A 144,179-nucleotide genomic window follows, 5' to 3' on the forward strand; every position below is an offset into this window, starting at 1 on the left:
AAAAGGAGGGGACCCTCCTGCTTGTCTCCACAATGCGGACAGGGAATCCGAGGACCACTTGATGGAGTTATAAGTGGGCAGGACTGACCCCTGCCATCCCTCAGGGCCAGCAGTTGTTCCCTACCGTATATCAGACTCATGATATTGATGATATAAGGGAAGCCTTTAGTGGATCAGTATGGCACTCCAAGCTGCACCTGATTGCTGGTTACTGCCAGCTATAGCTGCATGAAGGGCTATGTACCTAAATACCTTCTTCACCTATGCTGGCCTCCACAGGCACAGCTGGTTAAGCTTCAAAGTCTAACCTGGGTCTGAAGTCTTAGAAAACACAATCTGAGTGATCCTATTCAACAAGGTTGACATCCTAAACTTTAGCTATGGCATTCTGAGTTATACCTGAACCGAGAAAGTACAGCATGCACAACTTTGTGCGACCCAGTAAAGTCTTGGTGGGAGTACCTACATTGCAGATTAAAAAGTGCAAATTCATAAAACCCAGCCTGAAATTATTTAGTTGCATATTCTTAGCAGCATGTGTAACACCAGATCCTCCCAGAATATGAAACCATCACAAACATGACTGGATCCTGCAGTTTCCTCAGGATATCACATAGCTTAGCTACCAGAACTTAGGGCCTGATTTAGGTCTTGGGGATGGTGTAAAAATTATAAAATAATTAAGTAATCTTACCACAAAATATGCTGCATTTTTACCGCATAATTTGCCTTTTTTTGCCGCCTAATTTACTCAACCGTGTTGCTTCATTCAAGTTGCCCTGAACAAAAGTCACGACCATGAGGTGTGTGCATGTACACTAGAAAGAAAAAATAATAATTACTGTTTTACCCAGGAATGTGCTTAAAGGTCAATGATGCTACAGTGGGTGACACAAGACATAATGCTTTCCATGCACAGCAAATGGTGCATGCAAAAGGGGAGAACTACATGGGAATTCTTAATTATATTACTTATTGACAAGGCGCGTAGAAACCCTTGATCAGGTTCCTACAGGTTTGAAAACAGGGTGAAGGGTGCAGTGCCAGCTCGAATAAGACTAGCAATTGAGGTCACTGTGGCAGTCTGTGTGTGACCCGCTGGTCATGTTTGAACCCGGCAGGGCTAGCTCTGGCAGACATCCTTCTGACACCGAAAATGTGAGAATCGGGCAGAAATTCAGTTAGCTGAGCACCTTAAATACAAGTTAAAATGTTAGAGAAAAACAAACAAAAACAATGAAAGACTGCCAGGTCAAACATACATACATGCAGTAAGACACAAATGAAGACAAACTGGCAGTCAATATGCAGAATGTATTATACATAAAAAGTGACACATAGACAAACAAACATAAAAACAAAGGCAAATGCACAGACAGGACAGCACCTGGACAAAAAATTTAGAGAGAGACACTGACTAACAATTCCGTTTTCTTTTAGCACAAAACATGTTCTAGCCTCATATTTGTTTATAGTGTGCGCACATCGGGACATTCCCTCCTCCCCAAATTTCTTCACCTTACTGCCCGCTAAGCCCAAGAACTTTCGGAATCAGTATATGTTGTCCACGGCGTAGCCTTTTTATTCACATCAATCCAAGTGAATCATCATAGACCATTACCAAGGAAAAGTAACCTTCTTGGATATATAAGAACTATTCACAGAATCACATTTTATCTGCATCAACATGTCAATAGCAGTAAGGGAATTAGGTACGACATTACATTTTAACATTTAACTCGGCCGTACGCTAGAACAACTTGTCTGTACATTTGGAACTTACACTTTAACTTTTAACTTGGCCGTACACAGGAACTTGGCCATACATTTTAAATTGACCGTCTAAGCCACCAATTTCCCACTGTGCTGCGCACAATGCGCCGTCAGGCCCCAATGCTCTACCGCCAACAGTTGCATTACTTGACATACAGGGCACCGCATACCGCACCGGCCCTCAGAGGTACCTGCAACACAGGCATCCTCCCCAAGATTGTACTCCGTCCATGCATGGTGGGTTAGGGCAGTAGAGTCCGTGACTACCGTCAGATCAGTCCCTCCTCCCCGCCTATCCACTACACTCGTGGAATCTACCCCTTCCAGGGTCCCTCGAATGACTGCACCTCCATTATTGTGCATCCCCCTTTGTTGTAAACTGTCAGCGCTCCGCCACTGGGTGAGAAGCACCCCGGCGCACTCGCCCCCCCATGACACTGACAATGCTCTAATAACACCTACTGTTTTCCTACTGATGAACCTTATTCTACTAAGCCCCACCGACTTCCTGGTGGGAAAGAGATGAGATTAACAAATTGGCACCCTAGGCAGTTTTTAATTGACGTCAGTAAGAGCCCGTACTGTGCCCTGTGTTATTCACTTGGCCCGGCACTTATGTTAGAATAGTGGGCATGGGAGTAAAAGGAACGTGGGCACCTGCCCTCACAGTTTCACGAGGATACCTTTTCGCAGTAGACTCCTAGAAATAAATTATGAGGATTCCCTCCCCATATTGTCATTGTTGACCACTTGTGAAGAGTGCTATCTTGCTGCAAGTGATGTACTTTGACAACAATGCCTGCTAAGTAAGTGTCACCTCCCCGGTGCTCTCTGTTTGGCATGGGAGCAGAAGAAACGTGGGCACCTGCCCTCACTGTTTCACGAGGATACCTTATTGCAGTAGACTCCTAGAAATAAATTATGAGGATCCCCTCCCCATATTGTTATTGTTTACCACTTGTGAAGAGTGCTATCTTGCTGCAAGTGATGTACTTTGATAACAATGCCTGCTATGTAAGTGTCACCTCCCTGGTGCTCACTGTTTGATGTTTTTCTCCGTACATTAGAATTTTATGCTTAACTTTTAAAGTTGGCCATACAACCGGGATGCCTTATTGCAGTAGACTCCTAGTAATAAACTATGAGGATCCCCTCCCAATATTGTAAACACCTTTGTGAAGGGTGCTATCTCTTTACAAGCAATGTACTTTGATAACAATGCCTGCTAAGTAACTGTCTCTTCCCCGGTGCTTATTGTTTGAGGTTTTTGGACGTACAATTGAATTTTTTACTTTCAAATTTGGCCGTACCTTTGAAACTGGCCGTCTCGTCCACCAATGTTCCACTCTGCTGCGCACATTGCGCTGCCTTTGCACTACTTGACATCCAGGGCAGGACCCCGAGCCAACTGTTGCCCTACTTGACATCATGGCCGGGCACCGACTATTATTGGAGAACATATCTGCTACAGTCTCTTCCGAGGTTTCACCTGCAATGAATCCGCTCTCTCCCCAAGGTAATTTGCAGAGAAATAAGTCTGCATCACCCCAACTCCTCCATCATCCGGCAGGAGGGGAGCACTGCATCCTGCTTTGGCCTCCTGGGCAGCGGTTTAGTGGCACCCTAGCAAGCCCATACTGTGCACTGAGTTATGTCCATGGGGCCTTTATGTCTGAATATTGGGCTTCAGATTAGAGGAGATTTGTGCCCCTGCCCTCGCTGTTTACAAGGAAAGCACCACTACCGGTATACCTGATCACAGGAGATTCTTCACCGCCACCAGGAAGGGAGGAGCACTGTATACCGCATTGTCCCACTGGGTAGTTCTTAACTGACATCAGAGCAAGCCAGAAATGTGCACTAACTTATTACTTATCTGGCACTTACGTTTGCAAAAAAAGGGGTTTGGAGCAGCCAAAGTTAGAGCATCCGCCCTCAATGTATGCACCGAAAACACTGCCCCAAGCTATAACGCTACGCCAGGCCTCCTCCGACTCAGCCCTACAGAAACCTCACTCCACATCGACGACGCTCTCGACGACGCGCCTGTAGCCAGGCTGTGGTCCGAGGGGACAAAGAGAACGAAACCCCTGGAGCACAGCCTTAAATACCCCTGGTAAGTTTTGTTTCCGATAAGTTACGTTTTTCCACACTGCCAGCCCTTCATTATCCGGCCAGCCCCACCTCCTTCTCTGGTTCCCGGAGGAGGCTCAGCCCTGTGGCGCAACTATGTGCGCCCCTCCCCTAATCGTGGGGGCTGCCTGTTCAATGCTGTAAAGTCAAGTATCGCATTCAGTTGACTGTATGCACCTATAGTGGCAGGGAGAATACATGTCACAATATTATTTTCCAATCCATGCAATACTGCTAAGTAGTGTCTAATAACAAGGTGAGCATAAAATGGTGATGTAACCCCCAGGAGAAGAGATCACCCATGCGAATGGCAGTCGCAGGGCACGGTGGCCAGCCAACTGTACCAGCCTCTGTGGAATGTAATTAGGCTAGATTTCTCAAAATAACATTTCCTGCATCCCCCCTTCTAAAAACCCCGGCAACAAAATATTTATATGCCATCGCAGGACAGCCAGTAATATAGCGGCTAAGGTTTCAGATTATGTGTGACATTTTCATAATTTCAGTGTAATTATGAGTGACATTCGACGAGTATGAGTGACTTTTTCTCACGAGCAAAATCAAGCAATGAAGACGAGGGAAGCGTAAATATCAGAAATGACACCCATTTGAGCAACAAGAAACTCTAAGATCTTAAAAGTGCTGCAAAGAATCAGAAATGGAAGGGCTAACCTAGTGCCCTTGTAACCTGATCATACTGTACAACAAGGCTAGATCTGACACCTGTGAGTGTTGTCGGGATAGTTGGCAGAAATGCTATTAAAACAGATCCTGGATTAGCCAGTCTATTCTGATGGGGCCACCTGGCTGGCTCCTCCCTGGCAATCAAATGAAGAGCTGAGCATCTGCAGTCTGAACTGCAAGCCGCTCTCTGTCCCACGTGGGATTAATAATTATTATTTAATTTGCACACAAATAGTCCCAACTAACCTTCCGTAAAGAACTGCACTACTATGCATACTTGTCCTTAATATGTGAATAACTAGTTGCTCTGGATACACTACAAGGTAACACAATAATTATTTGTCCTTTTGCAATAAGAGCCAATGTCAGAGTAATGACGTGCAATACAATACACTTGTTTGTGCAATATAACCAACTTTTTGATTTAAGATTCAGTGTTACCTTCACTGTCATGATATCTATATCTATATCTATACTACTATTATAAAGAGAGAACTGGGAACCTTTGGGCCAGGTAAACTCCAGAAGTACACCACCAATCACCACACCCAATACAGCGTTGGAAAGGGGAGGTCCAGGAGATGGCCATAGGCTATAAATCACCACACCATATACATTAGGGGGGGGGAGAACGTTAGGGGAAAAGTAGTCCTTAGGCATAGGTATACAGTGATTGATCGCGGCGTTCAGCGTCAGCGTCATGGGCGCATAACGCGGCGTTTAGTGCATACAACGCAATAGCGTGTGGGCGTGACGCGAGGAGGAGCGCGGAACCGACACTCGGTTCACTGCAATGTGCGCCACTGGAGCCATGGGGAGGAGCGGCGAAAGTGCAGCCGTAAACAACAAAAGTAAGGCGGCGTTCCTGGAGCCGTGGGGAGGAGCGGCGAAAGTGCAACCAACACCCGGTTCACTGCAATGGCGTTCCTGGAGCCGTGGGGAGGAGCGGCGAAAGTGCAACCAACACCCGGTTCACTGCAATGTGAGCCACTGGAGTCGCGGGGAGGAGCGACGAAAGTGTAGCCGTAAAGAAGAAAAGTAAGGCGGTGTTCAGCCTACGGCCAGGAGAGCGGGGAGGAGAGCGGAAGTAAGTGTACTCGAGTGATAGTTTGAACCGACACACGGTTCACTGCGGAGGACCGCGGAAGTGAGTGTACTCCAGTGATAGAGTGAGGATGAGGTGACTGGGCTCAGGAGATTGGGGGGGAAGGTGCGCAGGCTCTCACAACAGAAGGACAAGTACTTTGAGGGGAACACATAGAAAGGAGCTGGCCGTGTCCGGGTTGTACAATGTTGGTGACTACAGGAGATTGGGGGGGGGGGGAAGGTGCGCAGGCTCTCACAACAGAAGGCCAAGTACTTTGAGGGGAAGTGGGCAAAAAGGGCTGATTGCTAAAACACAGAAAGGAGCTGGCCGTGTCCGGGTTGCGCAATGCTGGTGACTACCTTTCACCTCGCAAAGCCTACCCGGACAACGTCGGGACGGGCTGCTAGTATTATTTATAAAGTGAGCGCTTCGCTAAGCTGGCTTAACGGTAAAGGTGTGCACATCACTTATTTCCAACCAGGGGGTCCAAAAAAATTCACCTACTCTGCAATATAATGTTCTTCTTAGAGATGCTGGTAGATTTGGGATGCTTTACCTTTATCGTTAAACATATCATGTAGCTGTTCTTTAGGTATCTATTTTTCTGCGATAGGCTAGCAAGTGTTAATCATAAACTTATAAAGCTAAAACTTGGAAGTCTGAATTCTTCATCCTTCCCATTTGATTCGTCGTTTTTATTTCAGCTCGATCCATTAATGTACCGTAGCTAATGTGTGTTAACTCGTTCCGTGCTCATGACGGCTCCCGGCCGTCATGAGTCACGGTAATCATATGCTCATGACAGCCGGGAGCCGTCCGAACGTTGCCGCTCCGAGCATGCGCGATTAATTCCCACCTGTGCGGGCGAATTAATCAGTGGGCAGAGTTCGGACGACTCCTAGCCGTCATGAGCACACGCCTACTGTGACTCATGACGGCCGACCCCTGCACCTCGGTAAAATTAACACTGCAGCGAAGGGGTTAAATCACACTGAAATCGGAGCTTGTGTTTTGCTTTGTGTGTGTAAATCGACTAACCAATTGCACAGTTTTATTCACTAACTTCTTACATAAATGCGAAAATACGCCTCGAAAGGCACCCTTTACTTTGATGTATTCATCCCAGTATTGTGATTATATTTATGTTTCCAGAATACGGGTTTATCTCCTTGGGCCAAATCTATAAGCAAACAGGATGTGAGAGGCCCCTGAACATGGATCTTTTCCCAGCTGCCTAGTAATCATTCAGAAGGTCAACAGAGGTTAGAGGGCTCGACAGCCGCCGCAGGCAGTACTAACCAGCATTGAGCAAGCCTCAAGAGAGTCTCTGAGTAGTCAGGCTGACTGAGGCACACACAGGTGACAGAGCCAGCCAGGCTGTTGAAGCATGAGAACATTAAAAAGAGCCTGCCTTGCCAATAAACAAGCTTTTATAAGCTAACAGTTATCGGCCGCATATTTAACAATGTATTTTCGGTCCGTGTGCGGTGCTTAAGCCTTTTTTTCATCATAATTCCGGAATAGCGTGGATCGTCTGGCAACTGGTAACCAATGCAGTGCTTTCAAGGCAGGGGAGATGCGGTCATGTGACTTTATATGTAAGATTAGTCTGGCAGCCTAGTTCTGAATCCATTGTTGTCTTTTTATGGTCGTTAAAGGTGATCCGTGGTAGAGGTAGTTTGGCTGAATCAAGAGAGATGGTATCCTGGACCTTGAGTGGAAATCCCATAAGGGGGTAAGATTTGTCGTAGAGTTATTCTAGTGACAAATCTTGATCTTGCTAGTTTGTCCATTTGGGCATTCATTGATAGCTTGGAGCCCATTGTCATTCAGAGGTTTCTTACTTCCTTCAATACATTAGGAGGTGTTCCCAGATCATCAGGCCAAGTGGCGAGGGGGTCATAATATTTCCAATCGCCACGTGTGAGTATTTCCGTTTTTGAAGCATTCAATTTGAGATGGCTCCACATCATCCATTGATCCACAGCTCTGAGACTACTTAAAACTGGCGACTTTCCAATGTCTTTATATCATTCTACTGGAAGTAGTATTTGTGTGTCATCTGCATAGTTATATCACTTGAGGTGAAATTGATTGATCAATGCTGGTAATGACTTCAGTTAGATGTTGAAAAGCATGGCTGAGATGATAGAGCCTTGAGGGACCCCTGCTTTTGTGAAATACATTTTGGATGAGAAAGGGGGGTTATGGATGACATTCGTTCTGTTACGAAGGTAGGATGTGATTTAGTCTAGATCAGTCCCCCTCTATGCCAGCTTCTTAGAGTCTTTGTATCAGAGTGTCATGGTCAACCATGCCAAAGGCAGCCGAGATGTCCAAGAGAAGTAGTGCAGCAACCCTGTTCCGGTCAACTGTGTTCTTCGGGTAATCCCAGATGGCAACAAGGGCAGTTTCTGTGGCTCTGTGGCTCTTCCTGGACGAAATCCCATTTGGAAGTCTGAAAGTATGGCATTATTTTCAATGAATTGTGACATCTGTGCGAATGCTGCTCTTTCTATCAGTTTGCCAGGAAACGTCCATTTGTAATCGGTCTGTAGTTGTCAGGGTTCAGCGGGTCCAAGTTTGTTTTCTTCAGTAATGGGCGTATGTATGACTTTTTTTTATTACTTCTGGAAATATTCCAGTAGTAAAGGAATTGTTGATGATTCTTCTTACTGGTGTAGCAGCAGAGGTTGTTAGAAGAATTCTCTTGAAGTTCTAATTGAATGAATGAATTGCACACTTGGTATAGCGCATGGCTACCCTAAGGCATCCCAGCGCTTTGACCCAGGGCAAATCACCACCACTCATCGGAAAAGGAAGGTCTTGAGTTGTTTCCGAAACACAAGGTGGTTTGGTTGAAGTCGGATGCTCTCAGGTAGATTGTTCCAGAATTTAGCAGTTTGCAGGGAGAACAACCGTCCCCCCATTCGGGATCTTTTGATCCTTGGGATTGTCAAAAGATTAAGTTCACTCGACCTAAGGGCTCTAGAGGGTCGATATGGGCAAAAGAGTGGGCACAAAATAGCAGGACCGTTATTTGTGATAAATTTGTGGACCAGGCCAGGGTCGGATTGGGATTGAAAATCGGCCCGGGCACACACAAAAAAATCGGCCCCCATTTACATAATGCCTTTCCTCAAATCACTGCAGCAAAAAGGAGGAGTGGGGGGCTTAAAAAATGCACGCATTAGTTTACACTAGTGAAACACACCTGAAAACAAGTGAGGCCACTTCTACTGTGGCCCCCTGCCCCGCTCAGTATGTGCACACATTAATGGGCCGGCCAGCGAGACAAAGGGAGTGTGACACCTCTTCCTGTTGCTAAACCCGGGGTGGGGGACGGTGTTGGTGGGGGGTGATAATGAGCGCCCATCTGCCTGCACAGAGGCCACTCAGCCACCCACTAGGCCGCTGGCTATATACCGAAAATAGAGACACTGCCCAAATCGGCCCCAGACTGCTCAAAAAAGAAGCCCACGGCAGGAACTCAGACACCGGCCCCTCGGGCATTGCCCGAGTGCCCGCGTTACCAATCCGAGGCTGGACCAGGCACATGGCCTTAAATCCTATCCTCTCCTGAATCTGGAGCCAGTGTAGAGCAGGTTTAACCGAGCTGTGTCCAGGTACTTTGACTAATAGTCGGGCAGCGCAGTTCTGAACTGACTGCAGAATTTTGATAGTGCCCATCGGAGCTCCAAGATAGAGTGCGTTAGAATAGTCCAGTCGAGGGAGGATCAAGGACTGGACCAGGAGCCGTCTGGTATCCGGTGGGAGGAGCTTCAAAACCTTCCTTAGTACCTTGATCAGGCCAAAACATGTTGCGGCAACCTTCCTTGCCTGCACTTGAAATCCGAGAGAGGGGTCAAGCCAGACTCCCAGACTCTTGATTTTTTTTTATTGGGGACCGGGGGGGGGACCCAGACAGCTCGGCCACCATGGATCGAGGTTCATGGGGGCCTTGTACCCCATGATCATGATCTCAGTTTTTGTTCCATTCAATTTCAGAAATGAGGCTTCCATCCACTCACAAACCCTTGTGAGACAGGGGGACAGATTGTTTGGTCCAAAGGTCCCAGCCTCAGATCTAGTTAGAGAGACCACTAACTGAGTGTCATCGGCGTATGTGACCAATTTAATTCCCCAGGGAAGCACCACCTCGGCCAAAGGCCTCATATAGATATTAAATAAGGTGGGACTTAGTGAAGATCCCTGGGGAACGCCGTAGTGTAGGGGGAGCTGTCTTAATGTAACATCCCCTTCGAAAACAGAAAATGTTCTTTCTGCTAGGAAGGATTGTAGCCATTCAAGGGCCACCCCGGAGATACCAGCCTCCCATAGACGGCGGATCAGCAAAGAGTGATTAACCGTGTCGAAGGCTGCGCTGAGGTCCAAAAGGACCACCGCCGCGCAGCCTCCTGCATCTACAATCTTCCTCGCTTCCTCCACTACAAAAACCAGGGCAGTCTCAGTGCTCTGTTTGATTCTAAAACCTGCTTGAGTAGGGTGTAGCACTGCCTCGTTTTCAATAAAGGCGGATACGGCTAGATTTACATGCTTCTCCGTAATTTTACTCATCCCTGGCAACAGGGAGATACGGCGGTAGTTTGACCAATCCTCAGGGTCTAGATTAGCTTTTTTTAAAAGAGCTTTAACTTTGGCCTGTTTCCATAGTGGGGGGACCACTCCGGTGGAAAGGGAGGAGTTGATCACATCCCTCGTGACTGGGACCACCACCTCAGATACTTGTTTCAAGACGGAGGGCGGAGCCATGTCCGATGGAGAGCCTGACTTAAGATTATCCAAGAGTTTTTCTACTGTGGGGTGATCCATCAGGGGCAGAGCATCCAAAGTTGGTGAGGGGGCCAGTCGAGGAATGAGCGCCGTAGAGTGCCTGGAATCATTATCATCTTCCTTCACACAGAAGGAAGAGTAGATGGTAGCAACCTTTGAGCTAAAAAAATTGGCTAGCTCTTCACACCGTTTTAAAGGATCGACCACTTCATTCAGGGGGCTAGGTGGAGTAACCAATGACTTGAAGATCTTGTAAATTTCCCTGGGGGGAGTTAGCGGCTTTTGAGATCTCCAGCTGGTAGAATAAAGCTTGAGCCGATTTTAATTGGGTCTTATACACTCTCAGTGTTGCTCTATATTCCATTTTATCTTCCAGGGCAAAATTCTTTCTCCATTTTCTCTCTAGCCTCTTACAATTCTGTTTGAGGCATTTCAATTCTGACGTGTACCAGGGCATTTTATTGGACCCTCTGCGGTGCACTACTTTTAGTTTAGGAAGGGTAAGATCGAGAGAGGACTCTAGCCACTTATTAAAAGCACCATTAGCTTCAGTTGGGTTATCCTCCTTAATTAACGGAAGAGAATTCTTTAAGGAGGATGCGAACTCTGCCACCGGAAGTTTTGACCAGATCCGACCCATCTTATTAGTTGTTATGGATGGCTGGATGACATCAGCTGGCGTCCATGCAAATGAGAGTAGCGCATGATCTGACCATGGAATGAATTGTGACTCCTTCCACTGCATGTCCGCAAGATTGGTATAGAAATGGTCAATCAAATGGCCTGCAGAGTGAGTAGGTCCCTCCACAATTTGTTTCAACACTAAAGTCCCCAGTCCATCCAAAAGATTTTGAGAGACAAGAGCTTCAGATTCATCAATATGAATGTTAAAATCCCCGATAATAGAAAAATTAGAGGAAGTACTGCTGAGATGAGTAATTTTATCGAGGAGGGAATTACAGAAGCTATTGTGGGATCCTGGTGGACGATACAATAGGATACCCGAAAGTGTACAGGTTGAGGAGAAGGAAATAGCAAATTCCAGACTTTCGCAATCCGATAGCGGGTTATCAAACGTACGGCACTTAAAAGAGTTCTTACAAATTATTGCTATATCTCCGCCCCGGCCTTTTGGACGATCGAGCCTGCTTATCACGTAACCTAGGGGCAAGGCCTTAACTATATCCGGACCTGAGACCTCTGAGAGCCAAGTCTCAGTAAGAAATAGAACATCCGGACTATGTTCCTCTAGCAGCAGGTGGATTTCGACGCTATCTTTCGGTAGCGAACGACAGTTCAGGAGCATTAGGGAGTATGTTTTCAAATTGCCAGTGGATAAAAGGAGGAGACGCTCCTGCTTGTCTCCACAATGCGGACAGGGAATCAGAGGACCACTTGATGGAGTTATAAGTGGGCAGGACTGACCCCTGCCATTCCTCAGGGCCAACAGTTGTTCCCTACCGCATATCAGATCCTCTCCTCTCCTGAAGTCTATCCCCCTAGCCCCTGGTCCAGTCCTGTCGCGGACGGGCACAGACGGGCTTTCCTTAGGTGCTCCTTTGGCGCGGGACTGGCGCATCCACTGCTCGCGTCCGTTGCGCGGAGGAGTAGCCATCTCAATTAATGCGTTTCAGCCTACCTCCTTCCCCACCCTAGAACGCTGACCTGCCTCCACCCAATATGGCCGCCTCCGCGTCCCAACACTACTCAGCTACCAAATCGGCTGAGAGGGGTCACACTAGTCCAAATATACGGCGCAAATAAACTAAATGCGTGCGGTTTAAAATAAGGACTGTACAATTTTTTATTCAATTGTGCAGCGTGACAACAAAATTAAAACATTGCTACATGTGGCAACACAGTTTTACGATTTTTAAAAAGGACGAGCTAACTCCCGGCTTCCGCCTCAGGAGTGGGATGTTATGCAAAGGTCTAACCAGAGCGTTACACAGGGCTCAATTTATGCGATTCAGCCTACCTCCTTCCCCACCCTAGAACGCTCACCTGCCTCCACCCAATATGGCCGCCTCCGCGTCCCAACACCACTCAACTACCAAATCGGTTGAGAGGGGTCACACTAGTCCAAATATACGGCGCAAATAAACTAAATGCGTGCGGTTTAAAATATGGACTGTACATTTTTTTATTCAATTGTGCAGCGTGACAACAAAATTAAAACATTGCTACATGTGGCAACACAGTTTTACGATTTTTAAAAGGACGAGCTAACTCCCGGCTTCCGCCTCAGGAGTGGGATGTTATGCAAAGGTCTGTTTTGCAGTGGACACGGAACAGAAAGGCTGCCAGCAGGTCTGCTTGTTTTGACCGGGTCCACAAATTCATTGTGTGAAATGTGTTGGAAGAAACAGAGAGGCAGGGTTAGAGTTTTCTTGTATTGTTGTTTTGGAAAACGTTTGGTGCTGGTGCTTTGTTTCAAATAGGAGTCCAACATGTCTGCTTTGACCATATAATGATTTGCCAGTTAGTCTGTGAAATCTTGAGTAATGGGAACAGCTCCTTCTAGGCAATTTGGTTTACGAAATTCATTGAGAATATTTTAGAATTCTTTATTTGCACATTTAGCATTTTGAATTCTGTCTGAATAGTACCTTTTCTTAGCTTTTTAGATAGCTGACTTGTATAATCTGTTAAGCTTCTGTAGGCAAAGTTTGTCTTGATTGGTGTTTGTTTTGAACCAGGCATGTAGCAGCTTTCTAATTTGTTGTTTTATCTCTGTATTTCTCTATGGTGCTTGTTTTCTTTTGTTCTGTTGTCGTTTTTAGTGGTATTAGGATATCAAAAACTTTCTGTAGCCACTCATACAGTTTTTGAACAGAATGTAGTGTGTCCAGATCTGTACTGGATTTTAGTTGTGTTTCTAAGTGTTCCAAATTGAGTTTGTTCCACGGTCGATAGGTGGATGCATGTAAGGTGGTTTTAGGTGAGTTGCTTTGTGTTGTTTTAATTTGGAAAGCAAGCAAATGAACCATTTGACTAGAGACATTGTTTGAAAGGTAACTAGTTCTGTATTTACAAAAAATGACATCTAGGATGTGTCCAGCGATGTGTGTGGTGGGTTTGTGGGCGATCTGATGCAGGTTCAGTGCGTCCAGGCCAGCGATGATTGATTGTTTTCAGATGGGGCATATTGGGTTTGATAACCTAAATCTTGAGGTCAGCCAGAACGCATGGGTTGGAGTGTAGTGTTATTAGGTTTGAAACCGTGTCTAGAAGAGTGTCTGGGAATTTTGCATTGCAAGGTGGAGGTCTATATAGGAGCATGAAGTTACAGGAGGAAGATGGTGTAGTATTGCATCTGGTGAAAAGGTCCTCTAAATCTTTTATGGAGACGTCCTCCGCTTTAGTGATATGTAATGATTGTCTGAAAACATCAGATAGGCCACCTCCTCTTTTGCCTATACGATTTTGGGTGATAGTATGATAGCCTAGAGCATGGGTACTCACAAACGTTCTCTCGGGGGGCAAATTTACAGTGTGGTTTGTGTCCGAGGCCCGCACCAGTGGGGGCCGGGTCAGTGGGGGAGGGGGCGGGGCTAGAGCAACAAAAAAAACTATGACCATGAGGTTGATCACAGGTCCCTGCAGTGGACACCTTCGTCCACTGAGCCACCAGACCCAGCATACACACATCTCTCTCCCTCTCTTTATTTATCTCTATCTCGCTCTCTCTCTCTCTCTCTCTCTATCACTCTCTCTGTCCTCCTTCTCTCTAGCTCTCTCCCTCCCTCTCTCCCTGTCTCCCTCTGTCTCACTCACTCTGACTGTCTCACTCTCTCTCTCTCCTTCTGTCTTACTCTGACTGTCTCACTCCCTCTCTGTCTCACTGACTCTGACTGTCTTGCTCACTCCCTCTCCGTCTCACTCACTCTGACTGTCTCACTCCTTTCCTCTCCCCCTCTGTCTCTCTGTCTCCGTCTCTCTGTCTCCCTCTCTCTCTGTCTCCCTCTTTCTCTCTCTCTCTGTCTCCCTTCCTCCCTCTCTCTGTCTCCCTCCCTCCCCCTCTCTCTGTCTCCCTCCCTCCGTCTCCCTCTTCCTCCCTCCATCTGTCTATCTCCCTCTCCCTCGCTCTATCTGTCTGCCTCCCTCTCTCCATCTGTCTGTCTCCATCTGTCTGTCACCCTCTGTCTCCCTCCCTCTATCTTTCTCCCTGTCTCCCTCTCCCTCTCTCTGTCTCCATATGCCTGTCTCCCTCCCTCTGTCTCCTTCCCTCTGTCTCCCTCTCTCTGTCTCCCTTCTCCCTCCATCTGTCTCCCTTCTCCCTCCATCTGTCTCCCTCTGTCTGTCTCCCTTCTCCCTCTTTCTCCCTTCTCCCTCTTTCTGTCTCCCTCTTCCTGTCTCCCTCCCACTGTCTGTCACCCTCCCTCTGTCTCCCTCTCCCACCCTCCCTCTCTCTGTCTCCCTTCTCCCTCCATCTGTCTCCCTCCGTCTGTCTCCCTCCTCCCTCTGTCTGTCTCCCTCTGTCTCCCTGTCTGTCTCCCTCCCTCTGTCTGTCTCCCTCTTTCTGTCTCCCTCCCTCTGTCCCCCCTCTGTCTCCCTCTCCCCCCTCTGTCTCCCTCTCCCTCCCTCTGTCTGTCTCCCTCCCTCTGTCTGTCTCCCTCCCTCCCTCTGTCTGTCTCCCTCTCTCTTCCTTTCCCTCCCTCTCCCTCTGTCTCCCTCCCTTTTCCTCCCTCCCAGTGCCCCAGCACATTTATCTGTGAGGGGCTGCCATTACCATAATTCCCTTAAAAGGGAGCACCAGCATCTTGTTCATTGCGACGCCGGGACTGAGAAACGTTGCCTGTTTTTAAAACAATGTGGTTTCTAAAGACACTGCCCTAAGCATTAGCGCTGCTTGTCTGAAGGACCGCAATACTTTGGCAGCTTCAACTGCTTACCTGCATTGGACTGAGTGGTCCCAATACTCCTGCACTACAGGAATTGCCAGCAATAACATAATTACTCGAACGGAAGAGCACCAGCGCTTCAACATGCACTGACTGCAGGCAAGTTTGGAATGCGTCTATGTAACTCAGAAACCTTTTGGATTTGAACATTAGACAGTGTTCCTGGATTCTGCACTTGTTGCTGCTCTTGCTAAGCACGTGCTATTTGATCACTGTATTTAAGATAGAACTGACCGGCCAATTTAGCTCGATGGTCCTACTGAGTCAATACAAATATAAAGAAAATAACACAAGTATTTGGAGCACAATTGACATGGTAAACAAACAAGGTGCCAGGTCTAACAAGATGAAGTTGTCACACACAGTGTGCGAGTAAAGTAATCTGGATATAAGCGCTGTCATTAAATAAACACTTGATGACTACATTAGAGACAGCAGGCGAGATACACATAGGTGGTGTATATGTACCTAAAGTATCTCTGTTAAACTGTTTTCATTAGCTCATATTTAATGGAACAAGCCCCGATGTTTCGGTCTCTTTCCCTCCCTCGCTCTCCCTCTGTCCCACTACCTCCCTCTGTCACCCTCTTCACCTCACCCTGCGTGTGTCAGCCTGGGCAGAGCAGCTCTGAAGCTTTCTGGTCTCTTAGCCTCCTGCATTTTCCAGGTCAGCTGCGGCAGGTGGCACATACCGGCTGTGCAATGTAAGTTGAAGTGCAATCGGCTCCACCACTGTGGTAATCTGGCAGACTACATTCTAATTTTGGAAGGGATTGCTGAACTGCAGTGGTGGCTCCTCAAACACAACTCATTGGGTGGCAGATTCCCACTTTTCCCCATCCAGAGCTTATTGTGGTGAGAGATGCATCACTACTCGATTGGGGAGATCATCTGGGGGAGGTGGCGATCAGACAACTCTGGTTTGAAGAGAAAGCCCGGCTTATATCAATCTGTTGGAGCTGCGAGCCACTCACCTGGTGTTGAAGGCTTTCCTGCCTTTTATCTAAGCAGGTTGCAAATGGCACAAGAACAGCCTGCAAAATTAGGTCTAACTCTAGTATAAAACTCAGCCATGCCAAGAAATACCTGAACATCATAAGACTAAACATCGATCACCAGACATCAACACAACTACATCAAACAGCAACACGCCCACCATCATATGTCAACACAACCACCATGATATGCCGCCAAAATGAGCATGCCTCCACACAACTAACCTGCGCCAGTTCACCCACCATCATACACAAACATGTGTAACAACATAAGTCCCCACACCCACCCTCATACATCCACACAACCACCAACATACACAAAAGCACCCACCACCATATATATGTAGAACTACACAAGGCCATACTTCCACAAAAGCAACATTGTAACCCAGCACACAAAAGTGAAAAAATATGCACAAAAAATTCCTAGATTCACAGAAAAAAGTAAAGTCAGAAGGGAGTTAAAGGTAGCTAATATGTTAACAATAGTGTCTTTTTAAAATGTAAGAAGTGATGAAATTATTGAGTTAAGGTTCTATCTTTGCTTTATATCACAGTTCTGTCATACTCAGTCAACCTTACCTCTCACAACTTCAATACAGTCTTGCTATGTTACCCACTTTTTCAAACAAAATGTAGCACATAACACAATATAAAACATGAATAACTTCATCATATGCCAACACACTACTATAGTATGCCATCACACTCACTGTAGATGTGTCCACCTAACATCTTAGGATAGCACATTCACCATCGTACAGCTGCCCACTAAAAGTTATATATGACCACTCAGGTTCCATTATGTGCTACTAGCCACAAGTATACGCCCACTCCCACCCTTCAGACAACCACTTTCATACACCCACAAACATATCCATACACACACCTGCGAATGCCGACACGTCCAGCCTCATCATAAACGCACACACTCATCATCATATGCCAGTACAATGATGGCCAGCATGTTCCTGCACAGTTTTTATTTACCAGTGTTGACGCTTTACCTCTCTGAGACCGCAGTCAAACAATCATACATTCTTTTACAAATGTATAAACATAATCAATGATTCTGTCAAACACGTCTCATTTTAAGGTTTCTCGAATAATATAACACGTGGAAGTTGAGACTGAATTAGTACAACGGGCCATGACACCCCTAGTGCTCTTGCAATCTTCCTTCTAAAAATGATTTTGCTTCCTCTGTTGGGATACCCGATGTAAAACATCTGTAGAAATGCAAAGTGTGTCTTTAGTTTATGCCACATGGGAAGTCCCACTACCTCCCTCTGTCACCCTCTTCACCTCACCCTGCATGTGTCAGCCTGGGCTGAGACAGCCTCCTGGCACACAGAGCCCCACCCGAGCACTTCACAGGTCTTTAGAAAGACCATTTGTATGTTAATGAGGCCTTGCTGCACTTAACCTCTTCTTAGGCCCCTGCAGCTCCACTATCATTGGAATCAACCCGCTGCCGGCCCCCACAGAGCAGCAGAGTCTCTTACACTCGCGCTGCAGCAACCAGCAGTGTATGAAGACACGATTTCCTTTTTTTTTAAAAATACAACACGGGTACGATGTCTGGAAGGTCAGCGGGCCGCCAGGGAAGGCTTGCCGGGCCGCCACCGGCCCGCGGGCCGTACTATGAGTACCCGTGGCCTAGAGGAACGGCTTCATGCAGGACTGGACCCATATCATCTCCCAGCCATGATTCAGTTATAAATAGTATGTCAGGTTTTGCGTCAGTGAGAAGGTCGGAGATGTGTTGTTTGTTTTTGGAGAGTGATTGAGTATTTATTAGTAGACAGTTTACAGAACGTGCTTTGGTGATAGTGTGACTTTGTTTTGTAGAAGAGTGAGCAGTATTTTGTGGGCTTGTAGCTGGTGTTCCTCGTCCAGCAGGCTAAGAAAGCATTTTGATGGGTCTGCGTGTGTAGGTGGTGGAGACGGTGGTTGAGAATGAGTTGGTGCACTGTGTTGTTTATGTAGTGTAACCTACCTGTGGAGTAGACATGGAAAAGCAAAGTTGTGAGGTGTGGCATGTTGCTTATTTTGTTTGCGTCTGTTTAGGGCGTAAGGTGTGTGAGTGAGGTGTGGTGGTGCGGTATGTCGGTCATGTAGTAAGTTTCTAAATTGTCCAATGGATGAGAGGCGGTTAAAAGAGAGTTGATGTGTTGGTGTTTATGTGTTAGGTGTGGGGGAAAAGAGAAAGCTTGGCATTAGAGTTTGTTCATTTGTGTAGTCTTATATATCTTGGCAGAGGATGAGGAAGTGTAACACATATTCTTGATGCACAATGGAATTGCAAAGAGCAAAACATACCCAAAGTGCTGAATCAATATGAAAGAAAATTAGGTAGTTTTATTTATTGACACTGGAAAACTGTGCTTGATGGCATTAGAATAGTTTAAAACCATTTAACTGACAGCCAAGCTCAATTCACACAGCTTCACATCTACACTTTTAGAGGGACTCTTTCCTCACTTAAGGAAGCGTTTGTGTGACAAATTTCCTCTAAACAAGTACGTACTGAAGTTAGAGTGTTTGTCATTGAATTTGGCACCCTCCTGAATTCCAGGTAAACGTTCACCGAATCAGCTGATGAAAGTGAAGTTAATTATTAATTTGTCAGAGAAGTCACTTGATAGCAGCGAGTTGTGCTCCAAGTCTGCTTTCAAGCAGTTGCAGAGGCTGAAAAAAGAAGATGTCGATAAAAACCAGTGACACCTGGGGTTCCTGCTTTACAACTTATCAAGACCTAACAGCCCAGTGAGGTAAATTTATGTGTGGACATGCATCCCACGTCTTGCAATCGGACACGAGAGACGCTTGACTCATGATATTGATGATATAAGGGAAGCCTTTAGTGGATCAGTATGGCACTCCAAGCTGCACCTGAATGCTGGTTACTGCCAGCTATAGCTGCATGAAGGGCTATGTACCTAAATACCTTCTTCACCTATGCTGGCCTCCACAGGCACAGCTGGTTAAGCTTCAAAGTCTAACCTGGGTCTGAAGTCTTAGAAAACACAATCTGAGTGATCCTATTCAACAAGGTTGACATCCTAAACTTTAGCTATGGCATTCTGAGTTATACCTGAACCGAGAAAGTACAGCATGCGCAACTTTGTGCGACCCAGTAAAGTCCTGGTGGGAGTACCTACATTGCAGATTAAAAAGTGCAAATTCATAAAACCCAGCCTGAAATTATTTAGTTGCATATTATTAGCAGCATGTGTAACACCAGATCCTCCCAGAATATGAAACCATCACAAACATGACTGGATCCTGCAGTTTCCTCAGGATATCACATAGCTTAGCTACCAGAACTTAGGGCCTGATTTAGGTCTTGGGGATGGTGTAAAAATTATAAAATAATTAAGTAATCTTACCACAAAATATGCTGCATTTTTACCGCATAATTTGCCTTTTCTTGCCGCCTAATTTACTCAACCGTGTTGCTTCATTCAAGTTGCCCTGAACAAAAGTCACGACCATGAGGTGTGTGCATGTACACTAGAAAGAAAAAATAATAATTACTGTTTTACCCAGGAATGTGCTTAAAGGTCAATGATGCTACAGTGGGTGACACAAGACATAATGCTTTCCATGCACAGCAAATGGTGCATGCAAAAGGGGAGAACTTCATGGGAATTCTTAATTATATTACTTATTGACAAGGCGCGTAGAAACCCTTGATCAGGTCCCTACAGGTTTGAAAACAGGGTGAAGGGTGCAGTGCCAGCTCGAATAAGACTAGCAATTGAGGTCACTGTGGCAGTCTGTGTGTGACCCGCTGGTCATGTTTGAACCCGGCAGGGCTAGCTCTGGCAGACATCCTTCTGACACCGAAAATGTGAGAATCGGGCAGAAATTCAGTTAGCTGAGCACCTTAAATACAAGTTAAAATGTTAGAGAAAAACAAACAAAAACAATGAAAGACTGCCAGGTCAAACATACATACATGCAGTAAGACATAAATGAAGACAAACTGGCAGTCAATATGCAGAATGTATTATACATAAAAAGTGACACATAGACAAACAAACATAAAAACAAAGGCAAATGCACAGACAGGACAGCACCTGGACAAAAAATTTAGAGAGAGACACTGACTAACAATTCCGTTTTCTTTTAGCACAAAACATGTTCTAGCCTCATATTTGTTTATAGTGTGCGCACATCGGGACATTCCCTCCTCCCCAAATTTCTTCACCTTACTGCCCGCTACGCCCAAGAACTTTCGGAATCAGTATATGTTGTCCACGGCGTAGCCTTTTTATTCACATCAATCCAAGTGAATCATCATAGACCATTACCAAGAAAAAGTAACCTTCTTGGATATATAAGAACTATTCACAGAATCACATTTTATCTGCATCAACATGTCAATAGCAGTAAGGGAATTAGGTACGACATTACATTTTAACATTTAACTCGGCCGTACGCTAGAACAACTTGTCTGTACATTTGGAACTTACACTTTAACTTTTAACTCGCCCGTACACAGGAACTTGGCCATATATTTGAACTTGACCATCTAGGCCGCCAATTTCATACTGTGCTGCGTACATTGCGCCGTCAGGCCCCAACGCGCTACAGCCAACAGTTGAATTACTTGACATCCAGGCCACCGCATACCGCACCAGCCCTCTGAGGTACCAGAACACAGGCATCCTCTCCAATATTGTACTCAGTCCATACGTGGTGGGTTAGGGCAGTAGAGTCCGTGACTACCGTCAGATCAGTCCCTCCTCCCCGCCTATCCACTACACTCGTGGAATCTACCCCTTCCAGGGTCCCTCGAATGTCTGCACCTCCATTATTGTGCATCCCCCTTTGTTGTAAACTGTCAGCGCTCCGCCACTGGGTGAGAAGCACCCCGGCGCACTCGCCCCCCCATGACACTGACAATGCTCTAATAACACCTACTGTTTTCCTACTGATGAACCTTATTCTACTAAGCCCCACCGACTTCCTGGTGGGAAAGAGATGAGATTAACAAATTGGCACCCTAGGCAGTTTTTAATTGACGTCAGTAAGAGCCCGTACTGTGCCCTGTGTTATTCACATGGCCCGGCACTTATGTTAGAATAGTGGGCATGGGAGTAAAAGGAACGTGGGCACCTGCCCTCACAGTTTCACGAGGATACCTTTTCGCAGTAGACTCCTAGAAATAAATTATGAGGATTCCCTCCCCATATTGTCATTGTTGACCACTTGTGAAGAGTGCTATCTTGCTGCAAGTGATGTACTTTGACAACAATGCCTGCTAAGTAAGTGTCACCTCCCCGGTGCTCACTGTTTGGCATGGGAGCAGAAGAAACGTGGGCACCTGCCCTCACTGTTTCACGAGGATACCTTATTGCAGTAGACTCCTAGAAATAAATTATGAGGATCCCCTCCCCATATTGTTATTGTTTACCACTTGTGAAGAGTGCTATCTTGCTGCAAGTGATGTACTTTGATAACAATGCCTGCTAAGTAAGTGTCACCTCCCCGGTGCTCACTGTTTGATGTTTTTCTCCGTACATTAGAATTTTATGCTTAACTTTTAAAGTTGGCCATACAACCGGGATGCCTTATTGCAGTAGACTCCTAGTAATAAACTATGAGGATCCCCTCCCAATATTGTAAACACCTTTGTGAAGGGTGCTATCTCTTTACAAGCAATGTACTTTGATAACAATGCCTGCTAAGTAACTGTCTCTTCCCCGGTGCTTATTGTTTGAGGTTTTTGGACGTACAATTGAATTTTTTACTTTCAAATTTGGCCGTACCTTTGAAACTGGCCGTCTCGTCCACCAATGTTCCACTCTGCTGCGCACATTGCGCTGCCTTTGCACTACTTGACATCCAGGGCAGGACCCCGAGCCAACTGTTGCCCTACTTGACATCATGGCCGGGCACCGACTATTATTGGAGAACATATCTGCTACAGTCTCTTCCGAGGTTTCACCTGCAATGAATCCGCTCTCTTCCCAAGGTAATTTGCAGAGAAATAAGTCTGCATCACCCCAACTCCTCCATCATCCGGCAGGAGGGGAGCACTGCATCCTGCTTTGGCCTCCTGGGCAGCGGTTTAGTGGCACCCTAGCAAGCCCATACTGTGCACTGAGTTATGTCCATGGGGCCTTTATGTCTGAATAATGGGCTTCAGATTAGAGGAGATTTGTGCCCCTGCCCTCGCTGTTTACAAGGAAAGCACCACTACCGGTATACCTGATCACAGGAGATTCTTCACCACCACCAGGAAGGGAGGAGCACTGTATACCGCATTGTCCCACTGGGTAGTTCTTAACTGACATCAGAGCAAGCCAGAAATGTGCACTAACTTATTACTTATCTGGCACTTACGTTTGCAAAAAAGGGGTTTGGAGCAGCCAAAGTTAGAGCATCCGCCCTCAATGTATGCACGGAAAACACTGCCCCAAGCTATAACGCTACGCCAGGCCTCCTCCGACTCAGCCCTACAGAAACCTCACTCCACATCGACGACGCTCTCGACGACGCGCCTGTAGCCAGGCTGTGGTCCGAGGGGACAAAGAGAACGAAACCCCTGGAGCACAGCCTTAAATACCCCTGGTAAGTTTTGTTTCCGATAAGTTACGTTTTTCCACACTGCCAGCCCTTCATTATCCGGCCAGCCCCACCTCCTTCTCTGGTTCCCGGAGGAGGCTCAGCCCTGTGGCGCAACTATGTGCGCCCCTCCCCTAATCGTGGGGGCTGCCTGTTCAATGCTGTAAAGTCAAGTATCGCATTCAGTTGACTGTATGCACCTATAGCGGCAGGGAGAATACATGTCACAATATTATTTTCCAATCCATGCAATACTGCTAAGTAGTGTCTAATAACAAGGTGAGCATAAAATGGTGATGTAACCCCCAGGAGAAGAGATCACCCATGCGAATGGCAGTCGCAGGGCACGGTGGCCAGCCAACTGTACCAGCCTCTGTGGAATGTAATTAGGATAGATTTCTCAAAATAACATTTCCTGCATCCCCCCTTCTAAAAACCCCGGCAACAAAATATTTATATGCCATCGCAGGACAGCCAGTAATATAGCGGCTAAGGTTTCAGATTATGTGTGACATTTTCATAATTTCAGTGTAATTATGAGTGACATTCGACGAGTATGAGTGACTTTTTCTCACGAGCAAAATCAAGCAATGAAGACGAGGGAAGCGTAAATATCAGAAATGACACCCATTTGAGCAACAATAAACTCTAAGATCTTAAAAGTGCTGCAAAGAATCAGAAATGGAAGGGCTAACCTAGTGCCCTTGTAACCTGATCGTACTGTACAACAAGGCTAGATCTGACACCTGTGAGTGTTGTCGGGATAGTTGGCAGAAATGCTATTAAAACAGATCCTGGATTAGCCAGTCTATTCTGATGGGGCCACCTGGCTGGCTCCTCCCTGGCAATCAAATGAAGAGCTGAGCATCTGCAGTCTGAACTGCAAGCCGCTCTCTGTCCCACGTGGGATTAATAATTATTATTTAATTTGTACACAAATAGTCCCAACTAACCTTCCGTAAAGAACTGCACTACTATGCATACTTGTCCTTAATATGTGAATAACTAGTTGCTCTGGATACACTACAAGGTAACACAATAATTATTTGTCCTTTTGCAATAAGAGCCAATGTCAGAGTAATGACGTGCAATACAATACACTTGTTTGTGCAATATAACCAACTTTTTGATTTAAGATTCAGTGTTACCTTCACTGTCATGATATCTATATCTATACTACTATTATAAAGAGAGAACTGGGAACCTTTGGGCCAGGTAAACTCCAGAAGTACACCACCAATCACCACACCCAATACAGCGTTGGAAAGGGGAGGTCCAGGAGATGGCCATAGGCTATAAATCACCACACCATATACATTAGGGGGGGGGGAGAACGTTAGGGGAAAAGTAGTCCTTAGGCATAGGTATACAGTGATTGATCGCGGCGTTCAGCGTCAGCGTCATGGGCCCATAACGCGGCGTTTAGTGCATACAACGTGATAGCGTGTGGGCGTGACGCGAGGAGGAGCGCGGAACCGACACTCGGTTCACTGCAATGTGCGCCACTGGAGCCATGGGGAGGAGCGGCGAAAGTGCAGCCGTAAACAACAAAAGTAAGGCGGCGTTCCTGGAGCCGTGGGGAGGAGCGGCGAAAGTGCAACCAACACCCGGTTCACTGCAATGGCGTTCCTGAGGCCGTGGGGAGGAGCGGCGAAAGTGCAACAAACACCCGGTTCACTGCAATGTGCGCCACTGGAGTCGCGGGGAGGAGCGACGAAAGTGCAGCCGTAAAGAAGAAAAGTAAGGCGGTGTTCAGCCTACGGCCAGGAGAGCGGGGAGGAGAGCGGAAGTAAGTGTACTCGAGTGATAGTTTGAACCGACACACGGTTCACTGCGGAGGACCGCGGAAGTGAGTGTACTCCAGTGATAGAGTGAGGATGAGGTGACTGGGCTCAGGAGATTGGGGGGTAAGGTGCGCAGGCTCTCACAACAGAAGGACAAGTACTTTGAGGGGAACACACAGAAAGGAGCTGGCCGTGTCCAGGTTGTACAATGTTGGTGACTACAGGAGATTGGGGGGGGGGGGGAAGGTGCGCAGGCTCTCACAACAGAAGGCCAAGTACTTTGAGGGGAAGTGGGCAAAAAGGGCTGATTGCTAAAACACAGAAAGGAGCTGGCCGTGTCCGGGTTGCGCAATGCTGGTGACTACCTTTCACCTCGCAAAGCCTACCCGGACAACGTCGGGACGGGCTGCTAGTATTATTTATAAAGTGAGCGCTTCGCTAAGCTGGCTTAACGGTAAAGGTGTGCACATCACTTATTTCCAACCAGGGGGTCCAAAAAAATTCACCTACTCTGCAATATAATGTTCTTCTTAGAGATGCTGGTAGATTTGGGATGCTTTACCTTTATCGTTAAACATATCATGTAGCTGTTCTTTAGGTATCTATTTTTCTGCGATAGGCTAGCAAGTGTGAATCATAAACTTATAAAGCTAAAACTTGGAAGTCTGAATTCTTCATCCTTCCCATTTGATTCGTCGTTTTTATTTCAGCTCGATGCATTAATGTACCGTAGCTAATGTGTGTTAACTCGTTCCGTGCTCATGACGGCTCCCGGCCGTCATGAGTCACGGTAATCATATGCTCATGACAGCCGGGAGCCGTCCGAACGTTGCCGCTCCGAGCATGCACGATTAATTCCCCACCTGTGCGGGCGAATTAATCAGTGGGCAGAGTTCGGACGACTCCTAGCCGTCATGAGCACACGCCTACTGTGACTCATGACGGCCGACCCCTGCACCTCGGTAAAATTAACACTGCAGCGAAGGGGTTAAATCACACTGAAATCGGAGCTTATGTTTTGCTTTGTGTGTGTAAATCGACTAACCAATTGCACAGTTTTATTCACTAACTTCTTACATAAATGCGAAAATACGCCTCGAAAGGCACCCTTTACTTTGATGTATTCATCCCAGTATTGTGATTATATTTATGTTTCCAGAATACAGGTTTATCTCCTTGGGCCAAATCTATAAGCAAACAGGATGTGAGAGGCCCCTGAACATGGATCTTTTCCCAGCTGCCTAGTAATCATTCAGAGGGTCAACAGATATTAGAGGACTCGACAGCCGCCGCAGGCAGTACTAACCAGCATTGAGCAAGCCTCAAGAGAGTCTCTGAGTAGTCAGGCTGACTGAGGCACACACAGGTGACAGAGCCAGCCAGGCTGTTGAAGCATGAGAACATTAAAAGGAGCCTGCCTTGCCAATAAACAAGCTTTTATAAGCTAACAGTTATCGGCCGCATATTTAACAATGTATTTTCGGTCCGTGTGCGGTGCTTAAGCCTTTTTTTCATCATAATTCCGGAATAGCGTGGATCGTCTGGCAACTGGTAACCAATGCAGTGCTTTCAAGGCAGGGGAGATGCGGTCATGTGACTTTATATGTAAGATTAGTCTGGCAGCCTAGTTCTGAATCCATTTTTGTCTTTTTATGGTCGTTAAAGGTGATCCGTGGTAGAGGTAGTTTGGCTGAATCAAGAGAGATGGTATCCTGGACCTTGAGTGGAAATCCCATAAGGGGGTAAGATTTGTCGTAGAGTTATTCTAGTGACAAATCTTGATCTTGCTAGTTTGTCCATTTGGGCATTCATTGATAGCTTGGAGCCCATTGTCATTCAGAGGTTTCTTACTTCCTTCAATACTTTAGGAGGTGTTCCCAGATCATCAGGCCAAGTGGCGAGGGGGTCATAATATTTCCAATCGCCACGTGTGAGTATTTCCGTTTTTGAAGCATTCAATTTGAGATGGCTCCACATCATCCATTGATCCACAGCTCTGAGACTACTTAAAACTGGCGACTTTCCAATGTCTTTATATCATTCTACTGGAAGTAGTATTTGTGTGTCATCTGCATAGTTATATCACTTGAGGTGAAATTGATTGATCAATGCTGGTAATGACTTCATTTAGATGTTGAAAAGCATGGCTGAGATGATGCCTTGAGGGACCCCTGCTTTTGTGAAATACATTTTGGATGAGAAAGGGGGGTTATGGATGACATTCGTTCTGTTACGAAGGTAGGATGTGATTTAGTCTAGATCAGTCCCCCTCTATGCCAGCTTCTTAGAGTCTTTGTATCAGAGTGTCATGGTCAACCATGCCAAAGGCAGCCGAGATGTCCAAGAGAAGTAGTGCAGCAACCCTGTTCCGGTCAACTGTGTTCTTCGGGTAATCCCAGATGGCAACAAGGGCAGTTTCTGTGGCTCTGTGGCTCTTCCTGGACGAAATCCCATTTGGAAGTCTGAAAGTATGGCATTATTTTCAATGAATTGTGACATCTGTGCGAATGCTGCTCTTTCTATCAGTTTGCCAGGAAACGTCCATTTGTAATCGGTCTGTAGTTGTCAGGGTTCAGCGGGTCCAAGTTTGTTTTCTTCAGTAATGGGCGTATGTATGACTTTTTTTTATTACTTCTGGAAATATTCCAGTAGTAAAGGAATTGTTGATGATTCTTCTTACTGGTGTAGCAGCAGAGGTTGTTAGAAGAATTCTCTTGAAGTTCTAATTGAATGAATGAATTGCACACTTGGTATAGCGCATGGCTACCCTAAGGCATCCCAGCGCTTTGACCCAGGGCAAATCACCACCACTCATCGGAAAAGGAAGGTCTTGAGTTGTTTCCGAAACACAAGGTGGTTTGGTTGAAGTCGGATGCTCTCAGGTAGATTGTTCCAGAATTTAGCAGTTTGCAGGGAGAACAACCGTCCCCCCATTCGGGATCTTTTGATCCTTGGGATTGTCAAAAGATTACGTTCACTCGACCTAAGGGCTCTAGAGGGTCGATATGGGCAAAAGAGTGGGCACAAAATAGCAGGACCGTTATTTGTGATAAATTTGTGGACCAGGCCAGGGTCGGATTGGGATTGAAAATCGGCCCGGGCACACACAAAAAAATCGGCCCCCATTTACATAATGCCTTTCCTCATATCACTGCAGCAAAAAGGAGGAGTGGGGGGCTTAAAAAATGCACGCATTAGTTTACACTAGTGAAACACACCTGTAAACAAGTGAGGCCACTTCTACTGTGGCCCCCTGCCCCGCTCAGTATGTGCACACATTAATGGGCCGGCCAGCGAGACAAAGGGAGTGTGACACCTCTTCCTGTTGCTAAACCCGGGGTGGGGGACGGTGTTGGTGGGCGGTGATAATGAGCACCCATCTGCCTGCACAGAGGCCACTCAGCCACCCACTAGGCCGCTGGCTATATACCGAAAATAGAGACACTGCCCAAATCGGCCCCAGACTGCTCAAAAAAGAAGCCCACGGCAGGAACTCAGACACCGGCCCCTCGGGCATTGCCCGAGTGCCCGCGTTACCAATCCGAGGCTGGACCAGGCACATGGCCTTAAATCCTATCCTCTCCTGAATCGGGAGCCAGTGTAGAGCAGGCTTAACCGAGCTGTGTCCAGGTACTTTGACTAATAGTCGGGCAGCGCAGTTCTGAACTGACTGCAGAATTTTGATAGTGCCCATCGGAGCTCCAAGATAGAGTGCGTTAGAATAGTCCAGTCGAGGGAGGATCAAGGACTGGACCAGGAGCCGTCTGGTATCCGGTGGGAGGAGGTTCAAAACCTTCCTTAGTACCTTGATCAGGCCAAAACATGTTGCGGCAACCTTCCTTGCCTGCACCTGAAATCCGAGAGAGGGGTCAAGCCAGACTCCCAGACTCTTGATTTTTTTTTATTGGGGACCGGGGGGGGACCCAGACAGCTCGGCCACCATGGATCGAGGTTCATGGGGGCCTTGTACCCCATGATCCTGATCTCAGTTTTTGTTCCATTCAATTTCAGAAATGAGGCTTCCATCCACTCACAAACCCTTGTGAGACAGGGGGACAGATTGTTTGGTCCAAAGGTCCCAGCCTCAGATCTAGTTAGAGAGACCACTAACTGAGTGTCATCGGCGTATGTGACCAATTTAATTCCCCAGGGAAGCACCACCTCGGCCAAAGGCCTCATATAGATATTAAATAAGGTGGGACTTAGTGACGATCCCTGGGGAACGCCGTAGTGTAGGGGGAGCTGTCTTAATGTAACATCCCCTTCGAAAACAGAAAATGTTCTTTCTGCTAGGAAGGATTGTAGCCATTTAAGGGCCACCCCGGAGATACCAGCCTCCCATAGACGGCGGATCAGCAAAGAGTGATTAACTGTGTCGAAGGCTGCGCTGAGGTCCAAAAGGACCACCGCCGCGCAGCCTCCTGCATCTACAATCTTCCTCGCTTCCTCCACTACAAAAACCAGGGCAGTCTCAGTGCTCTGTTTGATTCTAAAACCTGTTTGAGTAGGGTGTAGCACTGCCTCATTTTCAATAAAGGCGGATACGGCTAGATTTACATGCTTCTCCGTAATTTTACTCATCCCTGGCAACAGGGAGATAGGGCGGTAGTTTGACCAATCCTCAGGGTCTAGATTAGCTTTTTTTAAAAGAGCTTTAACTTTGGCCTGTTTCCATAGTGGGGGGAGCACTCCGGTGGAAAGGGAGGAGTTGATCACATCCCTCGTGACTGGGAACACCACCTCAGATACTTGTTACAAGACGGAGGGCGGAGCCATGTCCGATGGAGAGCCTGACTTAAGATTATCCAAGAGTTTTTCTACTGTGGGGTGATCCATCAGGGGCAGAGCATCCAAAGTTGGTGAGGGGGCCAGTCGAGGAATGAGCGCCGTAGAGTGCCTGGAATCATTATCATCTTCCTTCACACAGAAGGAAGAGTAGATGGTAGCAGCCTTTGAGCTAAAAAAATTGTCTAGCTCTTCACACCGTTTTAAAGGATCGACCACTTCATTCAGGAGGCTAGGTGGAGTAACCAATGACTTGAAGATCTTGTAAATTTCCCTGGGGGGAGTTAGCGGCTTTTGAGATCTCCAGCTGGTAGAATAAAGCTTGAGCCGATTTTAATTGGGTCTTATACACTCTCAGTGTTGCTCTATATTCCATTTTATCTTCCAGGGCAAAATTCTTTCTCCATTTTCTCTCTAGCCTCTTACAATTCCGTTTGAGGCATTTCAATTCTGACGTGTACCAGGGCATTTTATTGGAACCTCCGCGGTGCACTACTTTTAGTTTAGGAAGGGTAAGATCGAGAGAGGACTCTAGCCACTTATTAAAAGCACCATTAGCTTCAGTTGGGTTATCCTCCTTAATTAACGTAAGAGAATTCTTTAAGGAGGATGCGAACTCTGCCACCGGAAGTTTTGACCAGATCCGACCCATCTTATTAGTTGTTATGGATGGCTGGATGACATCAGCTGGCGTCCATGCAAATGAGAGTAGCGCATGATCTGACCATGGAATGAATTGTGACTCCTTCCACTGCATGTCCGCAAGATTGGTATAGAAATGGTCAATCAAATGGCCTGCAGAGTGAGTAGGTCCCTCCACAATTTGTTTCAACGCTAAAGTCCCCAGTCCATCCAAAAGATTTTGAGAGACAAGAGCTTCAGATTCATCAATATGAATGTTAAAATCCCCGATAATAGAAAAATTAGAGGAAGTACTGCTGAGATGAGTAATTTTATCGAGGAGGGAATTACAGAAGCTATTGTGGGATCCTGGTGGACGATACAATAGGATACCCAAAAGTGTACAGGTTGGGGAGAAGGAAATAGCAAATTCCAGACTTTCGCAATCCGATAGCGGGTTATCAAACGTACGGCACTTAAAAGAGTTCTTACAAATTATTGCTATACCTCCGCCCCGGCCTTTTGGACGATTGAGCCTGCTTATCACGTAACCTCGGGGCAAGGCCTTAACTATATCCGGACCTGAGACCTCTGAGAGCCAAGTCTCAGTAAGAAATAGAACATCCGGACTATGTTCCTCTAGCAGCAGGTGGATTTCGACGCTATGTTTCGGTAGCGAACGACAGTTCAGGAGCATTAGGGAGTATGTTTTCAAATTGCCAGTGGATAAAAGGAGGGGACCCTCCTGCTTGTCTCCACAATGCGGACAGGGAATCAGAGGACCACTTGATGGAGTTATAAGTGGGCAGGACTGACCCCTGCCATCCCTCAGGGCCAACAGTTGTTCCCTACCGTATATCAGACTCATGATATTGATGATATAAGGGAAGCCTTTAGTGGATCAGTATGGCACTCCAAGCTGCACCTGAATGCTGGTTACTGCCAGCTATAGCTGCATGAAGGGCTATGTACCTAAATACCTTCTTCACCTATGCTGGCCTCCACAGGCACAGCTGGTTAAGCTTCAAAGTCTAACCTGGGTCTGAAGTCTTAGAAAACACAATCTGAGTGATCCTATTCAACAAGGTTGACATCCTAAACTTTAGCTATGGCATTCTGAGTTATACCTGAACCGAGAAAGTACAGCATGCACAACTTTGTGCGACCCAGTAAAGTCTTGGTGGGAGTACCTACATTGCAGATTAAAAAGTGCAAATTCATAAAACCCAGCCTGAAATTATTTAGTTGCATATTCTTAGCAGCATGTGTAACACCAGATCCTCCCAGAATATGAAACCATCACAAACATGACTGGATCCTGCAGTTTCCTCAGGATATCACATAGCTTAGCTACCAGAACTTAGGGCCTGCTTTAGGTCTTGGGGATGGTGTAAAAATTATAAAATAATTAAGTAATCTTACCACAAAATATGCTGCATTTTTACCGCATAATTTGCCTTTTTTTGCCGCCTAATTTACTCAACCGTTTTGCTTCATTCAAGTTGCCCTGAACAAAAGTCACGACCATGAGGTGTGTGCATGTACACTAGAAAGAAAAAATAATAATTACTGTTTTACCCAGGAATGTGCTTAAAGGTCAATGATGCTACAGTGGGTGACACAAGACATAATGCTTTCCATGCACAGTAAATGGTGCATGCAAAAGGGGAGAACTACATGGGAATTCTTAATTATATTACTTATTGACAAGGCGCGTAGAAACCCTTGATCAGGTCCCTACAGGTTTGAAAACAGGGTGAAGGGTGCAGTGCCAGCTCGAATAAGACTAGCAATTGAGGTCACTGTGGCAGTCTGTGTGTGACCCGCTGGTCATGTTTGAACCCGGCAGGGCTAGCTCTGGCAGACATCCTTCTGACACCGAAAATGTGAGAATCGGGCAGAAATTCAGTTAGCTGAGCACCTTAAATACAAGTTAAAATGTTAGAGAAAAACAAACAAAAACAATGAAAGACTGCCAGGTCAAACATACATACATGCAGTAAGACACAAATGAAGACAAACTGGCAGTCAATATGCAGAATGTATTATACATAAAAAGTGACACATAGACAAACAAACATAAAAACAAAGGCAAATGCACAGACAGGACAGCACCTGGACAAAAAATTTAGAGAGAGACACTGACTAACAATTCTGTTTTCTTTTAGCACAAAACATGTTCTAGCCTCATATTTGTTTATAGTGTGCGCACATCGGGACATTCCCTCCTCCCCAAATTTCTTCACCTTACTGCCCGCTAAGCCCAAGAACTTTCGGAATCAGTATATGTTGTCCACGGCGTAGCCTTTTTATTCACCTCAATCCAAGTGAATCATCATAGACCATTACCAAGGAAAAGTAACCTTCTTGGATATATAAGAACTATTCACAGAATCACATTTTATCTGCATCAACATGTCAATAGCAGTAAGGGAATTAGGTACGACATTACATTTTAACATTTAACTCGGCCGTACGCTAGAACAACTTGTCTGTACATTTGGAACTTACACTTTAACTTTTAACTTGGCCGTACACAGGAACTTGGCCATACATTTTAAATTGACCGTCTAAGCCACCAATTTCCCACTGTGCTGCGCACATTGCGCCGTCAGGCCCCAATGCTCTACCGCCAACAGTTGCATTACTTGACATACAGGGCACCGCATACCGCACCGGCCCTCAGAGGTACCTGCAACACAGGGATGCTCCCCAAGATTGTACTCCGTCCATACATGGTGGGTTAGGGCAGTAGAGTCCGTGACTACCGTCAGATCAGTCCCTCCTCCCCGCCTATCCACTACACTCGTGGAATCTACCCCTTCCAGGGTCCCTCGAATGACTGCACCTCCATTATTGTGCATCCCCCTTTGTTGTAAACTGTCAGCGCTCCGCCACTGGGTGAGAAGCACCCCGGCGCACTCGCCCCCCCATGACACTGACAATGCTCTAATAACACCTACTGTTTTCCTACTGATGAACCTTATTCTACTAAGCCCCACCGACTTCCTGGTGGGAAAGAGATGAGATTAACAAATTGGCACCCTAGGCAGTTTTTAATTGACGTCAGTAAGAGCCCGTACTGTGCCCTGTGTTATTCACATGGCCCGGCACTTATGTTAGAATAGTGGGCATGGGAGTAAAAGGAACGTGGGCACCTGCCCTCACAGTTTCACGAGGATACCTTTTCGCAGTAGACTCCTAGAAATAATTTATGAGGATTCCCTCCCCATATTGTCATTGTTGACCACTTGTGAAGAGTGCTATCTTGCTGCAAGTGATGTACTTTGACAACAATGCCTGCTAAGTAAGTGTCACCTCCCCGGTGCTCACTGTTTGGCATGGGAGCAGAAGAAACGTGGGCACCTGCCCTCACTGTTTCACGAGGATACCTTATTGCAGTAGACTCCTAGAAATAAATTATGAGGATCCCCTCCCCATATTGTTATTGTTTACCACTTGTGAAGAGTGCTATCTTGCTGCAAGTGATGTACTTTGATAACAATGCCTGCTATGTAAGTGTCACCTCCCTGGTGCTCACAGTTTGATGTTTTTCTCCGTACATTAGAATTTTATGCTTAACTTTTAAAGTTGGCCATACAACCGGGATGCCTTATTGCAGTAGACTCCTAGTAATAAACTATGAGGATCCCCTCCCAATATTGTAAACACCTTTGTGAAGGGTGCTATCTCTTTACAAGCAATGTACTTTGATAACAATGCCTGCTAAGTAACTGTCTCTTCCCCGGTGCTTATTGTTTGAGGTTTTTGGACGTACAATTGAATTTTTTACTTTCAAATTTGGCCGTACCTTTGAAACTGGCCGTCTCGTCCACCAATGTTCCACTCTGCTGCGCACATTGCGCTGCCTTTGCACTACTTGACATCCAGGGCAGGACCCCGAGCCAACTGTTGCCCTACTTGACATCATGGCCGGGCACGACTATTATTGGAGAACATATCTGCTACAGTCTCTTCCGAGGTTTCACCTGCAATTAATCCGCTCTCTCCCCAAGGTAATTTGCAGAGAAATAAGTCTGCATCACCCCAACTCCTCCATCATCCGGCAGGAGGGGAGCACTGCATCCTGCTTTGGCCTCCTGGGCAGCGGTTTAGTGGCACCCTAGCAAGTTCATACTGTGCACTGAGTTATGTCCATGGGGCCTTTATGTCTGAATAATGGGCTTCAGATTAGAGGAGATTTGTGCCCCTGCCCTCGCTGTTTACAAGGAAAGCACCACTACCGGTATACCTGATCACAGGAGATTCTTCACCACCACCAGGAAGGGAGGAGCACTGTATACCGCATTGTCCCACTGGGTAGTTCTTAACTGACATCAGAGCAAGCCAGAAATGTGCACTAACTTATTACTTATCTGGCACTTACGTTTGCAAAAAAGGGGTTTGGAGCAGCCAAAGTTAGAGCATCCGCCCTCAATGTATGCACTGAAAACACTGCCCCAAGCTATAACGCTACGCCAGGCCTCCTCCGACTCAGCCCTACAGAAACCTCACTCCACATCGACGACGCTCTCGACGACGCGCCTGTAGCCAGGCTGTGGTCCGAGGGGACAAAGAGAACGAAACCCCTGGAGCACAGCCTTAAATACCCCTGGTAAGTTTTGTTTCCGATAAGTTACGTTTTTCCACACTGCCAGCCCTTCATTATCCGGCCAGCCCCACCTCCTTCTCTGGTTCCCGGAGGAGGCTCAGCCCTGTGGCGCAACTATGTGCGCCCCTCCCCTAATCGTGGGGGCTGCCTGTTCAATGCTGTAAAGTCAAGTATCGCATTCAGTTGACTGTGTGCACCTATAGTGGCAGGGAGAATACATGTCACAATATTATTTTCCAATCCATGCAATACTGCTAAGTAGTGTCTAATAACAAGGTGAGCATAAAATGGTGATGTAACCCCCAGGAGAAGAGATCACCCATGCGAATGGCAGTCGCAGGGCACGGTGGCCAGCCAACTGTACCAGCCTCTGTGGAATGTAATTAGGATAGATTTCTCAAAATAACATTTCCTGCATCCCCCCTTCTAAAAACCCCGGCAACAAAATATTTATATGCCATCGCAGGACAGCCAGTAATATAGCGGCTAAGGTTTCAGATTATGTGTGACATTTTCATAATTTCAGTGTAATTATGAGTGACATTCGACGAGTATGAGTGACTTTTTCTCACGAGCAAAATCAAGCAATGAAGACGAGGGAAGCGTAAATATCAGAAATGACACCCATTTGAGCAACAAGAAACTCTAAGATCTTAAAAGTGCTGCAAAGAATCAGAAATGGAAGGGCTAACCTAGTGCCCTTGTAACCTGATCGTACTGTACAACAAGGCTAGATCTGACACCTGTGAGTGTTGTCGGGATAGTTGGCAGAAATGCTATTAAAACAGATCCTGGATTAGCCAGTCTATTCTGATGGGGCCACCTGGCTGGCTCCTCCCTGGCAATCAAATGAAGAGCTGAGCATCTGCAGTCTGAACTGCAAGCCGCTCTCTGTCCCACGTGGGATTAATAATTATTATTTAATTTGCACACAAATAGTCCCAACTAACCTTCCGTAAAGAACTGCACTACTATGCATACTTGTCCTTAATATGTGAATAACTAGTTGCTCTGGATACACTACAAGGTAACACAATAATTATTTGTCCTTTTGCAATAAGAGCCAATGTCAGAGTAATGACGTGCAATACAATACACTTGTTTGTGCAATATAACCAACTTTTTGAATTACGATTCAGTGTTACCTTCACTGTCATGATATCTATATCTATATCTATACTACTATTATAAAGAGAGAACTGGGAACCTTTGGGCCAGGTAAACTCCAGAAGTACACCACCAATCACCACACCCAATACAGCGTTGGAAAGGGGAGGTCCAGGAGATGGCCATAGGCTATAAATCACCACACCATATACATTGGGGGGGGGGGGGGGGGAGAGAACGTTAGGGGAAAAGTAGTCCTTAGGCATAGGTATACAGTGATTGATCGCGGCGTTCAGCGTCAGCGTCATGGGCGCATAACGCGGCGTTTAGTGCATACAACGCGATAGCGTGTGGGCGTGACGCGAGGAGGAGCGCGGAACCGACACTCGGTTCACTGCAATGTGCGCCACTGGAGCCATGGGGAGGAGCGGCGAAAGTGCAGCCGTAAACAACAAAAGTAAGGCAGCGTTCCTGGAGCCGTGGAGAGGAGCGGCGAAAGTGCAACCAACACCCGGTTCACTGCAATGGCGTTCCTGGAGCCGTGGGGAGGAGCGGCGAAAGTGCAACCAACACCCGGTTCACTGCAATGTGAGCCACTGGAGTCGCGGGAGGAGCGACGAAAGTGCAGCCGTAAAGAAGAAAAGTAAGGCGGTGTTCAGCCTACGGCCAGGAGAGCGGGGAGGAGAGCGGAAGTAAGTGTACTCAGTGATAGTTTGAACCGACACACGGTTCACTGCGGAGGACCGCGGAAGTGAGTGTACTCCAGTGATAGAGTGAGGATGAGGTGACTGGGCTCAGGAGATTGGGGGGGAAGGTGCGCAGGCTCTCACAACAGAAGGACAAGTACTTTGAGGGGAACACATAGAAAGGAGCTGGCCGTGTCCGGGTTGTACAATGTTGGTGACTACAGGAGATTGGGGGGGCGGGGGGGGGGGGAAGGTGCGCAGGCTCTCACAACAGAAGGCCAAGTACTTTGAGGGGAAGTGGGCAAAAAGGGCTGATTGCTAAAACACAGAAAGGAGCTGGCCGTGTCCGGGTTGCGCAATGCTGGTGACTACCTTTCACCTCGCAAAGCCTACCCGGACAACGTCGGGACGGGCTGCTAGTATTATTTATAAAGTGAGCGCTTCGCTAAGCTGGCTTAACGGTAAAGGTGTGCACATCACTTATTTCCAACCAGGGGGTCCAAAAAAATTCACCTACTCTGCAATATAATGTTCTTCTTAGAGATGCTGGTAGATTTGGGATGCTTTACCTTTATCGTTAAACATATCATGTAGCTGTTCTTTAGGTATCTATTTTTCTGCGATAGGCTAGCAAGTGTGAATCATAAACTTATAAAGCTAAAACTTGGAAGTCTGAATTCTTCATCCTTCCCATTTGATTCGTCGTTTTTATTTCAGCTCGATCCATTAATGTACCGTAGCTAATGTGTGTTAACTCGTTCCGTGCTCATGACGGCTCCCGGCCGTCATGAGTCACGGTAATCATATGCTCATGACAGCCGGGAGCCGTCCGAACGTTGCCGCTCCGAGCATGCACGATTAATTCCCACCTGTGCGGGCGAATTAATCAGTGGGCAGAGTTCGGACGACTCCTAGCCGTCATGAGCACACGCCTACTGTGACTCATGACGGCCGACCCCTGCACCTCGGTAAAATTAACACTGCAGCGAAGGGGTTAAATCACACTGAAATCGGAGCTTATGTTTTGCTTTGTGTGTGTAAATCGACTAACCAATTGCACAGTTTTATTCACTAACTTCTTACATAAATGCGAAAATACGCCTCGAAAGGCACCCTTTACTTTGATGTATTCAGTATTGTGATTATATTTATGTTTCCAGAATATTGGTTTTATCTCCTTGGGCCAAATCTATAAGCAAACAGGGTGTGAGAGGCCCCTGAACATGGATCTCTTCCCAGCTGCCTAGTAATCATTCAGAGGGTCAACAGAGGTTAGAGGGCTCGACAGCCGCCGCAGGCAGTACTAACCAGCATTGAGCAAGCCTCAAGAGAGTCTCTGAGTAGTCAGGCTGACTGAGGCACACATAGGTGACAGAGCCAGCCAGGCTGTTGAAGCATGAGAACATTAAAAGGAGCCTGCCTTGCCAATAAACAAGCTTTTATAAGCTAACAGTTATCGGCCGCATATTTAACAATGTATTTTCGGTCCGTGTGCGGTGCTTAAGCCTTTTTTTCATCATAATTCCGGAATAGCGTGGATCGTCTGGCAACTGGTAACCAATGCAGTGCTTTCAAGGCAGGGGAGATGCGGTCATGTGACTTTATATGTAAGATTAGTCTGGCAGCCTAGTTCTGAATCCATTGTTGTCTTTTTATGGTCGTTAAAGGTGATCCGTGGTAGAGGTAGTTTGGCTGAATCAAGAGAGATGGTATCCTGGACCTTGAGTGGAAATCCCATAAGGGGGTAAGATTTGTCGTAGAGTTATTCTAGTGACAAATCTTGATCTTGCTAGTTTGTCCATTTGGGCATTCATTGATAGCTTGGAGCCCATTGTCATTCAGAGGTTTCTTACTTCCTTCAATACTTTAGGAGGTGTTCCCAGATCATCAGGCCAAGTGGCGAGGGGGTCATAATATTTCCAATCGCCACGTGTGAGTATTTCCGTTTTTGAAGCATTCAATTTGAGATGGCTCCACATCATCCATTGATCCACAGCTCTGAGACTACTAAAACTGGCGACTTTCCAATGTCTTTATATCATTCTACTGGAAGTAGTATTTGTGTGTCATCTGCATAGTTATATCACTTGAGGTGAAATTGATTGATCAATGCTGGTAATGACTTCATTTAGATGTTGAAAAGCATGGCTGAGATGATAGAGCCTTGAGGGACCCCTGCTTTTGTGAAATACATTTTGGATGAGAAAGGGGGGTTATGGATGACATTCGTTCTGTTACGAAGGTAGGATGTGATTTAGTCTAGATCAGTCCCCCTCTATGCCAGCTTCTTAGAGTCTTTGTATCAGAGTGTCATGGTCAACCATGCCAAAGGCAGCCGAGATGTCCAAGAGAAGTAGTGCAGCAACCCTGTTCCGGTCAACTGTGTTCTTCGGGTAATCCCAGATGGCAACAAGGGCAGTTTCTGTGGCTCTGTGGCTCTTCCTGGACGAAATCCCATTTGGAAGTCTGAAAGTATGGCATTATTTTCAATGAATTGTGACATCTGTGCGAATGCTGCTCTTTCTATCAGTTTGCCAGGAAACGTCCATTTGTAATCGGTCTGTAGTTGTCAGGGTTCAGCGGGTCCAAGTTTGTTTTCTTCAGTAATGGGCGTATGTATGACTTTTTTTTATTACTTCTGGAAATATTCCAGTAGTAAAGGAATTGTTGATGATTCTTCTTACTGGTGTAGCAGCAGAGGTTGTTAGAAGAATTCTCTTGAAGTTCTAATTGAATGAATGAATTGCACACTTGGTATAGCGCATGGCTACCCTAAGGCATCCCAGCGCTTTGACCCAGGGCAAATCACCACCACTCATCGGAAAAGGAAGGTCTTGAGTTGTTTCCGAAACACAAGGTGGTTTGGTTGAAGTCGGATGCTCTCAGGTAGATTGTTTCAGAATTTAGCAGTTTGCAGGGAGAACAACCGTCCCCCCATTCGGGATCTTTTGATCCTTGGGATTGTCAAAAGATTAAGTTCACTCGACCTAAGGGCTCTAGAGGGTCGATATGGGCAAAAGAGTGGGCACAAAATAGCAGGACCGTTATTTGTGATAAATTTGTGGACCAGGCCAGGGTCGGATTGGGATTGAAAATCGGCCCGGGCACACACAAAAAAATCGGCCCCCATTTACATAATGCCTTTCCTCAAATCACTGCAGCAAAAAGGAGGAGTGGGGGGCTTAAAAAATGCACGCATTAGTTTACACTAGTGAAACACACCTGAAAACAAGTGAGGCCACTTCTACTGTGGCCCCCTGCCCCGCTCAGTATGTGCACACATTAATGGGCCGGCCAGCGAGACAAAGGGAGTGTGACACCTCTTCCTGTTGCTAAACCCGGGGTGGGGGACGGTGTTGGTGGGGGGTGATAATGAGCGCCCATCTGCCTGCACAGAGGCCACTCAGCCACCCACTAGGCCGCTGGCTATATACCGAAAATAGAGACACTGCCCAAATCGGCCCCAGACTGCTCAAAAAAGAAGCCCACGGCAGGAACTCAGACACCGGCCCCTCGGGCATTGCCCGAGTGCCCGCGTTACCAATCCGAGGCTGGACCAGGCACATGGCCTTAAATCCTATCCTCTCCTGAATCGGGAGCCAGTGTAGAGCAGGTTTAACCGAGCTGTGTCCAGGTACTTTGACTAATAGTCGGGCAGCGCAGTTCTGAACTGACTGCAGAATTTTGATAGTGCCCATCGGAGCTCCAAGATAGAGTGCGTTAGAATAGTCCAGTCGAGGGAGGATCAAGGACTGGACCAGGAGCCGTCTGGTATCCGGTGGGAGGAGGTTCAAAACCTTCCTTAGTACCTTGATCAGGCCAAAACATGTTGCGGCAACCTTCCTTGCCTGCACTTGAAATCCGAGAGAGGGGTCAAGCCAGACTCCCAGACTCTTGATTTTTTTTTATTGGGGACCGGGGCGGGACCCAGACAGCTCGGCCACCATGGATCGAGGTTCATGGGGGCCTTGTACCCCATGATCATGATCTCAGTTTTTGTTCCATTCAATTTCAGAAATGAGGCTTCCATCCACTCACAAACCCTTGTGAGACAGGGGGACAGATTGTTTGGTCCAAAGGTCCCAGCCTCAGATCTAGTTAGAGAGACCACTAACTGAGTGTCATCGGCGTATGTGACCAATTTAATTCCCCAGGGAAGCACCACCTCGGCCAAAGGCCTCATATAGATATTAAATAAGGTGGGACTTAGTGAAGATCCCTGGGGAACGCCGTAGTGTAGGGGGAGCTGTCTTAATGTAACATCCCCTGTTCTTTCTGCTAGGAAGGATTGTAGCCATTTAAGGGCCACCCCGGAGATACCAGCCTCCCATAGACGGCGGATCAGCAAAGAGTGATTAACCGTGTCGAAGGCTGCGCTGAGGTCCAAAAGGACCACCGCCGCGCAGCCTCCTGCATCTACAATCTTCCTCGCTTCCTCCACTACAAAAACCAGGGCAGTCTCAGTGCTCTGTTTGATTCTAAAACCTGCTTGAGTAGGGTGTAGCACTGCCTCGTTTTCAATAAAGGCGGATACGGCTAGATTTACATGCTTCTCCGTAATTTTACTCATCCCTGGCAACAGGGAGATAGGGCGGTAGTTTGACCAATCCTCAGGGTCTAGATTAGCTTTTTTTAAAAGAGCTTTAACTTTGGCCTGTTTCCATAGTGGGGGGACCACTCCGGTGGAAAGGGAGGAGTTGATCACATCCCTCGTGACTGGAACCACCACCTCAGATACTTGTTTCAAGACGGAGGGCGGAGCCATGTCCGATGGAGAGCCTGACTTAAGATTATCCAAGAGTTTTTCTACTGTGGGGTGATCCATCAGGGGCAGAGCATCCAAAGTTGGTGAGGGGGCCAGTCGAGGAATGAGCGCCGTAGAGTGCCTGGAATCATTATCATCTTCCTTCACACAGAAGGAAGAGTAGATGGTAGCAACCTTTGAGCTAAAAAAATTGGCTAGCTCTTCACACCGTTTTAAAGGATCGACCACTTCATTCAGGGGGCTAGGTGGAGTAACCAATGACTTGAAGATCTTGTAAATTTCCCTGGGGGGAGTTAGCGGCTTTTGAGATCTCCAGCTGGTAGAATAAAGCTTGAGCCGATTTTAATTGGGTCTTATACACTCTCAGTGTTGCTCTATATTCCATTTTATCTTCCAGGGCAAAATTCTTTCTCCATTTTCTCTCTAGCCTCTTACAATTCCGTTTGAGGCATTTCAATTCTGACGTGTACCAGGGCATTTTATTGGAACCTCCGCGGTGCACTACTTTTAGTTTAGGAAGGGTAAGATCGAGAGAGGACTCTAGCCACTTATTAAAAGCACCATTAGCTTCAGTTGGGTTATCCTCCTTAATTAACGTAAGAGAATTCTTTAAGGAGGATGCGAACTCTGCCACCGGAAGTTTTGACCAGATCCGACCCATCTTATTAGTTGTTATGGATGGCTGGATGACATCAGCTGGCGTCCATGCAAATGAGAGTAGCGCATGATCTGACCATGGAATGAATTGTGACTCCTTCCACTGCATGTCCGCAAGATTGGTATAGAAATGGTCAATCAAATGGCCTGCAGAGTGAGTAGGTCCCTCCACAATTTGTTTCAACGCTAAAGTCCCCAGTCCATCCAAAAGATTTTGAGAGACAAGAGCTTCAGATTCATCAATATGAATGTTAAAATCCCCGATAATAGAAAAATTAGAGGAAGTACTGCTGAGATGAGTAATTTTATCGAGGAGGGAATTACAGAAGCTATTGTGGGATCCTGGTGGACGATACAATAGGATACCCGAAAGTGTACAGGTTGAGGAGAAGGAAATAGCAAATTCCAGACTTTCGCAATCCGATAGCGGGTTATCAAACGTACAGCACTTAAAAGAGTTCTTACAAATTATTGCTATACCTCCGCCCCGGCCTTTTGGACGATCGAGCCTGCTTATCACGTAACCTAGGGGCAAGGCCTTAACTATATCCGGACCTGAGACCTCTGAGAGCCAAGTCTCAGTAGGAAATAGAACATCCGGACTATGTTCCTCTAGCAGCAAGTGGATTTCGACGCTATCTTTCGGTAGCGAACGACAGTTCAGGAGCATTAGGGAGTATGTTTTCAAATTGCCAGTGGATAAAAGGAGGGGACCCTCCTGCTTGTCTCCACAATGCGGACAGGGAATCAGAGGACCACTTGATGGAGTTATAAGTGGGCAGGACTGACCCCTGCCATCCCTCAGGGCCAACAGTTGTTCCCTACCGTATATCAGATCCTCTCCTCTCCTGAAGTCTATCCCCCTAGCCCCTGGTCCAGTCCTGTCGCGGACGGGCACAGACGGGCTTTCCTTAGGTGCTCCTTTGGCGCGGGACTGGCGCATCCACTGCTCGCGTCCGTTGCGCGGAGGAGTAGCCATCTCAATTAATGCGTTTCAGCCTACCTCCTTCCCCACCCTAGAACGCTGACCTGCCTCCAACCAATATGGCCGCCTCCGCGTCCCAACACTACTCAGCTACCAAATCGGCTGAGAGGGGTCAATTGTGCAGCGTGACAACAAAATTAAAACATTGCTACATGTGGCAACACAGTTTTACGATTTTTAAAAAGGACGAGCTAACTCCCGGCTTCCGCCTCAGGAGTGGGATGTTATGCAAAGGTCTAACCAGAGCGTTACACAGGGCTCAATTTATGCGTTTCAGCCTACCTCCTTCCCCACCCTAGAACTCTCACCTGCCTCCACCCAATATGGCCGCCTCCGCGTCCCAACACCACTCAACTACCAAATCGGTTGAGAGGGGTCACACTAGTCCAAATATATATGGCGCAAATAAACTAAATGCGTGCGGTTTAAAATATGGACTGTACATTTTTTTATTCAATTGTGCAGCGTGACAACAAAATTAAAACATTGCTACATGTGGCAACACAGTTTTACGATTTTTAAAAGGACGAGCTAACTCCCGGCTTCCGCCTCAGGAGTGGGATGTTATGCAAAGGTCTGTTTTGCAGTGGACACGGAACAGAAAGGCTGCCAGCAGGTCTGCTTGTTTTGACCGGGTCCACAAATTCATTGTGTGAAATGTGTTGGAAGAAACAGAGAGGCAGGGTTAGAGTTTTCTTGTATTGTTGTTTTGGAAAACGTTTGGTGCTGGTGCTTTGTCTTTGTTTCAAATAGGAGTCCAACATGTCTGCTTTGACCATATAATGATTTGCCAGTTAGTCTGTGAAATCTTGAGTAATGGGAACAGCTCCTTCTAGGCAATTTGGTTTACGAAATTCATTGAGAATATTTCAGAATTCTTTATTTGCACATTTAGCATTTTGAATTCTGTCTGAATAGTACCTTTTCTTAGCTTTTTAGATAGCTGACTTGTATAATCTGTTAAGCTTCTGTAGGCAAAGTTTGTCTTGATTGGTGTTTGTTTTGAACCAGGCATGTAGCAGCTTTCTAATTTGTTGTTTTATCTCTGTATTTCTCTATGGTGCTTGTTTTCTTTTGTTCTGTTGTCGTTTTTAGTGGTATTAGGATATCAAAAACTTTCTGTAGCCACTCATACAGTTTTTGAACAGAATGTAGTGTGTCCAGATCTGTACTGGATTTTAGTTGTGTTTCTAAGTGTTCCAAATTCAGTTTGTTCCACGGTCGATAGGTGGATGCATGTAAGGTGGTTTTAGGTGAGTTGCTTTGTGTTGTTTTAATTTGGAAAGCAAGCGAATGAACCATGTGACTAGAGACATTGTTTGAAAGGTAACTATTTCTGTATTTACAAAAAATGACATCTAGGATGTGTCCAGCGATGTGTGTGGTGGGTTTGTGGGCGATCTGATGCAGGTTCAGTGCGTCCAGGCCAGCGATGATTGATTGTTTTCAGATGGGGCATATTGGGTTTGATAACCTAAATCTTGAGGTCAGCCAGAACGCATGGGTTGGAGTGTAGTGTTATTAGGTTTGAAACCGTGTCTAGAAGAGTGTCTGGGAATTTTGCATTGCAAGGTGGAGGTCTATATAGGAGCATGAAGTTACAGGAGGAAGATGGTGTAGTATTGCATCTGGTGAAAAGGTCCTCTAAATCTTTTATGGAGACGTCCTCCGCTTTAGTGATATGTAATGATTGTCTGAAAACATCAGATAGGCCACCTCCTCTTTTGCCTATACGATTTTGGGTGATAGTATGATAGCCTAGAGCATGGGTACTCACAAACGTTCTCTCGGGGGGCAAATTTACAGTGTGGTTTGTGTCCGAGGCCCGCACCAGTGGGGGCCGGGTCAGTGGGGGAGGGGGCGGGGCTAGAGCAACAAAAAAAACTATGACCATGAGGTTGATCACAGGTCCCTGCAGTGGACACCTTCGTCCACTGAGCCACCAGACCCAGCATACACACATCTCTCTCCCTCTCTTTATTTATCTCTATCTCGCTCTCTCTCTCTCTCTCTATCACTCTCTCTGTCCTCCTTCTCTCTAGCTCTCTCCCTCCCTCTCTCCCTCTGTCTCACTCACTCTGACTGTCTCACTCTCTCTCTCTCCTTCTGTCTTACTCTGACTGTCTCACTCCCTCTCTGTCTCACTGACTCTGACTGTCTTGCTCACTCCCTCTCCGTCTCACTCACTCTGACTGTCTCACTCCTTTCCTCTCCCCCTCTGTCTCTCTGTCTCCGTCTCTCTGTCTCCCTCTCTTTGTCTCCCTCTCTCTCTGTCTCCCTCTTTCTCTCTCTCTCTGTCTCCCTTCCTCCCTCTCTCTGTCTCCCTCCCTCCCCCTCTCTCTGTCTCCCTCCCTCCGTCTCCCTCTTCCTCCCTCCATCTGTCTATCTCCCTCTCCCTCGCTCTATCTGTCTGCCTCCCTCTCTCCATCTGTCTGTCTCCATCTGTCTGTCACCCTCTGTCTCCCTCCATCTATCTTTCTCCCTGTCTCCCTCTCCCTCTCTCTGTCTCCATATGCCTGTCTCCCTCCCTCTGTCTCCTTCCCTCTGTCTCCCTCTCTCTGTCTCCCTTCTCCCTCCATCTGTCTCCCTTCTCCCTCCATCTGTCTCCCTCTGTCTGTCTCCCTTCTCCCTCTTTCTCCCTTCTCCCTCTTTCTGTCTCCCTCTTCCTGTCTCCCTCCCACTGTCTGTCACGCTCCCTCTGTCTCCCTCTCCCACCCTCCCTCTCTCTGTCTCCCTTCTCCCTCCATCTGTCTCCCTCCGTCTGTCTCCCTCCTCCCTCTGTCTGTCTCCCTCTGTCTCCCTGTCTGTCTCCCTCCCTCTGTCTGTCTCCCTCTTTCTGTCTCCCTCCCTCTGTCCCCCCTCTGTCTCCCTCTCCCCCCTCTGTCTCCCTCTCCCTCCCTCTGTCTGTCTCCCTCCCTCTGTCTGTCTCCCTCCCTCCCTCTGTCTGTCTCCCTCTCTCTTCCTTTCCCTCCCTCTCCCTCTGTCTCCCTCCCTTTTCCTCCCTCCCAGTGCCCCAGCACATTTATCTGTGAGGGGCTGCCATTACCATAATTCCCTTAAAAGGGAGCACCAGCATCTTGTTCATTGCGACGCCGGGACTGAGAAACGTTGCCTGTTTTTAAAACAATGTGGTTTCTAAAGACACTGCCCTAAGCATTAGCGCTGCTTGTCTGAAGGACCGCAATACTTTGGCAGCTTCAACTGCTTACCTGCATTGGACTGAGTGGTCCCAATACTCCTGCACTACAGGAATTGCCAGCAATAACATAATTACTCGAACGGAAGAGCACCAGCCCTTCAACATGCACTGACTGCAGGCAAGTTTGGAATGCGTCTATGTAACTCAGAAACCTTTTGGATTTGAACATTAGACAGTGTTCCTGGATTCTGCACTTGTTGCTGCTCTTGCTAAGCACGTGCTATTTGATCACTGTATTTAAGATAGAACTGACCGGCCAATTTAGCTCGATGGTCCTACTGAGTCAATACAAATATAAAGAAAATAACACAAGTATTTGGAGCACAATTGACATGGTAAACAAACAAGGTGCCAGGTCTAACAAGATGAAGTTGTCACACACAGTGTGCGAGTAAAGTAATCTGGATATAAGCGCTGTCATTAAATAAACACTTGATGACTACATTAGAGACAGCAGGCGAGATACACATAGGTGGTGTATATGTACCTAAAGTATCTCTGTTAAACTGTTTTCATTAGCTCATATTTAATGGAACAAGCCCCGATGTTTCGGTCTCCTTTCCCTCCCTCCCTCTCCCTCTGTCCCACTACCTCCCTCTGTCACCCTCTTCACCTCACCCTGCGTGTGTCAGCCTGGGCAGAGCAGCTCTGAAGCTTTCTGGTCTCTTAGCCTCCTGCATTTTCCAGGTCAGCTGCGGCAGGTGGCACATACCGGCTGTGCAATGTAAGTTGAAGTGCAATCGGCACCACCACTGTGGTAATCTGGCAGACTACATTCTAATTTTGGAAGGGATTGCTGAACTGCAGTGGTGGCTCCTCAAACACAACTCATTGGGTGGCAGATTCCCACTTTTCCCCATCCAGAGCTTATTGTGGTGAGAGATACATCACTACTCGATTGGGGAGATCATCTGGGGGAGGTGGCGATCAGACAACTCTGGTTTGAAGAGAAAGCCCGGCTTATATCAATCTGTTGGAGCTGCGAGCCACTCACCTGGTGTTGAAGGCTTTCCTGCCTTTTATCTAAGCAGGTTGCAAATGGCACAAGAACAGCCTGCAAAATTAGGTCTAACTCTAGTATAAAACTCAGCCATGCCAAGAAATACCTGAACATCATAAGACTAAACATCGATCACCAGACATCCACACAACTACATCAAACAGCAACACGCCCACCATCATATGTCAACACAACCACCATGATATGCCGCCAAAATGACCATGCCTCCACACAACTAACCTGCGCCAGTTCACCCACCATCATACACAAACATGTGTAACAACATAAGTCCCCACACCCACCCTCATACATCCACACAACCACCAACATACACAAAAGCACCCACCACCATATATATGTAGAACTACACAAGGCCATACTTCCACAAAAGCAACATTGTAACCCAGCACACAAAAGTGAAAAATATGCACAAAAAATTCCTAGATTCACAGAAAAAAGTAAAGTCAGAAGGGAGTTAAAGGTAGCTAATATGTTAACAATAGTGTCTTTTTAAAATGTAAGAAGTGATGAAATTATTGAGTTAAGGTTCTATCTTTGCTTTATATCACAGTTCTGTCATACTCAGTCAACCTTACCTCTCACAACTTCAATACAGTCTTGCTATGTTACCCACTTTTTCAAACAAAATGTAGCACACAACACAATATAAAACATGAATAACTTCATCATATGCCAACACACTACTATAGTATGCCATCACACTCACTGTAGATGTGTCCACCTAACATCTTAGGATAGCACATTCACCATCGTACAGCTGCCCACTAAAAGTTATATATGACCACTCAGGTTCCATTATGTGCTACTGGCCACAAGTATACGCCCACTCCCACCCTTCAGACAACCACTTTCATACACCCACAAACATATCCATACACACACCTGCGAATGCCGACACGTCCAGCCTCATCATAAACGCACACACTCATCATCATATGCCAGTACAATGATGGCCAGCATGTTCCTGCACAGTTTTTATTTACCAGTGTTGACGCTTTACCTCTCTGAGACCGCAGTCAAACAATCATACATTCTTTTACAAATGTATAAAAATAATCAATGATTCTGTCAAACACGTCTCATTTTAAGGTTTCTCGAATAATATAACACGCGGAAGTTGAGACTGAATTAGTACAACGGGCCATGACACCCCTAGTGCTCTTGCAATCTTCTTTCTAAAAATGATTTTGCTTCCTCTGTTGGGATACCCGATGTAAAACATCTGTAGAAATGCAAAGTGTGCCTTTAGTTTATGCCACATGGGAAGTCCCACTACCTCCCTCTGTCACCCTCTTCACCTCACCCTGCATGTGTCAGCCTGGGCTGAGACAGCCTCCTGGCACACAGAGCCCCACCCGAGCACTTCACAGGTCTTTAGAAAGACCATTTGTATGTTAATGAGGCCTTGCTGTACTTAACCTCTTCTTAGGCCCCTGCAGCTCCACTATCATTGGAATCACCCGGCGGCCGGCCCCCACAGAGCAGCAGAGTCTCTTACACTCGCGCTGCAGCAACCAGCAGTGTTTGAAGACACGATTTCCTTTTTTTTTTAAATACAACACGGGTACGATGTCTGGAAGGTCAGCGGGCCGCCAGGGAAGGCTTGCCGCGCCGCCACCGCCCCGCGGGCCGTACTATGAGTACCCGTGGCCTAGAGGAACGGCTTCATGTAGGACTGGACCCATATCATCTCCCAGCCATGATTCAGTTATAAATAGTATGTCAGGTTTTGCGTCAGTGAGAAGGTCGGAGATGTGTTGTTTGTTTTTGGAGAGTGATTGAGTATTTATTAGTAGACAGTTTACAGAACGTGCTTTGGTGATAGTGTGACTTTGTTTTGTAGAAGAGTGAGCAGTATTTTGTGGGCTTGTAGCTGGTGTTCCTCGTCCAGCAGGCTAAGAAAGCATTTTGATGGGTCTGCGTGTGTAGGTGGTGGAGACGGTGGTTGAGAATGAGTTGGTGCACTGTGTTGTTTATGTAGTGTAACCTTCCTGTGGAGTAGACATGGAAAAGCAAAGTTGTGAGGTGTGGCATGTTGCTTATTTTGTTTGCGTCTGTTTAGGGCGTAAGGTGTGTGAGTGAGGTGTGGTGGTGCGGTATGTCGGTCATGTAGTAAGTTTCTAAATTGTCCAATGGATGAGAGGCGGTTAAAAGAGAGTTGATGTGTTGGTTTTTATGTGTTAGGTGTGGGGGGAAAGAGAAAGCTTGGCATTAGAGTTTGTTCATTTGTGTAGTCTTATATATCTTGGCAGAGGATGGGGAAGTGTAACACATATTCTTGATGCACAATGGAATTGCAAAGAGCAAAACATACCCAAAGTGCTGAATCAATATGAAAGAAAATTAGGTAGTTTTAGCATTGGAAAGGGGAGGTCCAGGAGATGGCCATAGGCTATAAATCACCACTCCATATACATTAGGGGGGGCGGGGGGAAACGTTAGGGGAAAAGTAGTCCTTCGGCGTAGGCATACAGTGATTGATCGCGGCGTTCAGCGTCATGGGCGCATAACGCGGCGTTTAGTGCATACAACACAATAGCGTGTGGGCGTGACGCGAGGAGGAGCGCGGAACCGACACTCGGTTCACTGCAATGTGCGCCACTGGAGCCGTGGGGAAGAGCGGCGAAAGTGCAGCCATAAATAACAAAGTTAAGGCGTCGTTCCTGGAGCCGTGGGGAGGAGCGGTGAAAGTGCAACCAACACCCGGTTCACTGCAATGGCGTTCCTGGAGCCGTGGGAAGGAGCGGCGAAAGTGCAACCAACACCCGGTTCACTGCAATGTGCACCACTGGAGCCGTGGGGAGGAGCGTGAAAGTGCAGCCGTAAAGAAGAAAAGTAAGGCGGTGTTCAGCCTACGGCCAGGAGCGCGGAGAGGAGAGCGGAAGTAAGTGTACTCGAGTGATAGTGTGAACCGACACACGGTTCACTGCGGAGGAGCGCGGAAGTGAGTGTACTCCAGTGATAGTGTGAGGATGAGGTGACTGGGCTCAGGAGATTGGGGGGGGAAAGGTGTGCAGGCTCTCACAACAGAAGGACAAGTACTTTGAGGGGAACACACAAAAAGGAGCTGGCTGTGTCCGGGTTGTCCAATGTTGGTGACTACAGGAGATTGTGGGGTGGGGGGGAAAGGTGCGCAGGCTCTCACAACAGAAGGCCAAGTACTTTGAGGGGAAGTGGGCAAAAAGGGCTGATTGCTAAAACACAGAAAGGAGCTGGCCGTGTCCGGGTTGCGCAATGCTGGTGACTACCTTTCACCTCGCAAAGCCTACCCGGACAACGTCGGGACGGGTTGCTAGTATTATTTATAAAGTGAGCGCTTCGCTAAGCTGGCTTAACGGTAAAGGTGTGCACATCACTTATTTCCAACCAGGGGGTCCAAAAAAATTCACCTACTCTGCAATGTAATGTTCTTCTTAGAGATGCCGGTAGATTTGGGATGCTTTCCCTTTATCGTTAAATGTATCATGTAGCTGTTCTTTAGGTATCTATTTTTCTGCGATAGGCTAGCAAGTGTGAATCATAAACTCATAAAGCTAAAACTTAGAAGTCTGAATTCTGCATCCTTCCCATTTGATTCGTCGTTTTTATTTCAGCTCGATCCAATAATGTACTGTAGCTAATGTGTGTTAACTCGTTCCGTGCTCATGACGGCTCCCGGCCGTCATGAGTCACGGTAGTCATATGCTCATGACAGCCGGGAGCCGTCAGAACGTTGCCGCTCCGAGCATGCGCGATTAATTCCCCACCTGTGCGGGCGAATTAATCAGTGGGCGGAGTTCGGACGACTCCCAGCCGTCATGAGCACACGCCTACTGTGACTCGTGACGGCCGACCCCTGCCCCCGCACCGTAGTAAAATTAACACTGCAGCGAAGGGGTTAAATCACACTGAAATTGGAGCTTATGTTTTGCTTTGTGTGTGTAAATCGACTAACCAATTGCACAGTTTTATTCACTAACTTCCTACATAAATGCGAAAATACGCCTCGAAAGGCACCCTTTACTTTGATGTATTCAGTATTGTGATTATATTTATGTTTCCAGAATATTGGTTTTATCTCCTTGGGCCAAATCTATAAGCAAACAGGGTGTGAGAGGCCCCTGAACATGGATCTCTTCCCAGCTGCCAAGTAATCATTCAGAGGGTCAACAGAGGTTAGAGGACTCAACAGCCGCCTCAGGCAGCACTAACCAGCATTGAGCAAGCCTCAAGAGAGTCTCTGAGTAGTCAGGCTGACTGAGGCACACACAGGTGACAGAGCCAGCCAGGCTATTGAAGCATTAGAACATTAAAAGGAGCCTGCCTTGCCAATAAACAAGCTTTTATAAGCTAACAGTTCCGGCCGCATATTTAACAATGTATTTTCGGTCTGTATGCGGTGCTTAAGCCTTTTTTTCATCATAATTCCGAAATAGCGTCTTACTTGCTGAAAAAACGCTTTGACGCCTGGTATAGGGTAGTAAGTGCTATATAAATGCAATTACAATACAATAAATCTTATTGTTGGGAGTGTGAATGAGGAAAGACATCAGGGGAACGCAGCTCGCGCAATTTAATTATAGAGCACATTTTTCGGAAACAAAAGCGGAGAATTCCTCCTCATTCCGCTTACTCTTTACTGCAAGGCAGCTGAGCGCGGCAATTTGGTTACTGGCCACTCGTGTCTGAAATCAGGAGTCCCACTTCGATTTTCTTGCGGGCTGCAAAACGCTGTGCCGGCAGCATTCCGGGCAGCTCAGCCGGTCTGCACAGACTGGACTACGGTGTGCTGCTCTGGTGGTGGACTATTGAACCTGAAACCATTCTGACCAGAGGTGCCACGGGTCAGTTCAGTCACTCTCAGCTGGCCGCTGCTGGTGGGGTGACATGTCGGGTGGGTGCAGTCGCAGAATGATATATCATTTTAGATATTAACGGCAAGCGGCCTGTGCCGCTGTACACTGACTGTACCCAGTGGTGACAGGACTGGCCTTAAGGTGAAGGATTTTATATATTTATTTATTTAATGCATTTTTATAAAGCGTAGACTTTACCCGAAGATGTCAGGGCGCTGTACAATAGAACCAGTTACGTTACATGACAGAAATGTTACAAAATAGAACGTTACCAAAATAAACAGGAGAGTAGAAGAGGTAGGGTAAAACCATAGAAGGCAAGAACACAATATCAAACACAGCAAGCAAGGGTGAGGAATGTACAAGAAAAAATATGACAAATTTCCAATGATGAACGAACTTCCTAGAGAGGTTTGAGAATGAAGGTATTCGTTCTGAAAGTGTCTTTGGAAGAGAAGAGATTTGAGGTCAGCTTTGAAGATCCGGGTAGAGGTGGTGGCACGGAGCAATGGAGGATGCGATTTCCAGATTCTCACTGCAGTACCTGAGAACGTTTGAGCCATCGATCTTTCCCTTTTGAAGGAGAGGGGCTGAAGCAGAAACTTTTCCGCATTCCCAGAAGGTCTCGAGCCTCCAGACCTTTTCAGTTTATTTGCCAAGTAACGAGGGGAGGAAGTGTGCAGGGCTTTGTGGGTGATGCATGCAGTTTTGTTAATAGATTTTGCCTTGATGGGAAGCCATCGAAGAGACAGGATAGGAGTGATGTGGTCACTTAGTTTGGACCCTGAAATAAACCGAGCTGCTGAATGGAGGATGGATTTGAGGGAGGAGAGGTGGGATGTGGGTAGGCCAGTCAGAAAAGAATTGCAATAATCCAGTCTAGAGAAAACCAGTGATTGGACCAAGGTTTTTAAGTCTTTCTCCAGGAAGAACAGACGATTCCCCCACAGAAGGAGCAGCTGGTGACATGCGTTCTTAGCAATGTAGTTGATGTGGATGTGGGAGATTAGGTTGAGTCTTTTGTCAAGTATGACACCTAGGGATTTAGCGCTGTCGACAATGATGGGTTTCTTGTTGAGTAAATTCAGCTGATCCATCCAGGATTGAACAGGAGGAGGGCAGAGAGAGGTAGATAGGAGTAGGAATTCGGTTTGGAGGGATTGGGAATGAGTTGGTGAACTAACATCCACTTGTGAATAGAGTTGAGAGTAGAGTTAAGTAGTGAGAAATTGAGTGCGGAAGACACCTTGAGGTAGATTTGAGTGTCATCCACATAGAGATGGTAGTGGATCCCAGATTTACTTAGGAGGTTCCCTATTGGTTCCAGGTGGAGATTAAACAAATTGGGTGCAAGGATAGAACCTTGAGGGATGCCTTGACCTACCGCCAATGGAGGCGAAAGACTGTTCGCTATCTTGATCATTTGGGATCTGTCCGAGAGGAATGAGGCAAACTATTTAAGCACTGTGCTTTCCAAGCCCATTCTCTGTTGAAGAGTGTTAAGGAGGGTGTTGTGATTAACAGTGTCAAAGGCTGCAGAGAGGTCAAGAAGAATCAGAAGGCACGATTCCCCAGACTCGAGTATATGTAGTGCATCATCAATCACTTGCAGCAGTGCTGTCTCAGTGCTGCAATTTTGAATGAAGCCAGACTGGAACATGTCAAGGAGATTATTGTCCAAAATATTTAGGGAAAGTTGTTTCGCAACACATTTTTCTGTGGTTTTCGAAAGAAAAGGGAGGTTGGTGATGGGGCAGAAGTTGTTGAGGTCGTTCACATCTGCAGAGTTTTTTTTTAGAAGAGGGGTAACCTGTCCTGTTTTGAGGGCAGCAGGGAGGGAGCCTTGACTGAGGAAGAGATTAACTAGCCTAGTCCAGTAAGAGAGAGTATGCATGTAGAAATCAATGGCGATGACACTAGGGATGGGATCAGAAGAATGGTTGGAGGGTTTGGTTTCGAGGATGCATTTGAGGAGGTCATATTCCGAGATGGTGGCAAAGTTCTGCCAATTGACTGAGGATTTCCGCTCCTCAATGGGGGTGGGGTGGGTGACCTGATCCACCAGTGATTAGACATTTTCTTCAAAGAATATAGCAAATTCTGCTGGATTCTTTGAAGATTCCTCAGGCTTGATTGTTTGGGGAGAGCAGTTTGCGTTTTTGATGAGGTCACAAAGTTTTTTTGGGTCTGTTTGTTTTGAGGAGGGATCTGAAATGTGATACTTTTTCATGGAAGATGTGCTCGTGGTATTTGGATCTTGCTGAACGTAAATGAGAGAGATTGGAGGTGGATGGAGATTGTCTCCAATGTTTCTCCAAGATTCTAAGGTTCTTCCTTTCATCATAGAGCGCTTTATTGAACAAAGGTGCTGAGGGGGTGGGTCTTTTCCTTTTGCTTTGGAGTGGAGCGACATTATTGATTTTGACTTCTAGGACTGGGCGGTGAGATCGTTGACATCCACGTTAGGGTCTAGTCTAGGAAGTGAACACATAGCAAAATCAAACAGAGTGTCAAGATCAATGTTTTTAGTGTTGCTGAACCAGGTAGAAGCCCTTTTAGGTTGGCCGAGAGTTATAACGTGCAATAGGTGAAAACTGAAGGGAATGAGGAAGTGGTCTGACCAGTCTACATGGATGGGGGAAGCAATAGTAAGAAGGTCTGCTTTCGATATAACAAGGTCCAGAATTAAGCCCCTAGAGTGTGTAATTTCCGAGCAGTAAGAGAGAGTATGCATGTAGAAATCAATGGCGATGACACTAGAGATGGGATCAGAAGAATGGTTGGAGGGTTTGGTTTCGAGGATGCATTTGAGGAGGTCATATTCCGAGATGGTGGCAAAGTTCTGCCAAGTGTCTAAGGATTTTCGCTCCTCAATGGGGGTGGGGTGGGTAACCTGATCCACCAGTGATTAGACATTTTCTTCAAAGAATATAGCAAATTCTGCTGGATTCTTTGAAGATTCCTCAGGCTTGATTGTTTGGGGAGAGCAGTTTGCGTTTTTGATGAGGTCACAAAGTTTTTTTGGGTCTGTTTGTTTTGAGGAGGGATCTGAAATGTGATACTTTTTCATGGAAGATGTGCCCGTGGTATTTGGATCTTGCTGAACGTAAATGAGAGAGATTGGAGGTGGATGGAGATTGTCTCCAATGTTTCTCCAAGATTCTAAGGTTCTTGCTTTCATCATAGAGCGCTTTATTGAACAAAGGTGCTGAGGGGGTGGGTCTTTTCCTTTTGCTTTGGAGTGGAGCGACATTATCGATTTTGACTTCTAGGACTGGGCGGTGAGATCGTTGACATCCACGTTAGGGTCTAGTTTAGGAAGTGAACACATAGCAGAATCAAACAGAGTGTCAAGATCAATGTTTTTAGTGTTGCTGAACCAGGTAGAAGCCCTTTTAGGTTGGCCGAGAGTTATAACGTGCAATAGGTGAAAACTGAAGGGAATGAGGAAGTGGTCTGACCAGTCTACATGGATGGGGGGAGCAATAGTAAGCAGGTCTGCTTTCGATATAACAAGGTCCAGAATTAAGGCCCTAGAGTGTGTAATTTCCGAGCAGTGTTAGAAAAGATCATTGGCTGAGAGAAAGGTGGCAAGCTTGTTGGCTTGACAAGTTTGTACATAAAAAATGTTGTTATGTAGACGAGCGAGGGGCGTTTACTTTGCTACCATATGGGAGAGGCACCGTCTTTGGTTCACCTAATGCAAGTTAAAAAGTAGTCCCGAAACAATGACCACAATAACCACTGCGTATGTTCAACTCTGTTTGGGGCAGTCACTCGGGCAGGGCTAAAAAGTGGAAGAGGCATGACCCAGACATGCCCTTGGCAAATGGGAAGCCCACAAAATAAAGGGACGATGGATGCAGCCAATGGCAAAAATATGGGCGGGCAGAAACACATGATGTAGATACTCTCATGTCTCAGTTTGAGACAGCACATGCTCGCCGTCTTAGAACCGAGACATAAAAATGGCACAGTAGCTTGCTTTGATTTAGAGGTGCATAACTGTTTCACATGTGATATATATTTTATTTTCTTGTTTACCCTTGATGGATGGCAGTTTCCCCGAAAAGCATTGGGTTTTTATCATCCACATTGAATTATGAAGAATGGTGAACCACTAGATCTTTTTGAAAATAAGGCTGGATAGACATTTCTGTGAACCTTGTTAGGTCTCGCGACCCGCATTGCACTGAGCAGCAGTGCACTCGCAGGTCGCGTAGGTTCTTTTCAGCTATCTGCCTTGTGTACTTCTCTCACTCTGAGTCCTTCCCACCTTTCCTGATCTGAGTTTCTTTCCCCCAAAAGTCAGTGTCTGTGACTGCTTGCCCTCAACCACCTTCCCTCGTCTGTGTTGCTGCTTGTCACCACCCCCTCTCTCTGTCGTCCACTTTGCTGCTTGCCCCTGCACCCATCATTACAACAAAAAACACTAAGAGACAGTCACTACTGGCCGGGTCATAGAGCTTTTTCCTCACACCCTCTGTTGCTTCCCACTTCCCTTCGTGTTGCCCACCCTGTCCCTCCAAGTTGCCTTGCATTCCGCCCTCCCTCCCACCAGCAATAACCAAAAAAGCACTATTGACTGAACACCACTGGTCGCGCCATAGCACTTTTGAATTTGTTTAAAAATTTTAACTTTCAGGCATGCTGCACAATATCCCCTGTGTTGTACAACATGGCTATCCAGTGACAAAGCCAATAGCTATCGTCTCGTAGGCAAGACCTATTCACTTTGCCAATTCCTGTTTATTTTTATTGAAGCTCCTCTTTATGTACAGAAGAATGTCGCGTCCTGCACGGCTGCGGCTGCAGGGAGGTCCGTTATGCCCCAGCAGACAAGTTGGCTTAGCAAGTTAATTCCTTGCTGTTCACATGTTATTTACAGTGTTTTAAAAAGATGTAAGCTGAAGTATTAAGTGCTGTGTGAAAGCACAATTACCATTGCAGGGTCGAGTGGCAACTGCAAGTCCCTAAAAAAAAGTGCTGGTTTCTGACATATAACAGCACATCACACGTCCATTAACGCGCTGCGATCAATTAACGGTGTATATACATTTAACACTGGTAGCATGTGAACAGGATGTGGCTGGCCGTCAATCACCTGCTCGAGTTAGCTACTGTCTAACTCTCTCCAGGAGGACAGCTCCAGATACTGGGAGGAGAGAGCATGTGCGCTTCAACCAAGCCAGGCTCTAAATATCAGCTGTCATGCGAGGTACCCGACTATAGAGGAGCTGGCCCCTAAAATGGAGCATCACAATGCAGACCAGGCTGAGTCGTGGGGGTTTGTGAGAACACCCCATTACGGCTCTCCTCACCTTCTTGGCACACACCGACCTCGGCGGTCTCCCTCGGCTTCTCATGAAGATAACCTGGGAACTTCTCCGAGATACCACCTCCCCGCCCGCCGCTCACTGTACGCTTTCTGTGGGTCAGACCAGCCCTACATGGCTGCGTCTAAATTGCTTTTGTTGGTTCATATTATTATTATTATTATTATTATTGCATTTATTGAGCGCACAGGTACCCGGAGGTTTCCCGGCGCTTGCCTTGGGAACCCGTCCTGGCTTTTCCCTGTGAGATAGCCCCTACAGGGCATCCCCAAGGTGAAAGCCAGGCATCCCGCCGCAGGGGGGCCGTTGTGGAGATTAAGCAAGCTTAATGCCCAGAGTTGCAGAGTGAGAACCCATGATTAGAGCAGGCACCGAAGCGAGAATTATCGAGTCCGTGGACATTTGAGCTCAAGACCCTGCCGCGTCGGGAATTGAACCCTGGTCCCGGGTCTGACCTCAGCTTCCGGGTCTGCCTGCTCTACACCGTGAGCCACACTTCTCCACAATCATATCAGGCGCGCACGGCCTATGGGGCTCAAAGGGCTTCAGACACCCCCCCCCCCGTCATGTGTGTCAGGCCGGGTATTTCACAGGTTTTTTCACCACTTTTTAAACCCCCTGCATCTCTACTCTGCTTATTACTAGACGAATTCTGTAATGTTGATACTTTTCCCCTCACAGAGCACAGGATACCAGGTGAGTAGAAACAAGTATTTATTTCTATAACACATAAGATCGCTATCACACAGAGCGCCGAGCGTCTAACTGTCCCAAGCTCCGGTCGCTTCTGCCCGTTACTCGCTTCGCGCTCTTTCTAGTTGCCCACTGCGCATGCGTCGGTGTTCCGCTCTTGCTCCGGCGCGGCACGTCATCACGCCAGCCGTCGGAGGCTAGAGCGCAACACCACAAATTCCCCCCCCCCAACCCCTTAAAAAATGTATTTGCCCCCTCCTCCCTTGGCTCGAGTTGTGCCTCTGGTTCATATGATGTGATTTTTGGTGCATTCGTGAAAAAATATTCCTAATAAACGTTTCGTGGAATACTCCTTCAAACCAGTGCAATTATGGCCTTTTTTTGTTTCACACTTCTTTATTTTTTTCCCCCTAAAATACAGAGACAATGAAATACGGACAACAGCAAAAAAAACAAAGTTCAATACCATAATCACTGTTTCAAACGTTAATTCACTGTGTGAAAATTGAAGAAAAGCTAAATAACGCCGTGGTTGGGCAACAAGGGAGGACTTGTATATCTAATATTAACATAATGGATCTTACAAATACATACACTAGTAACTTCTATTTTTATAGCGCTAAGAACTGACGTGTGGGAGGAAGAACTATACTGAAACATCATTTAACTTTTATTGTTGTTGTTGTTACGACGTGTTTCGCTTCCTTTACCCTCATTCCACTGTCGTGTGTTCTCGAACAATAAACGCTGTCAGCCTGTCAACCTAATGCCTACAGGCTGTAAACAAATATTGGCTCAGGTGTAATTCGTTTATGTTTACACACAAGAAAAAGTTTGCGTTCCAAGTTAACATGAAATCACCACCTTTTATTTCATGCGGACTGCCGTGCAAATATTAAAATCCAACTAGGCTCAAACAGCAAGACAGGAATAGCGCAGCGCATCTCCAAGGGCATTCCCTCTGAACAAATTGTTAATTGACTGCCTGATGTGCGTGCCTACACGTGGTACGTCAGCATTAAAAAGTTCTTAGCTGCTGCAGAAATGTGAGCCTCTAAAGCAGCTTAGCGCTACATGCGCTTCTGAAGTGAGACTTTGGGGACTGGGCTGCAAAGGCTAAGAGAACAAGAAGGTGGATTTTAGGTTGAGCATGTTGGCATTGCAAATGCTAATGCTAATGTTTGTTTTTTGCTTTAAAAAATATCCGAGCAGTAGCATAACAAAACAAGCATTTACAATGCAATGGTTTCGCCTTTGGAAAAGTTAGAGTTATTGGCATTGCTCATGACATTTCTTTTTTTTTTTTTACTTATAAATAAATGGCATTGTTATTTACATTGCCAACAGCTCTCACAGCCCACACAGCTCTCTCAGCCCACACAGCTCTCTCAGCCCACACAGCCCACACAGCTCTCAGCCCACACAGCCCACACAGCTCTCTCAGCCCACACAGCCCACACAGCTCTAACAGCCCACACAGCTCTCACAGCCCACAGCCCACACAGCTCTCACAGCCCACACAGCTCTCACAGCCCACACAGCTCTCACAGCCCACGCAGCTCTCACAGCCCACACAGCCCACACAGCTCTCACAGGCCTCACAGCCCTCACAGCCCACACAGCCCACACAGCCCTCACAGCCCATACAGCTCTCACAGCCCACACAGCTCTCACAGCCCACACAGCTCTCACAGCCCACACAGCCCACACAGCTCTCACAGCCCACACAGCTCTCACAGCCCACACAGCCCACACAGCTCTCACAGCCCTCACAGCCCTCACAGCCCACACAGTCCACACAGCCCACACAGCTCTCACAGCCCACACAGCTCTCACAGCCCACACAGCTCTCACAGCCCTCACAGCCCACACAGCTCTCACAGCCCACACAGCTCTCACAGCCCACACAGCCCACACAGCCCACACAGCTCTCACAGCCCACACAGCTCTCACAGCCCACAGAGCTCTCACAGCCCACACAGCTCTCACAGCCATCCGCCCACACAGCTGTCGCAGCACAGCAGTTGCTCTCAGTGCAAGTGTGCACTGAAGCAGGTACTGTAGTAGAATTGGCCTATACCATGTACTGCACTGTGACATTTACACAGCACTTCATCCCCGGGCTGTGGAGAGCTCTGGTTTGCACGGAGACCCTGGGTGCAAAGGTTTAAGATGGTGTGGGTTCGAGCGTGACCCGTGCCTGTGATGCTGGGTGACGCGTGTGAGGTCTGGAGATGGGGACTCTGCGCAAGCGCAGATCGGCCCTCTTACGTGGCTGGTTATAATATACTACTTTGCACAAGCGCAGACATGCCCTGCCTCTTACATGGCTACGCAGCCAAGTTTTAATGTGCTCCAGTTTTTTTTGCTGTTTGCAAAGTCCTCTTATTCCTGCTGGCACGGAGTGGCGCATCTTCGGCGTTTCACCCTGTGCGAGATTTGTTGAAGGAAGGAACAGATAGGAGAGGGGCTGCTCCATGACACTGTGGTTGCCTTGACAGTGGTTGCTCACTTTTTTTTGCTGGGGGAACGAACAGACAGGCTGACATTGCAGCACGCACACAGAAAGACGGACCTTAGACACTGCAGGCACACAGACAGACAGAGACTGCAGGCACACAGATAGACGGACACTGGAGGCACACAGACAGACAGACGGACCTCGGACACTACAGACACACAGACAGGCTGACACTGCACGCACACAGACAGACGGACACTGAAGGCACACACACAGACAGACGGACCACGGACACTGCAGGCAGGCAGACAGCCGATCACCGCAGGCACACAGATAGACGGACATTGCAATCGGACAGATGGACACTGCAGGCGCACAGACAGCGGGACACTACAGGCACACAGACAGACGGACACTACAGGCACACAGACAGATGGACACTACAGGCACACAGACAGGCACCGTATCCTGGCCGGTTGACATTGTAAACCTAGACACAAGGGTTGTTTCTTATTCCTGCTGGCACGGAGTGGCGCATCTTCGGCGTTTCCCCCTGTGCGAGATTTGTTGAAGGAAGAAACAGATAGGAGAGGGGCTGCTCCATGACACTGTGGTTGCCTTGACAGTGGTTGCTCACTTTTTTTTGCTGGGGGAACGAACAGACAGGCTGACATTGCAGCACGCACACAGAAAGACGGACCTTAGACACTGCAGGCACACAGATAGACAAAGACTGCAGGCACACAGATAGACGGACACTGGAGGCACACAGACAGACGGACCTCGGACACTGCAGACACACAGACAGGCTGACACTGCACGCACACAGACAGACGGACACTGCAGGCACACACACAGACAGACGGACCACGGACACTGCAGGCAGGCAGACAGCCGAAAAAATAAAAGTTGCATTACATAACTTCCTTGATTAACTATTTCCTAAAACAACAAGCCTACTATTTTGCAAACCGCTTGTGTCTTTCGCTAAAATTAGGGCGACCAGGTATCCCTGATTTGCTGGGACAGTCCTGGCTTTCAACACTTGTCCCGGCAGATTTAGGTAAATTTGTCTCATGTCCCGTTTTTTTGAGAAAGTAAACTGACAACAGCGAGAGGCACTTTTTTAGGTCTTCAAAAGCAGGGCTAGTTAGCAGCTGCTATGAGTAATCAATTTAATTACAGGTATGATGCTGGTTTTAAAAATTACATTTTATTTATTTTAGTTGCTCTTCTTTTATCCTTTGTTAATGAGCACTGTCATTCTTTGCCACTTTGTTGATGTAACATTGTAGTCCTACCTCAATTTTTGCGAAATATCCCAGTTTTTTGGGTCGCAGGATCCGGTCACCCTAGCTATAATGTATGTGTAAATGGCGGTCAGTGCATCCGCCACATGCGAGACGAAGGATCCCTTCACCAACCTCTAAATGTGGCCCTTAATTCTAACTGAAAGACCTATATAAAATCGTATTACATTTTGATACAGAAAGTGACTCTACGAATAACACAATGGGTACCAAAAAGCCAGAACAAGCCTCCTCCACACTGACATATAATCACCCACTGACGTCGAGACCCGGCCAAACAGTCTATAATTTCCTCCGTGTTTGGGAACAAAGGGAACAACACGCCTTTTTTGTCGAGTGATTGCTGTTATTTTCTGTCTTTCACATCACAAAAGCTAATCTGAAATGCTGTTGACCGGCGTCATTCCGCCATGAGGCACTTCTGTGTGGGTACAAGCTCTTTGCAATCTGCAGTGTTTACTAAAAATACATTTTCTTCCTACAAGAATAATAATCTACATTTGTAAAGCACAAACCAACACCCGTTAGGGTGTCTAGGCGCTGGGGGCCGTCGAGCAAGCTTTTTCCCTGAGTCACATGGTGCAGGGCTAATTTATTTGCCGCGGGGCCCAGGAATCGAACCGTGATCCCCTGCTTTCGGAGTCGGTCACCCTGACCGTGGCGCCACACCTCTGCAAGGAACCCGCATTCCATGTTAGACATATCGTTTTACAGCTGGCCAGTGGCGACACTCAAGAAAAAGAAGGCCAATATATACCTACACTATTTGCAGCGACCTTTCTCTTCTTAAAGGGAATTTAATTGCGACGGCGGACAATATATATGTTCTTATTGCATGAAAGAATGCAAAGAAAAATGGCAGGTAATGGGTAATCGCTGTTAATACCTTAATTGGCAATACAGCTGAGCACTAGCTTGACCCGCCTTGTATCAAGACTTGGCGAGTTAACGCACCAAGACTGGAAATGCCCAGGCGGCATCTAGCTTCAAAGTACCTAATTCACCTGGCAGCCGCGTGCACATTCTGGAACCGGGCAAGGCTGCCAACAAAACTCCTTCGTGCTTCTAATGCTGACAATTGTTAGTTTAATTATGCTGGCTTCAGTCCTACATATGCTACGGCTTTTCCTAGTTACCACTTAGACAAAACAAACCAATCAGGCAAACATCTAATGTCTATTCTCTGTGTAATTGAATGACCATTTCATCTTAAATTACTTCCAAACTTTATTACAAGCAGTGCGGGTATTTTATGATTCAAAAAACAGGTGTGGAATTCGAATGCATTGCACTAGTTGAGCAAAAACAATATTAAATCCTGCACTTCCAAATTGTTGAGAGAACACGGAGCGCTTTATAAAACAGCTGCATAAATAAATGATTTACTCCTATCTGTGGCATCACAAGATAACTGCAGTTAAGGTTATTAGATAAGTCCATTGCATCGGGGGCACGGTCCCAGTCTGGTATTTCCTATTACAAATCACTGTCATAAAAGATATTTATTCGCATGCATTGAAAAGATTTGGAACAAGTCAGGTCCCGGGCCGGCCAGCCAATCACAGCGCGGCCCGGGGAATGACATCACGGGGGTGTGGGGGTGTCCCGGGCCGGCAGCCAATCACAGCGCGGCCCGGGAATGACGTCACGGGGGTGTCCCGGGCCGGCAGCCAATCGCAGCGCGGCCCGGGACAAAGGGGCGGGGCTTAAAAAAAGCACCAGAAACGCCCCCGAATCGCGTTTTCAAGAGAAAGCGCGATTGACAGCCTCTGTCTCCCAATGGCTAGCCTCCATTTATGGAGCTAGCCAATTGGAAACAGAGGCGGTCTGAACATCGCTACTGAAAACAAAAGTTTTCAAACTGGGAGGGGCACTGCCCCTCGCCAGGTCGAAACCTAAAAAATAAATTCCACTAAGCAAGGAAAGGGTGCAGTATCACAGGCTGTTACTAGGTGTCCCTGTGGAGTTGTAAAGGGCCCTTAATTAGCCACATAAGGTACTGCACCTTTAATGCAATTATAAAGAGAAATATTGCAGCTCAGCATACATTTCCATTTATTTTTATTGGAAGTGAGATTTTGTTAGCTTCCGTTTAACAAATGAACCATTGTTGTTTATTTTAAATGGAATTTTTAAAACACAAGCTAGCAAAAATCTCACTGTAAAAAAATAAAACAAATGGAAACATATGCTCTGCTGCTATTGTTCTCTTTATAATTGCATTAACAGTGCAGTATGTTATGTCGCTAATAGACAACTCCACAGGGACACCTAGTAACAGCATGTGGTACTGCATCCTTTCCTTCCTTTGTGGAATATGTTTTAGTACCTATGCTACTATTTACTAGCCTCTTGCATGCTCATGACGAGCTCAGCTCGTCATGGCCTTTAGAACACTCGCAGGCTGGGCTAATTCCCATGCTGTGCGAACGTTCTAAAGAAACAGGTGTGGCCGTGACGAGCTGAGCTCGTCATGAGCACAGGAGCACTGTACTGCATGACGAGCTGAGCTCGTCATGAGCATGGGGGCGCTGGGCGTGCCCCCCGCCCCCCAGCACAGCAGGGGAATGTGCACAGCAGGGAAGGGGTTTGAAAAGACCATTATCATTTGCAATACCTATATCTCAAAGTTTATTAATGCGAGACCTATTGCATTGCAAATGCTTGTTTATAAAATTAGGATGGATGAAACTGTATTAAAAATGATTATTAGGGATGAAAATGGATTAAAAAGAAAGAAATCATTTGAACTTGTTGACTGTATCAATTTACTTTTCGCTGGTTGTGCATCTTGGTTCTGGGTGACCTGATGAGGCTCAAGTTCCTTTCATCTAGCATTTTGCCACACCAAACCCCTGGCAGTGGAGCCACGTATTATGCTTTTAAGGGCAGTCTGCTGGAAGCAACCTAGACGACCATCTATTTTTGCATTAAAAGGCAACATTCTTTAGCACAGTAATGGCTATATTTATTGATTTTAACAAGTCAACTAAGCCAGTCTAGTCATCAATGTATACAATTTTCATCACTTTTTTTAAACCATAGTTGGTGAACATACCCCAGGCATCCCGAGAAGAAATTACTTTAAATTGAGTCATGTTTTGCCAATATATTATGCAGAATCAGGCATTAAAACACACAATAGAATAATACCATGGTGGTGGTTGGATCATCCTATTGAACACTGAAGCGCTATGAGCATCCTCCTCGGAGATGTGCTTCAAGGTTTTACTACACACAGTGCTGCCAAAGAGTTGGAACTGGCCCAATGCATGCTCTGGCAGTTATTCATATGCCGGAACAGGGTTCTGGGTCGGCCCCAATGAATTGTACCATGAATTGTACCAACTGGTCCCAGTGCAGTGTGCTGACAACAGGACTTGTAGCATGGCCAACATGCATTCAGTATGTGCATCATCAGGCAGCCTGCAAAGGGAATGGAGGAATTCAAACATATTTTGCAGAAAGCATGTCAGCTGCAAATGCCTCAGTTAAAGGACAGTCATTCATTCCTTATGTCTAAATTGTCACCTGACTGAGGCCAGGTGTCACTGATGTACCGATGATCCGAACTACGCAGAGAAGCAGACGTACCCGTGGCGATTCTAGATGTATCTGTATATCAAGGTCAGGCATCACCCTTGACGAGCCACTCACCGCTATTCAAAGGTGTGGGGATAATCTTCAAAAGGGAGAGTTACGCCACGGGGAAAAGGCTATTCAAAAAAAATACAGGGCCTTACACTGAACAAGGTATATTTCCATATCCTGAGGAAACGCAATGAGATCCGAACTTTAAACAGAAGTTAAGAGAAGAAAATAGAAGAGAATATCCTCCTTCTTACGACCACATATTGTAAAGATACTGAGGGCAATGTGGATCTGATGTCTCCATAATCCATGAAGATAGAGACTTTCTTTAAAGAAAAACACATTTTTTAAGGAGGATACGTGAGTTTTACCCCAAGGGACTTCAATTATTGTCCTGAGGAAGGTGTGCCGATATCCACGGGCCGTGACACCGAAACGCGTCGACGCTTTTTTCTTTGCACATAGAATTCAAGCCCAGTAAATCTCTGGTATAAGATCAAAAAAAAGAAAAAAGAGATTTGTTCCAAAACTATCAGCAGGGCTCTATGAATCTTATAATTAATAATTGATACGGTTGTTTTTGACTCTTGGGGTTTTAATTTCGAATTCACATGGTTGACATTGTTTCTTTACAGTAACTGTTATGCATGAGGTTAGGATCTGTTGATACCTTTTCATATGTTAGGCCTTATATTGATTTACACATATACATTGGTGAATTAATTTGTAATTGTGATTTTTATCTACTGTATGGACTGTTCTTTCTTTGTGTTTTTAAATGACAACATTAATTATGTAATGCATTGAGTTTTACCTATTTATGTATGTTTTCTTTTGTTTTAATAAAAAAAAGTCTGTGAACGGTATAAAATAGTTTATGACCAATGATTGTTTCTAGTGTGAAGGAGTGAATGAATTGTGTCTTTCAGGGATCCTTTGTATACTTATTGTCACTGATGTACCTCCATACTCAGGGAAAGCAAAGACACATTTCAAAAATTGACAACAAATAAACCAAAAGATAAGTGTTTCTCAACCTCTGGTGGCAGACTCTCAGTTCACCCTCCAGTCAGTCATTGGCTGTATTTTTGCCTTTGATCCTGCGATTCGCTGCCCGCTGGCCAGGTTATTACCAAACAAAACTCACATACATACACACATAAATAATATGTAATATTTGTAGGGCTATATGTGTTCTGTGAGTTTTATAGAATGTTGTGGCTATTTTAATGACCAATGCTGAGAGAAAGGTAAAAAGATTAGGGATGACAACACAATTCTAGAGAAAGAAATTCTAGAGATGAATCTCAAAGATGCGACCCAAAAAAACTATGAGGTTCTAAAAAAGGAATTAGTCTCGTATCAAATATATCTTAAAGATAAAAAACAAAAGAAGATACTGAGGGATGAAAATTATTACGAAGAGGTAGAATCTTTACCTTTTCTAAAAAATATGATGATGTTGCCCCAAGAACTACGACAGTGTCAAAAGATATTGAAAAACCAGCTAGTGTATCCTCCAGCAGTACTTCTCTCTCATCGATAGAAAGCGATCCTGGAGAGGGGACCAGTACTAGTGAAAGTGCACCGCCAACCTCTGTTTTTTAACAAGCAGTCCAGCGTTACAGACTGGGGAACAAAAAAAGAAATCAAAATCAAGAACTAGGCGGGGAGGGAAGAAATGTAAGAACAGGGGTGCAAACAAGGCAACAAAGCAAGCTGACCCAGATGAGGAAATAATGCCAGCATTGCAGGAAATAGGCCAAGGGATGGAGACTGGTTGTCTGTCTGTCAATGAACTTAGTGTTGTGAATCTTTCATCCAAATTGTTGAATGCTGATGAACTAACTGTGCTACAAAAGGGTTTGAATTTTTGTTTATCTAGCAATTGTAACTTTGTGGATGTACATACTGATGTATATAAATTTCTAAGAAAATTACGATTAAAGAAATATTTTGCAGAACATCAATCTGGTCATGCAAGTACATTCATTAATAACACCAATGTTGGGGGTTTAAGCATTGTGGAATTAGACAATGTTCTTTTATTGGCTACCTTAGATGAAGATGACCTCAATGTAGATTTACGTGGGATGGCGGGATTGCTAAGTATATTTGAAGACACTAGCATTGATAGCGGTTTACGTAATAAATCTAAATTTATACCATCAGGACCTTCTGATCCCCATTTGGACGAATTCCTAGAGAAAGTTACCTTCAACTTTATGATCTAGAGGATAAACATGGAAAAAATTTGCATTGTCGACATCAGTACAATTTGTCTAGAGAAGTTGCTCTTTTGAAGACACTGCAGGACGATCCCCAGCTAGTAATCTGCGAAGCGGATAAGGGGGGGAATATAGTCCATATGGATCTTAAGGACTATATGGGAGAGATAGACAGGCAATTGAAAAACAATGCTTGTTATGAACAACTAAAGGAAAATCCAATTTCAAAAATTGAGAGGGAGGTCAATGCTCGTTTACAGGACTGGCATGAGTCAGGATTGATCTCTGACCATGAATATTGTTACTTGCAGGCACATAATAGCAGATATCCCTGTATATGCATACTCCCCAAAATTCATAAAGGGGGAGCATTTCCACCTGGAAGGCCGATCATTTCGGAGAATGGCAGTCCTACTGAACATCTCTCTGAGTAAGTAGATGAGTTTTTACAACATTTGGTTAAGAACTTGCCTGCATATCTTAAAGATAGCAGAGATGTCCTATGCAAGCTTGAGGATTTTTTTATGGGACAGTGGAGATCTCATGTTTGTCACAATGGGCGTTGAAAGCTTATATACGTGCATACATACAGATCGAGGCCTAGAGGCTCCCAAGCGTTTCCTTTACAAAAGGGATGCTAAGCATCTTGAGCATACTATGATGCTTCACGAGATGTCACGGATGATACTTGAGATGAATGTTTTCTTGCATGATGGAACTTGGTTCCTGCAAAAACGGGACGGCCATGGGATCCAGGTTTGCTCCATCTTATGCAAACCTGTTCATGGGTTTGTATGAGATGGAGCATGCCTGGGGACCGGGCTCAAGACAATGGAGTGATAACATCATTGTTTATACTAGATATATCGATGATGTTCTTCTCATCTGGAATGGACAAGAAGAAGATCTACTATCATATTTATCCTACCTTAACAAAAAAACACTTTTGATGTAAGATTGACTTCTATATATTCACAAGATCACATTGAGTTTCTGGATCTTAGGTTATATGTTCAGGATAATAAAATACAAAGTGATATGTTTAAAAAAGAAACCTCATGTAACAGCGTATTACACGCTGAAAGTGCCCACCCTAGTGCCACCATTAATGCCATCCCGTATGGTGAGATGGTTTGTGCCAGACGAAATTGTAGCCAGGATAATACCTTTTTGGCCAACATTGAAAAAATAAAAAGAAATTTTAAACACCGAGGGTACTCAGATAATTGTTTCCGAAAGCTGAAAATAGGATCATGAAAACAAATAGGCAAAGCACACTCACTCAGAAATTGAAAAATAAAGGGGAGAATAAAAATGATAATGTTGTGTTTACAACACAATATAATATCCACAGCCATCACATTTATGACATCTTACAAAGAAACTGGCACCTTTTAAGATCAGCTCAGTTGGCATTAGGTACCATCTCAGACAAACCTAAAGTGGTATACAAGAGAGGAAAAACATTAAAAAAATATGCTCTGTCCCAGTTATGTGAAAAATGAAAAACAAGTTGGAATGACATGGCTACCAAAAAAACGGGTTATTTGTGTGCGGGTCATGCAGTATTTGTCGGTTTGGCAAGCATAAGATATCTGAATTCCAGTACAATACGGAAAGGCGGTTTAAAATTAACACCTTTTTGAACTGCAACACGACATTTACCCTGTACGTCATTAGCTGTGAATACAACAAAATGTATGTTGGTAGTAGCATTCGCAACCTAAAAATACGTATTCAGGAACACGTAAGGGCAATATAAAACAGAGATACCAGATATCCTGTCTCTAACCACATTCATGAAAACCATCCTGAAAAACAGGGTATATGGTTCCATGCAATTGATCACATAAGGGTCCCGGAAAGGGGCGGGGACAGAGTTAGACTGTTACGACAAACCGAAGCAAACTGAATCTGTTGCCTTAGAGCTATCAATTTTGGCTTGAACATTAATAATGAGATGTATAATTTTTTATGACTAAAGAGCTAATTCGCAAACCGCCTTTTGGTTTGCAGTATGGTACATTTAATGATCTAGTAAATGTGTTATTAAGAGAATTTCTATATGTTCTGTCTCTGCTGACCTCTGATGATCAATATGTTTTGACAGTAATTTAGCTTGTTTTGTTATAATAACACTTTTTTAAAAAAGATATTCAGTCTGTTTTGTTGCAATAACTTTATCATAATACTAGCAGCCCGTCCCGACGTTGTCCGGGTAGGCTTTGCGAGGTGAAAGGTAGTCACCAGCATTGCGCAACCCGGACACGGCCAGCTCCTTTCTGTGTTTTAGCAATCAGCCCTTTTTGCCCACTTCCCCTCAAAGTACTTGGCCTTCTGTTGTGAGAGCCTGCGCACCTTCCCCCCCAATCTCCTGTAGTCACCAACATTGCGCAACCCGGACACGGCCAGCTCCTTTCTGTGTGTTCCCCTCAAAGTACTTGTCCTTCTGTTGCGAGAGCCTGCGCACCTTCCCCCCCCCAATCTCCTGAGCCCAGTCACCTCATCCTCACTATTACTGGAGTACACTCACTTCCGCGCTCCTCCGCAGTGAACCGTGTGTCGGTTCACACTATCACTCGAGTACACTTACTTCCGCTCTCCTCCCAGCGCTCCTGGCCGTAGGCTAAACACCGCCTTACTTTTCTTCTTTACGGCTGCACTTTCGCCGCTCCTCCCCACAGCTCCAGTGGCGCACATTGCAGTGAACCGGGTGTTGGTTGCACTTTCGCCGCTCCTCCCCACGGCTCCAGGAACGCCGCCTTACTTTTGTTGTTTACGGTTGCACTTTCGCCGCTCCTCCCCACGGCTCCAGTGGCGCACATTGCAGTGAACCGAGTGTCGGTTCCGCGCTCCTCCTCCCGTCACGCCCACACGCTATCGCGTTGTATGCACCAAACGCCACGTTATGCGCCCATGACGCTGACGTGAACGCCGCGATCAATCACTGTATGCCTATGCCTAAGGACTACTTTTCCCCTAACGTTCTTTCCCCCCCTAATGTATATGGTGTGGTGATTTATAGCCTATGTCTATCTCCTGGACCTCCCCTTTCCAACCCTGTATTGGGTGTTGTGATTGGTGGTGTACTTCTGGAGTTTACCTGGCCCAAAGTTTCCCAGTTCTCTCTTTATAATAGTAGTATAGAAGATATCCACAATAATATTGTAGTACAATTTCCTATATGTGATTTATTCTGAGATAATTTTCATTGGCACTAGTTCTGCTCCTTACATATTGGGTGACTGATACCCTCTGATAAATTTGGTTAGTGGATTCATACATTTCTTAAATATGCCATTAGTTTTGTTCAATGCTCTTATTCTCCAACTTGGCGGACTTATGTTTGCATACAACTAAAAAACATTTAGGATTGCGTCTGGCTTTATGTAGGTTGATTGACATCATTTGATAAAATATGTTAGTGGATTTATAAATTTCTTGATTAACCATACTTTTGGTTAATGCTTTTATTTACAAACATGGTGGACTCATGTATGTATAAAACTCAAAACTGTTAGGATTGCGTTGGGTTAGGGATTTGCGGCATGATAATCACCTGCGTTTAATCCCGGCATTCGCAGTACACTTCACGTTCGCGTGCAGAGGAAGCGGGCTGTTTTCGCTTTTTCAACATCATTTTCATGTATTATTATAATTTAGGGCATTATATTCGATAACCTATTTAGGGCATTACATTCGATAACTTATATGGGCTTTTGAATAAATTTTCAATAAATAAGATATGGTCATATTTATAGTCCGCATAAATACATAATATAAAAATCGCCAATATTACAAATGGCTAATCGTTTTTGTCGTTTGGTCTTTAATCTTGATAATTATTGCTAATGTACATTAGTTTGTTTAGTATACTTCACATATTATGCTGAAGCATTGATAAAAAGTCAATAACTAAACTATCAATCTTGAGTTGGGGCTTGTATACGATCTGCCACACTCTACAACATGGCCACATTATTTGCTTATGAATCCTGGGCGTTTTTTTCATTATTTTAACATACTGTGACTTCGACATGTACGGTATAAATATACCTTTGGAAATTCGAAAAACACGTGAGGCTTTTATAGGGACATCTTGTGTTGCGCATCTTTCTATAATAGTGGCCGAGTGAGGGGTTATTACCTTTTGAAGTACTCCACTATAAGATGGTGCCCATTATAGGGGTGATTTACGGTGCACGCCGAACGTAATTGCGCACAGCTGTGAGCTTGGGCGGGTTATTTAAACGCTGTTTTTCTCATATGTCTCTAGCAAGTAAATTGCTGCTGTGACGTTGGACCGCTTCACTACAAGGGTGCTGGACTTGAAGTAAGTTTTGGGTGCTGGGGCAGGGCTCTGTTTTTGCATTTGTAAAATCGGTATTGGGGGAATACTAAAATACGTGTATGTATTTCTCCTTTTTAACACAATAGTCTGCCTTTGGATCAAACGGGTCTAACTCTGGTGACTGTGATTTATTAAATTTCTCGACATGGAGTATTTAACCTGTTTATACAATGGGTTGCTATATACACATATCACAGACTTTGAGTGGTCCCTACATGGTTATCTTGTAGGATTTTTCTAAAAATAACAAAATCTTTAGTAAATCCACTCGTGCAAATTGCTTTATAATTTTATTTTAGCATAAAATCTGCTTTATATCGCGAGCCCTACATATCTTGGGTGCTGTGTGTTGCATCAGCATGTACCACTGCACAATATAAATAAATGGTGTGAATAGTGATTTCTCTGTGCTCTCTCGACGTTTCCATGGGTTTGCATTTTGCCGTTAATTTTAAATAGGCGGTCTATTTCCACAGTCTCGTCAATCCCCCTTGAGACTTACTAGTGAATTGGTTCTTATAAAGTTCTAAGCCCACCCATTCCCACATATCGTTTGTGTATCAAAGCTCTTGCCATTACTCCTTAATAAAATACTGTTTTAAATGAGGGACTATGTGCATGGGCTTCAAAAGGATTAAGTGTATTGAGCAAATCTATTTCGATATTTTTAGGGTTGAAACACACAAATATAGCACCGCGATTTCTTGATGAATGTGACTTCTGGACTGATCATTATTGTGTACAAGGCTTCCTAAATACTCTATTGAGGTATGTACATCTCTCCACGTTGATCCTTTTATAAATATGCTCTGCTGTTTAAAAACAAATGTTGACAAAATGTTATATGATTGACATTTGTCTTATAGGTTACTATTAGAAACGAATACATATTTACTATTTTCGTGTGGATTTTTCTGTTGCTAATGATTAAAAGGGACGCACTAGAGGAACTAAATTCGGTAAGCTTCTTCGTGTAGTCCATCATATAGGAATATTTGTAGCTAGGCATTGAGGACTGGTGCCATGTGAAATTTTTCCCCAAAGGTACTATATGCTATAGCTGGCTGAACACTAGTATTTGGAACTGTTCTTACTAAAAGGTGGTTTTACAATCAAGTCCTGTGAACCTGACATAAATGAAAGTGTATTAGTATTTGCTGTTGCTTGTTTTTTTACCCTCTTTTCTTTTTCCCTTCTCTTTTCATACTCCAATTAAAATAATGATGTATACTATCTAGAATTAGCAGGTCCAATTAAAAATATTTTTTGTAAATAGGCACTGATCAGGCTTCTTGTTGCTCATACCAATTTTGCTACAGGCTCTATAGTAAGAAAATTGATTTGTGCATAAATAAAATGAGTGAAATGTATAGTTCTTATGTGGTTGTGTAGAGCCAAATTCTTTACTTTTTAGAAGAAAAAAACTTTTCTAAATATTGTATTTTAAATGTATAGGTTTGTATTAATGTATATATTGTATATAAGATGTGGTGTACATAATGTCAAAAAAATAAAAATTGTTTGTATGTATTTGTTTGTAGCCCTGAAGAAGCCCGTAAAGACGAAACGTGTTGGCTACCTCGTTTTTGGCTACTTCGCACGTTTTTATAAGAAAGAAGACATTTTTTTTTAATAAAGAAGTCATACCATGACCTGCTCTTTCTGTTCTTTTGAAAATTGATGTATTGCTGTATGTTCTAATCACTAAATGGAGTGCCGGATCATTGTATGTTAAATCAGTGTTTTGTGGAGTGTTCCATAGGAGACGGAAGGGTATTGCGTCTCAGGTCCTAGGCACCCAAACCAATCACCAGATCCAACTAAGGAGTTAGGTGCGGTCATTATTGCCCCATACCCTGTGTGTTTATGCTAAGAATGTTGTTGTATGTTTGTAGTTACGCTCACAACCAATTTGTAACATATGATGCAAATTGAATAGTTTTTGTCGTTTAGTATGATGTGCTCATAATTACCCTATATAACAAATGTATTAACCTTCAAACTAAGGATTGAGTAAAATCCCACAAGAATGATCCCTTGCCATTTTCATGCAGCTGATTCCAGTGGGTGCATAACTCATTGAACTATCTTAACAGGATCGCATTTTATTACATGAAGGTTAGACATGCTTTTCTGTAACAAATGTCCTAATGACTAATCTACTTTTTTGTAGAATACAAATCTGGGACCTAGAGATTACATCCGATGCTGTGCAGCAGGCATATCAACCCTTTAAGATATTTAATAAGGAGTCATACCTCTGACCAGAGATTGCATGCTTACGTACAGATATATCATCACTGATAGAACCAAAGATTAATGTGACATTATAGTTAGGAATTATAATATGTTTATTTACATTTAAAAACAAATCTTGGAAATTCACTGAAAAAACAAAGATTAAAGGGACGTTATAGTTATTTGAAAACGTTAGTTAAAACAAGGTTTTAAACAAAAAAAATGAAATTCACCATAGTTATCGCAAGTGACTTTAATGCGTGCCCTAAAGTAACTATAACTCACTCCCCTCCACTATGAACAGTGTTCTTATCATTGACGTGAATTGAGATGTCATTAGAGATGGTATCAATGCAACCATTGAACCTATCTCGAGTGATGTAATTTGTGAGGGTATAAGCAGTGCATGGTGAGTGTGAGTTAAATTAACTTTAGGGCACAATTTATAGCTACTTAGGATAACTATAGCTAGTGACTTTAAGTGGTTTTGTTAGTTTAAAATGTTACGATTTAACAGATATTTTCACCTAACTATAGCTTTCCTTTAATCTTTGTTTTTTTCAGTGACTTTTTATTTTTTTGTGTGAATTAAGATATTATTACGATTCCTAACTAGGACTATGCTTCAACTTTTGTTTTTTCAGCGAATTTCGTTTTTTTACTAACCTAAAATAAGATGTCCATCAGCGAGCGCCGCAACCAGGGTTGGATTGGGATTGAAAATCGGCCCAGGCACGCAAATAAAAAATCGGCCCACATTTGCATTATGCCTTTCCTCAAATGACTGCTTTGGCGTAATCTTATAAAAATAAGCTAGAGTGGGGGGGAATGCATGTGTTAGTTTACACTGCTGAAACACACAGGGGAAACAAGTGAGGCCACTTCTACTCAGGCCCCTTGCCCCCGCTCGTTATGTGCACACATTAATGGGCCTGCCAGCGAGACAAAGGGAGTGATACATCTGCCTGTTGCTAAACAGGAGGTAATGAGCGCCCATCTGCCTATAGAAAGGCCACTCAGACACCCACTGGGCCGCTGGCTGTTCGAACAATAGACACAGCGCCCAAATCGGCCCCCAGACTGCTAAAAAAAGCAGCCCACAGCAGGAACTCGGACACCGGCCCCTCAGGCATTGCCCGAATGCCCCCGTTACCAATCCGACGCTGGCCACAACCTCCCGCTGGTGGCAAACTTCCCACCACACAGGGCTGAAGGGTTGGATGCAAGGCCTGGCCGCAGCCACCAGCGGGAGCCCACCCCTGGATCCACTGCGATTCTCGAGGGGGCCCCTTTTGGGCTTGAGGTGGATCCACAGAATCCCAAAAGCTTTTTTATTTTGGCCCCAAGGTATTAGGGATTACCTACCCTAATATATCATTTTGTTTTCATTAGTAGGACATACAGCATATTGCATTGTGGCATTTGTATGTCTGCCTTAACACTTTCTCTTGTGGGTTCAAAGTCCCAGAATGTAAGTGATATTAGTGGAAATACTACAATTGGACAGAAGTGTTATACAGGAAACAGCCACTTAAAAAAAATGTTGCAAAGTCATCTAATCCATTTGAAAACCTGCTTGTTTCACATACAAAACTAAAAGTAAACTGCTCATTTTTGTGAGGGTTCACTCATCGTGTCATGCATTAAAATGATAATTGGCAATAGGAATTGTTTGTATTTTGTGTAGCGGAAAGTTTTATTCTGAGCTTCACATTACAATGAAGGTACAGCATGGATAATAACAGTGCAGATTTCCCTAATGCAAAGAATAAGCAAAGGATTGGTGGCTGTAGCAGGAGGAACATCACACACATCTGTCACTCATACAGGACAGAGGTACAACACAAGTAGCTAACACACTAAAAAGGAAGTGAGTGGAGTTAAGATATGTGTACACTTCATAAACACACATAAACATACAAGAAACAAAACACACCTTAAAGAAAAAGCCAGAAATCTAATAGAATCACCTTCATCTGAAATACAGAATTAGTTATACATTCGTGTACTTATATAGGATGATAAAGCCCACCTGCCTAGCATGGTATGGTTTATAAGTGGGGTCCATAACTAGCACTGTAAACATACAAGAATACTACTGTTCACCAACTGTACAGTTTTTTAGCTATGGGTTGCCTACATTTGTTAAGGTTGTGTCCCATATGTCAACTTTTATGTTCCCCGTTGTTAAACTCTCAGACCAATATTAACATTATGAGTAGGTGAGATGAAATATTTTTATGGATGTCTCCCTGCCACAAGAAAAGTACAAGCATTGGCAATGCCAATAGGCCTGGTCTGACTATAAATGAATGCTGTATGGTAATGTGAAGCATTAGAAATAAATAGTATGACAATAGATGTGAATTTGTGGGGAAACAAAGAACTGTAGCATATTTGTGTAGGTTAAAAGGTCAGGCGGCAGTTGCATTGTCAAACCAGACCTAATCATCCCTGTGGGTTAATGACTTCTCCCCTACTATCTTTGTTGCTGCCAGATAAATACATTAAATATGTGGTAGATGCACACCAAAATTTGTATTTTGTGTAGCCACTGGTTCAAGAGTTCTGCATGCAACCGGGGTATCGCTGGCTGATCCCCAACGTGAAATAAAAGGCGTATGAGAAGGTGTTATCCAAGCAGGTAATGTCCCCCAGTTGCACTGCCCACCTCCAGGTGAGGTATTAATCCAATAAACCAAAGGCAGTATGCTTAAGTGTGGTGAATTGTAATTCTCAATGTGACTTCATAGTCAAAGTTTCCAATTAATTTCAAAGCAAACATCATTCAAAACATTTGTGATGAGTAAATTCAAACCGTTTGATACTGTTTTTCGTCGCTCCGACACACTAGCAGACAGACCAGTCTATTTGTTCATAACGATTAAATTCACCTGATGAAGGGCCTTGCCCGTAATGCATTGGGTTTATTCTCACCAATTTGAATTCTTGGAATTTACTCATCACCCATGTTTTGAATGCTACGTTTCCTTTGAAATTAATTTGAAACTTTGACTATGAAGTCACATTGAGAATTAAAATTTGACATACTTAAGCATAATGACTTTGGTTTATTGGAATAATAAGTCCCCTGGAGGTGGGCAGTGCAACTGGGGGACGTTACCTGCTTGGATAATGCCTTCTCATATGCCAGAGAAATACACCATAAATGGTGTAGTCATATTAAGACACTTCAACAGCAGTACAGTGTTCTGAGTGTGCCACCGGAAAGTTCAAACTCTAGTAGCTGGAGGAATAAACAAAATGATCACAGCTATATGGAGGACAAGCACTTTTTTGTGGAAGCACGCAACCTCTGCCCAATCAAAACATGAACTCCTGGCTCCCAACATGTAGATGGAGTCAAAGCCACTCTCTAGTAATGCTCACATGACAACTGCACTGTCAAGCCAGACCATAAATAGAGGTTAGAGCAATGGAACTTGATTCCCTTTTCTATCAACATATGTTGGTGCTCAAATATTGCCCATTTGGCGATAGTACCTTACTCCGAAATACAGGCATCTCACGTCAAATATTGTGTAAATCTCCCTGTTCATGTGGCACACTATGCAAGTGCATTCCATACATCCTTTTTTAATTCATAAGCATTGGAGGCCCCTTCATTCAGCAGTGGAAACATCCCTTCTTCATAGAACAGGCACATCTTGAGCAGACATAGTGCAAGCTTTCCACCTACAGTGGACAATTGTAGGTGGCTCAGCAGCAGTGAAAGCATTTCCCTCCACGGACACATATAAATCAGGCAACAAGTTTTGCTTCCTCACAGAATTGATTCTGGATGGCACTTTCAAAGCAATCTCTCTACTCTCACTGAATGTAGGAAGTGCAATCTTCCATTCCCTGCATAAGTGCAGTGCAAACCCAGTAGAAACGTTCATAGCTCACAGTACATAAACAGTTAAGGCGTGAGTGACATGCAGGTTGCAGACAGATCTCTGGAGCGTGTACTTTACTCTGAGGAGAATCTATGGGTGAGTGAATTGAGAGTTCTGACACCATTATCACTTCAATATTATTCCACTTCAATATCCTGAAAGTCCCAAGTTTTCCGCATATTGGGAAGCTGCCGATAAATTGTTAGTCATCGTTATTTGGAACAACGCAGCCGAAGTAAAAATGCTCTATACAGGCACTCGGATGGCAACATCTTCAAAAAAGTGTTGAATGTACGCTGTACAATCCTAACCTTGGTGCTGCACCTGTTCAACATTTCGAGGGCCTCCAGTGTAGAACCTCTAGCCCAAATTCTTCCCTCACAGGAATCCTCATTTTATCCCAAACGTCCTCGTTAAGGGTTGCGGTTGAGCTCCGTTGCAGTCTCCCCGCCCACCGCTTGGAGGCAGACTTCATAGATGCGGAAAGAGGCGAAGGCGGCAGCCACCATGCACGCAGCCCCCAGGATGTACCACCAGTTGAAGAAGCCGAAGGAGAGCCCTTTCAGGATGCTGTACAAGCCGAATGAGACAATGGCGACGAGGGAGACCAACTGCACACAGATAGGAGGCCCGCCCGCTTTCTCCTGCATTGTTTCAGGCTGACGGCGTTGGAAGCAGTCGCCTCAATTATCCGCGTACCCCCGATGGTGGCGTCCTGGGCTTCATGTGCGTTTTTGGTCGCACGCATCAGATCTAGGATCTGCCGAGCACGTGCAGCCAAAATTCCCCGGTTGCAATAACAACAACCTTGTGAGCGAGCACCAGTGCAGTATTTACGGGATCGTCGGCCTCCGCTCGTTTTATATTAGAGCAGAGCTAAAAGGAATAAGATTGGATGGATCTGTAATCGCGATGTACAATTACTCTAAGTGGTCGATGGGTTATTTTAAGCCAATTGTAATTCACCAGATCAGAATGAAAGCTAAACCTCCTGCTGCTAATACCCACGTGCCTTGCAATTCCTGAAGAACCGTAGTGGTTGTGTTATTATGCTTGTTTTTGTGCATTGTTTACTCTCCAAGCTTGTATGTAGGGGTAAAAAATGCAAGCTTGCGTTTGTTAGCAGATCTGGATTTTGATAAAATAAAAAAATTGTAACAGTGTTACTAAGGGCAGGGCCGGTTTAAACACTGGTGGCGCCCTGTGCGACATTGTTTGCTGGCACCCTCCCCCATGACCACCTCGCCAGCCACGGATTCCCTCACTTCCACCATTTGACAATGCCCCCTCAATTCTCCATAACCACTGTCTCTCAGATTAATTTAGTTTTATAGCACCACTCGTACTCATTGCACAGAGACAATCATTCGTGTGTAAATCACTGTATGGGGAATGTTGCATCAGGCAGAACTACAAGTTATAGGAGACACATGTCATCCATAATGATAGGCAGTATAGTTTAAGAGTCCTAAGTCTGGAAAAGCACACATTCAGAATTTAAAACGTAATACCATTGTTAGGGGTTCTCTCCAATAAGAATTGATTTCTACCCAAATGAACCCTTTTTGCAAGATTAGGATAATGAAAGACTGGCAGAAAAATATATAACTAATATTTAGCTTGCAGTTTGCATGCAGCTCTTTTATGACAGTTAATAGCTCAGTGTTCTATACTAGGATTTTAACTTACAAAGCCGCAAGTAACAAAAGGATCTCTCTGACGGAAGCAATAACACACTGACCTATTTTTCATGATATGCACTTTTTGAGCTGAATGGTAAACGTTCTTTACAGCAAGCATATTAATCCTCTGTACTACCTTACAAGCAGTCAAAACTTCCCCTAGACAAAACATCGGTCTCTTTCCAGGAAGACGATTAATCACCGGGGTTATCTTGACATTTTAATTGATGTCTGAACAGGCGGGGGTGAGAAAAATTAAGGGAAGTAATGCAATAAGCAACGCTGATCAAAAGCTAATGAAATGGAGGAACACTATGCAGATAATGTACAGCAGAGAGGACAGTAGGGAAAGAAAATGGGAGAACATCGATAATGGGGATTAGAATTGCAACATGGAATGTTTGTGGGTTAAACGACCCCCAAAAAGAGCGAAAGTAGCATTAGTGCTGAAACAAATGAATCTAGACTTTGTATATATCCAGGAAACGCATATAATAACAACACAAGCTTATGTTCTGTCACAGCTAGGATTCAAGGTACTAGTTCACTCAAGCCAAGGGGTAAAAAAAAGAGGAGTAGCTATCCTAGCCAGGAATAATAACGTTCTTATTAGAAAAAAAGCACAAGATAAATGGGGAAGATGGGCTATGGTTGAGTGCTGGATAGATGGAGAGTGGAAAACACTGGTAAATGTATATGGATCAACAGAGGACGATCCTGATATATTTCAATTCCTTGATATTGAATTAGCAACCTGGGCACCAAATATTATATTGGGAGGTGATCTTAATATTAATGGTGCAGATGGATTAGGACTGGGCTCTTTTGGAAAGTATGGCGGTAGGAAAAAAAAAGTATTCCAGGCGCTACACAGTCTGGTATTAAATAATGCTCTTTCAGACGTATGGGGGAAAAAAATATTGGATAATAAAGGGTACACATATTACTCTGCACCGCACCAAACATGTGCAAGACTAGACTATTTTTTTATCTCAAGTACAAGTATTTCCGACTCAAAGATTGAAAGGCTGCCACGGATCCTAAGCGACCACAATCCTCTAGTACTTACTATAACATCAAAAATAAGCACTAGACAACACACGAACTGGACTTTTGAAAGAGAGCTACTGAAAGATGAGAACTATATAGAATATATGAACAAATGGATTACTGAATTTTTTTCGTTCAACAAAGATACAGCAGAAATAGGAGTTGTCTGGGACACATTTAAGGCTGGAGTACGAGGTGAAACGATGAGTTATAATTCTCATAAAAGGAAACAAGCTCAGCTGAGGAATCTAGAATTAGCTTCGAATGTCTTGAAGGCAGAAGAAAATCTAGAAAAAGGTGTGGTGTCAGGGCGGGACATTGAAAAAGCATGGGTAGAACTAGTAAAAGCCAAAGGTGAGGCAGAGGGTGAAATTGCTAGTAAAGCGGCGAAAATGTACGACACTAAAAGGGAGAAGTGTTATGAGCTGAGCGAGTCAGTAGGCAGGATACTGGCTACTAGAGCAAGACAACAAGAATCTGTAGGCATAGTGAGGGAAATCAAGGACGCAGCGGGTATGATACACACAGACTCGACTAAAATAAGAGAAGTTTTTAGAATATTTTACGAGAAGCTATATGATGATGAATTACACGGTCGTGACCCGCTAAAAGATAAGGAAGAAATGAGGGAGTACCTCCAGGATATCTCTGTAGATCCAATAGAGGAAGAAGAAGCAAATGGGTTGGAAGTAGAACTGCAGCTAGAAGAAATAAAGCAGGCAATATGGAACCTACCCTCTGGTAAAGCAGCAGGCCCAGATCAAATTCCCATTGAATTTTATAAAGTATTCTGGGATTGCTTGAGAGAAGAAATGGTGAAGGTGATGCAAGGCGCACAACTGGGGATAACATCGCCTAAATCATGGGGGGGTGCAGAAGTGGTCGTAATATTAAAAAAGGGTAAAAAACCGGAGGAGCCAGGCTCCTATAGGCCTATAACCTTACTTAATGCAGACGCAAAAGTCTTCTCTAAAGCCTTAGCATCAAGGCTGGCAAGAATTATAGATACAATCGTGAGCAGTTGTCAGCATGGTTTTATACCAGGGAGAGGAACCACCCACCATATACGGAAGGCAATAACTCTATTTGACGTTTCGGCAGTCACAGGGGATCCGATCGCTGTGATGTTACTCGATGCAGAAAAGGCATTCGATCGGGTCTCTTGGAGCTACCTCTGGTATGCTCTAGCTAGAACGGGAATTAAACAGGGCTTTATCAAAGCCATACAAACTCTGTACTTAGAACCAGTAGCGACACTACGAGTGAACAGTGGGAACACGGGAAAATTTCATATAAAAAGAGGTACCAGACAAGGGTGCCCTTGTTCACCCTTATTGTTCGCTATATATATGGATCCGCTTATACGTAAAATAGAGGCATCAGCGATGATAACACCAGTTACAACGCTTATCGGGCAATGTAAAATTTTAGCCTACGCAGATGACATCGCTGTTATTTCTCCAAACCCATCTGAAGCTATAGAATACCTTGAGCTTGAGGCGACGAAATTTGGAAATAGCTCGGGATACAAGTTAAATACAACAAAAACACAGATAATTAAAAACTCGCATACTCCATGTTTAGATAATAGAGTAACACAAGAAGGTACATATCTAGGGGTTATCATAATGGCAGACTTGGATAACTTGGTGGAAAGGAACATCTCCCCTTTAATTAAGAAAGTGGAAAAAGATCTGGATAGATGGGATAATTTACACTTATCAATAGTGGGAAGATCTAATATAGTAAAAATGATTATCCTTCCAAAATTCCTATATCTTTTTAGGGCAATACCGCTTCTCTTCGAAAATAAAATATTTAAGAAATTAGAGAGTATACTAAATAGATTTCTCTGGGCAAAAGGGAAAACGAGAAGGGCTCTCAGATATATGACACTGCCAAGAGAAAGGGGAGGTTGGGGAGTCCCAGATTTAAAATTCTATTACTGGGCGGCAGCTTTACAGAACATGGCTGGCTTAATGGGAGGTGAACAGGGCAGTGGAGGGGAGGAGCGGAGTGATTATGGATCATTAGCAATCTATGGCCTAACTCTGGGAACGGAAGCGAAGGATGTTCTTCTAAAATTCACAGAGGCTAGCTATTACAAGAGGACAAAGTTCAAGATAATAATTGCAGCATTCGAAATTTGGAAAAGTTTTTCCAAAAAAATTGGCTTGGGAAAATTTAATTCTTATACGAGATTGCTACATAATCCAACCCTTCCACAAGATATTTTTTCGGGATCCGTAATGGTAGAGTGGGAAAATAGGGGAATCAGAAGCATTGGAGATATTAGGGGGGAACATTGTTTTCTACAATTCAAAGATCTGCAGGATAGATACAATGTAGAAACAAGGCAGTTCTTTAAATTTTTGCAGATCAGGAGTTTCCTCCTGGCAAAGAAAGGTGGTGTTTTGGGATTCAGGCGGAATGCTATAATGGAAATTATTCGGAAAGGAGAGGATTGCACAATTAAAAGATTGTATGCTGAATTGATGAAAGTAAAACAAGATGATCATCAAAAGTGGAGTGAAAAATGGAGGGATAATCTTACAATTAGTTATGAAAGCTTTGGAATCTCACTAGAAATGGGGAAATCATTATTATGTGCAGCACCATTACAGGCTCAGCACTATAAAACACTTTACCACCTGTACTATACACCGGCTAAAATAGCTCAATGGGGAGGCTTAGTGGGCATTACATGCTATAGGTGTGGGAGCTCGGATGCTGACTTGGAACATGTATTTGCTTTATGTCCCCGCTTAGATTGGTTTAAAAAGGAAATTGAAAGTTTTATAAGTAAAATTGTAGAAAGCGAAGTTGTTCTAACCCCAGGAACTATCCTATTAGGAGTAAATGCTGAGGATATACGCTCTTTTCGTGGTAGGGAATTTTTGTTTGTTGCTATGGCTATTATGAGACTATGTATAGCCTCTGCATGGATAGATCCTGTACCACCCACCTTCCATAAATGGCTGGCTAAGCTACTAATAATGCATAAAATCGAGAAAGTGATATATGCAAGGAAGGGAAAAAAGGGTAGGAAGCTGGGCGATATAATATGGGATCCTATAACTCGATGGAAGGAGGTATAATAAGGAGAAATGTTGGATTGCCTGCGGACAAGAGATATTAACTTGGTGTAAATATAATTTTGAGGTTGATCAATATGAAAACACATGTTGCATCTATTAATGGTATTTTTTATGACCTAATTCGTGTTTGAATTTATTTTTTGTAATACTACCCTCACCCGCTGATGATTTAGTCATTGTTTTTTTTTTATTTTGGCTTATGAATTAGTGGCATATACTTTTCCTCCTCTAATTTATGGTTTGTATTAAGGATGCCGTGCTTTGTAAATAAATGCAAAATATTTCAATAAAAATATTTAAAAAAAAAAAAAATGATGTCTGAATATTGCTGGAGGCCAGGAACGCAGCAGCAGGTGCTTTTAAAACGAGAATATACTCAAACTGAGGCCCCCACCCCAAATCAGCGCCCAGTACGGTGTTTTCGATCGCACCGCCCTATAGGCGGCTCTGACAAAGGGGGTCCTTGAGGGTCTGAAGGCAGAAACTATAGGGTAAGTTACATTTGTTTACGCAAAACAAGAGAAGTTGTGGTGTAACAGCTAGAGCTGATGACTTTGGTGCTGGGAACCACGTTCGGAATCCCCACCCCCTCCCACCGTTCCTTTCTTTCCCATCAATTATGACATCAAGACCTCTTCGTGGTGTTAGAACAGCTGCAGTTTATTCACATGCTAAGTTGGTACATACTTATTGTTAGAACTGGGGGTCTCTAGTTGGCAATGGTTTGCACCTTTGACCAAGTAGGGGACCCTGCTCCTAGTCATGGAAAGGGAATTCCACTCCTGGATAACCCCTGCTCACCCCCTTGGTAGCTTGGCACGAGCAGACAGGCCTATCTCCGAGGCAGTGTGTTAAGTATTTGTGAACACACACAGTAACACAGTGAAAACACTACAGATGGACACCACACAAGTTTTATAAAAATAAATATTCTTTACATAGACTTATCACAAGACCATAAACGACAAAAATCCACAATTCTGTGATCAATAATAATTCTTCAAGATGGTAGGAATAGTTAAAAAATATGTTATTCACTTAAAAGCAGTCTTTAGCAACAGATAACCCCAACAGAAGTTGTCACATTGTCAAGGTCAAAGAAATCCCAAAGTACGGACCCGTCCGTGAGGGGCGCGGCGTCGGGCCCGGAGTCAAAACAGACCCACAGAGGACAATACCTTGGAAAAGCAAAAATAAAGACAGCTCACGACATCGGGGAGGTGCGGCGTCGTTGGCGCATTGCAGTGTCGGTTCCTTGCTTCGGGGGGATGATGCGTCGGTGTCCTGGATGCTGGCACCGGCATGGGAGGCATCGGTTCCTGACCGGAGAGGAGGTGACGTCACGATGGTGACCAAACCACAGTTCCGTACGATGTTGATAGCTTCTTGATCAGCCACATCGACGATCTGCTCCGCGATGATGTCGGCTTCGGAATCGATGTGGCACAGCAGCAGGCGTCGGGCCTACATCGCAAGTTGGAGCAGCGCTCACGGCTATGGCAGGCTTCCGATGTCGTTCGCTGGAGTCGATGTGGCACGGCGGCCGGCGGCAAGTCGGAGCAGCGCTCACGGCTTTGATGCAGATAACATCTTTGCTCGCTGGCGTCTGTGTTGCAGAATTCCTTCTGTGGCAACTAGAGCATCACGTTCCAGATGCAGGCAAGCAGAAGAGGTGAAGTCTGGTATCCCTGAGTCTTCGGTCAGGAGGCAAGGTCAAATCAAGCCCTTGGAGTTATATTCTGCAAGATGATGAAAGTTCTTTAAAAGTTCCTTCTCCTTTCCTTGGCAATGAAGAGACCACTGCAGGCCAACCCAGCAAACAGCACACTGGCAGAGGGGCAGTCCAAACTCCTGCAGCTTCCTTGGTTCTTCTCCTTGGCAAAGGTTTGTCTTGTTTTTCCCGAAGTGATCTAAAGTCCTGGGGTCTGGGCCCCAATATTTATACTGCAAAATGCTTTGTCCCCTGAAGGCAGAGGGTCCTGTACCTAGTCCAAACCAGTTCTGTGCAGTCCTGGAGCACTTTGTTTACATGACTCTTTCTTTCCTTTGGCAGGGTGGTCCAGGGTAATCAGAACCACAGCAGGTGGAGCCAGTATTGTGGAAGGCAGGCACAGTCCTATTCAGGCCCAGGTGCTACTCCTTCCACAGACAGGTCTATTCAGCCCTGTGCTGACTCACTCTCTCTCCTGGAGCCACCCCAGCACCTGTCACTCACAAACCAGACATTCAATACACAAGCTAGCAGAGGCAGGCTGGATGGTTAGGTACGAAAATACCCAATTTCTAAAACTGGCATTTTCAAACACAGAATGCCACAACCAACTTTACTAAAAGATGTATTTCATCATCCTGAGTTCAGGCATACTAAAGTTGAATTTCTACCATGTTCCGTGGGTCAGTTAGGATTATAATATGTTATTATCAAACTGCCCATTCTGGCCTATGGGGACAGGTAGACTTTCAATAGTGAAAAACGAAAATGGATGTAATTCACAAAAAGGACATGCCACACACATCAGGGCATGTCCTACCTCTTACATACAATGAGCAGTGCCCTTGGGCCTACCTTAGGGGTGTTTGATGTGTAGAAAAGGGAAGGTTTAGGGACTGACAAGTGGGTGCACTTACCAAGTCGACATGGCAGTACTAGACTGCACACAGGCTCTGCAATGGCAGGCCTGAGACACACTTTACAAGCTGCGTCTGTGGGGGGCACAATCAGTGCTGCAAGCCCACCAGCAGCATTTGATTTACAGGCCCTGGGCACACGTGGTGCACTGTACTATGGTCTGACAAGTAAATCAAATAAGCAAATCATGGAGTCACTAATCAGTCCATCAATTTAACATAGGGAGCACTTGCACTGTGGCACTGAATAGCAGTGGTGCAGTGCCCAAAGCATCAAAACCTATAAAAAACAGAGGAGGAAATCGGTGAAAAATGGAAGGGGAAACTCACGCTAATGGTACCAGGTCTAACATTTATCATGAAGGCGTCAGTCATTAGCATGCTGAGTTCTTGCTTATCTTGTACTACGATTTAACACATTTAGCTCATAACGGTTATACAGTGTACATCTTATCCTTATTGCATATTAATAACCTTAACTTGCCTAATCCTGCGATTGAATCATCCGTACAGTCATAATGTCTCTTCAATTGGTGTCATAAATCACGTTCAACTGCTGTGACAGCTCTACTTGTATTGACTACTTGACACAGCGGGTCACGGCTTCGAGGCATCCCTTGCTACCGAATGTCTGGTGTTCATGGCCTCATGGTCATGCCTGGGCTGCAAGTGCGTGTCCACCCAGCGCTGATCATTTCTTACTCCTTTGTTGGCCCTCAAGTGACCCTGCCTTGAGACATCCCAAGGATCTTGTTCTGGCAATTTTACGTTCTTGTGTGAAAATATTTATTTTTAAACCTTGTGACTCCTGACCCCTATGTTTCACTATGGCTGCAATGCCCATGTTATCTGGTCTGGATGGGTGGGAACAAACGCTTCCGCAACAATGCTGGTGGGGACTGCTTGTCCTGGTCACCCTTTGGCCATGCTCATCTCTCTTGATTGGGCCCTTTGAATCCAAACTTGTTTTGATCATTTACTGACCCTTTGCCTTGGCCCCTTCTCACGCCCTGCTGCTTATGTGCCCTTTGTTTGCCACCCACGGTGGGGGATTACGGCCATACAAATAAGGTTACCTGCGGTCAGTGGTACAACCTTCCCCCTCCCCCTTCCCCAGCTATGCGAACATCTCACGGGCTCTCCCACTGTTCATTTCTTTCCCATCAATTATGGACACCAATACTTTTTCTTGGTGTTAGAACGGCCAGGTTATTCACATGATAAGATACACACAACAGCAGGGCAATGCTGATGCTATGCACTGAACCTCCGGAAGGCATCTCTAGGTAATTTCCTAACCACCACTGCAGAGACCATCTATATGGGCTTGGGAAATACGATGGCAGGGGGTGCCATAAAGAACCGTTCTCTAAAAGGTATGCTTTGCAGGAAAGGGGGGCACCTTTGTCCTGACCGCAATCACCTTCTCAACCTACACCCGAGACCTCTGTCCACTCCATGGATTCACAAGCCTTCTCAGATAGCAATTGACCTTAACAGTCACTACGTTGCTCACCTCAACTTAGTCAATGCGTCTTCCTAAGCCTCCATTACATGCTGTGGCCAACTGCTTGTTGGGCTCTGTGAGAAGTTGGCCCGATATGCAGCGTTCGCTATTCTAGCGACCACTATGCATCGGTCCAAACGACCCTTATGGTGAATGGTTGTAAGTCAACCTTAGACCAGCTATCCTAGTAGCGTGGATACGAGCAGTCTTCGGGCTAAACTCTAGAGGGCGTGTTAAGCCAGCTGTAATACCATCACATACCCCTTGAACACCAAGTGAAAGGACACCACACAAGTGTTATGAAAATAAACAGTGTATTTATTAGAATCACAACAGCCCTGGACTCTTTATGAGGACAGGGTACTAAGCACAGAACAAAACTCTTAGGAAAATACTTCCAAGTGCACTATTAACACAAGTGCCCTAGGGCACGGCAAGTTCTAGTGGTCTCGGGCGGACCCGATAAGGCAAGTCGGAAGCGAGGGACTCGGACCCTTAAGTAAGGAGGCTATGCAGACACCGTAGTGTTGGAGTTACCTAGCCACAAGGGCTGCGGCTGCACAAGTCTTACAGGCGTCGGGGTCTTCGCTGACGAGCCAGGAGCCGGAAGGAAGGAGTTGCTGGCCGGCGACCAGTGATGAATAGTTCGTAGAGATCCAAGCCTGGATCAGTGATCGATGATACCTGAAAGCAGAGGGGACCAAGTTCGTACTACTAGCCAGTAGTCAGAGGGTACCAGGAAGGCACCGGATGGCCGTCACCTCGACTAGGTGAGTGGGCGACGCTAGGCTCTGCAGTCTCACGGACCAGGAGGCGTTGTCGGCGACCAGGATGGAGGTGCGAGCTGTCCCACGAAGATTGATGCTGTCGGCGTCGCTGGGCCCAGGATTGGGGCAACAAGCCTTGGCAGATTTCAGGGCCACGTGGTGGGCCTAAAATGGCGTCTTGAGTGGACCAGGAGGGTCTGCGGTGCTCCTCTCGTAAAAAGGAGCAGAAGGCTAGTCTGGAGCAACCAGACCAGCAGCGTTGGTTGTCGTTCGTCGTCAAAGGGTCACAAGCCAGCGGCTAGTGATCGGACAACGTGCTAAGCACCGGCAGAAGGGCCCCACGCAGATCGTGGAGATGCTGGGAGACTGCACTTCGGTGCTGGAGCTGCTCAGGGTCGGGGCTTCTCGGACCCCAGAGCACTCACCAGAGAATTCCTTCGGTGGTCGTGCTGGTTAAGAAAGAGTGCAGGTTTTGATGATGGCCGGTCCCTCGAGGTCTCGTCGCACCCACAGATCTCAGCTGAGCTGACGACGTGGGTAGAGGTCAGAGGTGCCAGGGAAGCCGGTTCTCGTCGAGCTGGGTCGTCGGATTCCTGAGGAAGGACATACAGCAAACCGCAGAGTTCTTAGATGGTGCCTGCTGGTGCAGGGTGACTACTCCTTAGCCACAAGGGAGAAATCTTGAGAAGAGTCTCGAAGGTCCTTTCGTAGAAAGTAGTTCTTGATTCAAAGATGATCTAATTTGGAAGGGTCCCGCTCCAGCCTTTATCCTAAAGAAAGGGGTGGGAACATGACTAGGTCCTGCCCTAGGGGTGGGACCAGGAAGGGGGGTAGTTACACCCCTCTTCCCTGCCGGACTTTCCCCAGGTCAGGGGCTGCGCGCCCCTGGAACCGGTTCTAACTGGCAGATGCGTAGTGAGCACCGGGGTGCCACTCCGCAGTCACCTTCTTGCAAAGCCCTACCTACCCAGAATACACAACCCCTGTCTGGGACGGTGCGAACACCGCCCTCGACAGGAAACCCTTTGTCCAAGCTCTCCTCGCTGGAAGGACTCCCAGCAGCAGGAGGTCAGACTCGTGTCTGTGGTGGCAGCATCCATTTTGTGGAGCTGAGGCTTCGGCTAACTTTAACTGGGGTTCACAGTTGCGTACATGTCGTGTCCCTCTAGAAGGGCGGAATGCTAACCTCGTCGCCAGATTTGGTGAGGGGGCAGCATCCCGATTCGTATGACACCTTACTCGACATGTCTTGATAACGCTATACCGAAGTTACCGATATGGTACGCGTTCTCATGGAAGAGCCATTGGGTCTTGGTTCCGCAAGCTGCAACCGGGCTCGGCTCGGGCCAGAGCCCAGTTCACACGATTCCACGCACTCTGCCTTCAGGATTGTTAAGGCCTGCCATAGGAGTGACTGATAGGAACTCGGGTGTCCATTTTGGGTTTAGATATAGGGATACTATATCTACAGCAACGGGCGAGTACGCCACGTTGCCCCAGCTGTCGTGCAGCCAGTTGTGTCAGATTTAGGTGGCCAGCCAGGGGTGGCATAATACATGCTTCAGCCCCTGGTAGGCCCTGGGTTCACCGATGCCCTGAGTTACAGGGTCTGACAGGGTGGCCCAGTTCCAATTGGGTAATGCACCTAAGGTACACGCATCAATTTAGTGAGAGAACAGCTAGGCTGTGGGTCTGATTGGCAGGCCCACAGCCCGAGAAAGTCGTAAACCAGTGAAACAAAAGCAAAAAGTCCGGGTGATCATAGGATTGCAGACCCTACTCTCCTACAGGCTCCACCGCTCATGCACACCCCTTGTGCGGCATGAGTCCTGAAACCGTTCAACCCAGACACCTATGGGAAACTTTCACTTGTGACCCGGCTACCTTGTTGGCACTAAAGGCCCCAGGCGTCTTGTCACTTTCTCCAGGGCACCACTGTCCTGGCTGCGGTTGGTGCGCAGCAGGACCAGTTTGTTCCTCCTACAATTCATGCAGTAATGCTTGCTGTATGTCCTCGTTGCCCCGGAAAGTCCCCAAGCGCCCGCCGCCTTCTCCAGGGCACCGCCGTCCTGGCTGCAGGTGCTGGTATGGCAGGACTGGATGGTTCTTTGTTTGTTACCACTCCACGCGATGCCTTCAGGGGCGCGCATCCACTCTGGGGGTGATCGTTCTGCACCACTGCTCTCCTTGTGTGGCATCTCAGATGGTGGTGACAACTCATTTCTTCTGACAACAATCCTGGGGACTGCTTGTCCCGGTCACTTTATGGCTGTGCTTGTGGCCCCACCCATCTGTCCTGATTTATCCCTTTGAATCCACAATTGTTTTGGTAATTTGCTGACCCAATGCCTTAGCGCACTCTCGCTCCCTTATGCTGCTGTGCCCTTTGTTTCCTGCCCACGTAGGAGGGACGTTTTAGCAGCCGTCCTTTTAGCCGCCGCCCCTCTAGGGTCAGCTACGCCTCGTGGACTGCAGTAGGTCTCCGCATTAGCTCAGCGTCCTGTGATTCTGGGCAAATCAGTTAATCTCCCTGTCCCTAAAAAATTAAATGAATGTGTTCTTGTCTAATGCAACTGCTGGTGCTCATGTAATGTGCTTCTATACCATTGGGTCAAGTTTGCACTATATGAAACTGCAAACTAAACTGTTGGACAAAGCAATTAATGAACTTTGCAAGCGAGTTCTGAGATCTCCTAAAAAATGCTGTAGATAAATACCAGATGAAGGAAGCCATAATAGTGCAAATAACATAGACCGTCAGAAACAGATGCTTTATATTTGTGAAATTTTGTAAGGAATACTACTTTGAAGTTAACCCTAGTGGAATTGCATGCCTATTGAGATGTATATTTTTATGAATATTTTCATAATTAATTGGAATCATTATAATGCAATTAGCATTTAGTGGTTCTGTTACCTATGGTATTTTGAGGCAGGAACTCGGTGAGGTGCAGCAATTGTCTGATAACCTGCAAATGGTTATTCTTCTTGCTCCGCCTATCTGCTCGGCCAAGATGCATAGGAATCTTAACCAAAAATGATTGTGGATCAGCCTACTGATCTAGATGGTTTGATCAACCATAATTTCTGGTGAAATAGGATCTGAAAAGGACCACCATGGTTAAGAGCTGTATTTCATGAAACGGTGATTAGAGTGTCCATAACCTGTAAAGAATCTCTCCACTCATGTTAGGGAAGCAATATATGTGGGGACTGACAGTGTATTCCCACTTTATGTATAATTTCCTGTGCCTACACATACTGGCAGAAAATCAGACACCACCAGACCTCAGGGGAAGGAATGTTAAGGGTTCAGTGAAAAATGAAGTACCAAGCACATTAAGCATGGAGCACCTTAGGCCCATGCAGTTAGTAGACGAAAGTGTGTCTCATGGGGGGCCTGGTCATATGACTTCCTAAAATGGAACATTTGTAATGATTCGATGATACAGGTGGCGTGATGATAATGTGCTGTACTGGGATATTGGCACTGATGCTAAGGGCCAACAACGGATGGGGTAATTGGCTAGTCGTCATACTTTTTTCATTTAGTGACTTCTAAGTGAGGAAATGGAACCAGAGGGGTTGGGAAGGGAACATATCAGTGTGGAGTTACTAGGCTCCCATAGTTGGGGCAAATTAATTATAACTATAGTAACATCTGCCTAAATGGCATGAGGACATACTGCTACTCAGCTTCGGAATCAGACCCAAGCAAGATATTTCTAAGTATTAAATATTATTAAAAACAATCAAAACTCAAGAAAAAAGTATGTTATAAATGGTGATAAATGTCAGTATTCTTTTCATACTGTATTTTTACATAATACTTTGCTATTGACGTTTCAGATCACTTCTGGGTTTGGCACATTGGAGAAATGAGGTTCAGGGAGATTTCTGAATTTGCACATGATTACACAATGTGTTTCAATTGTGAGGGTGGTTAATTTACTCGGGACCCACATTTGAACATAGCTTGCCAAAGACCGTATATATTAAAGAAGAATGCCAGACACGTGTATTTGAAACATGCACATACTTTTCCTTGCCTTTATGCATAATTTATTAGCTGATTTTAAAGGCAAGTCCCACGATCATTAAACAGAACAATTTATATTAATTGTATTCACGCGCAGAGCTATACAGTGTCACAAGATATCTCTTGAATCAAAGTTACATCATCAATTATATTTTATTTTTGGGCTTGAATCCCCTCATTTAATTTATATTGCGGTAAATAAAATATTTACAAACGGATAAATATACAAAAACAGCACAAAGCAAGTGGAAATCAGTTTGGGGAGGCTGCTTGGAAGATAATGGGTACGTGTGACAGTTATCTGTCAACAGCTGAACGCCAAAATATGTCACTTTTTCAGTAAACTCTTCTTAGCTAGGATTCTGACTTTAATAACAAATGATGAGACTTTTGGCCCTCATCCATTATGAAAGGCAAAGCCCCATTAATTTAGAGGTGCTTACAGGTGAAAAGTGTAACTATAATTCTACCATTAAAACTGCCTCTATGCTGACAAAGGGGACCTGTGAGGTAAAACAGTGCCCGTAGACCAGCTTAAAAACCACGCAGAACACTTTGTTTTATTCATTTAATTTAAAGTTGCAGCATAATACATGAACCAAAATCATCCCTCCATGTTGGTTCCGCATATAACTCAAAATTATAATTGAAACGTTCTGCAAAATATTTCTGCAACTAAGTGGAGGTGTTTCCAAAGAATACGTTTTGGCTGTTTGTACGTCTGTTTCAGTGTCTGTTTTTGCAGTGCCAGGCATCGCTCACCCTCTTTTAACTGTGAGAGGACACCCCTTTGTATTGCATTAGCAGACCACTCAAGAGCAACTCCCAGCTTTAGAGTAATTGAACTTTTAATTACAATAATAGCTGCCCACGTAAAACCACACGTTTCTTGGATCTAAAGCTCTGGGAAGGCTGTGACTCACTGGCAAGGGTCAAAATAATGTAGCACAGCATGGAGCCACTAACAGCTCAAACACGTGCATAGCATCCCTTAATATGAAAAGCGTGGGAACAATTATAAAAAGATTTAAAATGAAGTGAAAATTTGACACACTCCTAAGATCTGAAAAGACACCATTAATTATTTAACAATCCCCACTCCTAACAAACCAGTTTCCAAAATATGTACTCCATCTACCTAATGGGGACAGTTTGAATGTGTTATCATAAATTCTCTACTGGATTTGTGGACAGAGCTAAATATGTGGGATAAGGTTACAGATTCATTGTACATATTCTGAAACCTGTTTTCAAAGAATATCTGTTTAGACGCTGAAGGAGATCTGATTCTTTATGAGCATAATACCCATGGCCACATGGTACTTGCTTGTGGTTACATGGATGGGCGAGAAGGTGGGTGGACTATCAACGGGGATAAAAGTGTGACTCAACACTGGTGCTTCATTTTCAAGGGTGGGAAGGAGTGACATATCAAATTGCACAGTGTGGGGTTAATTTTGGAATCATTGTTGCAGTACTGGACTGTGTGTAGCACCAGCTCTCCAATTTACATTATTGTAGTAAGGTAATCCAGACGTAGCAGGTTGTAGAAAAGGTATTTATTTAAGTAAATGTGACAAACAGGTGAGGGCCAAGGAAACGATCTCTTCTCCTCAGCAGCTCAGCCTACAACAGTGAAAACCCTAGAACACAAGTACACTCTACACTCTACATTCTTAACTCGTGGCATGAAGAGAATACATATTAAAGGAATACACAACATAACACATCCCCCCCCCCACACAATGAAAGGAAAAAAAGGTGAACGTGAAAGGGGAAAATAAAAGGAAGGGAAAAAAAACACAATGTCAAACAGTAAAATCCTTAAGCAGGAACAACCTGTTATACAGTGAAGTCTTTGAGCCATCTGGGGGCAACTCTTGTTCTTTTGTCAGGCAAAACACTGACCTTATCCTGAGTACCAGATATGCCCAGACTTGTGGAGGTAGATGCATTGGTGTTAGACAGAAAATCATGACTGCAACCCTCGCCCACTCCCCCCTCAATATGCGGAGGAAGATTGGATTGCATCGGCAAATCAACAGAAACAAAATCATTACCGAGCTGAGATTGAACTTGACAATTCTCAAAATGATCTTCCACCCAATCAAAATTATTGACACCGGAATTTGGAAGAATCTCAATATAATTCTGATCAGGATTTAAAGCAATGTTTTTAAGATTCCACACTCTTCCATCATCTAGTCTCACTGAATTCCTCAAAATCTCCCCAACTTTACATGGTGGTTCAAAGCGACTTTCCCCCTTTGGTACCTTGAAAGGTTTCTTAACCCTTACCCAATCTCCAACCTTGACAAAGACATCTTTAGTGTTGTGATGAGAGTCATAAAACTCTCTGCTCTTGTTGTGACTGGACAGCAATTTATCTTTGACCTCAACAGGAGACCAAGAAGCTATTTTCCCATCAAAAAACCATGCAGGATTAAATTTACACCTTGCTGTTCTGCCTCTCATCATGGTGAACGGGGAAGTGCCAGTGCTGTTTTGCGCAGTGACCCTGTATGACCAGACTGCTTTTTGAACCTGTACTTTCCAGTCGAGCTTACTATGCACTGAAGCCTGAATGACACCCTTAATTACTCTGTTAAACCTTTCGACAGTGCCGTTCCCACTAGGGTTGTATAGTGCGGTAGTCTTGTGTTTGACACCACACCTGTCAAAATACTCCTTAGCCTGCTTGGACGTAAATTGGACACCATTATCAGATAGCACACAAGCTGGCAAACCCTCCATCATGAATATTTTATCTAAAAAGCTAAGCACTGTCAGAGTGTCCACTTTGTCTACAAATTTTACAATAGGCCATTTGGAAAAAAAGTCAATGGCAACTAATCCATACTCTTTAGAATCCCCAATAGGTCCAATAATGTCAACTGCGATAGTGTCCCAAGGGAAGTCAGGAATTAAACCATCACTCATCTTGGGCTTAAACGTTCTAAGGGTCTTGTCAGCGGATCCACAAACTACACATTTCTTAACAAAAACCTCAGTTTCACCGTCAATTCCTGGCCACCAAAACATTCCTTTGACGATAGACTTGGTTCTCATAATACCAAAATGCCCCTCATGACAAAGTTGCAAAATTTTCTTCCTCAAGGATACGGGTGGGACAATTCTATCACCCCTAAAAAGTAAGTCATTTTCAGATGACAATTCCATACAGATTTGCCAAAAAGCGTCCAATCCAGGAATACTCCTCTTTTTGGGCCAGCCCTTGCAGATGTATTCTAAAACATTTTTTAAAACAGTATCTTTTTCTTGTTCAGCCAACCATTCAGTTTTACTTACAGCAGGCTCACCACAGTCATGCACTAAAGCCACACAATACTCGCTCCAAGGGTCATCTTCACATACTTCGAGAGGAGGTGGAAGTCTTGATAGACAATCAGCAATACGGTTGTCCCTCCCAGGTAGGTAAACCATTTTATAGATGTATTCCTTCATCCGCATAGACAACCTGGCTAATCTCGCAGACGCACCAGAGGTGCCTTCACACGACAATATACGGATCAAAGGTTTGTGATCTGTACGAATGGTCACAGGCTTACCCCAAACGAATGCTCGAAAATGTTCTAATGCCCATGCACATGCAAGGGCTTCTCTTTCGATGATGGGATACCTACTCTCAGCAGGGGAAAGGGCCCTGGAAGCAAATAAAATGATCTTCTCCTTACCATCCTCATCAAGTTGTGACAACACGGCACCTAAATCCTTGTCGCTTGCGTCAGTGGTTAACAAACAGTCGATATTGGGGTCAAAACTGGCAAGTGCACTCACATTTTGTAGTTCGTTCTTGATCAATTTAAACTCTTCTTCACACAACTCACTCCAAACGAACTTAGTGTTCTTTTTCAACAGTGCTCGCAAATTGTAAACCTTCGCAGCAAAACTTTTTATAAACTTGGCACAGTACTCGGCCATGCCAAGAAATGCTCTCACCTCATCTTTGGAAACAGGGGCAGAGAACTTAACAATATTTTCAACTAAAGTTGGTTTGGGTTCAACACCTTCTTCGCTAATGATGTGTCCCAAATATGCAACACTCCTTTGACTGAACTTGCATTTGGATAACTCTACAGTCAGGCCAGCTGACTGTAAGGTTTCCAAAACCTGTTGGAGTTTTAAATCATGACTCTCTTTATCTTTTGCTGCAACCAGGATATCATCCTGAAAAAATGAGATGTTCTCCATGTCCCCAAAGAGTTTGTGCATCAGCCGCTGAAAAACAGCAGCGGCTGAGGCCAAACCAAAAGGCATGCGCCTGAACTGGTAACAACCAAACGGTGTAATGAACGCCGTTAGGTTCTTAGAGTCGGGATCTAACATTACCTGGTGGTAAGCGGCAGAGAGATCAACCGTGGAGAACCATGTAGCACCTTTAAGGGAAGATACCATCTCATTGATTCTTGGAAGGGGAAATTTTTCGATCACAATATTGTTGTTCAAGTGGCGCAAATCGATGCATAAACGAATTTTTCCGTTGGGTTTTCGGGCGACCACAATCGGAGAAATCATTCTGATGTTTCAATCTCTTCAATAATGCCCTTGGCAAGTAGTCCCTGAATCTCCTTTTTAACTTCCTCCCTTATCAGTATTGGTATCGGTCTTACCTTGTGAACCTTGGGTTGTGCGTCAGCTTTTAAAATTATCCTATGTTCAAATCCCTTCAGAGCACCTAGTTCCTTACTAAACACTTTGGGAAATTTTTCAGAGAGTGTTTCTTCCATTCTACTACAGTCATCCAAAATTAAAACTTTATCTTTGGAGTTAGGATCTAAGATGATGTGTAATTTCTTCTGGTCGAACCATCCTAAGACTGATGGTCCCACCTTTGCCACATATAACTTCGCTCTTGTGGACCTGCCCTTAAATAGAAATGTAAGCCACCTAAAGCCAATCATTCCAATTCTGTTGCCTGTAAAGCTGATTGGGCAAACATCTGATGGGTACAATTGCTCACCAATCTTCTTTACAAATTTCTTCCTCCAAACCTCTTCATTTATAATCGTATATGGGGAACCAGAATCCGCATACACGCTTATCACCACTCCACCAAGAGATATCTCACAAATTGGTTTCCCTTTAAGGGAATCCTCTGAAATATTAATCACATAGTTGCCACGAACACTCTTTATGCAACATTCGTCCTCATCATCTACTTCTTCCATACTCTCCCCCTCTTCTTCATACACATACTTCACGTTACTGCGTCTGCGACACATCTTACTAAAGTGCCCTAAAAGTCCACAAATACCACACTTCTTCTTTAACGCTGGACATAGTCTACTAAATGCTAGATGCTCTTTACTATCACATCTATAGCATCTCCTATCCTCCATGTTCTTGTTTTGAACTCTTGTAGGCTGACCAGTCCATCTCCCTTGTTGCTGCTGTTGACGAAAATTTCTATTGGGGGCCTGAATCTTACAGACAGTTCCCGACGTCTTGGACACCTCTTTCTCGGTCTCCTTCACCACAGTGGCACACCTTCCCGACATTTCAGATTTTCTCATGATAGCTACCACATCGTCAAGAGGTGCATCTCCATTGACCCAAAGACGATCTTGCAAACCTGAGTTGTTGTTGTGCATCACAAGTTGATCACGTATTAAGTCATCATGTAAATTATCAAATTTACAATCAATGGCAAGTTTTTTAAGATCATCCATCCACTCATCTACAGTTTCCTCCTTAGTTTGCCTCCTTTGAAAAAATTTGTGTCTTATGACCCCGATACATACTTTGGGAGCAAAGTACTTATCCATGTTTTTGATGGCATTCCCAAATTCATCAAGATCAGAGTCATCAGTTTTACTCATTCTTGAGAATGTTTTTAATCCTACGGGTCCCAGGGAATGTAGAAGTAGTCTCTTTTTCTGTTCAGGTTTCATTTTTTTGGTTTCATCCACAGCTTCCAAATAGTTGATAAAATACTCTTTCCATTCTAACCATTTTATGCTTGGCTGGGTACCTTTGACCCAAAATGGTTCAGGAGGACTAATTGAAAAATTTTGTTGTGCCATATTCGTGTCCTTATTAACAGTAGTAACACTAGAATCACCTTCTTCCATGCACCAGAAGGTAAAATACAATTGGAAAATATAAACTTTCACTCGACCTTCTCACCTGTATAATGTCACAATATCAAAATATATATATATATTTTTTTTAATATGTAAAATTCATCTTACTTCAATGTCCGGAATGTACCTCTGTAGATTCTGCCTTCTTTTTTTTTTTTTTAAAGAAAACGTGGCCTCTTTACGATGTGTTGAAACTTCTCCTCGAAATGCCGATCTGTAAATGCGAGTAAACAAAACTTGCCAAAATGGCCGCCACGTTGGGGTCACGGTGCGTGACCTGCGTCTGACGTCAGTTTCTGATTAGAGGACGCGCTGGTGAAAGACGCGCGGGGTTCCTCCGAAGTCAGCGCATGCAGTGGAATGGCGAGCGCAGTTGAAAGATGCCGGTAGGATGATTACTAACGGCTGTTCGTAGGGGCCTTGATTAAGCTAAGCTCGCATATATTAGTTGAAACGCAGTCGGCAAGCGGAGGTAATAAAAACAATAACGTAACTCACGGAAGGCTTTTTGCTCCGGTCCGCTTTTCTTCCTCTCTTTTTCTTTTCTTTTTTTAAACGAGAATTTCCTTCGACGTATTTTCTTAGATAAAATAAGTCTTGAAAAACGCTTTTAACGCCAGTTTCCCTCGTCGCCAATTTGTAGTAAGGTAATCCAGACGTAGCAGGTTGTAGAAAAGGTATTTATTTAAGTAAATGTGACAAACAGGTGAGGGCCAAGGAAACGATCTCTTCTCCTCAGCAGCTCAGCCTACAACAGTGAAAACCCTAGAACACAAGTACACTCTACACTCTACATTCTTAACTCGTGGCATGAAGAGAATACATATTAAAGGAATACACAACATAACAATTATGTTATTGAGTGAGAAACAGAGATTACACTGCACAGAGCGACAGGAGGCGAAAGAAGCTCAATGGGAGACCCGAAGTTAGTACATGGAGTATCACAAAAGGAAAAACATGAGGGCTAGGGGAACTTAACACTGGGTGGGGGACATGTTGAGGTGTCATTAAGTGGATATTTCGCTTCCTATTTCCTTCTCCTGGCTGGGGTGGATTTGCCTCAGGGTGATAGCTGTGGTAAGGACGAGAGATGGAGAGATAATGTGTATGACAGTTGACAGTGGAAGAGCAAACCAGCATTACATTCTCTACTGAAGATAGCGTTACTCCATTAACGGGGGGCCAGACAACATGAAGCCCTGTGAGGTCTCCAGAGCGTAGCGGGCATATCTTCATTTTGGATCCATTGAGACAGCAAGTTAATACCAGCTGTTGTTGGACAGGAGTGAAGGATTCATAACAACTGAAGAGTTTTTTCGGAATCACTGAGATTCTGATTGAAATGGTTCTTATGGGAATAGGGCCAAGTAGACCTGATGTGAGGGATATCTGTGAAGAAGAGTCTATTTAACTGCAGAGTAAGGGTTGACAAAAAATGATTTGAACTGTTAAAGAGCCTCTCTTCTCGCCTGCAGATCTTCTCGAGGCGCTTGAGGAGAACGTTGTGTTCCGGCAGGTAGAAGATGAAAGAGAGATCAAAGAGGAGCCATGCACAGGCCTGGCCCGGGTCGCTGTAGCCCAAAAAATCTTGCCTCATGTTCAGAAGGGTGGACTCAATACCGTCACAAGGAAAAAAGCCAGAATGAAGGTCACAGAGGAGGCGGCTGTTTTCCGGATGAGAGGAGCATTGTGAGCTGGCAATGATTGCCAGAGTTGTTGCCGTGCATGCTGAGTCTCAAGGTCTGTTTGATGTGTTCCGTTGTCCCGGAAACAGGCGCTTGATTTCCTAAGAACAGTTCAGATGTAATGCTTGTAATAGGAAGCATGTTCAACTTGGCTGGCTGGTCGGTGCTTCTTTATCTATTGTCTGAAAGCTTTGGTTGAACTTTCTTGGGAGTGATTGTTGGGACTGTGTGTACAAGTTTATAATGCTCATTGGCTGAGCCCAGCTATGCAGACCTGGATTGTACCTTGGCTTGGAGATGCTATAAAGTCTTGGGAAATGCGTTGGGGTTGGCCAAGCTGAGCATGGCTTCGATGGAATTGCAGGCCTGGAATTTACACTTGGCGGAGTTCGGCTATAGGGGTCTGGGATTTCGAATAATACAACTCTAGCTGCGACAGCTTGGCATATGGAATCTTTTAGCTAAGCTTTTCAGCCTGGAGATGTAAACTAAAGGATACAGGCTACATACTTATGGTGCAGAGCTGAGTAGACCTTTGATATAAAACAGGTAGAGCTGAGGCGGCATGCTTGGGATGTCCACATCTATGTAGCTAGCACTGTTAAAAAGCTCCTGGTAATACTTTGGTCGCTTAATTAGTCCAACAAAAGGCGAGCTGATCTACTGTCTCACCTCAGGTCGATCCTCTTGGGTGAAGAAGTGGGAGAACTCTGTACTAACAAATAGGCTATTAACTCTGCTGGGCAACTCGCAGGGATAGTTGGTACCTTCATTCCTCAAATGTTGGGGCGAGGCAACAGGCAGGTTACGACAGTAACAAAACTTCTCCTTTTTTCTTAGGGCGCCTTGCTCTGCAATCTGGCTTATGAAATTATCATTGTATTGTTCATTTGGGTTTGGAATATGGATATCTCTGCTGAGAAACACAGGCTTTTGGGTTATTAACTCCATTTCTTGGCTTCAGGCCAATACTATTTATATATGTAGAGGGCATTAGTTCTCCTAAACTGTCAGTGAGACTCAGTTGAACCCTTTCTTTATATCCTGTTCTTATTCTCCTAAATTGCACTTTTGGATTCAGACGTGGGGCGTAGTTGCATACTCTGGAGATCATATCAAGCAAATGTGAATCTTCCAAATCAAACTCTAGTGTTCATGTCTTGCTGGCCTCGGTGTGAATACGTGATCAAATAATGGTTTTTGCACAGGGATCTGTGATTTCTGTTGTGTGTGAAGTCTGAGTTGGATTGGTTGGCAACGGTTGCATTGCAAGATGTGTGTTGAACAACGCCTGTGGTCCAGATTGTGGCCTGTGCTGATTGGTTTTGCAGTATGTTGTTGTGGTAAGTTTGTATTCTGATGGAAAAAGGGGCACTGATGAAGGTTAACTAGACTTGCCCCTCCAGGAGTAGGGGCCCCATATTCATGGATTGCCCTGTGCTCCGAGCTCCAGAAACAGATGTTCAAGCTTACATTATGAAACATGGGTAATACAATTCTGGTTCCTTTTATTGCTTGCTTATCACAACAGAATGCTATAATGCTGGGACTGAAGCCAACCAAAGGTGTGAGAGATCTCTTCTTTCAAAAGTTTCAGGGCTAGATAGTTAATGTTCATGTATCCGGGCCAGTACTTTAAATGAAGCATTGAGACAATCTGTAAGTGACTTGCCAAATAGCCACCATGTCCACTCTGGCTTCAGAGTTGTATTTAGTCCTTCCCAAGTAAACCATAAAAAGCAGACAAAGCTGCAGAGAATTCAATGTATTTTCAAAGCGAGGACTTTCTGCCCGACTTCTGTAATGGGTGATTATACAGGTTATACATGTTAATTTGATCGCCTTTAGTCCCATTGAAATTGGATTGTAGAGAACAATCAGATTTCTTTTCAGCCTATTTTTCAACCTAGCAGAAGCTGGTCTGATATCTGCTTTGCCACAGTAATCATGCTGCATGCGTCAATTAAGAGTCTCCATCATTGTACTGTAGTTATATTGAATGGGTGTGATATTTATCACTGCAGCTTTAATAGAATCTTAAGGACATCACTAGCTATGTCACTGTATGTGTCATGGAAATGTTCTAATTGGTGTCAGTTGATGTCTGCTGGCATTGTATGTGGATGGGATCTTATATTCCTGGATTAAACTTCATCAAATATATCTTTCTGTATCTTGGATTTATTAATGAAGATACTTCACTGGCGTAGTCGGCATTGGAAACTTTTGAAAGGAATATATGGATATGGATATTTTATGAAAAGATCCCAACAAGAGTTTTTGTGAGGAAAAGACCTGCTGAACAAGTCAATCCTTCCTTAACTGGCAACCAGCATTAATCAAATTTTCAACATCAACTATCTTGCCTGTAAACTTCGTGAGTAGACAATATGTTTTGCTAAGCTTGAAACTAACTCTCAACATTTTATACTACTCAAGCGCTCATTTATCTTCTGACCTGCGAGCTGCGAATTATTTAAATCACTGATTGTCTTTATTCAATCCCAAGTTTCTATTTATTTAAACAAGGTGCTGCAAGCTAATGGAAATAATTCTTGGCTATATGACATTGTTTTGACTTGAAAGCGTGAGCACTCAGCTGTGTTGAACAAATAATTCTTGGCTATATGACATTGTTTTTACTTGAAAACGTGAGCATTCAGCTGTGTTAAACAAATAATATCGTGCGCGAGAGGCGCGTGGAATTCAACCAGCTGTTATCTCTGCCAGCGCGAGCTCCTAATTGAAAATAAACAAGCGCGAGCAGCCGTGCCTTAAGGATCTTAATCCTAAACTAACCAAGCGCGAGCCAAGCGCGAGCAGCCAAGTGCTTTTCTCTAATTAAATGTAAACAAGCATGAAACTTTGACCACGAGCGCAGTCTCTAATTGAACATAAACACGCAACTGAACACAAGCGGCGTCATGGTTTCTGTCTTCGCTCCCGTGCTTTCTAATTGACTGTGATTAAGCTTTAAGCACGAGCACGATCGGCAGAGTCTCTCTTAATATAAACAACCTTCAATGTGAAGAGCGTATGCACTGTCTACAAAGCGTTGAGAGGCTGTCATCGCGTCGTCTTTCTAAACATAAATGAGTTTCAATATGAAAAGCGTGTGCAACCAAGTTTGAAGAGATCTTGCATCGCGTCTTTTAGTTTATAATAAACAATTTACCGTGTGACAAAAGCGTGTGCAGCCAACCTTGAGGGAAGCTATTACTACGTGCAGCCAAGCTTGAAAGAAGCAATTATCGCTGAAGGAAGCAGTTAGCCTTCACTACACTTTTACATGAAATAAACTTGTGGTGCATTTAAACTATATTCTTTTGAACTTACCATAACCAACGTTTACAAATTAATAACTATTATTTTGAAGGATTTTGAATCTTACATTCTCTTCTTTGGTGTCTTCAACCATCTGCAGTTATGTTAGAATAATTTCAAAACGAAGATTTTGATTGGGTTATACATTTTTGGTTCGTGTATTTTGATTGGGTGTTGTACTTCCTGTATATTTTGTTAAACAAGGGCAATAGTTTGCAAAAACAAGTCATAATATTCACCATCATTATTTTTTAACATCATTTCAATCACTTATTTATTCTCTACAGTGTTTTTTTTTTTTTTGCAGAATTTAACAAAATGCAAAATGTTACAGCTGCACCATTCTTTTTATCTAGTCCTGGTGAACCTCCAATCAAATGGAAAAAATGGAAAGTAGTTTTTGAACGTTATGCCAAAGTTTGTGGGACTTCTCTCAGTGCTGAGAGAAAATGTTCTTTATTACTTCATTGTTTAGGATCTGAAGGCCAGGATATTTTTGATGATTTGCCTGATCTTTCTCCTTCAGAGGCAAATGGTTTAAATGAATATGAATTTAGCATAAAGAAATTAGATATTCATTTTTTGCCTAAAGTTAGTACTATTCTTGAAAGGTACCAATTCACCAAATGCATGCAAAATGATAAAGAAACTATTGAATCGTATGTAACTCGTTTAAGAAAGCTTGCATCTTCGTGCAAATTTGGAGCTTTGATTGATGAACGTATTCGTGATCAATTTATGTTTGGTTGTGGGATAGAAAAAGTTTGAGATGAGTTATGGCTAAAAGATGAACCTTCACTTGATGAGGTATTATCTATTGCCAAGCGTATAGAACATTCTCTTAAATGTGTGGCTATAATCAAAAAAAATGCTGAAAAAGAAAATAAGGTCCAGATGGTAAAGACTAAAAATGATAAATATGTCAAAGATGCCACTAGACCAGAGTTTAAAAAATCTGGTTCCGAACTTAAATGTTTCAGATGCGGCAAACCAGGTCATCTTGCTAATGACAAAAAATGTCCTGCTCTCAAACAAACATGTTCTAAATGTAAATTGAAAGGTCATGTCTCCTCTTTATGTAAAACAAAAAGTAGATCTAAGGTAAAAGAGGTAGAAATTTTCGAGAGAACTTCTTCTGGATCTGATTGTGATATTGAAGTTGTTCAAGCTATTGGGGATGGTGGAGTAATCCCGCGTAAAAGACCTGATCCTATAGATGAAATTTTAATTGAAGGCGAAAAAACCAAAGTTCTGTTCGATTCTGGTGCCAAAATTACCATCATTTCTGATGAATTTTTCACTAGGAAATTGAAAGGTAAAGTATCTCTTATAAAACCTGATATCATTCCATTAGGTTATGATAAGAAACGCATAAAACTACATGGTTATTTTTGGGGTCTTATAGAATACAAGTCTAGGTTTGTGTCTGGTAAAGTGTATGTCTCGAAGAAGGGAGACAGCCTCATCAGCTGGTTTCATCAAGGTGATTTGGGTGTATATTTAGATCCTAATGCCACTCCTTGCATACAATTGAGAGACAGAATTCTCAATGTTACAAATGAAGAAGAAAAAGTAATTGAAGAGAAGAAATTAATTGATGGGAAATTAATTGAAGACAAATTTACAAGTGGGTTAAAAGAGAAATTTCCCAATGTTTTTAAAGAAACTCTAGGGTGTCTTAAAGGTTATCAACATAAAATACGGGTAAAGAATGATTCCATTCCTGTAAGCTGTAAGGTCCGGGGTGTACCTTTAGCCGTAAAGGAAGATATGAAAATAGAAATTGGAAAACTCATGGAAAATGGCATAATTGAAGAAATAGAGGGTTGTGAATGGATGGCTCCAGTCGTCGCAGCGCGAAAACCTAATGGCGATTTGCGCTTATACATTGATCTCAGGCAACTGAATAAATGTGTAATTGTGGATAGATATCCTTTACCCAATATTGCAGAGTTATTGGTATTGTTAGGTAATGCTAAAGTCTTTAGTACAATAGATCTTACCTCTGCCTATCACCAGATTGAATTGGAGGAGTCTTGCAGAGATCTAACATCCTTTATTACCCCTTTTGGCACATATAGATTCAAGAGGATGCCATTTGGATTAGTATCTGCTTCTTCTGTGTTTCAGCGGGTTATGGAAAAAGTATTAAAAGATGTTCCTGGTGTTTGTATATATCAAGATGATGTTTTAATCTTTGCAGATAATGTGTGTGACCACGATATTACATTACATATGGTATTGGAAAGATTCAGCAAACACAATCTCACTGTCAAAGCAAGCAAATGCAAATTCAGGTCTGATTCTATTAATTATTTAGGACATAAAATTTCAGGTGATGGCGTAAAACCTAAATCCGAATTGGTAGACACCATAAACAAAAGGGTGGCACCGGAAAATAAAACTGAACTCATGAAGCTTTTAGGCATGATAGAATATTATGCAAAATTTGTCAAAGGCTTTGCTGAATTAACAGTAAACATGAGGTGTTTGTTGAGGAAAGGTGTGGAATTTCAGTGGTCTGATCAATGTGAGAATGAGTTTGTTAAAATTAAACAAAGGTTAAACGTTTCAATCCTAAGTTCAAATCTATTCTAGTCACCGATGCTAGTGAGAAAGGGTTAGGTGCTGTTTTGAAGCAAACTGGTCCTGAAGGCATGCAAACCATAATGTTTCTGTCCAGAAGTTTGAGAGATGATGAAACTCGTTATTCCGTTGTAGAGAGGGAAGCATTGGCTGTATTTTGGGCAGTGAGAAAGCTAAAGAAATTTCTTTGGGGTCTGGTCTTTGATGTCCATACTGATCATAAACCCTTAGTGGAAATTTTTAGCAAGAAAGGTTTGGATCTGGTATCTGGTAGGATATCAAAATGGGTTATTGGCTTACAAGAATATAGCTTTGGTATTCAATACATTCCGGGTGTGGATAATGGTATAGCAGATGTTCTCTCACGCTTAGTTTCTAAAAAAGATTTGGAAGATGATTATTTGGATTTTGATGATGAACTAGTTTGTTCTGTGGATTATGAATTTCTATCTGAGAAGAAATGGTCTGAAGAGTTGGGGAAAGATGTTACGTTATGTGAGGTTATGTCCTTGTTGAAAAATGGTTGGGTCAATTGCAAAGTAGGTTCTTCCTTGACTAAGCCTTTTTGGACTGTTCGCAGTGAATTATCTGTTGATAATGATTTACTGTTTCGTGGGACAAGGTTGATTCCTCCATCTAGTCTTAGGAAAGATTTGATAGATTTAGTTCATGTTGCCCATTCTGGTTTATCCAAAAGTAAGGAGAGGCTTCGCATGTCATATTGGTGGCCGGGCATGGATAAAATGGTTGAAAGGGTGATTAGAGATTGTATACACTGTAATGTTAGTGACAAGTCTTATAGTACGCACACACAACCTATGTTTTTGAGAAGAAGACCTAATGGTCCTTGGCAGGACATAGCTCTGGATTTAGTGGGTCCCATACAACATAGAGATTCTCAGGTTTTTATACTGGTGGTTATTGACATGTACTCAAGATGGCCAGAGGTATTTTTTTTTGTCAGGAATTGATTCAAGTAGGATTATTCAATGTTTGAGTGAGTTATTTTGCAGAGAAGGTCTTCCTGCGACCATTTTATCAGATAATGGTGTTCAATTTGTTTCCAAGGAAATGGAACATTATTTATCTTCCAGGGGTATTGCACATAAGACTTGTTCTCTTTACCACCCTGAGGCCAATGGTATGGTCGAGAGGTTTAACAAAGTAATCAAGGACACTATTAGTTTAGCTAGGAACTTGTCTTCTGATTGGAAGAAATGTGTTTTGGCAAAAATAGAAGAATACCGTTATACACCTCATGCCACAACTGGTAAGACTCCATTTTTATTGTTTCGTGGGAGAATTCCGAACACGCAGGTTGAACCTTTCTGGGTTAATAAGTATGAAGTGTCAAAGGGTAAAGAATGTGTGTGCAACAATGATGAAATTGTTGAAAATGAGAAGGATAAAGCAGAACGCAGAAAAGCATATTTTGATGTTAAAAAAAATGTCAAAAAAACTGTTGTCTGTGTTGGCGATATGGTCATGGTGAAACGACCTGGCATGGTGGGCTGTTCTGAAACAAAGTTCATGAAGCCTATCAAAGTAATCAAAATTTTCAACAATGCAGTGCAAACTCAAGATCATCGCATTTGGAACTTAAATAGAGTTGTCATTGTTAGAAGGAAATTGCAAGAAGGACTGACTTCTGATTCCAAGGAAAAGGATTTGGAAAATAGTAAAGCATTTGTTTCTGGAAATATTAGGTCTTCTACACGTGTGTCTAAAAGGCCTAGTTATCTTACTGATTTTGTATGATCTGTGTATCTTGATAATTTTGTGTATTTTGCATAACTTATTTATTTATTTATTTTTCTCTTCCTTGTTTGTTTTTGAGGGAAGAGGATGTGTGATATTTATCACTGCAGCTTTAATAGAATCTTAGGGACATCACTAGCTATGTCACTGTATGTGTCATGGAAATGTTCTAATTGGTGTCAGTTGATGTCTGCTGGCATTGTATGTGGATGGGATCTTATATTCCTGGATTAAACTTCATCAAATATATCTTTCTGTATCTTGGATTTATTAATGAAGATACTTCAATGGGTAATTGGATAATCCTATAGTTCCTGTCCTAGTTTGGCCTCTGGTGCATTTATCTACCTGTAGTCTTGCTCTCCATTCTAACAATGTTGCAGGAGGCAGGAGTAAGTGACACTGCTATTTCTGCATAGCTACGCACAAGCTATTGCTCTTTCTGCATTTCGTTCTTCTTCATACTTGTTACCATGTGGAGTCCCTAAGGTTTCTGGTCTTAGGCCTGCTGTCTTCAACATATTATTTTTAAAATTTTATTTTACAGAGTTTTAGATAATGCGAACTTGCCCGAATTGTGTATCAGAGCGCTTTACCTTAGTACCTGTTGCATTACATGAGGACACATTCATTTTTGTTAGGCACGGGGAGATTAAGTGATTTGCCCAGAATCACAGGATGTTCAGCATCATTGTCGAGACTCAAACCCATTTCCCCAGATCTGAGTTAGACCGCCCTATCCGTTAGGTCAACTCTTCTCCCCATAACATATGTTTGACCAAACTTGCTGTCTGATCAGAAACCATGGATTTGCCTTTTGTTGTTTGGCTGATAAATGCTGTCATTTATCATAACATTTTACCATCATGTATCCAAGGAAGCGTGTAACTCTGTCCTGTGCCCCATTTGAAAGGGGAAAATCATCATGAGTTCAATGATGACAATACTGAGGTAATACTCTTTGGGGCGCTTGCATCCCTGTGGTCCAGTCCATGGTCCATGAGACACTCCACAAGTACATTTTGCACAAACTCGCAACCTGGGTCTCCGATTTGAATTTGAGCTTATATTTCAGTCCGTTTTCAAGTTCATTTTTTTATGCTGTTTTATTTTAAAGACTCTATTAAGTGTTGCCATACGTTTGTGTTACTTGATGGAAACTGATCATTTTTGCCCTGGTATCATCAAGACTCAACTGCTGCCACGCCACATATTTGGAACTTCTCAGTATATGATCCATATGTTGCAGATTATAAGAACATTTAGCAGCCCTTCTTGTCCTATGCCTTCCAAAAAGTTCTAACACTTCAGTCCATCTTCTCTCACTTCATTGATTGCTGCCACAAGAATATATCGCCTATACATTTGCTGTGTATCTTCAATAAATCTTTATCCAACAGTGACCCATAGATCCTTTTTTCACCTCACATTCTCCATTTCAAACTTGGCACATAACTATGGAACTCTCATCCATTACATCTCAAAGCTATCTCTGAACATCACCCCATCCAAGAAACCATCAAAGCTCGGCTTTCTTGTCATCCAATTCTTCATAGTCATGTAGGTCTGGCTCAGTCTGGTCGCCGTTGCATTCTGTCAAATTTCTTTTTTTCATTTGTTTACTCCTGGGCCTGTTTTGTAGTTGCCTTAGTCTGATGACTTGAGTCCTCTGGCCGAACTGTACTCCAGCTCTGCCAGAAAAATCTTGTCAGTGGTCATTTGCGTCTATCACTGTGGGCTTTGTATTTTTGGCCCCTATGTGCCGCATAACAACCTCCTCTATTAGGACATGGTTATTCTATACCTGGGTAGTGGGCGTCACACTGTATCTGTGGTATTCACAGTGTTTTCTTGTTTTGCCCCCTTTTTGTCAGCTTCGTCTCTGAAGTTCTCCCTTTAAGGCCAGGTTGTGGATTAGAATGATTATCGACACCATGAGTGGTCTGGAGCCTTAGGGCTTTGGGAAAACGTATATATGCACTGGCCCAGAAGACAGACGATTCTGTTCGGAGGTAGGGTCTCTTTTTTCAGCTCTAGATGTTACCCATGACTAGCTCATCAAAGAAAGCGTGGGTGTTGACCTTTTTGTTCTGCCTTCTCTCTTTAGAGTTGAGGTATCTTCATACAATTGGGGCTCATGTGACTACCCATTAATCTGATCGCCAGTGTATGATTGCTTCTCTAGACAGATAGACACGTAAGCAGCATATACCATCTGGTTATTTGTTATCTTTATTCACTAGGTATTTGGGAGAACATACCACCAATGGTCGGCCTGGCATGCACACTAGATCTACATTTCTTTCTTCTTTTGGTCTAGGCTTGGTTGTTTTTATTTATCTATTCTTTGTGGACACATGTTTCCGTGCATAGTGAATCTTTTAGTTGGGACTGTTCTATCTCACTTTGTGTTGGAGGATCAATATATATCAAACTTGCGACTCTATCATAGAATACTTGTCTATGTAGCGGTCTTTGGGCTGATATGATCTCCAACTACTATATTCTTACCAGTTCTTTCATAGATTTTGACCTAGCTATCATTCTACTTGTAGTATTACTACTTTTGCTGGTTTTCTCCCCTGTACTCCACGCCACTTTGAACCCAGAAACATCTAGCTTTAGCACCCTGAGGAAGGTGTTACCCATACCTGGATGGTCACCGAAACGCGCGTCAGCGCTGGTTACAGCAGGAACACCAGGACACTATGCCTGGATGGAGAGGATTCTTTGAAATTTATAAAATTTTTGTAGCAATCGATGAAAATATTTATTAATCAATTCTTTCTGTACTTATTTAAAAGAAGTTCTGTCCAATTTCTATTATATAGCATGTAGGAAGGTACATCCTGACTATGGTTGCCCCCAACTTTTTGCCCTGTGTTTTAGCTGGTTTTGGACATAGTCGACCTGGGACCCTGCCAATCAGGACCCCAGGCCTACTGCTCTCTCTTTAAAATGGATTCCATGTACCCTAGGTGCATTTACAATTGGTACTGGGCCACCTTATCAGACCCTGTAACTCAGGGCATAGGTGTACCCAGGGCTGCCAGGGGCTGCAGCATGTATTATGCCACCCCTGGCTGGCCTCCTAAATTTGACACAACTGGCTGCATGACAGCTGGGGCAAAGTCGTGTAATCACCCTTTGCTGTAGGTGTAGTATACCTATACCTAACCCTAAAATGGACACACAGATTCCTATCAGTCACTCCTATGGCAGGCCTTGACAATCCTGAAGGCAGAGTGCTTGGAATCATGTGAGATGGTGCTCTGGCATGAGCTGAGCCTGTCTGCAGCTTGCGGAACCAAGTCCTAATAGCTGTTCCATGATATCGCATACCATATACTCTTAAGTGCATTATAATCCTCGCGGTTAAATGCTATCTTTGGTATTGCTTTATCAAAACATGTCGAGTAAGGTGTCATACGAATTGGAATACTAACCCCTCGCCAATTCTGGCGACGGGGTTAGCATTCCACCCTTCTAGAGGGACACGACATGTATGTAACTGTGAACCCCGGTTAAAGTTAACTGAAGCCTCAGCTCCACAAAATGGATGCTGCCACCACAGACACGAGTCTGACCTCCTGCTGCTGGGAGTCCTTCCAGCGAGGGAGGCCTGGACAAAGGGTTTCCTGTCCGGGGCGGTGCTAGCACCGTCCCAGACATGGTTTTGTGTATCCTGGGTAGGCAGGGCTTTTCAGGAAGGTGACTGCTGAGTGGCACCCCGGTGCTCACTACGCATAGGCCAGTCAGAACCAGTTCCAGGGGCACACCAGCCCCTGGCCTGGGGAAGTCCGGCAGGGGAGAGGGGTGTAACCACCCCCCTCCTGGTCCCACCCATAGGCAGGACCTAGTCACCGGGTCAGCCCCCTTTTTTAGTATAAAGATAGGAGCGGGCCCCCTGTTCAAATTAGATCATCTTTGGAATCAAGATACCACTTTCTTCGAAAGGACTTCACGATTTCTTCTTCAAGATTCTCCCTTGTGGCTAAGGAGTAGTCACCCTGCATCAAGCGGGCACCATCCTAAGAAACACTGCGGTCTGCTGCAAGTCCTTCTTCACGAATCCGACGACCCAGCTCGACGAGACCCGGCTTCCCTGGCACCTCTGACCTCTACTCACCTCTACAGCAAAGCTGAGAACCGTGAGTGCGACGAGACCTCGAGGGACCGACGATCGCCAAGACTGCACGACATCTTTACTGCAAGCCCACCGTGTCCTCCACTGGTGAGTGCTTTGGGGTCCGAGAAGCCCCGACCCTGCGCAGCTCCAGCACCCAAGGTCAGCCTCCCTGCATCTCCACGATCTGCGTGGGGCCCTTCTGCTGTTTGCTGTGCACCGCGTTGTTTGGCTACTAGCCGGCTGGCTTGTGGCCTTCTGAACGACGCCCGACGACATCTCTGCTGCTGGTCTGGTTGCTCCAGGCTGGCCCTTGCTTCCTTCTTCAAGAGAGGCACCCCGGACCCTCCTGGTCCACTCCAGACGCCATTTTAGGTCCACCGCGTGGGCTTGAATTTGCCAAGGCTTTGTTGCCCAATCCTGGGTCCAGCGACGCCGACAGCTTCTATCTTCGTGGGACAGCTCGATCCTCCATCCTGGTCGCCGACAACGCCTCCTGGTCCGCGAGATCTTCGAGCTCAAGCGTCACCCACTCACCTTGTCGAGGTGGCTACCATCCGGTGCCCTCCTGGTGCCCACTGACTACTGGCTAGTAGTCTCGAACTTGGTCCCCTCTGCTTTCAGGTGTCATCTATCTTCGAGATCCAGGCTTGGATCCAACTGAACTTTCTTCACTGGTCACCGGCCAGCATCTTTTCTTCCGGCTCCTGGTCCGTCTACGAGGATTCCCGACGTCTATTCAGACCTATGCAGCTGCAGCCCCTGGGCTAGGTAACTTCGGCATTTCGGTGCCCCAGCATAGCCTCACTATCCAAGGGTCAGAATCTACTTTCGTTTTCTCCCTACCAGGTCGGGTTCGCCCGAGAACACTAACTTTCCAATTTCTAGCTACCATAGACTTTTGTCCGCATCTCGCGTGAGACTGCACACACTGCACCCGAGTCCCCTAGGCCTCCTAGAAGTAATCTAACGATTCCCTAGTCAAGTCCTAGCGATTCCAAAAGCTATTAGTACTGTACTTACCTGCTAGGAATTTCGCATTCCACTTTTAGAGTATATGGTTTTCCGTGCCCCTCGGGCATTTGTATATACTGTGCTAACTTAAGTATTTTTGTACGAGTTTTGGTTTGTGCTTAGTACCCTGTCCTCATAAAGAGTACAGGGCTGTTGTGATCTTTAATAAATAACTGTTTATTTTCATAACACTTGTGTGGTGTCCTTTCACTTGGTATTCAAGGGGTATATGTGTGGTAAACAGCTGGCTTAACACGCCCTCTCGAGTCTTTAGCCTTAGACTGCTCGTATCCACGCTACTAGGATAGCTGGTCTATAAGGTTGACTTACAACCAATCATCAATAAGGGTTGCTGGACTGATACATAGTGTTCACTAGAATAGTGAGCACTGCATATCAGGCCACCTTCTCACATAGCACATGCATTGTGAAATTGTATTGTTGTATTTTGAAGTTTAGTTTATTGATTTTTTGTTTTTGTTCCTGTGCATGTAATCTTCCACATGTGCAGGGTCGATTCAAAGGAAGATATACTATATATGGTGTGTTTGATGACAGTAGTATGTGTATGGTTTGAGTGATATCGGATGAGTTAGAATGGATGATGTGAAGCTCACCTGGAGTTTCCGCAGAGGTGAAGTAGAAGGAACAGATGCTAAATCCCAACGTCCCTCACCCACCTCCTCCACCCAACAATGTCAAAGCAAAAAGAGGAGAAGGTGGGGAAGAGGGTAAAACAAAACCAGGAAAGGGAGAAGGAGTAGAATCCACCAGTCCGTCCGGAGTGGTGCTGCACGTATTTTCTAATAGGCAAAAGTACAAAAAGATAAGTTTGACCCTAGAATCATAAGAGGGCGATGCAAAATGGGAAACTAATGGTAGGAATATACCTGTTGAATGTTCTGCTGGTAGGCTAAGGAAAACATCAGCAATTAGAACTTGGAACTGAGACAGTGATATCTAAAAGGTAAAATATGCAAATCTTACTCTTTTGGACTGCAGAAGTTAAGCATTAAACAATGTTAACCCCTTCTGTGCTCATGACGAGCTCAGCTAGTCATGAGGCATAGTGCTCGTGTTCTGTTGACGAGCTGAGCTCGTCATGACCACACCCATTTCTATTATGGTCCAGCACAGCAGGGGAATATCTCAAGCAGCCATGGTGTTAAGTGTGAAACATACCAACCTTAACGGAGACAACCATCGGAATTCATTAGACCCATAAAAATGAAATTATCCTGAAGAAGTAGGATAAAACAAAAAAAAGTATTTTCCCAATCAGGACACAAAAGGACAAAAAACAAGGGAATTGGTGCAGAAGAATGGTGCTGGGTCAGGCTAGGTAAATTTACCAAGCCATGCAAATTTAAGCAACTGATATCTTTCTTTTATTTTACAGTATGAGCGAAGAAGCATGCATCCATACCGCGGTAAAGAGGAAGAATCAGATAAGTATCTTATTTCTACACTAAGCAATATAATAAGTTTAGTATTTAGGGAAAAAAATAATGGTTATTTAAATACTTCTTTGTTTCTTATCTCCTTCCCAAGTACAGGGGAAAACAGTGTAGAGAAATGCTGAATGAAATGAGAAGCAATGAAGCTGATCGGTGAGGGAACACCGACACTGCACCAAGCTCTGGAAGATGAGCAGTATCCTGGAGGTCAAGGCACAGAAGGCGCCTGGAGGACAACCCCAAGGACGTTTCAACTCTCCGACACTGATGTAGGAATTCAGGTAAGTGCAGGCAAAAACAACTGGGACAATGAGGGAGGCTAGGCGGGGGTCCGAGACGGAACGCAAAGTGCATTCCCGTCGTAGAACACCTCCTTTTGTAGTTCTGTTGCGCCGCCTTCGCAAGCTGACTTGTGTCAGCCAGCAGAGTGTGCACTCGAGGCTGCGGGCGGGGTACTTAGCTGTAGTATCCGGCTGGATACATTCTAGTGTTTCACTCACACTGAACATCCACCCATCACAAGCGTCACCAGTCAGGTGAACCTGTTAATAAAAGGCGCCGGATGCACGTGCTCCAGGCCAGTTACCAGCAACCCACTACTGTGTACCTAACCCCACGTGCCTGCTGCTCTGGTCTATCGTTCCTCATGGGGGAGGAAATTAACCTGGCAAGCAGCACCCCCCGTGAGCCCTTTACAACCACCCTTGCCTGCAGAGGGGACTGAACCCCTCGTGTCACCCGGTCACCGCCTCCTAGGCCCGGGAGGGGGAGCGGTGCCTGCTAGGTGGCTCACACATACCATTTGCCAGCACAAGAGCCATGGCTGTGCTGAGGGGGAGAAAAGGCCACACAGAGACTAAATCGCCGCCCAGGGCCTGAGTCGGTGTTATGGAGGAGGTGTCGGCAGACGCCCACACACTCCCTCCGTTGCAGCCCTGATGCCGCCCAGCCAGACAGAGGAAGGTCAGTGGCCAGAGAAGCGTACAGACTCAAAGAGACTTGCCTCTGCTAAAGCTGCGCGAGAGGCGCCCGGGGCTCAGACCCTCAGAGCACACACACACACACACCCATGCCCTGAGGCATGCACAGGCTGTTTGCTGCGCCGACAACCGAGGGAGAAGGGACCCGATCAACCCCAGCACCCACAGCAGCAGCCTGAGGGTAGGGCCGCTGGCGTCGCCGGACGGCGGGGAGACGCTGCACAGCATGATCCCCCCGTACACTGTTCCCACACCCCTACACCTTAGCCGCCTGGTTTAAGTGGACAACGGCACCCAAACCGTCATAAAGCTGATGTGGGAAGTTGGCCTGGTATATGATGCTCACTAGTTCTAGTGATCACCTTGTACCATGCCAAACAACCCTTATGGTGTTGGTTGTAAGTTAACCTTATAGACCAGCTATCCTAGGGGTAGCGTAGGCTAAGCAGTCTTAGGCTAAACTGTGTAAAGGCATGTGAAGCAAGCTGTTTTATCATATACACTCTCCTTGAATACCAAATGAAAGGACACCACACAGATATATATTGAAAATATATATATTCATTTACTAAAAGTACCCCCTATACTCTTTATGAGCACAGAAGCAAATTCTTTAAAACAAGACAGTGTTTAAATATACAAAAGTTGCACAATATGGATAGGCCCTGGTGGCCGCTCAAACCATATACAAAAAGATAGTGGTATAAGAACCACTTTTCTAAAAGGGAAAAGGCCTAGGGCCTGGGGAATCGCTGGCACTACAAGGAGCTAACAACAGTTAGTGACCAGGAGGCCCACGGAATGCGTGTGCAGTGCTGAAAGTTACACACGGGCGCCTATTGATTTCAATGGGTGCGTAAAAGTCACGAAGTTAAGGAAAAAGGAACCTTCCGGATGACCTAGAACCTAGCAACTTGGAACATAGACACTAGAGGTGTAATTCTACACAGGAGCACCGGAGTGCCAGCGTTACCTCACCCACAGGAAGCGGGTGCATTTGTCTCAAAGTGTGTCGGGTTTCGTTGTGCTGTTCTATGGAGCCTGAAGATGAAGATGCTGCAGGCGGGTCGTCGAGAAGAGTTCTGGTGGATCCAAGGGTGGATCTGAAGAGGTGAAGACCTGAAAGCAAAGGGGACAATGTTCAAAGTCACTAGCCAGTGACCGGCCAGGAACCAGGAAGGAACCAGGCGTTGTCAGGTGCAAACAGGTGAAGAGGTGTAGCTTCTCTCTACAGCCACGTGGACACGAAGAGGTCGAGGACGTCCAGGAGTCTATCACGAGCTGTCCCATGCAGGCTCTAGCTGATGGCGGTGTCGGCAACTTGATTGCAGCAAACAGGCCTTGGCTAATGCAAGCCACGCAGGAGTCGAAGAAAGCTTATTACTTGGACCAGCAAGGTCAGAGAGGCTGCTCCTTTTCACAGGAGCAAGGGCCAGTCTGGAGCAACCAGACCACCATTGTTGATTGTAGATTTCGTCGCCAAGATGACCACTAGCCAACAGGCCAGTAACCGGGATGACGCGTTGAGTGGCAAAATGCAAGAGGGCCCCACGCAGATCTCGTGGATGCTGTATGTATGTAAATGTATAGGCATTTATATAGCGCACTACTTACCCGGAGGGTGTACCCTAGGTGCATTTACCAATTGGTACTGGGCCACCTTATCAGACCCTGTAACTCAGGGCATAGGTGTACCCAGGGCCTACCAGGGGCTGAAGCATGTATTATGCCACCCCTGGCTGGCCTCCTAAATCTGACACAACTGGCTGCATGACAGCTGGGGCAAAGTCGTGTAATCACCCTTTGCTGTAGATATAGTATACCTATATCTAACCCTAAAAATGGACACACAGATTCCTATCAGTCACTCCTATGGCAGGCCTTGACAATCCTGAAGGCAGAGTGCTTGGAATCGTGTGAAATGGTGCTCTGGCATGAGCTGAGCCCGTTTGCAGCTTGCGGAACCAAGTCCTAATAGCTGTTCCATGATAACGCATACCATATACTCTTAAGTGCATTATAATCCTCGCGGTTAAATGCTATCTCTGGTATTGCTTTATCAAAACATGTAGAGTAAGGTGTCATACGAATTGGAATACTAACCCCTCGCCAATTCTGGCGACGGGGTTAGCATTCCACCCTTCTAGAGGGACACGACATGTATGTAACTGTGAACCCCGGTTAAAGTTAACTGAAGCCTCAGCTCCACAAAATGGATGCTGCCACCACAGACACGAGTCTGACCTCCTGCTGCTGGGAGTCCTTCCAGCGAGGAGAGCTTGGACAAAGGGTTACCTGTCCGGGGCCGTGCTAGCACCATCCCAGACAGGGTTTTGTGTATCCTGGGTAGGCAGGGCTTTACAGGAAGGTGACTGCTGAGTGGCACCCCGGTGCTCACTACGCATAGGCCGGCCAGAACCAGTTCCAGGGGCACACCAGCCCCTGGCCTGGGGAAAGTCCGGCATGGGAGAGGGGTGTAACCACCCCCCTCCTAGTCCCACCCATAGGCAGGACCTAGTCACCGGGTCAGCCCCTTTTCCTAGTATAAAGTTAGGAGCGGGCCCCCTTCCAAATTAGATCATCTTTGGAATCAAGACACGACTTTCTACGAAAGGACTTCAAGATTTCTTCTTCAAGATTCTCCCTTGTGACTAAGGAGTAGTCACCCTGCATCCACAGGCACCATCTTAAGAACACTGCGGTCTGCTGCAAGTTCTTCCTCCGGAATCCGACTGCCCAGCTCGACGAGAACCGGCTTCCCTGGCACCTCTGACCTCTACCCACCTCTACAGCTAAGCTGAGAACCGTGGGTGCGACGAGACCTCGAGGGACCGGCCATCTTCAAGACTGCACGACTTCTTTCCAGCACGACCGCCGAGGGATCCTCTGGTGAGTGCTTTGGGGTCCGAGAAGCCCCGACCCTGAGCAGCTCCAGCACCGAAGTTCAGCCTCCCAGCATCTCCACGATCTGCGTGGGGCCCTTCTGCTTTTTGCTGCTCACCGCGTTGTTTGGCTACTAGCCCGCTGGCTTGTGGCCTTCCTAACGACGCCCGACGACATCACTGCTGCTGGTCTGGTTGCTCCAGACTGGCCCTTGCTCCCTTCCAAGAGAGGAGTACCCCAGACCCTCCTGGTCCACTCCAGACGCCATTTTGAGTCCACCGCGTGGGCTTGAATTAGCCAAGACTTGTTGCCCCAATCCTGGGTCCAGCGACGTCGACAGCTCCATCCATCGTGGGACAGCTCGCTCCTCCATCCTGGTCGCCGACAACGCCTCCTGGTCCGTGAGATCTGCAGAGCACAGCGTCGCCCACTCACCTAGTCGAGGTGACTACCATCCGGTGCCCTCCTGGTGCCACCTGACTACTGGCTAGTAGTCACGAACTTGGTCCCCTCTGCTTTCAGGTGTCATCCATCTTCGATCCAGGCTTGGATCAACTCGAACTCTCTTCACTGGTCGCCTGCCAGCAACTTCTTTCTTCAGGCTCCTGGTCCGTCTACGCGGATTCCCGACGTCTTTTGAGACCTATGCAGGTGCAGCCTCTGGGCTAGGTAACCTCGGCATTTCGGTGCCCCAGCATAGCCTCACTATCCAAGGGTTAGAATCCATTTTCGTTTTCCTCCTACCAGGTCGGGTTCGCCCGAGAACACTAACTTTGCTTTTACTAGCTACCATAGACTTAGTCCCGCATCACGCGTGAGAGTGCACACTCTGCACCCGAGTCCCCTGGGCCTCCTAGAAGTAATCTAAAGATTCTATAGTCAAGTCCTAGTGATTCCAAAGCCTATTAGTACTGTACTTACCTGCTAGTAATTTCGCATTCCACTTTCAAAGTATATGGTTTTCTGTGCCCCTCGGGCATTTGTATATACTGTGCTAACTTAAGTATTTTCGTAAGAATTTTGTTTTGTGCTTAGTACCCTGTCCTCATAAAGAGTACAGGGCTGTTGTGATTCTAATAAATACACTGTTTATTTTCATAACACTTGTGTGGTGTCCTTTCACTTGGTGTTCAAGGGGTATATGTGATGGTATAACAGCTGGCTTAACACGCCCTCTCGAGTCTTTAGCCTTAGACTGCTCGTATCCACGCTACTAGGATAGCTGGTCTATAAGGTTGACTTACAACCAATCATCAATAAGGGTTGTCTGGACTGATACATAGTGTTCACTAGAATAGTGAGCACTGCATATCAGGCCAACTTCTCACACCACGTCTCTCGGTGCCTCCACGGGTCTCTTCTTTTCAGGGACTATGGATCGGGCTCTGAGATGTCTGGGAATCCAGGTCTTGTCGGGCTCTGGGCTCCGGTGGGAGGCGGCGGCAAAGCAGTCGTCGAGTTGCTGGATGGTGCCTGTACTCACAGAGTGGTCACTCCTTGGCCACAAGGGAGATGCTCTTCAGTCTTCTGTGCAGCAGAACGTCGAAGTCCAGTTTATCTTCCTATTTCAAGTCGAGTTCAGGATGATCTGAAGTCTTCGGACACAGCTCCTACTCTCAAACCAAATCTAGGGGCCGGATCACCTGCTAGGTCCCTCCACTGGGTGGGACCAATAAGGGGGGTGGTTACACCCCCTTTCCTTTGTCCAGTTTCGCGCCAGGACTGGGTCTGGAAAGCCCCAGCTCCGGTTTGAACTGGCATATGCACAGGGACACCTTGTGTGCCCCAGGCATGTCTCATTCTATTCAGCCCTCCCTAACCCACTACACAAAATCCTGTCTGGGGTGGTGCAAGCACCTCCCCTGTCAGGAAACCCTTTGTCCAAGCCTCCCAAGCTGGAAGGACTCCCAGCAGCAGGAGGTCAGACTTCTGTCTGTGGTAGCGGCATCCATTTTGTGATGCTGAGGCTCATGTTTAACTTTACCCGGGTTTCAGGTTAGGTACATGTTGTCTCCCTCTAGAAGGGTGGAATGCTACCCCCGTCACCAGAATTGACGAGGGGGTAGTATTCCAAATCGTATGACACCTTACTCGACATGTTTTGATAAAGCCAAACCAAAGATAGCATTTAACAGCGAGGTTCATAATGCACTTAAGAGTATATGGTATGGCAATATCGTGAAACAGCTAAAGGACGTTGTTCCCAAAGCTGCAGACAGGCTCAGCTCATGCCAGAGCACCATCTCACATGAAACCAAGCACTCTGCCTCCAGGATTGTCGAGGCATGCCATAGGAGTGACTTATAGGTTACCATGTGTTCATATATGTTAGATATAGATATACTATATCTAAGTAAGAGGTGATTACACCCACTTACCCCAGCTGAGTGAACAGCCAGTTGTGTCAAATAGCTAGGCCAGGCCAGGGGTAGCACAATACATGCTGCAGCCCCTGGTAGGCCTTGGATACACCTATGCCCTGGGTACCTAGGGTACACTGTACAGGGGCTCACAAGGTGATCCATGTTCCAATTGGTATGTACCTAGAGTACATGGAGTCCATTTTAACAGAGAGAGCAGAGGGCCTGGGGTCCTGAATAGCAGGGTACCAGGTCAACTAAGTCGAAAACCAGCTAAACACTAGGCAAAAGGTTGGGGGTAACCATAGTCAGATGTCCATCTTCCTACAGCGGAGCCACCCTTGCCCTGGCATCCCACACGAGACCGCAATCACACGCAACCACCACTGGGAGCGAGCAACCCCGTCCACCAACCGGTCTGTCGCCCAGCCTCCGGTAAGGCCGCAGCGCTCCCTCAGGCAGTAGCACCAAGGACAAAAAGAGAGGGGCACTTACTGCCAACGCTGCACCCTACCTCCCACTGGCATCCGTCTTTACAGCGTCCACGAGACAGCGAGGCCCATGTCATGAGAGAGGCTGCCGCGGCCGCGTGGGACACGCCTGCGCGACCTGGTGGTCAGCCAGGAAAGATGCACTACGAGCTTCTAGGGAAAGTGGTGGGTGAGTGCAACCACGCACCGACATTCTCTGGACCCGCACGGCAAAGCTCAAGAGGAACATCAACAGCATTGCCCCACCAGTGCCCGCGAAAACTTCCAGTTCCCAGAGGAAGAATCAGTCCACGTTAAAGAGCCTGTAGCACCACCTAGCGTGCTACATCGCACCCTGGCCCACAACCCCTGCTGGTCCCTGCAGCAAACGGAGATCAGGGTCTGCAGCGCCCCCAAACAGGCACGGGTATGCCCACAATCAGCCCGGGGAGTCAAAAGAGAGACCTCTCAACCCGCGGTCTCCCTACTGAGGTGACGCCAATGGACAAGGGGGGCCCTGCACTCCGGCCAGGTGAACCCTCCACCCACCTTCACAGAAGACTTCCAGCACAAAAGGTAGTCCTCCCACATCACAGGCAGGAGCTGCAGGCACGCCGGTCGGAGAACGAAAGCGAGGCCCGGTACAACCGGCATGCTGCACTGCCACCCAGTGGCCAACTGGGATGCTGCAACCACACCACCCAAGTACACTACGAAGGAACGCCTGCAGAAGGCTGACACTGATGAGCTCCATGCTCAGCGGTGAAGTTAAATTGGGAAAAATGTCCTAGGCCCATACGGAAGTGCATAGTGCCGCCGGTGTTATACAACGCAAAAGAAAGCTCCACCCGGACGTAGCCCACTTACAAACGCAAGTGCCTGTAGCGCCCGGCATAACAAAGTGTACGCGAAGGAGTAGCTTTAACATTTCTACGTCCCAGGACTCTGTAAGAGGGAGAGAATAACACTGTCTGCTGTAGTGTAGTTCCTATTTTCCCTATAGGCCCTGCGCATTGGAATAACATAAACAGCAGTGTAGACGTAGAAGTGCGGTCTTCCAGGTCTCTACTGACTATGCTAAACGTAATTGGGTTTGTACCAACTAGCTCAGAGGTCACTGGAAACTTTCTTGACTGAATAGGAAGTGATCAGCTTCCCTGGCTCAGACAAGAAGGGATTCAGTTTTCCAACAACCGCATAAACATGACAACTTTGCTCCTTAGAATAAGAGTCAATCTCTAGAGTTGTGTGAAACAATAGACAGCTATTTCACTCAGTCACGTGTGCAGATTACTTTCACAGGATGCAGAGAATAGAGAGACGGGCGTTTTCAATAAATAGGTATTATTTATTTATTTATTTATTTATTTATTTATTTTAAAACCTTTATTTATGAATGCACAATACACAGCGTCTGCCTACAACCCCGCAGGGCCGGCCGCTATGACATATACGGATGGTTAAAAGGTAAGTTTGAAGACAGTACGTTGTTAAAGCAATCACTCGAGACTACATTGTCGGACGGAACATAGCGCCATATCAAATAGGATAAGAAAGGTTTAATTTTATGATTTTGTCGAAAAGAACAACAACACACAAACACATGGTATCATAATGGCAAGGGTCGCTAGAGGGGAGGGAGAGGGGGGGGAGAGCGCTAATAAATAAGGGAACCTATATGGCGAGGGGGGGCGAGCACGGGGGAGAAAGCAGAGACTATACTGGGAATTGGGAACGGAACGTCAATCATGGGGAGGAGGGGAGAGGAACCTCATAGTCAAGTGGAGGGTAGCAAATGTCTCCTCAGTACGAATTCCACTGCGCCCAGACCCTGGACCATTTCTTGGGACGCCCCCGCGCCTCATAAACAGTTTTTTCTCGGAACATGCACCAGTCCATGTTCTCTTTCCAGGCACTGAGCAATGGTAGTCTAGGAGAGCCCCAGAGCTGCGCTATATCTCTCTTTGCAACCATGTTGCCCAGAGTGACCCATAGTGTCTGGGCAGCATTACAATCCGACGGTTCCCACACATTCAGCAAGCAACGTCGTGCTTCGGGAAGGAGAGGGATCCCGGTGACACGACCCATAACATCATGCACTCTAGACCAAAAGGCTGCAATCATCGGGCATTCCCATAGAACATGAAGGAAAGTACCATCCATACCACACCCACGCCTGCACCGTCCATCCGAAACCAAACCCATCCGCACCAGTCGCATACCAGTCAGATATACTCGGTGGAGGATCTTCAACTGGACAAAGCGAAGCCGAGCCGGGATAGCCACCTCCTTAGGGGAGGATACAGCTGACTGCCAGTCCTCGTCGTCGAGCTCGAGCCCGTCAGCCGTCCAGGTAGCGCGAAGTTTCTCAAGTTGGTCAGCCCTGTTGTTGACAAGCTTCTTATATATTAAGGAAATCGTGCTATCGGGGACATGGCCATCTAAAACACGATCCTCCAAGGGGGAGGACTGTGGGATATCGGTACCAGATGGAAAGACGGAGGACAAGGCATGTCGAACCTGCATATACCGGAAGTGCTCCCTATCGTCTAGCCGATATTCCAATTTCAATACCTCGAAGGATTTAACAGCGCCTCGAGCCCATAGATCCTCCACCTTACTGATCCCAATCATGTCCCACTTCTCGAATCCCATCGTCTTCCACAGATTACCCAACCGATCCGAGTCGTACAAAGGCGTCATACGTGTCAGCCTACCACCCCAGCCCGTGGCCACAGTAGCATCTCTCCATGCCCGCACAGCACATTTCGTCGGGCCTGTAAGGAGTCGAAAGGGTGCCTTTGAGTACAGAGCCCTATTGAAGTTGCCACCGGGCAGTAATAGTTTATCCAAAGCAAAGGCGGGAGCGGGTTCCGAAGCGTACGTCGCATGGTTGATAGCGCTCAGGTGTGAGGCCCAGTAGTAGCGTCTAATATCTGGCAACGCAATACCACCATCATACCATGAGAGGGTGAGCTTGGACAAGGCGATACGGGCACGACCATCCCAAATCAGTTGTCGCTGTAAACTCTCAACCTCTCGGAAGTAGCGAGCAGGGACAGGATCGAAAAAATTTTGCAGGGCGTAAAGAAACCGGGGGAGCGACATCATTTTAAAGAGTGCCGCTCGGCCCAATGGGGATAGAGGCAACTCACGCCACCGTCGCACGTCCTGCTTGAGTCTGCGGAGCGGAGCATACAAGTTCCGCTCATAGCGGACCGAAGAGACCATAGAGACATAGATCCCCAGATACTTGAAGCCATCAGTCGCTACCAATATGGGAAACCTGCGAGGCAGAGGCGGGAGCGCCCCGGCTATAACGTAAACACAGGACTTGGTCCAATTGATGACTAATCCCGAGTTCTTACCAAAGGATGTGAGAACGTCGAAGAGGACGTTAAGCGACTTTTGAGGGGAAGTAAGATAAAGAAGGATATCATCCACGTACAAGGAGACACGATCCTCGAGATCCGGGGACCATCTGATCCCCTTAATGGAGGGCTCCCACCGCAGCCACGCAGCAAGGGGCTCAAGCGCCAATGCGAATAGAAGCGGGGAGAGCGGACAGCCCTGACGGGTGCCGCGGCCTAAGGGGAAAGGGTCAGAGCATCTACCATTCATCACGACCTGAGCCAATGGTCGTTCATAAAGGAGCCTGACCCATGTGATGAAGTTAGGACCAAAGCCAAACTTAGCGAGAGCCGCCCAGAGATAGGGCCATTCGATAGTGTCGAAAGCCATAGTGGCGTCTAAGGAGGCAACCACTGCCGGCTCGGCGAGAATTGGAGCCCTCGCGAGAACACTGTGAAGCCTACGCAGGTTAAGGGCCGTGTTCCTATGCGGGATGAAACCGGATTGGTCCGGATGGATCAAGTCGCAAATCACCTTAAGCAACCGATTGGCCAGAATCTTGGCCAGGATTTTGGGTTCCGCGTTCAGGAGAGAGATGGGGCGGTAGGAAGTGCAGCGGTCACGAGGCTTACCGTCTTTATAAATGACCACTATGGTAGCAAGGCGCTGCTCGAGGGGGAGGCTTCCAGCCTCAACCGCCTCAAGAAACATGTTGCGCAGGTGGGCGGCCATCTTGTCCGGACAAAGTTTGTAAAGTTCAATGGGCAATCCATTCGGGCCCATCGCCTTCCCCGAGCGCAGAGATCGGATAGCAAGAGCGATCTCATCAACGGTGAAAGGGGCTTCCAAGGCAAGACCATCTTCATCCGAAACAGTAGGCAGGGCAATATCTCGCAATAGCAGCCTGGAATCAGCCTCATCCCGATCACTAACAGGCGTATAAACCTTCCGGAAGTGGTCCACAAAGCAATCAACAATTTCACCAGGATCGGAGACACTCTCACCGGATTCACGAACAATGACAGGCACGACACGACTCGCTCGTTCAGCCTTATCCAGCCATGCCAAGAGCTTGCTAGCTTTGTCACCCACATCATACAGTCGGCCTAGTTGATTCGCTCGCATCAATTTAGCAGCATCAGTGACACAAGCTCTATAGTCAGCTTGCTTTAGTTCCAAAGTGTGCAACAGTGCAGGCGTGTCATCCCCACCCAACTCACTTTCAAGCGCAGTGATCTCAGTTTCAAGAGCAAGAACAGCCTCCCTCTTTACCCTACGCTCAGCAGCAATGAGTGATAGAGCAGAACCCCTGATAACCGTCTTGAAGGCTTCCCAAAGAACAGTAGGAGAGGTGACTGAGCCCACATTCTCGTCAAAATAACAATCAATTGCCTTCACCAAATCTGAGCGGAGCCGGGGGCTACGAAAATGCCAGGGAGGGACAGGGGGAATTCTGTTACCAAGTAGACCACCCACAGAAATCTTAATCATCAAGGGGGAATGGTCCGAGATACCCGGGGAAGATGTCGTACCTCCCGGACAGTGGACAGAGTGGAAGCTAACATAAAGAAATAATCGATACGAGAGAGGCTGCCATGCGCACCAGAGTGGAAAGTATATTGCTGGAGTGCGGGGTGCAGTGAGCGCCAAACATCCACCAGGCCAAAAGTATCAGCCATCTCATTGAGCCACATTTGGGATGGCAGCAGGACTCTAGGGGGAAGTCGATCACATTCACCAGACATAACAGAATTAAAGTCCCCGCCTAAAATTAACAATCCATCAGGAAGGCCAAGAAAAGTCCTGCCAAGATCAGCGTAGGTGGTAGCCTGCAGCCCCGGGGGAATATAGACAACAACCAGCACAATCTGTTTACCCTCCCACCTCCCGGAGACAGCAGCATACCGCCCACGGTCGTCAAGGATAACCTCGTCAATAGCAAAAGCTAGGGAGGACTTCACCATGATACCCACTCCCCGGGACCCAGAGGTGAAACCAGCATGTGCGATCAGGCGATAACCCCGGCGGTCGAGGGCCTTGTAAGCATTTCCAATTAAGTGGGTCTCCTGAAGGAACACAACATCTGGGGCATGTCGTCTCAAAAATTGCAACACAATACCCCGCTTGATCCTATCGCCCAACCCGTTGACGTTCCAAGAAAGAACCCGCATTTCACCCCCCCCCCCATTGCGGCATAGGCAATCCACCCCAACCCCCCTCCACAACCCAAAGTTCGGAATATTTGCAATCAATAAAATACCATGAAAAAAGAGACATAACAAACGAAACGAAACACCACCAAATCCCCAGAAACCAACCCCCCAACAGGAACCCGTTACAACACCCCCCTCCCTGCACCCCTGCTGACTAAAAAGCCACCCCCAACTGCAGTGTGCCTGTCGCCCCATCTTATCTACACAAAGAACCCCCCGAGGAGGAAGGGAGAAATCACCCGTTCCCGCACCGCCACGGGCATAACCATAGAGCACACAGTTAATTTACTCTGTACAGTACGTAGTCTCAATCTGGACCTCCGGGGGCCCATGTTACTCCTGGGCCATTGCACCACCTTCCGCACCACCAGGGCCTCCGCTCTCAGAGTCCTCCGTCGGCAACGAGTCCAACCAGTCGGCAACACGCTCCGGCTGATCAAAAAAGTAGGCACGTTCTCTAAACTCTATCCGCAGTCGGGCTGGAAACAACATGGCGTACTTCAGTCCCCGGTCTCTCAGGCGACGCTTCACTCCGAGGAACCCAGATCGTTGTCGCTGCACTTGGGGAGTGAAATCAGGATAGATGGAGATAGAGTTATTGTCATATTTCAACGGGCCGTGTTTACGGGCGGCCTGGAGGATAGCATCTCTATCTCGATAGTGAAATAGCCTTGCAATGATAGGCCTCGGCGGGCCTCCTGGTTTCACCCGTCCTCCTGGAAAACGATAGGCGCGCTCTACGGCAAAGAACTTACTGAGTCCAACCGGAGCAAGTTTAGCAACGATTAGTTCCTCGACCAATAAATCGATCGAGGCAGCACCATCACTTTCCGGTACTCCAACCAGGCGTATGTTGTTCCGCCTGGCCCTGTTGTCGTAGTCCTCCATACGTTTAAGCAGCAGATCTTGCGAGGCACGCAGATTCCCAATCTCAGACTGCGCCTCCGCCATGTCCGTTACCAGGCTCGACGCCTTCAGGTCTAGTGCCTTCACCCTCTCGTTAGTTTTGGCAAGATCGGCCCGAATAAGAGTAACATCCACAGCCACCGTGTCTATCTTGGACACGATGGCTTCGTACTGCTGACTCATGTCGGCCTTAAGTCCAGAGATGGCCGCCAACAGGTCTTGGAGCGATACTTCAGAAGAAGACAACATGTCTGTCTGAGGTCCTTCAGCGCCCACGCTTGTGACACCGGGGGAGCCTCTCGGCTGGGTGTAGCGTTCGATCATATTAGACTGGATCGACCCCCCCCCGGGTTACAGTGTTCCTGCGTTTTCCGGCCTCAGGTTTTGTCGCCATGTTGCAGTCGATGGCGGTCAAGAACCCAAGAGTGGCAGTGGGACGGAGAAAAGTCCAGAAACTCCGAAGCGCAGGTCGAGGAGGGAATACGGCAGGCCTCCTTGCCAGCCCAATGATGGAAAGCGTGCACTGTGAGGGCAGCAGGCAAAGACAAAGTAGGAGGAGACAGGGACGATGAGGCCGGAAACCGAAAGTGAAAGTGGTACACCACCGGTGGGCCAGATGCCAGGCAGCCGTTGTTGTTGCGTTACAGCTCGGCCATAATAGGCAGCCGAGTCCCCGGTCACGTCCGTGGGCAGGCCAAAAAGTTGGAGACGACAGAAAAATGGTCCCCGAGGTCCGATTTCGACCAAAAAAGGATCGTCAGCATCAGTAAGAGTAGCACTTCAAAAGCCCGTCGAATTGATCAGGATAGGTACAGGATAGATAAAGAAGGGCGGCGCGGGTCTCGGGAGCTCTCTGCTCACGCGACCATCTTGGATGCCCGCGTAGCTCCTCCTCCAGGTATTATTTATTGAACAGTCTTTCTTCTCGTGCAAGAGAAATGAATTGCCACAATTGCAAGACTTGTTATTATATAAAGTGCGTAAAGTAAAAAGAGGATTGCGAAATAATACTGTAAAAGCATTGATATGGTTTCTTAGCCATACAATGGTTAAAATGAATTAAATATATACATTCATATATACATTTAGCTAACGTACTCAACTGGTGCTTCTAACTACGCCTACCCCAGTGTACCTGACCTAAGCCTAATACTTGGGAGGGAGTAAGTAGCAGTTTAAGTTAAGTTGGTTTTGCCAAGAGTTTGCTTCAAGAATTCTCTCTAAGGGTTTAGTCAACACCATACCTCTGGAATAGAATGTTGGAGGTCTTGTATCTCCTCTCAGGACTCGATATCCAGCAAGGGTAGACTGGAAACGCCGGAGCTGGATTTTCTCGGCAGGAGAAAAGACAGCGTCTTTCTCAGCGCGTCAAGGAGGAGAAGGGGCAGCGTCCGTGGGCTTCTCGCATCTGCTGGGCTCTGCAAGGGACAGCTGTTCTGCTCCTGTATTCTCTACCACCACCGCTGTCGCGTTTGCTTAAGGCAATGTTGGTATTATTTATACCTGAAAGGTGCCTTGTTTGACGTAAGTTTTTGGACATAAGACGTCAATAAAGATGTCACTAAGAACCGGTCGTTCTTACAGTGCTCATTAGAGTTCTATTACTAATCAAAACATAGCAAGCGGGGCTTTCCCAGGTTGCTGGGGGTTTTATCTTGTGAAAGAACTCAGTGTGTAATCTAGGAATCTTAGATACTGGCTTCTGCTGTGTCATGTACTTTAATGAGCTGCAGAGGCGAGTTTCTGAAATATGGCTGAAATATGGCTCTGATCGTTTATGCCATTATAGGGGTTTGATTTGATTATAACCGAATAGGGGCATAAGGTCACATATTGATCGGGGTCCTATATTAGAACACGACACCCACTCCACAAATTTATGTCCATCAAATTACTAAAAACGAAAGCAATAAGATGCGTGTGTAACATTACCCACCCCAAAATACATATTTGCATTTGAAATGGTGTATTTCAAATACATAAAAATATAGGTACTGTACGTTTTTAAGCATAGAAATCATTCAAAAATATTGCATATATTATCAGTTGAACGATTTTGCTAATAAATTACACATGAAATGTCTCTTAGTACAGAAAAGAAGGTCGAGACTATTTCATCACGTAGAAATGCCATTGTTGAAAAATGTGCTAGAGGCTGAGGTAAAGTTATTTTGTCTCTAGATTTACCTAAAAATAGAAGTTCTGTTCTTTATGAATAGTTCTACTTTAAGCAAAGTATTTGTGCCAGAAAAAAAGGTAAATATTTTGAAAAAAATGTTCAATTAAAAAAATAAACTTTTCATGGTGAACGGGGGAATAGAGTTCCAACGTATTTCAACAGTTTTTGTTGCTCAAAACTGAAGGCCGAATTCGGAGTTCATGGGAACGCTGTGTGTCGGAATGCTTTTCAAAAATCATTGTTTCTGTTCAGGGGAGAACATCATATCAGACAAGCTTTCAAAAAAATTGGTCTACAAAATCAGGTGACAGTTCGACCAAGTTTGATAATGCAGTTACTTGGCAGGTGTGAGAATGATTGCTATCTTCGGTGTCTGGATCAGCAATACTCACAGAAGGTTGCACCTGGGCGATGTTGCTTTTATTTCTCGCTCCACTGTCACCACCTAGTCGTAGCACAGGAGTCTCAACGAATGCCATCATCAGGATCGGTAGCCGCTGGGGACAACACAATGCATGAGCTGTTACAAGACTTAGCAAAGTATCGATATCCATTGGTACTGCTGATGGAAGTGCAAGACAGGTGTCCAACACGCATTCTTCTCCGCATAGCATACATCGAAGCACAGGTAAGATGAAGGTCTGCCATATAGGTCTGAATGAAAGAAACCAGGTCATGTTCAGATCTCTCAGCCTGGCCAATCCAAGGACTCTAGTTATGCGGTCCCGGTAGCGTACTGCTAGGATTGTTTCTTCCATCCTTGCCGGAGTCATGTCTGTGTTTTGGCTTGCCATATCGGAGCAGGAGGGTCAAAAATAAAATGCCTGCTACAAGTCCCAAAATCAGGGGTATGCCGCCAAAAACAGAATGGACAAAATTAGGAATAATTCCTAGGATTGCTTTGAATGGGGTTAATAGTCCCGAAAAAATGGTCTTAAATATGCCTGGGATACCTACGGCATTTGACATATTTAGAATTTGGCTAAGCATTTCTGTGAAATGCACGGGGCAATTTGTTGATAAAAGGTCATGTATCTCTGATGTTGTCCTTGCAACTTGGAGATCATACGTCTCTTTTGATGACGTTATGGGCACTGTTGTCTGTAAAAGTACAGACTTCATTCTGCTTAAAGTATCAATTCGTATAGAAGAGACATTCAAACGAGGCCAAATAAGAGTCTCAGAGTCTCCAGGGCCGTTTGGAAACAATGCTTGCATACAGCAAATGACCATGGAAGTTACCCTTACGAGATATGCTTTCCCTGGCAGCAAGCCACAACAGCTGTGATCCGTTATTAGAATGTAACTCCCGTTAGAAAGTTGCTTAAAGAAAGGCTCTATCTGCGTTGCAGGTGTGACATGTTGGTGGCAAGAAAGGTTGTTTGAAGTTCCTTCACAGGCCCCGTGTAAATTAATACCCTGGCACAAAAGTATACCGCTCAGTGAATGTTTGCAAATTTCAGCACTAAGAAATACATTTTTGTTGTTGTCACTATTGCATGTGTGTGTATATGGTAATTTCCATGCTGACTTAATGTACCCTTTACCCAATCATTCATACTGGCCAGTCGGTATATACTCAAGGCAATTTTTAAATCGGAAAGTTGTTATCGGAATTGTGATAATCCCGTGTATTATCCATTCAATGACAGGTCTTTCTGACATTGTCAATGGTAATCTCTCAAGTTTTTCGATGCTCAGGATTGTATAGTCTGCTCCTTTCTGTGCCAAGCTGATTTGTTTATCAGTAAGGTTAAAGATGGAAAACAATGACGTTGTGTTGATTAAACGCCATGGCAGATAGCCTGAACGAAGATTTTGCAGCGTCCAGCCTAGCTGTACAATAGAACGCAATTGCGACTGGCCATGTTGTAACATTAGCAAGTCTTTATCTATTATATTGATGGCAGATGATACAATACTGTCCAGTGAATATATTCTGGAGGACAGAGTCATTAACCCATTGTCCACAACAGAAAGTGATTTTTCCAAATTAATACGATCAATTTCTCGTATTTTTTCAGCTGTTTCAATTTGCATTACTTTCCATGCCTCGTTGTAAGCCGCATATACACTTGCCGCTATGAAACGTTTTTGACGCTGTTTGCGTGGTCCCAAAATGAAATTGCGCAAATCAGCACCATCTTTAAGTAAAGATAAGTGTTGCTTAATTTCTGCCAGTGTGGATGTTTCAAGCCATTCAAGGCACAGCTTCCCTACACTGTATGTTGTTACTATCCCTGGATGTTGTCTCTGGGAGTACCTAGGGTCTGGTCTGGTCATTTTTAACCCCTGTGTTTTGCTCAGGAATCTATCTTGACAGTTATTCTTGTCAGTAGGCCAGATTAACCACTTTTTCCAATCAGGATGTGTTCTGTTTAGATGTAAAATTTTAGACACGTCTATTTCAACCTCTGTGGTTGCATTATCAGGTATTGGCTTTGGAATAGACGGTTTGTTAAGGTCTTTAATCTTAGCTAGGCCAAGACAGGATGTTTGGTGAATTGTGTCATTTAAGAACATTATTTGTTCTGGGATCATGCAGGCTCGAAATAATGCTTCTACACCTTGTACCTGCCAATCTTTTGTACCCCAGATGGTTTTTGTTTCAATGTTGTTTTTCCAAAAATCAAAACCAAATGTCATCATTTTTTCATAAAATGCTTCTGAATATATCAATTTTGTATTTGTCAGCATTGTTTTCGTCCCTGTTTTATCCAACAGTTTATAATAAAACGTTTCTGCATCACTTGTGTTAAACCCTGAGAAGTATTGGAATGTCTCATAGAATGTTTTCGAGCTACTTCTAGGTGGAGTAGCACAATGTTCCCATTGGTTATATTTAAAAACATTTCTAGGTTGTGCAGATTTATGCAAGTAATGGTGTCCGTAATGTGAGAAGCAGTACATCTGTTCATAATTAGACGAACCTTGTAAATAATCATGTAAATCTTGCTGACAACACTAAATCAGACATCATATTATTTATACTTTCAAAATCCCAATCATCAGAGAATGTACTTGGTTTTACAAAGTCACTTAACGAAACCTTGAACTGGTGAGGATATTTGACCGGGCCATATACTTCATAGTCAGTCTTGTCCCATACTACCCCGCCGGGTATTGGAATGGCTGTGATATTCACTGATGATAGTTCTCTTTTCTTGATGTGAGATGATTTGTGTTGTTTCAGGACTAAGTTGATGTTCTGACTTGCTGTGTCCATTGAACTGTAATAAACTTTCCTAAAATTAAAACTAAAATTAGGCATAGTAGGAGTATAAGTACCCCTGATACAATCCAGTGCTCAAACAGTGGAGCATTCAGAAATGCTTCCTTGAGTTGTTGAAAGAGTTCTGTTGCTTTTTCTTTAAAAGTCTTTGTTTCTGGCGTCACTTCAGGGTTGCTTTGATCTTCAGAAAAGGTATCGAAGTTGATGAAGTAGCCAGAGGCAGTTCTGTCAATTGTTGGAATTGTTTTCTCAATTTGTCTTTCGGTAGCACATTCTGATGCCACATCATTGTAGACTGGTGTTTCATGACGAACTGTTTCAATCTGTGTTTCAAGAGGCACAAGTTCCATGGCATTATTGCATAGTCCCTCTCTGTGCACTGCAGGTTTATCAAATGTGATTAGTCTTTCAGTTTGAACCTCTTGGATTGTTGCAAATTTGGGTATTCTGTTGTTTCTTGGGAGTCCACTTGGCCTACTGTTGATTATAGGCCACATGATTGTGGTTTTACCAGGTCGATTGATACAACTCTGTTCTCCTTTTTACCAGCAAGGGGCGGTAGTACTACTGATCTTGTTCCGTTAATTGCTAAGACAGGTACTGCATTTCTGTAAGAAGGCCCAAATTCCTTCTTCACCGCTATTTTCTCTCTGACTAGATCCCCAATCTTTGGTATCCAGACAGGTCTTGCTGGGGCTGGTGGTGCCTCTTCAGTGGTAGTCGGCTGTTGCTTTATTTTTATGTTGCTTAAGGATTTTCTTGTTTCATTCAAGTCCTGTAAAACAGCCAAACGATCTTTGATGTCAAAGTCTTTATTCTTATCTTTTACCACTGATACCTGACTATCAAGGTCCTGAATATGCATTCTAGTTCCGAACAATAGTTCGTACGGGCTGAAACCTTTTAGAGAATTTCTTAGCAATTTATTTAGACTAAGTTGGACACTTATTAAATGTTTGACCCACCCATCACCCGAACCTAATACCTTCGCTGTTATAGATTGCTTTATGTCTCGGTTTTTTCTTTCCACTACACTGTTCCCTTCGGGGTGGAATGGACAAGAGTATCGCAACCCAACGCCCATACTGGCCATGGCCTCCTTATAAGCTCGAGAGCTGAAAGCAGGACCCTGGTCAGAATGGAACATGGCAATTGCGTATGTGCCGATAAAGACTCGCAGATCTTTTATAACAGTTTTGGCGTCAGCCGAGCGCTGGGGCCACATTTTCTAAGTGAATTTTAGTCTTAAACAATTAATAGGATGCTGGATTGCATATAGACAGTATTACGCTACCTACATATTAGGCCATGGCATTACTGCGCTTGACTCATTACTGCGATCTCTGTCGCAGTCCGGACAGTTCTTTACAGATTTGTAATGTTGTATGCTCATTCCTGGCCACCAGTACTCTGATTGTAATTCTTTCAGAGAATTTTTCATCTGGTTGTGCCTTGCACCTTCTCCAAAGTGTGCGTCTGCTATTAATAACTTTCTCCGGTTCGTGTTTGGAATTACCCTATCCCCCACTCCAGGGATTCGAGCAAAAGGAACGGAGTTTGCATCAATTACGTATGCATAATTGAGTGGATAGTTCACGGGTAGTGCTGCACTGTTGCCTATTAAAGACGTTTTTACTGCCAGCATGGTTCCCTCGTCTATGTATTTTTCTGAACGCTTTTTTGTGGCTACGGAAGCCGGTTTAGTTGCTTCCGCTATGGCTGTGTTAGCCAATGAATTCCCTGCAACGTGAACGCCATCACGTTGATGACTCAGAGTGTGTATCACGTGAGTCTTTTGTAGTTCTTTCTGTAAAAGAACTACCTGTTTCCAAAGCAGTTTATGCTTGATTGTGGCACCTGTGTCATCTTTGAAATCATTTTGAACCCAGCTCTGCAACTTGTTATTGTAAGAGTTGACGCAAAAATGCGAATCGCACACGATTAGTGTCAGAAATTCACGTTCCGCATTTTCAAGCGCCATCTTTAAAGATCTGATTTCAGCTCGCTGAGCCGAACAGTTTCTCACTGATTCAGTTTTTGTTATTTTCGGTCTGAATTTACCGCACAACCAGCGACCTTTAACAATCGCGCAGGCTGCATTGTAGGATTTATTTTCTGCGCTGTAATGCTGTACGAATCTGTCTGTGTAGATTATACAGGAGTATTGTTGTAGAGGAAGAATTTCGATTGGCAGAGGATATTCTTGTTCATAAGTTAAATCATTCAGTTTTTTCATTAGCGGGCCGAAGTAGTATTTCACGTCTTCTGCCGCAAGAGAATTTTCCCACTGTATCCATTTCGGATCCAGTGACACTGTAGGTAGGTTTACTGGGCTGAATAGTGCCTCTAAGGCGGATTCCGCTGTGACAACAGTGATCCTTTTGCCTTGTCCTAGTTCTCGCTCTTTCGCTATAGCAGTTTGCACTGCTTTCACAGTATTTTCTGTGAGACTGAATGTTTTTTCAGCTTGTGTGTACAAGTGAGATTTGTAAGCTATTGGTACCGTTTCTCCCTCATTAGAGGTCAGGTACGTGAATCCGCATCTTCCTGGGATGACTCGGATTACAAGGTTGCGTGTATTGTCACGTGTATCTAATTTTGTTTTTGCTAACATGTCTGTTTGCACTGATCTCAAAATTTCTGTGTGTTTTTGAGTCCAGTTGATTGGTTTAAAATCAAGTTTAATTAGTTCGTAGAGAGGTTTAACCCTCTCTGCATAATTTAGAATGCAAGTTCTTCCGAAATTCAGGAAGCCTAGAATCGATTGTAAGTTCTTCAGTGTTTTTGGTGCCTGGAGTACAGCGCACTTCTCTAAGAAGTTGTCCGCTAGGCTTTTTCCTTCACTTGATAATTCGTATCCTAAAAATAATACTGTCAGATGGGCAATTCGAGACTTTTTAAAGTTGAATTTGTAACCCTCTGCAGCGAACCCAAGTATTATGGTGTTCACTCTTTTCAAGTGAGTCTCCAAGTCGTCGTCTGTTAGATAGATGTCATCGACGTAAGATAATGCCTCATCATCATATATTTGTAGTAACTCTGTTACTCTGGCTGAGAATAGTCCTGGGCTGTTCTTGAATCCCTGTGGGAGCCTACAGAAATTTTTTCTGTGACCCCATTACTGAGAAAGCGGTCAAGTATCTGCTTTCTGGTGCAATATTTTGACAAAAGAAACCATTAGATATGTCTAATGTTGTTTTATATTTTTTGCGAACTATATTATTCATTAGTGCAGCACTATGCGAATTTTGTACTGCAAATGTTTTACAACATGAGTTAAGGTGTCTGTAGTCCGAGACTAGATGATATGAATCGTCCGGTTTGGAGACAGGAAACAAAGGATTGTTCATTTGAGAGGTGCATGTTTCAATCACCCCTTGGTATTCAAGTTGATCTAAAATCTCCTTGACCTGTTTTTTAGCTTCTTGCCTAATTGGGTACTGCCTTTGTGCAGTCGGTTGACTTTTTAACTGGATTTTGTGAGGAGGAGAGTCCTCATCCCATCCTACATGATTTTTATATAGTGCTGGTGCCTGGGCTACTGCCCATTTCCTCGCATATATATATTTAGTGTGAATCGGAATGTGATTCGAGAAGGCAGGCATAATCATTTCTTCGCCATGAGGGCACTCCCTGACAAACTCTGGGGGCCAATCTTTTTCAGCTAACAGGATGTCATAGCCTTTTGAGAGTTTATCCCAAAATAGACCCCTTATTTTCCTAGTCTTATCACCCTCTATACGCAGTGTTATTTCGTATATCTTATGAGGTTCGCTCACTCTGGTGTCGGCAGTTTCCACTTGAATGTATTCATTCGTGTCCACTGTCTCCAGATGACTCATCAGGATCTTGCGAGCTATGGTGATTTCTGCTGCACTGTGTAGCATTGTCTGTGCCCACTCCCCGTTTTTCAACTGTGTCCTCAGTATTCTCGGCATGTTCGATTACTCTAATACTGGCTACCTTCTTTTTTGGAAATTGTGATTTTTTTACTTTGAGCAGGTTCCTTGTCTTTGGACTTGGTGTGTTCTCCTGGGTCTGACCGTCCTCTTCTTTCCGATTTCTGCGAAAAAGATCGAGAGGGACGTGTATCAATACTTTGATATCTATCAGGCTTCTTCAAGTTATCCCTATTTCTAAGGTTATATCTTTTCTCAGAGGGCTCCCTCTGGGGAGACTGGTGTTCTCGAGTCGGAGTTCTTTCCCTCCGTCGAGGAGACCTTCCTCTGGACTGGAAAATTTTTTCCTTGGGAGTGGATTGTTTATTTCCATCCCAGCTCTTTTTAGGAGTGTTTGAATTATTTTTTTTTTTTTTTAAATTTTTATTTTTGTTGTTGCATTCTCATGGTATACATTCACAATTAAACTTACTGTAGGGCAGCGTCAACATTCAGCTGCCTACGATCAATAGAGCAACTTTTAAATTTCTTTTTTTCCCCCCCCCAACATAAAACTTGCTACTTCGGGAGTTGCATTGTACGATCACGAACTATAGGCCATTGCAACCATGATCCACATGCAGGCATTCAGCAATCCTAAACACAGTCTCTGGCGATAGCAGTCTCTTGACCCTTAAGTTCCCGGGTCCCGGACTCACGCAGTGTACCTGGGCCTCCCGCTTCCCCCCTCATCTTCACTCCAAGTCTTCATCATCCCCTGAGCTGTCTCCATCCTCCTCCTCGGGCAAGGGCTCACAAATGTCCCCCCTATATGTGTTCCACGGTGACCAAATCCTGTTCCATTTACGTGGATTACGTTTCTGTTGATATACTGCCCTCTCCGTCACCATGAGCACGTCCATGTTCCTGCACCATTGCGCCAGTGTCGGTGTCTCTAGTGCCCCCCAGTTCCTCGCTATATCCCGCTTAGCCATCATTACTCCAATGACCACCCAGCCCTTGGCGTGCAACGACAAATCTGTTGGGCCCCATACGTTCAAGAGACAGATTCTGGGGTCAGGCGCGAACGGGCTTTGGAGGGCCTGACTGATCGTGCGTGCGACACGCCTCCAGTAGGTCTGTATGTTTGGGCAGGTCCATATAGTGTGGAATAGTGTACCTTCCTCCCCACATTTTCTTAGGCAATATGGGTGTTCTGCCCTGTGTATTTTATGTAGTGTGGTGCGGGTGTAGTAGACCCTATGTAGTACCTTGAGCTGGACCAGCCTGAATCGGGTGGAAATACCCGCCTCCCTGGGTGATGCCAGGGCTGCGTTCCATTCCGCCTCATCTAGGTCTCCCACCTCATCCTCCCAGTACTCCTTCAACTTTCCAAGGGGATCCGGCAGGTTGTTCATCAATTTGCGGTAAGTGAGTGAGGTTGCACTGGACTCCATGTAGTCCGTAAGCAATCGGTCCTCTAACGGAGCCGATGCCGTCAGCGTAACACCCGGTTCCAACACCGACAAAAGTGCGTGCCTAATTTGTATGTATCTGTATGTTTCGGTGTCCTCCAGGTTATATTGCTCCTTCAGTGTCGCAAAGGAGAGCACGCCCTCCCTCGTCCATAGGTCACCCACCACGGAGATCCCGATAGTGTCCCACTGCTCAAACCCTTTTGAACTGCGCAGGCTGCCGAGTGCTTTCGTGTCCCATAGTGGCGTGAGGCCAGTGATCACTCCCTCCCATGCCAGTCGCCGTTGCGCTTTGTGCCAGATGGTTACTGTGTGTCTGGTAGGTCCCTCAAGCTTCCTCACTATTCCTTTGTTGTAGAGTGGGGCCAGAAGGGTGGAAGCGCCCAGCTGGCGCCTGTCAGCCTCGTATGCCGGGTCGTCCTGTGCCGCGTGAACCCATTGGTTGATCACCTTGAGGTGAGCGGCCCAGTAATACAGTTCGAGGTCGGGGAGGGCTATCCCTCCACTGTACCAGTCCCTGGTCAGCTTCAGTCGCGCAACCCTAGCCGGTTTGTCACCCCACAGAAGGCCGGACAGCTGTGCCGCTACGTGGCGGAAAAATGATACGGGGACCATCGCTGGGGTGTTTTCCAGGACATAGAGGAAGCGAGGCAGTGCCATCATCTTGAAGAGCGCTGCTCTACCTAATAGTGTTAAGGGGAGATTCTTCCAGTGGCGCACGTCCGCCTTTAGCCTGTCTAGCTGGGGCTTAAGATTCAGTTCCATGAAGGTCGAGTGATCCCTCGTGATCCATATCCCTAGATATTTAAAGGAGGTGTGTTCTACGATCAATTGGCAGTCCTCAGGCAAGGCTGGAAGGTCGCCCTGCACCATGAAGATTATGGACTTGGACCAGTTAAGTTTGTAGCCCGAAGCCGTACCGTGGGCTTCGCACAGCGCCAGTAGGACCGGGATGCCGTTCGAAAGGTCCATGAGGTAGACGAGCATGTCATCGGCATATAGGGATATTCTATCTTCCCAACCACCTCCCCATTGTACGCCTTTCAGCAGCCGGGTGGTTCTGATAATTGTGGCCAGGGGTTCCAGCACTAGGGCGAACAGTAGCGGCGAGAGTGGGCACCCTTGTCTCGTGCCCCGTGCCAGCGGAAACTCTCTCGATATGTGGCCGTTTGCGGTCACTCGCGCCACGGGTTCGGCATACAGTAGTCTGATCCATGATATAAACGTCGGGCCAATACCCATATGTTCCAGGACCGCAAATAGATAGCGCCACTCCACCATGTCAAACGCCATTTTGGCATCTAGTGACAGTACCGCCGCTGGTTCCCCCAGCCGTGGTGCTCGCGCCAGCACCCCGTGCAGCCGTCTCAGGTTCAGCGCCGTACTCCGGTGCGGCATGAAGCCCGACTGATCCGGGTGTATCAGGTGTGTCAGGTGAGGCAGGAGCCTGGTGGCCAACAGTTTCGCCAGGATCTTACTCTCAGCGTTGAGGAGGGAAATCGGGCGGTACGAACCGCAGTCCTCAGGGGGTTTGCCGGGCTTGGGTATTGCAACAATTGTGGCCGTGCGTTGGTCAGGAGGCAGTCTCCCTCGTTCCCGACACTCCTGAAACATATCTAGCATTGGTGTGGATAGCGTTTCGGACATAACTTTGTACCACTCTATCGGGACCCCGTTGGGGCCTAGCGCTTTCCCCGGGTGTAGTGCCGTTATGGCCATCTGTATTTCCTCCGCTGTCAGGTCGGAGTCAAGCTCGTCCCGTTGGTCGGGGGTGAGAGTGCGGGTCTGCACTCCTAAGAGCGAGCTTTCTGCCATCTCCCGTGTGACCTCATACTCAGGGGTGTACACGGAGTGAAAGTGGTCTGCCAGGAGCTCCACTATTTTCGCCGGACTGGTGTGCGTCTCGCCATTGGGATCTTTCAGCTGGAGTATGGTCCTCTGACCTCCCCGCGCTTTCTCCAACCACGCTAGGAGTTTCCCTGCTTTGTCGCCTATGTCGTACACCCGACTGGCAGTAGCTGACATATGTTCCCTCACTCTGCGGCGCAGAAAGTCGGTATGTCGTTGCTGGGCTATTCGGAGCGCGTGCTGCGTGTCTCCGTTTGGGTCCCCTTCGTGGTCCTGCGTTGCCTTGGCAAGTTGTCCCTCTAGACCCACCAGTTCCTGACGCTGCGTGTGCTTGTGTTGTGCGATCACTGAGATCGCCTGCCCGCGGAGCACCGTTTTGTAGGCCTCCCACAGGACCGTAGGCGACGCCACCGATCCCACATTTTCGGTGAGGTAAGATCGCGTACTTCTTTTCAAGGCCTTGGCTATATCAGGCACCCCAAGGTAACCCGGGTAGATAGGGAAGATCCGCCTACTGGCCCGTTCCTGACTGGAGAGAGTCAGTGTTAGCGGGGAGTGGTCTGAGACCCCTCGCGGTCTAATCTGTGAGTCAGTGAAAGTGAGGTGCCCCCCTCCCAACGTCAGGAAGTAGTCGATCCGCGACAGACTGTCGTGAACCGTTGAGTAGTACGTGTAGTTTCGGTCCACTGGGTGGAGCCGCCTCCATATGTCCACTAAGCCCTGCGCATCTATGAAGTCTTGCAATTTAGAGTGTGCCGGTGTTTGTGTACGTATTGGGTATCGATCTAGGGAGTCATGAGCCACTGCATTAAAATCCCCGCCCAGCACAAGAGTCCCCTCTGGAAGGTCTAATATGAATTTGCCCAGTTCCGGGAGGGCTATAGTGTGCAGTGCCGGCGGGATGTATACCGATACTATGTTGAGTGGTTCTCCCTCCCATTGTCCATGCACCGCTGCGAAGCGGCCCTGTGTGTCCGTTGCCACTGATTGAAGTACAAACTTGGACGATCGGTGAATTAGTATCCCGGTGCCTCGGGACCCTCTCGTGAACTCAGAGTGTGCCACCATGCTATAGCCCCTCCTGTCTAGGGCCCTTGTGGCCGTGCCTGTGAGGTGTGTTTCTTGTAGTAGGACCATGGCGGGATTTGCCCTTTTTATACTCTGCAGGACCAGCCCTCGCTTAATTTTGTCGCCCAGGCCTCTCACGTTCCACGACATGAGGCTCAAGGGGGACGCCCGCCCTACATTAGTGTCCTCCCCCATCCTGTGCGGGTACGCGGATTGAGAAGTTGTGCGCATGGAGGACCAGGAGGTCCGTGTAGTGACTCTGCGTGCAGTATCGTGACAGTGGCATTTTGTGGTTGTGCACCCCCTTGTAGCAATCTTGACCCCGTGTAGAAACTAAGAACCATAACCCCATCCTACCCCCAACACCCCCCCTCCCTGCCCCCCTGCTCAACGGACTCAAAACTGCCCGCCCCCCCAACTCAGCAGAGTGCTTGATCCCCCCCCAAAACATAGTACTTGCTCGCTGGGGTGAAGGTTTCTCCGTGGTCGGCGGCCCCCTTCCTCAGCTGCGGAGGCCCTTCCGCCCAGTGTCCAAAGCGGCCTTGTCAGTCTTCGTTTTCATCGGTTCATCCAGTCGACAGCAGTGATTCACAACCCCCCGTCCGCACTGTCCTCATGAAGATCAGCCAAAGGGGAATGCACCTCTGCGTCTTCGTCGTTGGTTTGCGAGCCCTGCCGTGAGCCAGCATTACGGTGTTTATTCTGCCTGTTGGAGCGACGGGGGAGGCTCGTCGGTCTCCATCCCTCTAACCAATCTTGCGCCACCTCCGGGGAGTCGAAAAACCAGGTCCTATTGTCAGCCACGACCCGAAGCTTGGCTGGGAAGATCATGGAGTATGGGATTTCCCTGGCTCTCAGTTCTTTTTTGACTTCAAAGAAGGTCCTTCTCCTTCGTGCCACCTCGGCCGTGTAGTCAGGAAAGAATGCGAGTGTCGCGTTTTGGATTTTAATGGGAGGCGAGTTCCTCGCCGCCTGTAGGATGGCATCTCGATCCCTGAAATTGAAGAGTCTCGCTATTATTGGTCTGGGGTTAGCGCCAGTCTTATGGCGTCCTCCTGGCACCCGGTGCGCCCTTTCCACTGTGAAGAAGGCCGAGAGTCCTTTGGGCTTCAAAGTCTCTTTGATCAAGTTCTCGACATATAGGTCCATCGCCCTCGTGTCTTCCGATTCTGGCACGCCTATTATACGGATGTTATTTCGTCTTGAGCGCCCTTCCTGGTCATCGAGCTTTTCGCGCAGTTCCTTGTTTTCTTTAGAGATGCGTTCCATGCTGATCTGCAGTTCCGACACGTCTTCAACCAAGGATTTGGTCACCACTTCCATGTTGTTCACCTTTTCCGTCATTTTATGAAAGTCCGCCCTTATGAGCGTAATCTCGGCTGAGATCGACCCCACCGTGGCTTGTACCTGCGTGAGGGCTCGCATGACGTCGTCTATTGTCGCCTTCTTGCCACCGGGCACGTCGGTCGTTTTATTTGATTGTGATTTGGCCTCCTGCGAGGGAGAGCCGGGCTTCTCATACGCGAACCGGTCCAGGCGTGACTGCGCCGCCACGTTTTTAGGTCCTTTGCCTGCCATTCCGTCGTCGCCTGGGCCGGCTTGGTGCCGTGTAGACGTCGCACTCCAAGTTCCACAGGGGCTGTGCCTCACAGACCTCCTCGGATAGCTAATAGGAGGCTGTACCGGGGTCCGTTCAGTGTGTAGGGATGGGGTGAAGCCTTCGAGGGACTTTCCAGGCACTGTGTCCAGTAAAGGCGCCCAGCTGGACCGGATCTTTCTTGTGTGGAGGTGAGAGGCCACCAGCAGGGTCTCGGGCTGTTGTGCGGGTTATGCAGCTGATCGGCGTTGCCTTGAGGGAACTGTCACCGCCCTCCTTGAGTGCCACGCGTGCCCCCTTCTCTTTGCGGCCGTCGGGCCCCCTGCTCGGGATCTCTGATGTCAATGAGGGGCCCCGTGCCGGTGCCCACCAGATCCTGCCAGGGAAAGGACGGGCGCCCCGTGTGAATGTGCTTCAGGTCTCAAGCCGGGCGTGGGTGTCCTCGAGGTACTTTGCGGCGTCTGGGCTCGTTGCCGCTCCAGGCGCCCTTGGGGAGTTGCTGCGTGGTACAGCTATTCAGCGCGGGCTCCGCCGGCCAAGATGGCGGTCGCCGGCCTGGGTTCTGCCGCTCCGTGTGTCACCCTCCGCCCGCGCCGGGCGTCTGCGATCTCTTGCCCTCACCTCTGGTACGCCTCCCGCCGGGCCCCTCCGGCTCTCGATGTCCGGCGACGGCGGCTGAGTGCTCCGGTCAATCTTCTACCGCCGCACTCCGTGGCTGGGCACTTCCGGTGTTTCTGCGCCCAACATGGGCCACTTCATCCCGGCCTGCCACGTACTGTGGTCCCCGGTCCGGACGCT

The 144,179-nt window shown here is 45.7% G+C and overlaps 1 long non-coding RNA gene across 1 annotated transcript; it reads left to right on the forward strand.

Moving 5' to 3' along the window:
* Positions 1 to 19,055: 19,055 nt before the first annotated feature.
* Positions 19,056 to 73,628, forward strand: LOC147728290 (uncharacterized). Its single transcript, XR_015309547.1, has 4 exons — positions 19,056 to 19,144; positions 71,902 to 71,958; positions 72,648 to 72,744; positions 73,518 to 73,628. It is a non-coding gene; the product is annotated as an uncharacterized LOC147728290 (long non-coding RNA).
* The last annotated feature ends 70,551 nt before the right edge of the window (positions 73,629 to 144,179 follow it).

Source organism: Lissotriton vulgaris, chromosome 3_1, assembly GCF_964263255.1.
Source record: "Lissotriton vulgaris chromosome 3_1, aLisVul1.2, whole genome shotgun sequence".
Taxonomy (NCBI): Eukaryota; Metazoa; Chordata; class Amphibia; order Caudata; family Salamandridae; genus Lissotriton; species Lissotriton vulgaris.